Source organism: Callithrix jacchus, chromosome 9, assembly GCF_049354715.1.
Source record: "Callithrix jacchus isolate 240 chromosome 9, calJac240_pri, whole genome shotgun sequence".
Classification (NCBI taxonomy): Eukaryota; Metazoa; Chordata; class Mammalia; order Primates; family Cebidae; genus Callithrix; species Callithrix jacchus.
The window spans coordinates 28947327-29091505 of NC_133510.1; the positions used below are offsets into that span (position 1 = coordinate 28947327).

General features: G+C 39.7%; 2 protein-coding genes across 21 annotated transcripts; one reads left to right on the forward strand and one right to left on the reverse strand.

Moving 5' to 3' along the window:
- Positions 1 to 14358: 14358 nt before the first annotated feature.
- LOC103795192 (uncharacterized) lies at positions 14359 to 23050 on the reverse strand. Of its 18 annotated transcripts, none has more exons than XR_004728671.3 (6): positions 22947 to 23050; positions 19755 to 19937; positions 18952 to 19052; positions 18006 to 18195; positions 17065 to 17240; positions 14359 to 16362 (listed from the first exon to the last, which is right to left on the reverse strand). XR_004728671.3 is itself a non-coding variant. In XM_078338856.1 (3 exons), the coding sequence occupies exons 1-2, from the start codon at positions 22799 to 22801 to the stop codon at positions 19764 to 19766; spliced, it is 450 nt and encodes a 149-aa protein (XP_078194982.1). In that variant the 5' UTR covers positions 22802 to 23050; the 3' UTR covers positions 18951 to 19052; positions 19755 to 19763. The 18 variants fall into 18 exon arrangements, 2 of the variants coding, with proteins under 2 accessions (XP_078194982.1, XP_054094121.2); XR_013522688.1 differs by having other exon boundaries at positions 22559 to 23050; XR_013522683.1 differs by having other exon boundaries at positions 22526 to 23050.
- An 11-nt stretch (positions 23051 to 23061) lies between these two features.
- On the forward strand, positions 23062 to 110320 carry SLC38A1 (solute carrier family 38 member 1). 3 transcript variants are annotated; one of them, XM_017975953.4, is made up of 18 exons: positions 23062 to 23585; positions 37878 to 38019; positions 42171 to 42285; positions 46381 to 46596; positions 62672 to 62747; positions 63042 to 63157; positions 89474 to 89547; positions 91293 to 91385; positions 91678 to 91759; positions 92732 to 92814; positions 94271 to 94329; positions 94432 to 94548; positions 95769 to 95848; positions 97736 to 97836; positions 100101 to 100219; positions 100777 to 100918; positions 101020 to 101117; positions 103276 to 109600. In XM_017975953.4, exons 4-18 carry the CDS (start codon positions 46475 to 46477, stop codon positions 103375 to 103377), a joined length of 1464 nt encoding a protein of 487 aa, XP_017831442.4. In that variant the 5' UTR covers positions 23062 to 23585; positions 37878 to 38019; positions 42171 to 42285; positions 46381 to 46474; the 3' UTR covers positions 103378 to 109600. The 3 variants fall into 3 exon arrangements, with proteins under 3 accessions (XP_017831442.4, XP_054094120.2, XP_009001843.4); XM_054238145.2 differs by lacking the exons at positions 37878 to 38019; positions 103276 to 109600 and adding an exon at positions 109908 to 110320; XM_009003595.5 differs by lacking the exon at positions 37878 to 38019.
- The last annotated feature ends 33859 nt before the right edge of the window (positions 110321 to 144179 follow it).

Sequence of the window (144179 nt, forward strand, 5' to 3'; positions counted from 1 at the left end):
AGGTTTGCTTGCTCCAGGTCTGAGTTCAAGCCCTGGATATCCTTGTTGATTTTCTGTCTGGTTGATCTGTCTAGTATTGACAGTGGAGTGTTAAAGTCTCCCACTATTATTGTGTGGGAGTCTAAGTCCTTTTGTAAGTCATTAAGAACTTGCCTTATGTATCTGGGTGCTCCTGTGTTGGGTCCATATATGTTTAGGATCGTTAGCTCTTCTTGTTGTATCGATCCTTTTACCATTATGTAATGGCCTTCTTTGTCTCTTTTGATCTTTGTTGCTTTAAAGTCTATTTTATCAGAGATGAGAATTGCAACTCCTGCTTTTTTTTGCTTTCCATTAGCTTGGTAAATCTTCCTCCATCCCTTTATTTTGAGCCTTTGTGTATCCTTGCATGTGAGATGGGTTTCCTGGATACAGCACACTGATGGGTTTTGGATTTTTATCCAATTTGCCAGTCTGTGTCTTTTGATTGGTGCATTTAGTCCATTTACATTTAGGGTTAAGATTGTTATGTGTGAATTTGATACTGCCATTTTGATGCTAAGTGGCTGTTTTGCCTGTTAGTTGTTGTAGATTCTTCATTATGTTGAAGCTCTTTAGCATTCAGTGTGATTTTGGAATGGCTGGTACTGATTGATCCTTTTTATGTGTAGTGCCTCTTTTAGGAGCTCTTGTAAAGCAGGCCTGGTGGTGACAAAATCTCTGAGTACTTGCTTGTTCGCAAAGGATTTTATTTTTCCTTCACTTCTGAAGCTCAGTTTGGCTGGATATGAAATCCTGGGTTGAAAGTTCTTTTCTTTAAGAATGTTGAATATTGGCCCCCACTCTCTTCTGGCTTGTAGTGCTTCTGCTGAGAGATCTGCTGTGAGTCTGATGGGCTTCCCTTTGTGGGTGACCCGACCTTTCTCTCTGGCTGCCCTTAGTATTCTCTCCTTTATTTCAACCCTGTTGAATCTGACGATTATGTGCCTTGGGGTTGCTCTTCTTGCGGAATATCTTTGTGGTGTTCTCTGTATTTCCTGCAATTGAGTGTTGGCTTGTCTTGCTAGGTGGGGGAAATTTTCCTGGATGATGTCCTGAAGAGTATTCTCCAGCTTGGATTCATTCTCTTCGTCCCCTTCTGGTACACCTATCAAACGTAGGTTAGGTCTTTTCACATAGTCCCACATTTCTTGGAGACTTTGTTCATTCCTTTTTGCGCGTTTTTCTCTGATCTTGGTTTCTCGTTTTATTTCATTGAGTTGGTCTTCGACTTCAGATATTCTTTCTTCTGCTTGGTCAATTCGGCTATTGAAACTTGTGTTTGCTTCGCGAAGTTCTCGTATTGTGTTTTTCAGCTCCTTTAATTCATTCATATTCCTCTCTAAGGTATCCATTCTTGTTATCATTTCCTCGAATCTTTTTTCAAATCTTTTTTCAAGGTTCTTAGTTTCTTTGCATTGATTTAATACATGATCTTTTAGCTCACAAAAGTTTCTCATTATCCACCTCCTGAAGTCTGATTCCGTTATTTCATCACACTCATTCTCCGTCCAGCTTTGCTCCCTTTCTGGTGAGGAGTTTTGGTCCTTTCTAGGAGGCGAGGTGTTCTGGTTTCGGGTGTTTTTCTCCTTTTTGCGCTGGTTTCTTCCCATCTTTGTGGATTTGTCCGCTGGTCGTCTGCGTAGTTGCTGACTTTTCATTTGGGTCTCTGAGTGGACACCCAGAATGTTGATGATGAAGTGTTTCTGTTGCTTGGTTTTCCTTCTACCAGTCTAGCCCCTTCGCTGTAGGACTGCTGAGGTCCGCTCCAGACCCTGCTTGTCTGGGGTGCACCTCTAGTAGCTGTGGCACAGCAAGGGATGCTACCAGTTTCTTTTTCTGCTCTCTTTGTCCCAGGATGATGCCTGCCTAATGTCAGTCTTTTGGATATAGAGGGGTCAGGGAGCTGCTTGAGGAGACAGTTTGTACTTTATAGGGGTTTAATTGCTGAGCTGTGCACTCTGTTGTTCATTCAGGGCTGTTATGCTGCTATGTTTGATTCTGCTGCAACAGAGCTCATTAAAAAACCCTTTTTTTTTTTCTCAAATGCTCTGTGTTGAGGGGTTTGGGCTTTATTTTTGGATGTCCAATCAGGTGTCCTGCCCAGCTAGAAGGCAGACTAGCCACTGCTTGGCTGCCGAGGCTCCGCCCTGCTGTTGTGTGATTCGCGCTGTTCCTGCCGGCTCTGCTGTGGTCTCCGCCACGCCCTGTGGCGGAGTTACTTCGTTGTAGCGTGTTGCCTCAGCAACGGCAGGCTGCGTCAGCAGTGGGCGTGTATCTCAGTAGGGACGGGTTGCCTCGGCAATGGCTGGCTGTGTCAGCAGTGGGCGTGTATCTCAGTTGGGGCGGGTTGCCTCAGCAACAGCTGGCTGCGTCAGCAGTGGGCGTGTATCTCAGTTGGGGCGGGTTGCCTCGGTAGTGGACGCCCCTCCCCCACAGAGCGTCTCGGACCGTCTGCTCGGGATAGTTTGAAATCGCGGTTTTGTTTGTCCTACTGGGTATCCCAATCCCTGCAATCCCCTGGGCTAGCCTATTATCCAAGTCTCGTTCAGTCTCAAGTCCAGCCCTCTCAAGTCTCAGGTTGCCGGTTCAACAGGGCACCCGGACAAGCGCGCCCTGTGGGGATTGCTGGGTAGGGCCGGCCGCCACCGCCCTGGCTGCCGGCTTCGCCAGGCAGACCTACTGCCTGGCGTCTCGTGTCTTTTTTATACTTGGGAGTTTCCTTGTTCTGTGGGCAACAAAGATCAGTCTGGAAATCCGCTCTGACTCACCGTTTGCAGATTCAACGAGAAGAGCTCCAATCCTGGGTTGTTCTCACAGCGCCATCTTGAGTCCTCCCCCAATATTGATTCTTCTTAACCATGAGCATGGAATGTTTTTCCACCTGTGTTCTCTCTTATTTTCTTGAGCAGTGCTTTGTAGTTCTCCTTGAAGAGGTCCCTTACATCCGTTGTTAATTGTGTTTCTATGTATTTTATTATCTTTGTAGCAACTCTGAATGGGAGTTAGCACTTGATTTTGCTCTCTGGTAGTCTGTTATTGGTATATAGGAATGCTTGTGGTTTCTGCATATTGATTTTGTATGCTGAGACTTTGCTGAAGTTGCTTATCAGGTTCAGGAGATTTTGGGCTGAGACGTTGGAGTCTTCTAAATATACAATCATGTTGTCTGCAAATAGAGACAATTTGACTTTCTCTTTTCCTAATTGAATACCCTTTCTTTCTTTTCCTTGCCTGACTGCTCTGGCTAGAACTTCCAATACTTGAATAGGAGTAGTGAGAGAGGGCATCCTCGTCTAGCACCAGCTTTTTGATATGCTGTTGCAATCGGTTTGCCAGTATTTTATTGAAGATTTTGCATCTATGTTCATCATGGATATTGGCCTGAAGTTTTTTTCTTTCTTTCTTTTTTTTTTTTTTTTTTTTGGAGTCTCTGTCAGGTTTTGGTATCAGGATAATGTTGTTCTCATAAAATGATTTGGGAAGGATTCACTCTTCATGTATTGTTTGGAATACTCTAACAAGGAGTGTTACCAGCTCCTCTTTGCATGTCTGGTAGAATTCAGCTGCGAACCCATATGAACATGCTTTTTTTCTTTTTTGGTTAGTAGACTATTAATTATTTCCTCAACTTCAGCCCTTGTTATTGGTCTATTCATGGTTTTGACTTCTTCCTGGTTTAGGCTTGGGAGGGTGCAAGTGCCTAGGAATTTATCCATTTCTTCCAGGTTTACTGGTTTATATCCATAGAGTTGTCTGTAGTAATCTCTGATGGTAGTCTGTATTTCTGTGGAATCGGTGGTAATATTCGTTTATTGTTTTTTATTGCATCTATTTGATTCTTCTCTCTTTTCTTTTTTATTAATCTGGCTTGCAGTCTGTCTATTTTGTTGATCTTTTCAAAAAATCAGCTCCTGGATTTATTACTCTTTTGAAGGGTTTTTTGTGTCTCTGTCTCCTTCAGTTCTGCTCTGATCTTAGTTATTTATTGTCTTCTGCTAACTTTTGAGGTTTTTTTTTTTTTTACCTTGTTCCTCTAACTCTTTCAATTTTGACGATAGATTTTAGATCTTTCCTCGCTTTTCATGTGGGCATTTATTGCTGTAAATTTTCCTCTAGACACTGCTTTAAATGTGTCCCAGAGATTCTGGTATGTTGTGTCTTCGTTCTTGTTGGTTTTGAAGAACATCTTTATTTCTGCCTTAATTTCATTGTTTATCCAGTTGGCATTCAGAAGCCAGTTGTTCATTTTCCATGAAGTTGTGCGGTTCTGAGTTAGTTTCTTAATCCTGAGTTCTAATTTGATTGCACTGTGGTCTGAGAGACTGTTTGTTATGATTTCCATTGTGGTGCTGAGAAGAATGCATATTCTGTTGCTTTGAGGTGGAGAGTTCTGTAGACGTCTATTAGGTTTGTTTGATACAGGTTTGCATTCAAGTCCTGGATATCCTTGTTAATTTTCTGTCTTGTTGATCTATCTAATATTGAAAGTGGGTAGTTAAAGTCTCCCACTGTTATTGGGTGGGAGTCTAAGTCTCTTCATAGGTCATTAATAACTTGCTGTATGTATCCAGGTGCTCCTGTATTGGGTGCGTATATATTTAGAATTGTTAGCTCTTCTTGTTGCATTGATTCTTTTACCATTATGTAATGCCCTTTCTTGTCTCTTTTGATCTTCATTGGATTAAAGTTCATTTTATCAGAAACTAGGATTGCACCTCCTGCTTTTTTTTTCTCTCTCTCTCCATTTGCTTGGTAAATCTTCCTCCATCTCTTTATTTTGAGCCTATGTGTGTCCTTGTATGAGAGACAGGTTTTCTGAATATGGCACACCAATGGGCCTTGACTTTTTATCCAATTTGCCAGTCTGTATCTTTTGATGGGGCATTTAGCCCATTTACATTTAAGGTTAATATTGTTATATGGGAATTTGATCCTGCCATTTTGATGCTAGCTGGTTGTTTTGCTCATTTGTTGATGCAGTTTCTTCATTGTGTTGATGGTCTTTACTATTTGGAACATATTTGGAGTGGCTGGTGCTGGTTGTTTCTTTCCATGCTTAGTGCTTCTTTCAGGAGCTCTTGTAAGGCAGGCCTGGTGGTGATGAAGTGTTGCGAACTGACTTGCCCCATGTTGGGCACCAGCTGTTGCGAACTGACTCGCCCCACGTTGGGCGTCAGCTGTTGCGAACTGAACGCGAGCCCGGGAATCTCGTCCTGCGAGAGGGTCCCAAACCTGGAAGACAGCACGCGCCGGAGAAAAAGGAAATAGAAAAGGTGAGGTCTGGAGGGCTACATGCGCTATGCTCATGCAGCAGTTTTATTTTTGCATTGTGTTTCATTATATACTTTTCTGAAGTTAAAGTTGTTTACACCAGATTAACGTACTTAAGTTACAGTAAGCAAGTTACACCCAGTAAGTAAGTTAAGCCCAGTAAGTAGGCTACGCCCAGTAAGTAGGTTACTTCCAGTAAGTAGGTTATGCCCAATAGGTCAAGGTAAGTAGATTACAGTCATGCCCTGTAAGCTATGGTAAGTAAGTTACAGTTATGCCCTGTGAGTTACGGTAAGTAAGTAACACAGGTCCAAAATGAACACAATCAAGCAATAAACCATAACAAGCCGAAAGTAGACACAATGCCTCCCAAGTCCTCATATCCATAAAGTAATGTCTGTTAATTATTTAGAATAACATAGTCCCTGTCTCGGTTCCTGCTTTCCCTCAGCTCGACTCCCCAAACCGGGGATCTGTGTCCGGGCTCAAGCTCATCGTATGGCGAGGCCCATTTCCTAGGGGCCTCACACAGGAGCAATCCCCACAGGTCTCCCTTAGTTCTCCCTTTTGTTTTTAGATGCAACTCAAAAAGCTTGAGCCGCAATTGTTGAAGGGAGGAGAACACAAGGCGAAAGAGTACCAAGAGAAGGAAATTGTCATGAGTCCAAATTCCTAGTAAATGGGCCTTAACAAGAGGCCACTGCCATTTAGTGTCATTATAAGGAGTAGTAGTCACCAGGAATAGTAACAGTTTGTTCTAAAGCATTAAGTGCTCTTGCGCCACTCGTGTGACTGGTCGATGTGTGTGCAAGGTGCCTGCTCCCGGGACACAGACTGCTGAGCGTGTGCCACTGTGAGGGGCGTCCAAGTCCGAGTAGGCTACCCAGGCCGGCACGAGGTGTGGGCAGGCCCAGCGCTCACTTGCCCTGCGTCTCCTCCTGCGGCTGCTGCTCCTCAGCACCATCAGCCCCAGCGCCGCTCCCTGGGCTGGCCAGAGAGAAGTCAGTAGAGACAGCCGCCCCAGCTCGATAGGAAGCAAGTCAGCGAAGGCGACAGCGGCCCCGGCCCGGCCAGAGAGAAGTCAGCAGCGACGGCCCTCGAGAATTTGGTGGCGGTGGGACCCACAGAGCCGCTTTGTGTGCAACCTGACAAGGGACAGCGGCGCAACCACCTGACAGAGATCCAGGCGCTTGATGGACCTTCCACCCACATGAGGAGGAGAGGCTGGTAGAGGACTGTGAATGAAAAGTTGTCCCCCAGGATGGACTTCACCGCACAGCCCAAGCCTGCCACTGCCCTCTGTGGCATCATGAGTGCTGACGGGAAGGTTGCTTACCCTCCAGGTGTAAGAGAGATCACTGACAAGATCACTGTGGAGGAGAAGATCAAATGCCTGAAGGTTTTGGGGTTCCTTAACGTTTCTGGACCTTGGTATGGTGATGGGAACTCAAATGGATATTGGTAAGAAAATTGATGAAAAACTTAATGCTTTAGAACAAACTGTTACTATTCCTGGTGACTACTACTCCTTATAATGACACTAAATGGCAGTGGCCTCTTGTTAAGGCCCATTTACTAGGAATTTGGACTCATGACAGTTTCCTTCTCTTGGTACTCTTTCGCCTTGTGTTCTCCTCCCTTCAACAATTGCGGCTCAAGCTTTTTGAGTTGCATCTAAAAACAAAAGGGAGAACTAAGGGAGACCTGTGGGGATTGCTCCTGTGTGAGGCCCCTAGGAAATGGGCCTCGCCATACGATGAGCTTGAGCCCGGACACAGATCCCCGGTTGGGGGAGTCGAGCTGAGGGAAAGCAGGAACCGAGACAGGGACTATGTTATTCTAAATAATTAACAGACATTACTTTATGGATATGAGGACTTGGGAGGCATTGTGTCTACTTTCGGCTTGTTATGGTTTATTGCTTGATTGTGTTCATTTTGGACCTGTGTTACTTACTTACCGTAACTTACAGGGCGTAACTGTAACTTACTTACCATAGCTTACAGGGCGTGACTGTAATCTACTTACCTTGACCTATTGGGCATAACCTACTTACTGGAAGTAACCTACTTACTGGGTGTAACTTGCTTACTGTAACTTAAGTACGTTAATCTGGTGTAAACAACTTTAACTTCAGAAAAGTATATAATGAAACACATTGCAAAAATAAAACTGCTGCATGAGCATAGCGCATGTAGCCCTCCAGACCTCGCCTTTTCTATCTCCTTTTTTTCCGGCGCGTGCTGTCTTCCAGGTTTGGGACCCTCTCGCAGGACGAGATTCCCGGGCTCGCGTTCAGTTCACAACAGCTGACGCCCAACGTGGGGCAAGTCAGTTCGCAACAGCTGGCACCCAACGTGGGGCGAGCCAGTTCACAACAGCTGGCGCCCAATGTGGGGCGAGCCAGTTCCCAACAATGAAGTCTCTTAGCAATTGTTTGTTCATAAAGGATTTTATTTCTCCTTCTCTTATAAAGCCTAGTTTGGCTGGGTATGAAATTCTATGTTGAAAGTTCTTTTCTTTAAGGATGTTGAATATTGGCCACCACTCTCTTCTGGCTTGTAGAATTTCTGCCAGGATATCTTTTGTGAGCCAGATGGTCTTCCCTTTATGGGTAACCCAATCTTTCTCTCTGGCTGCCTTTAGCATTTTTTCTTTCCTTTCAACCCTGGCAAATCTGATAATTATGTGCCTTGGGGTTGCTCTTCTTGAGGAACATCTTTGCAGTGTTCTCTATATTTCCTGGAGTTGAATGTTGGCCTGCCTTGCTAGGTTGGGGAAGTTCTTCTGGATAATATCCTGAAGACTTTTCCAGGTTGGATTTATTCTCTCTGTCACATTCAGGTACACTTATCAAAAGTAGATTCGGTCTTTTCACATAATCCCATATTTCTTGGAGGCTTTGTTCATTTCTTTTCACTCCTTTTTCCCTCTAATCTTGCCTTATCATTTTATTTCATTGAATTGATCTTCAATCTCTGATATTCTTGCTTCTGTTTGGTCGATTTGGCTATTGAAATTTGTGTATGCTTCACAAAGTTATTGTGCTGTGTTTTTCAGTTCAATCAAGTTGTTGATGTTCTTCCCTAAGCTGTTTATTCTAGTTAGCATTTCGTCTAGCCTTTCTTCAAAGTTCTTCGTTTCTTTGCATAGTGTTAGAACATTTCTTTAGCTCAGAGAAGTTTGTTATTACCCACCTTCTGTGGTCTGCTTCTGTCAATTCATCAGACTCATTCTCCATCCAGCTTTGTTCCCTTGCTGGTAAGGAGTTGTTATCCTGTGGAGGAGGAGAGGCATTCTGGTTTTTGGTGTTTTCATCCTTTTTGCACTGGGTTCTTCCCATGTTTGTGGATTTATCTACCTGTGGTCTTTGTAGTTGGTGACTTTTGGATGGGGTCTCTGAGTGCGCATAGTTTTGTTGATGTTGAAGCCATTTTTTTTCTGGTGTTTAGTTTTCCTTGTAACAGTCAGAACCCTCTGCTGCAGTACTGCTGGAGGTCCACTCCAGACCCTGCTTGCCTGGGAATCACCTGCAAGGGCTGCAGAACAGTAAGGATTGCTTCCATTTTCTTCTTCTGTTATCTTCGTTCCAGAAGGGTACCCACCAGATGTCAGCTAGAGCTCTCTTTTATGAGGTGTCTCTTTGGATATACAGGGGTCAGGGAACAGCTTGAAGAGACAGTCTGTCTTATCCGAGCTCAGGTGCTGTGCTAGGAAGCTCCATTGTTCTGTTCAGACCTGCTGGGCATGTACATTTACGTCTGCCTCAGTGGAACCCATAAGCACCTCTTTTCCAGGTGCTCTGTCTTGGGAACATGGGGCTTTATTTATAAATTCCTGACATGCTGCTTTTTTTTTTTTTTTTTTTCAGAGCTGCCCTGCCCAGCAAGGAGGTAGTCTAGTCACAGTCTGCCAGCAGAGGCATTGCTGAGCTGCCGTGGGCTCTGCCCAGCTGCTGTGTAAATTTCCTTGAGATTTTGTTTATGGTGGTACCATTAGAACTCCCTTGGTAATGGCAGTCTGCCTCAGTAATGCTGGACTGCCTCGGTAATGGCGGACTGCCTCAGTAGTGTTGGACATCCTTGGCAATGACAGATGCCCTTCCCCTCACAGAGGTAAACTATCACAAGTCAAGCTGCACTTGCTGTGAAACTCTCAATCCCAAGCATTTGAGATTGCTGGTCTTTGTGGAGGCGGGACCCGCCAAGCCAGATCACCTGGCTCCCTGCTTTCAGCCCCCTCTTTTTCAGTTGAATGGGCCACTCCATCTCCAAGGTATTCCAAGCACCAGTTGAAACAGTTGTCCAGATTTGTGTGAGTTTTTGTGCAGAAACCCGGGGCATGGTGTAAACAAGCATGCTGGAAGCTTATGGCACATTTTGGCCTGGGAATCTCCTGGTCTATGGGTGGTAAAAACTACAGAAGAAGCACAGTTTCTGAACCAGAGTGCTGGAGTGGATGGAAAAGCCCCTGATGGCCTCTGCTGGGTAGGGAGGGTGGTCCTCTGGGGATTGCATTTCTGGAATGAGGCAGTGCCCTACCCTGCCTTGGCCCACTCTTCTTGGGCTATATCCACAGTGAAAACAGTCCCATTGAGATGCACCTGGTACCTCTTTGGAAAATGCAGTGATCACTCACCCTCTGTGTTGCTCTTACTGGGAACTGCACTCTAGAGCTGTTCCTATTCAGCCATCTTCACTCCACTTTTTATTTATTATTATTATTTTTTACTTAAAACCTGTTTTATCTGATGTGAATATACTAATGCTTGCTTTTGGTTTTTCTTTGTGTGAAGTATTTTAATCCATTCCCTTTACTTTCAGTCTTGACCTAACTATATGCTGCTTAACAAAAAACTTACTTCATATGTTTCTTTATACATGAAGTAAGTTTTCTGTAAGCAGAATATAGTCAGGTCAAGTTTTTTTTTTTTTAATCTATTCAGCCAATTTAACTCTTTTAAGCAGGGAATTTAATTCATTTTCATTCAAGATTACTATTTATAGGTGAGGACTTATTTCTGTCATTAATTGTTTTCTGGTTATTTTGTGTATCATTTTTTCCTTTATTGTGTTATTACTGAAGTTTGGTGATTTTCTGTAGTGATAATATTTGAAGTGTTTCTCTCATTTGTATCTCTGTGAGTTTTACACTGCTAATGAGTTTTATATTTTTGTGTGTTTACATGAATTTAGATATTGTCCTTTTGCTTCCAGATGCAGGACTCCCTTAGCCATTTCTGTTGGACTGTTCTAGTGATGATAAATTCCCTCAGTTTTTGCTTATCTGGGAAAGACTATTTCTCCTTCATTTTTGAAGGATAGCTTTGTTGTTTTCATTGACTTTTTTTTTTAACTTTCAGCACTTTTAATATATCATTCCATTCTCTCCTGGCCTGTAAATTTTCTGCTAAGAATTTGCTGTTAGTCTGATGGGTATTCCCTTTTCTGTGATTTGACACTTTTCCCTTGCTGCATTTAAGAGTTCTTTCTTAGTCTTCGACTTTCAACAGTTTGACTATAATGTGCATTTTTGAGTTCAGTCTGTCTGAGGTTCTTTGACTTCGTTGTGTCTAGATGTTTATATCTCTGCGAGACTTCAGAATATTTCACCTATGATTTTTAAAAATACGTTTTCTGTGCCTTTGTCCATCTCTTCTTCTTTTTTTTTTTCCATCTCTTCTTTTTATGGAGAATTACAATTTGAATATTTGGTCACTTTATGGTGTCCCACATGTCACATAGGGTTTCTGTTATTATTTACTCTTTTTTTTCTTTCTTCCTTTTCTATTTTTTTGTCTGAGTTATTTCAAAAGATTTGACTTCAAATTCAAAAAGTCTTTCTTCTGCTTAACCCAGTCTATTATTGAAGTTATCAATTGTATTTTTATTTTATTTATTGAATTCTTTCATTCCAGTATTTCTGGTTATGTTTTTCTTTTTTTCAAATGACATCTATTTCTTTGGTGAATTGCTTATGCATATAATGAATTGTTTTTTCACTTTCTTCATATGATTTATCTGTTTTCTCTGGTGTCTCACTGAGCTATTTTAAATTCTTTTTCATACATTTCAGTTTTTTGTTGTTGTTGTTGAAACCTGCTGCTGGAGAATTATTGTGTTTCTCTGAACATATCACATTTTGTTGCTTTTCATGTTTCTTTTGTACTTACATTTATATCTACTCATTTGTTATAACAGTCACCTCTTTTAATTTTTTGGACTGGCTTTCACAGGTAAAGATTTTTTTCCCACAGATGTATCTATAGTGTTGGTTGGGTAGGGCACTTTAGCTTTTATTCTGAATAGATGCAGCAGTGTAATCTCTGTATGATTTTTTTTGTGTGTGTGTAGACAATATCATGTGATTTCCTCAGTGGCTTAGGCTACAATTGTTAGTGGAGGCTGTCATGAGGCTTTGCTGGGGATGGGGATACCAAATGGACCTGTCCTAAGGCCCCAGTAGTGGTGGAAGTAGGCCAATATGCCTTTCCTTGGGTTCCCAAGTGCAGTTTTAGCTGGTTCTAGGGACACAATTATTGGACCTCCAGGTTCCTTGTTTGTGTACCAGCAATGACAGGGGTGAGTTGGGTGGATGGGCAGGTTCTTGGGCCCCTGGACAGTTTGCAACAGCATCAGCAATTGCAGTAGTGGTTGCAGGTCAACCCTTAGGCTTCCAGTCAGCACACATTACCTTCGGTGGTGGCAGCAATGGGCTGAGTGGGCCAGTACTCCGGCCATTGGGGGATAGTGCAGGTGGATGCTGATGGTGGTGGTGGTGGCAACATGCTGGGCAGGCCCATCCTCAGGCCCGTGGAAGGTGTGTGTGTATGCAGTGATGGTAGGCAGGATATGAAAATTCCTATCTGTCTGGACAACATGCTTGGGGACATGGGGGTTTGAGTAGTACATGTGTGGTGGTCTTGTCCTCCAGCCCCTGATGATGTGCTGAGGCACGGGCTGTGGTGGGCAGGGTGGAGTGATTTCTAGGCCCCTCAGATAGATGCCCGGGTGCTGGCAGCAGGCAGTCTGGGCCTGTTATGAGGCCCCTTGATGGTGAAGGCACACATCAGAAGTGGCAGGCAGGGCTGGTTGATCCCCAGATCCCCCAGATGGTACATTCAGGGAGTGGAGGGAGCTGTGTCAGGTAGAACCCGCTTGTCTTCAGGTCACTCAATGGTGCACACAGGAGCAACCTGTGGTGGCTGTGTTTGGGTATTCTTCAGGCTTCTGTATGACATTGCATGGTTGGATGCTGGCAGCAGGCAGACTGGGCCTGTGTTAGGCCCCCAGATGGTGCATGCATGTGTCAGATATGACAGGTAAGGCAGGTTGGTCGCCAGGGCTCTGAACACTCAGGCACTGTAGGGGATAGCACAGGGCAGGCTAAGCCTGTTGTCAGGTACCCCGATGATGCACATGGGCCAGGCTGTGGTGGGCAGATCAAGGCAATCTCTAGGCACCTAGTGGTGGTGGCGGTGAGCAGAGTACGCCTGTCCTCAGACCCCAGGATGGCATTTGGGCAGATCAGTCCCCAGGCTCACTGCAGGCATGTGCAGGTGCATGGCAGCCCCACTACTGGGGGTAAGGGAGAGAAGAGTTGCTGTCAGTGGCCATGGCCTCAGGTTCTGGGAGTGCCCAGTTCAGCTCTTTTTGTCCTGGAGGCAGCTTCTCTAGTGTGCTATGCTGCCCATTTTCTTGGGTGTAGGACACTGTGGGCTAGAGTGCTAGAAAGCTGGCCACACTGCTGGGTCTAGCCAGCATTGTGCTACTGAAGTTCTCCAGTCAGTCTTGGGAGGGTGTCAGTGGGGCTCCGTGAATGTGGAGATGCAGGGATTGTTGGGTCCCAGGGAAGGCTGCAGTCTGGTGGGGGCTGGGCTGTCAAAATGGCATGGTGCTGCAGCTGCTTGGGGTTTTTGTTTGTTGGTTTTTGTTTTTGAGACAAAGTCTCATTCTGTCATTACATCTGGAGTGTAGTGGTGCAATTATGGCTCCCTGCAGCCTCGACCTCCAAGACTCAAGCAATCCTCCCACCTGAGCTTTCCAAATAGCTGGGATTACAGGTGCAGACCACCACATCTTATTAATTTTTATATTTTTTGTAGAGATGGGGTTTTGCTATTTGCCCACGCTACTCTCAAACTCCTGGGCTCAAGCAATCTGCCCACCTCAGCCTCTCAACGTGCTGGAATTATAGGGATAAGCCACTGTGCCTGCACAGCTGCTTGGGTTTTGAGGGATATCTGGGACCAAATACAAACTATCTGTCTTGAACAATGCTGTGATATGGACCTTAGGAAGTTCCCTACTCTAGTCTCAGGGCCTGTGAGTGCTGAGGGGTTTTCCTGTGGCTAGCATTGTAGGAGAGAATGTGGACCACTAAGAGTCTCTCACTTACTCTTTTGCTACATTTCCTGGCTCCCAGCTGATGCCAGCTGGACCAGCTGCCTTACTTCTATTTCCTTCCATTCTTCAGATGTTCCCTGTCATTTTCCTAATGAATTCCAGTGTTCTCTCATAGACATGCTATTTGATGTGTGATTATCTACTTGCTGTTTAGGTCCTTCCTTTAGGAGGAGGTGAGTGCCTGGTACTTCTATCAGCCATCTTGAAACCACTTCTCCTGTATCAGGTATTTTTAAATGTTGCTGTTTTAACCCTATAATTCCACCTCCAGAAATTTATCTTATGGAAATAGTCAGAGACAGGACAAAGTATTATAAATGTTTACAAAAAATGAAATTCTGAAATTAATTATAATTGTAAAACTATATGGTAGAATATTTTATGGTTATTAAAATTTGTTTTTGAAAATTGTTAATGATATTATAAAATGATTATAATTTAATGTCATATACAAATGCAAAATTAGACATGATTCTGAATGTAAAAAAGACATGCAAGTAAAATGAACTAACAGTCAACAATGGTAACTGGTATATAAATTTGTAGATGGTTTTGGTTTTCTTCTTTACATTTTGCTGCATTTCCCAAGTTTTCTACAGTGAGAATAAATTAATTTTGCAAGTGTGTGTGTGTGTATTTAAGAGTGAATGGGAAATAAAGATTTAGAGACATATATTTTTAATTTTTCTTTGGAATATCTTGGCTCTTAAACAGAAGAAAAATGAGAGTTATAGTTAGTGAAAAATTTAAAATCAAAGGAAATTTCCTCTTTTCCTGTCTCCCCTTTCCTCTCTTCTCCCTGTCTCTTTCTTTTTTAATGATAGGAGATGTTTCTCTACTTTACAGTAAATAGAAAATAGGATGAAAATACAGAATCAAAAAATAAATTAAGGAGGAAGTTCCCAGAGGAGACAAGAATCAGATAAAGAATGCTGCAAAAAGAATTAGCTTGAAATACATTCACTGAATAAATAAATAAATAAACAGATGAAAAATGCCAAGCTGTAAGATGGTTATCTAGCCATCACTGAAAAGGAAAAGGAGAGACGAGTACATTTCTTTTCTAATTAGAGTAACAACATTGGATATAGAGAAATAATTGTTGACTTCATTATTAAACTGATATTGCAAAAATGGTTTATATCTGAACCACAGTATAATTCCTAAATACTAAATGTTATTAAAAATAGCAAGGAGACACAACAGAACAAATTAATTTGTAACTCTTCTTTTTAGCACAAAATTTAATTAGACTCCATTTACAAATGTTCATTTCATACCAAGAATGTGACTTGGAGAATGCTGGCACTTATCCAGATGATTCTGGAAGCCAAAACCACACTTACTCTTATGGAAGGTAATCTTTTGGTGGTTGGGGTTCTGAATTTTCCATATAATTTGCATAAATGAGAAAACTGTTAAATATGTTACTTTTTAAATAGAGACTAAAGTTTCTTTTTTCCTTTTAAAAAATGACATTCAATGGGCACTTATTCTCGATGTTTTAAAATTGTAATTTATTCACACAAGATTCCCAAAATGGTTACACTTCCAAAAATTGCTATTCATTTGATTTGTGCATATAGCTACTAACCTTTAAAAATGGAGGTAAACGTATATTTAATATTTCACATTTTTTCAATTCCTTCTCCTTTAAAGACTTGAAATTTAAATATAAAATAATTAAAACTACTTAACTGTAAAAATATTCTATTTCCTCATTTATTCATTCAACAAATATTTATTGAGCTTCTGTAATGTGCAAGTTTCACAAAGGTAGAGGTCATGTTCTTATTCACATATTTATTAAGAATTACCCTCATTTAAGTGTACCTTTGCAGTCTAACAATGAAAAATCAGTAAATCTTTGTAAATTAGTGAATGAGATTGAGAAATAAATGGCTTCATTTGGGAGGTATAGCCAATAAGGCACTGCCTCTGTTGGGTCTCTATGGGGTCCTTTTTCAGCTATGACAGCCATTAAATGAAAGAATCAAAATAAACCAAATTTGGAAGCAGACTTGTCAATTTCTGTGTCACAGAATATTAAACTAAGATTTCTAAAAATGATATGGTATAGTTAAGCAAAGTTTTCTAACATGATAATATCTTAATGACCATTAGGAATATATGTTTAGTAATAGAATAAAGTATTGTTATCAAATAAATCTAAAATGTAAAATCTTACCATTTGGATTTTTAATTTTTTGTGAATGCTCTTAATATATGTAATACATAAGATAGTAATCCATATATGGTCAAATACATACATGTACATATTATGTTGGGGAGGTATAATGATGTAGTATAGTTTTAATGAGATGTGTTATCAGTGCCCTTTGAGGGAAACTTTCCCCACAGTGAGCTGATGGATGCCCATGCCAGTGAAGGTCATGAGGATGGAGGATAGGGAACGGATGTCAGAAATATTTAGGAGGTGAAGGGATAGGACTCGTGATATTCCTCTAAAAATGTACACTGGATCATGTCAATTACTTGCTCCTTATTAAAATTCTTAGCATAAAGAGAACAGAGTCCAAACAAGGGTTATGTCCTCAGGGAAGTCTTCCTTGATTTGTAGGTCAGCATGTGGTCCTCTGTTCCTCTCACAGAGTCATGCTCCTTTCTGCAGAGCACTTATCTCCACCTCTAACTTGTACATTCACTGGCAAGATAATTTGAGTAGTATTAGTCTCTCACTCTAACTTCAAGCTTCAGGAAAGACTAGCAGAAGGCCTGGCACTTAGTAAATGTTACTCAAAAGACTGAATTAATTAGATGTGAAGAATGAAGGGGATGAGCCAATATACCCCCATCCTTTTAGCTTGAGCAACTGTACCCATGGTGGTGGCATTTCCCAATATGGGGTTTATGGGAAGAGAAGAGGGCTTGAGTTGGGGGAAAAAATGCAATGAGTTCGATTTTGGAAATGTTACATTTAAATCAAAACTTTGAACATTTTATTTTAGGAACGCATAAATATATAAATAACTATAAATATTTATCCGCATAAAGACAATCAATTCTAAATCTTATTAAATTACCTTTGTGATTATTAAATAGCTTCATATGCCTAAAATATAGCCTTTTAAAATCAAGCATACTGAATATTATGTGGCGTTTCTTATTTTAAGAACAATTATGTAGAATTAAAGTTTATTTTAGGAAAGCATGTTACTCCACTCCAGTAATGAATAGAATTCTTCCTCCTAAATACTGCTAGCAGAAAAAGAAATTTTTTTTAATGCTTCTTCCCAAAAGGTACCTTTTCAGAAGAAAAGACAAAAACCAAGCAAGATCTTAGCATGACACAGCACCCCAAGAGTATGCCTTGAACATCATGGGATGATTCTGCTCTGGTCCTTACCTGAGGGCTCATACTATGCATTTGTGACTTGTTTCAGATATTTCTGTGTTCTGATCTTCTTTTCTCATCTGCATCCTCACTTTGCTTGATGCCTTTCATCACTCCTGCTATCAACGGTGTTTCTCTTAGTCTTGGACGAAGATACTTTATCCAGCTATATTGCCTTTGGATGTCCACTTATAAATGAGAAAGTATTATCACACAGGATCAGAACTAAGCAAAAGTCAGCCCCGTATCCTGTTTCTCAAAGTATCTCTAAGGGCTTATGGAAGTGTTACAGCTCTCCTCAAGCCTAGTCATCTGCATATTTAATTTGGACTATCATTTATGAATTTATGTTATACTTGCTTTGGAGAAACATTTTAAACATGCTTTTTACCTTTACTTGACTTATTCCAAAGCCTGTGCTTGTAGATCCTGTGTTATTAGGAAACTTCTTTGTGCATTATTTTTAGGGTATAGAGTCCCAGAAGTGACACCCAATGGTATCTAAGTTCTTTCTACTTATTGCCAAACTGATTTCCAGTAATAATAATTATTAGTGACTGAATACTTAAGATATGTTAATTATTTTTAATGCTTTACATGTATTAACATATATATTTCACAAAGCCTTATAAGGTAGGTATTACTGTTTATTTCCATTTTAAATATGAAAAAACTGAGGCATAGAGAAGCAACTTGCCCAAGGTAACAAAGCTAATAGGCTGTAGAGCCAAGATTAGAACTCAGCAAATCTGGCACTGGAGCCTACATTCTTAACCCCTAAATTGGCTACTTCACAAAAAGTCATACCAATTTATATTGCCATCATTAGTAAATATAAATGCCATACTCCATTTTGGAACACTTCTACTTCTTAATTAACACATCCTTATAGATTTTTTTTTAACACTTTATTTTTTATTTTTTATTGTAGATTTAAAACTTATCTTTCTCACCTTAAAGTTAAGATTGAGAGTTGAAGTGCAGGCCTAACTATTCTTTAATACCTTCTTTCCTCATTTTCACAGTAGGAGAAATGGGAGTAGAGATGTGGGCTTAATAGCTGTTTCAGCATGAAGTGAACGTAATAGAATACTTCTTTGCCTATAAACTTGGACTTTGAAACGTCATTGCCCATTTTTATTCCTGCAAAGTGTGCAAAATAATAAGAGATACCATTTATTGGGCACTTATTATATATCAACCATTGTGCTTAGGTACTCTGTAGGCACTGAGTCATTTGATTACCAGATGGGTATCTGTATTAATCCATTCTTGCATTGCTATTAAAAAAAGCCTGAGACTGGGTAATTTATAAAGAAAAGAAGTTTAACTGGCTCACAGGTCTGCAGGCTGTACAGGAAACATGGCAGCATCTGCTTCTGGAAAAGCCTCAGGAAGCTTTAACTCATAGCAGAAGGCAAAGCAGGATCAGGCACTTCATATGGTGAAAGCAGGAGCCAGAGAGTGAGAACAACCAGATTGCTGGAGAACTCACTATCAAGAGGAAAGCACACAAGGGGATGGTGCTAAACCATAAATCAGAAAGCTGCCCCCATGATCCAGTCACTTCCCAACAGGCCCTACCTCCAGCATTAAGAATTACATTTCAATATTAGATTTGGGTGGGGATACACATAAACTCCATGCCCAGCTTACCTAACAGATAAAAAATAAATAAATGACCTTACAAATATGACTCAGGCCAAAATTAGAGACAGCAGACATTTTTAAAGAGTCTCGGGCTGGGGATGGTGGTTCAGGCCTATAATCCTAGCATTTTGGGAGGCCAAGGTGGGAGGATGGCTTGAGGCCAGGAGGTTGAGAACAGTCTAGGAAACAAAGTGAGAATCTGTTTCTAAAATAATAGAATAAAAAACAGCTAGTCATTGTGACACGTACCTGTAGTCCCAGCTACTCAGGAAGCTGAAGTGGGAGGATCCCCCGATTCCAGAAATTTGAGGCTGCAGTGAGCTATTATGATTGGCCCACTGCACTCTAACCTGGAGAACAGAATGAAATACTGTCTCTAAAAGTAATTAACCAATAAGATAATAAAAAATAATTTTGTTCTGGAATTTTAATTTAACTTCAGTTTAGAATCAGTGGGGGTATTTGACCTTTTGCCAGAACCAATTATGAATCTGGTGAGGCAGAATGTTCATTTCAATGATGGAAGAGGTGACAGTAGCCCCTGACACAGTGCTACCTACCAAGACGCATTAGGGTGCAGAGTGCCATGTATCTGCATAAGGCTGGCCAAGACAATTTGGGAGCTCTTTTCATTGCAAATGTACTTTTTGCTCTGGCTGCTTTGCTAACTTCTAGTGTCAAAATATTGTCATTTATGGATGAGATTCAGAGAACATCAAGAATGATAAAAAGAGTTAATCAGGCAAAGAAATGTGAAAGTCAAGGAAAACCAATCATCTTAAAGACCATTTGCTGCTTAGAGTAGACTCTATAAACAGGAATAAAAGACTACAGAATAAACAATTTATTTTCTAGTGAGACTGGATTTGTTCACCTAATGGCTGCACTGTTTCTGTTACAAGTAGGAGATATGTAGGACACTTGTTCCGAGTTAACCTCACCAGCTGACTTTCCTACTTTTTCATCATCGTTAAAAATCAGATTTTCCAATGACAGTCCTTTACAGATTTTTAAAAAACACTATATTCAGAAAATAGTTTTGATCTTATTACCCAAAATTGTTATACAAGAATATTGCTGGTTTCAAGCCAGATGTATTTGGAAAGCTTTGAAAACCCATGCAGGAAAGCACATAGTCTCTGTAACTGCACAGCTGGTGGTGGCCCCTTCTTCAGCTGTCCTACTGGGAAACCCAGGTGGAACGCAAGTGCAATCCAGGTGAGTACAGGGTGAAGCTGGAATGAGAGCAAATGTGGCTTTAAGTTCAGGCTGAATCCTCTTTGGGGTATCACTGATCTTTCTTCACAAAGCTGCCCCACCTTCTTGGAACCATACAAAAAAGAGCTATGGGGTTACCAGAAAACTCCCAGGTGACCTAAAGTTATCCAATTCTCCTTTCATAGTACGAATTCTTTCCCTAGCCCCATTTTCAGAGCATATACAGAATTTTCTCAGTTCCATACGGCATCCTGCAATCAAACCTGGTAATGTCCTAAATACCTTAAAAACATATTGAGAAATCTGTTCAAATGGGAAAGGTCCACAAACAACATTAGATACTATCAACAAGGCCTTTGCCCCTCACAAGGCTATTATTGAGAAAACTAACTCCCTGGACTCTACTGAAACAGGACAGTGGTTCCTATTCAGAGGCAGAGTGGCCCGAGACCCTTTCCACCTGCTAGACCTCCAAAGATGGTTATTCCAGAATCAGGGAACATTTTAGATCCAGCCACAGAAAACTAGCTTAGCAGTCAGCTCTGGATGCAAGATTTGGATGTGCCAATTAGAGCTGTGTGGACTCAGGATAAATTCTCTAACCTTTGAGTCAGGGATTAGGATAGTCTGCCCTATTAGGAATGTCATGAGAATTAAACGAGAGACCATCTGTGAAGTGCTTAACCTGCTGCTTGTCTCTCAGTAAGCACAAAGTGAATAGAGGAATCATCCAGACATCCCTGGCCTCAATTAAAGACCACAGTAGCTTCTATGTTGACATTTACTCTGGTTCTAGGTTGTCAGCTAAAATCCAGCGGAGGGGGGAAGTTCCTTCAAACTCTAGGCCCAAGAATGTCCAATTGCAAATGGTTGTAGCACCACTGTAAAGACTGAGAAGGGCAGGAGGCTGAGGCAGGAGAATTGCCTGAACCCAGGAGGCGGAGGTTGTGGTGAGCCGAGATCGCACCATTGCACTCAAGCCTGGGTAACAAGAGCGAAACTCTGTCTCAAAAAAAAAAAAAGACAGAGAAGGGATTTTGAATTCAGACCTGAAGGGGAATCACTTCTCCTTCACTAATTGCTGTTTTAGGTGAACATGGCCAATTCAGCCTTTTAACTTGTTTGCTTGTTTATACAAAGAGAATAATATCTAATTAAGAGGTTGAAAGGTTTACCATGTAAAGTCCTTAGCACAATAGCTACCATATCATAGGAGCTCAGTTCATAACTACTGAATCCAATTAAAAAATGCTAAATAACTGCAGTCTTTTTTGTATATAGAAACAAGCAAGTAAGTTAAAACTGGGGCCAAAAGATAAACTTGGATCAGATAATCTTCAAACACCGATGAATATACATATTCTGCCTTTAATAAGGTAAATGTTCCAACAAGCCTATTAAGCTATGGCTCACAGTTCATCTACTTCACCTATTCAGATTTCTTACCCTATTCATAAGAATTGTGCCAGGTAAGGTGCACACTACTTAAAATTATTTTTACACTAAATTGGCTTCCTCCAATAAGGTAGAAAAAAAACAACTTTTGATAACCTAGAGAATACTGCTATTTGTGTGTACTTTCTCCCACCATCCTTTTTTTTTTTTCCTCCAAATATAGAAAACAGGAATAGGACAAAAGCTAAGCAGGTAAGGGAAGCAGTAAGTGTCAGAGGAAGAAATTGAATGCAGGTGTGTCTGAGCTAGGCTACCTGTGTTTTGCCCTTTCTGTTTGCTGTGAACTTTCAGTTTCTCAGGATTACTCAAGAGCATGTCTTCTAAAGAGGATTCTCAGGAAGCCACTGTTGAACTAATAAAGGCCATTTACTGCCATTCGAAGGGAATAACAGGTTTAGTCCGTGATGAGTTTCAAATTAGGTTATCACTTTGCTTTTCCAGTGGTGATGAAAAAGCAAAATTCACTCCAATACAGTGACTACTCTCTGCTTGAAACGCTCCAGGTAGTTACTTTTTGAATTATGATTCACCTTCCTTTTCCTGTTTTGATGAACCATGAACATGAGACTGAACCATCCCGGTCAGCAAAAAGCTCGCGTTTCCACCCCGCAAATTCATTCACTCTATAATGACAGTCTAATTGGCTGAAGCGCAGGTGGGATTTCCTGTCGCCATTTTAAGAAGACACAACTCCTATGCAAGGAAATGCCCAGACAGTGAAAGGGGGCTGTGTCTGACACAAAGAGTAAGCGGGGAAAAAAAAGGGAACCAGGCCCAGTTTCCCCCGCTCCCCCCATCCCGCTCGCTCGTCCCCCGGACTTGAAGCGCCCCAGCTCCGTTAACCTGGCGAAGGGCGCGCCAGGTCCTTCGGGTGGAACCAAGTGGGGTCACCAGGCACTCCACGACCTAGCCCCCTCCTCTTCACGCCTAGACAGGTGCTCTCTCGGCGCTCAACAAATCCTCCTGGTCGCTTCACACTCAGTTCCCAAAGCAAAGCTCCACAGGGCAGACCTCAGGGAGGGCTCGCCAGATCTGCGGGTGCTGGATCCGGAAGAGGGGAGGTGCCTCCCGTTCAGGTTAGGGACAAAGGGTTTCCAAAGGTGCCCGAATTCCCACCTCCCCCTGCCATTTCGGTCCCCTTCTCGCCAACCCGGGCCATCTGCCGGCCGTCCCCAGCGCCAACCCTCTGCTCCAACGCTACGCGTAGTCCCGGGCGCTGCCCGCGGCTCTCGGGGCTGCGCTCGGACCCGCCACTCCGGCGGCCATCCTCATGCAGCTCCCCTTCCCACAATGCAACTCCCTCGCTCCTTCGGCCCCGGCGGGGCTCTGGAGTACCCAAAACGCAGGCCCCAGCCGAACGCACAGCCCTCCTGTCCTCCGCCGGTGTCCCTTTAGCGGCCGCACCCCCATCCCTAAGGGCTCGCATTTTCCAGCTGCCATCGCCGCTGGGTTCCGAGCACGCCGCCGGGCCCTAGGAGGGCGAGGGCAGGTGCCAGGCGGCGCGCAGCCTTCTCTCCCAGTGCCACCTTCCGTGCGCCGGACACCCGCGCGACCCGCAACCCCTCCCTCACCCTTTCCCCGCTGCTCAGTCTCCGTCAGCCGCTGTAGCTGCATCGTCAGGGAGCGACGAGAGGGAGGCAACAAGGCGCGGCCGCCAGCAGTGGCACCATGTGACGGGCACGGCTCAGTGACACGCAGCTTTGGTTAAAGAGCGGGCGCACAGGAGGGGAGGAGACGGGGCGCGGGACGGGGAGGAATGGCCTGACTGTCCCCGTTCAACCATCACAAGCCGTGGTTGCTGAAGGGCGACGTGCCCCACAGTAGGAGAATGACTCCGATTCGTGACCCTCAGCGCCCGTGCTTGTCGCTGTAAGTGCGGGGCCGGAGAGCAGAGTGTGAGTGGGGGTTGCTGGTGAGGGGAGATTCTGATGCAATCGGCCCGGAAAGGAGGAGTAGAGCCGGGCGAGCGCGGACTGGGGCAGCCACGCCACTCCGCCTGAAGGTCGCCAGGAGCCTCCGCCCTTCACCTTCCTCGGAAATCCGCCAGGCCACGCCAAGCTCCCTGCCCAGCCCTCACTGACGGGGGCCACCTTTTCCCGGCGCCACAGCCAGACCTTGACACAAAGGACATCAAACTGCCGAGGGTGAAAATCCCGGAAGGGCGGACACCTTCACATCGCCTTTCGCCACCTTTCCCCTTATTTCCGGAGGTAAGGTGGTTTTCAGTTCCCGGGGAGGGCTGGGCGAGCGGCGGGGGGATGTTTAGATGTGAGAGAAGGCGGTAACGTAGAAATCATCCCTGCCGGCGTGAAAGCAGAGAAAGCATGGGCTGTGCCCGAAGCGTTTGGATGTTGCTTTTAGGAGAAGGAAAGTCCGGGTCCCCTGTGTTTCCCGAATGCACGCGGTAGCGCGAGGAAGCGCCAGGGCCCCCGAGTTGACCTTTCCGTGGGCTGTGGCTTACTTTTTGGTTTGTTTTCCTGTGGCTTTGGTCTGTTTCCCCGTGGCTGTGGCAGCGTGTGGGACTAAATGTGGTTCAATTTTTACAAGGGCCAGGAACGACGCAGGTCTGTAGCGAGAGCGCAGCTTACTTGAGGGCGCGACCGTGTTCTAGGAGTGTTTGAATCCTTAACCTTTGAGGGAAATTTCCTGTGTCCGCAAGGCCCAGAGGAGAGTGTGTGATGTCCCAGGGGTGCTGCGTGCGGTCTGCTGGGTAGCCGCCGCGGAGCATCGGTAAACGGGAGCACGTTTGCCATCCCTCCTGGTGTTCTCTGTCCCTTTGTAACGCGGGGAAATAGGAGGGCGCGGGGAGAAATTACTAAGGGATGCTTGCAGTGACTTACTGTCCTTTCCTGCCCTGAAGAGGTTTTTTTTTTCTAAAATGCAGAGCGTGACAGGGGATAGAGGTAGTGTTTTTTCTCGAGAGCCGGAATCTGCTGGAGCCAGCGAACAAAAGGCCACCTCTTGCGCGGGCTTGGTCTCAGACTGTGCTCGCTTCTAGTCCCACCTCCTCCCCAACCCCCGGCACCTAGCTAGCTTCCCTAAACATTGCCACAGAGGCCTTCAAACGCGTGGGTAGGTGTTGGGAGGAGAGCGCACCTTCGCCCTTGTGCGAGCTCCTCGCCCCCTAAATTATCTACCTCCCGGTGCATGGGGCTCCTCAGCACCCACTGGGACCCTGCAGGTTACCGGGCTGCCTGGGCACCGATTCCCTGCCAAATCGCCCGCCGGGGGTTTGTGCTAAACTGTAGTCAGAGAAGGCACAAGTGCATATGGGAGCAAAAGGAATTTCGCGGTTTCCGCGTTACGCAGTTCCCAGTGCCTTTCACAGGCTGCCTTGGTCTGGGAAAGGTGGTGCTACAATTGAGAGTCCTTTGTCTTGCTCTGCGGCGCGAACCCGGGATTTTAACAACCCTCTTTCTCCGTTAGAAACCTAACTCCCGCCAGGATCATGTACTTTCTCAGAGGAATCCACGGTGATGTGTGTAGTAAAAGTGAAAAAAGACGCCTCTGCTTGAAAACGGTATTCATTTGCGTTTGGAAGGGGTTTTGACATCTCTGCAGTGGGATTTTACATTTTTCAATATAAAGGGGAGGAGGAAAATAAATTTATGGTTTGCAGAATGCACGGCCCAGCGAGGGTGTAATTTGTCACCTTGATAAAAGAAACTGTGCAGCAACTCGTGCTTTTTCTGACGTCAGAAGGACAAGGGAAATAAAACCCGAGCTCGGTGTATGGCTGGCCTCGTTGTCAAACATCTCATGCCCGTTTGGTACTCCCGAAATCTTGCAAAACAGTCAATTCCGTTGTACTGATATGGCATAGACCCCGTGGATTTTCGTTCGACCCCAGCCTCAAAATAGCCTTGCTCTTTAGAGTCACTTCAGTTCTCAGTATGTCGTAAGCAATTGGAAACCAGCCTAGATTGGTTTGAGGTATTAATCTTGAAGTTTATTTGCTTTTTAAAAAAATGTAGCCAAGAAACATTTTCTACAGAGGGCTTACTGTGTGACTGGCAGCAACTAACAAGATTTGTTTTGCCTTCTGTGAAGTTTCTGTTCTCGGGGAGAAACAGACTATATAAATGTAGGCATATAAATTTCAGGTATTCTTAGTGCAATGAAGAAATAAAACAGGATCATGTGATGGGGTAGGATGCCTGAAATAGAGTGACTCACCAGGAGGGCCAGTGTGAGGGGATAACATTTGTCCTGAGACCGGAATGGTGGAAAGGGATCAGCTATTTTCATAATTGAGGGAAGAAAGCCAGCAGAAGGAACAGGAAGAAGGAAAAACAAGTACTTACTGCACTCTTCTTTGACTGCAATATAATTGAGCTGATGTGATGAATAGATTTTAAAGATGTTTTGGATTCTTTAAAACTATATGTATGTTGTTTACATAAAGTTTTTACAATGCTCCATGAATTAAGGCCATTTAATGAAAGGAGCACCATGATTAGAAGGTCTGACATCTGGCTGTTGCTGCTATTTTCTTTACTCTGGGTGATGCCTGAGGACAAAAACCAATTTTACACATTGTTCCCTTAATCCAGTACATAGTAGCTGCTTAATAAATACTTGTTGGATTGAGAACTTGGTCAAGCCATCTTGTTTATCTCTTTGTGCTATTATTAACTATCCCTTCCTTTCTATATCTCATCTGTTCCCTTCTCTTAGTCTTTTTCTTCTCTGCTTCTCCTTCTCTTCTGCCTTTCCTACTGAGCAGTGACCAGGCCCTTGCAAATACCCCTCACACTTATCCTCTTGTCGCCATTTCTGCTGCCCAAGTTCAAGTCCCTGTCACCTGACTTACATTTGTAGACATAGGAAACAGATACAGAGGTGGCTTGAACAATCTAGGGGCAGTGGGGGTGGGCAATGGAGAAAGATGCAAGCACAACACATGGTTAACAGTGAAACAGCCAGTTACTGAGGTGGAGCTGCATCCCTGTTGGTCTCCTTCATACCAAGTTGTGCTCCCCGAATTCAATCTCCATTCTTTCGTGAGATTTATATTTCTAAAATTCAGTCACATTTTGTTAAGGGATCTTGCTGCTAAAAACCTCTGTGGGTTTCCATTGCACACAAGGTCATCTAAATTCCTTAGCCATACACTTGGGAACCTTTGCAATCTGCCTCCTCACCTCTTTCCAACTTTTTCTCTTGACATGTTTTTTCTCACAGTTCACCCTATTTCCTCCTTATCACTTTTTTGCTTCAACATCTGTATGGATTGGATTCCAGTCAAGAATTCCTACTGGAATCCTGTATACTTGTGATGGCCTAAACCTGATGCCACTTTTCCACCTCCTGGGAGAAGTATTCACTGATCACCTCATTGGCATTTTCATAAGGATTTGTTTATCCTTCACATCTTGCACTGTTGTTACTCCCGATGATGGAAGGTGGTGAATAAGGACTTAGACTCTGAGTCAAATGTAAATATCAGGCCTCAACTTACTCACCCAGGAACCTTGGGTAAGGTGTTTGGCATCTCTAAGCCTCAGTTTTTTTCATTTGTTAAATGAGACTGATGATGTTGGTGGTAGTGTTGGTGGTACCTATTTTATTGAATTATGGTAAGGATTCAGTTGAGATTATGGATGTGAAGTATTTGGTACAGTGTTATCATTCCATATATATTGAATTAAACAGGACTCATCTATCAGAGGAGGGAGAGAAAGTTGATCAGTAAAATTCCCTTTACCTCTGAAATTCAATGACTATGTAATCTTTTAAAAATACTTTTCTGAAAAAAATATCTTAATGGAAACTACCTGAATCTTTTTAGTCTCTAGGAAAATATACATCTATGAAAGGTGGTGAGGAGGTGGGGGAAGTAAGTATGCAGAAGTACTTTGAAAAACCTGTGATAGACTTCAGAAAAAGATATCTTGTATGCAGAGGCATACAGAGTAATATAATGGACTGTGGAGACTCAGAAAGGGGAGGTTGGAGGGAGGATGCAAGATAAAAACTACATATTGGGTACAATGTTTACTACTCGGGTGAGAAGTGCACTAAAATCTCAGATTTCATCACTTTCAATTCATCCATGCAATCCAAAATCACTGGTACCCCAAAAGCTATTGAAATAAAAAAAATTTAAGTAAAATTAAAAGATTAGCTTCAATAACCTAAAAAAAAGACACTGACCCTAAATTTAAAATGAAATTCTAAATTTAAAAATATGGTACTTATTTCTGAAAATCGATCACATTTGTTTTCTAGTGAAAACCTGTGTGTGAGGATTACTTACTAATAGTAGAGGAGTTCCCCTAACCATGTTACCTTCCCAGTCACTGAATTCCTCTACTATTAGTAAGTAACTGTTTCAAGTGAGGTTACAATGTGCCTTTGCCAATAACTTTCTGAGTACCCTTGAACAACTCATTTCACATTTTTATGCCTCATTTTCTCATCTGTCCAATGCTAATAATAGCATCAGAGCTGCCTACCTCTCTGAGTTGTGAAGATACAATGAGAGCAAAGCTGAGAAAGTCCTTGAACGAGTTTAAAAAAACTATTCAAGCTGATAGTCATCTGGCGTTAAGCATACTGCTAGTCTGCAGAGTCAGGTGATGGTTTCAGATTATAAGTGAGTCTCTGACAAGAGTTTACATTAGACTCATCTAGGGTCTTTTAAAAGCTATCAATGCCAAGACATCATCTCCCAAAATTCAAATTTAGTTGGCCTGGGATGGAGCCCAGATATGGGAGCTTGAAAAAAATCAGGGGTGATTTTGATATGTAGTGGTTTAGATTTAAAGCAAGGAAAACAAAACAAAATCAGAAATTAAATGAGGACCTCCATATGTTGCTTGACAAAGTCTTAGTAGTGTGAAATTATGAGGCTGACTGACATTTGCCCTGATTTTACTAAACTAATCATTTGTTGACATCATGGAACCACAGCCTCAGGTTACAGTTTATAACCTGGATTTTTCCCAGGCATAGAAAGAAGCCTGTTCAGTGATACAGCTAGATCTACATGAAGATTTAATGTGTGGATCTCAGTTTCCATCTCTTAGGAGTGACAAAGCTTGAAAAAGAAAGAGACAATTGAAAGGGAAAAGAAAGGGATAGGCTATGGACCAAGGTATAGAAGGAAGAAGCTCTGAGCAGGAGACAGGCAGGGCAGAGCACAGAGAAAACGCTGTTTGATTTATTAAACTGGTTTTCTTTAGGTTGCAAAATGGTGGCTAGAGGGCCAAATTAAGCCTGTGGGCATATTTTATATGACTTACACTTTCTTTTAATATTATTTGAAACTAGCTGCCAACTCTTAAATATCGGAATTTCACTTAAAATTTTGATTTCTGGCATTTATTGAAAACAAACAAACAAACAAACAAAATCAAAAGACCTGGCTCATTCCTCTCACTAATTGGAGGGAAATAGATGGGACTTGAGTTCTCTTGTTCCTTATGCCCAGTCTGCTTTGTCCATTTATCTTGCCTACCTGAGCACTTACTGCTTTTGTTTTAACTTGTATTCTAAATCCGGGGATCTTAACACTGGCTGCACATAAGAATGCTGTCCCCTGGAGAACATTTAAAATATCGATGCTTGGATCCTGTCCTATACCAATTAAGTCAGAGACTGTTGTGTGTTTAGTGTCCCCTTATCGGTTTTATTTTTTTTAAAGCTCCCCAGTTGGTTCCAATGTCCTGTCAGAACTGAAGATTATTGGCCTACTAAGACAACTATTCCAGAGATTTGTCTACAAGTCTGCCTTCTTATCTTTGGAAGTGATCCTTTAAGAAATAGTGTATAGAATCATTAATTCAGAGGACATTAGAATTGGGAGAGATCTTTGAGGGAGCAGCCATTAATCCAATCTTATTTTAAGGAGAGGAGACAGAGATGAGAAAGAAAAGAAGAAAAAGATTGTTCTGGGACTATAACCATCATATAGTATTGAATTATATAGTGTCTTTTATTACATTTTCTCTATTCAAATAAAAGTCTTTTTAAGGTTTCTTTTTATAAATGATCCTCTTTACATCCACCACTTTGTCATGCTTTAAAGTTCTCATTATTCCTGTTTTTCCTTGAGTATTTTGTTAGGAGTCATAATTTAGCTAGGGCTTAAAAACAAATACACAAAACTGTATCCACTGCTTTTTAGTTCAATAGCAATCCTTGATCAGAAATATCCTTAGAATGAAAAACATATATATGCAAAGAAAGGAATTTTTCTCAAGGGCTGAAATATTCCAGGCTGTTTCCAACTATATGAGTTTTTAGTAATTATTTAAATCCATTAATTTTCAACTGATGAAAAATATTTTTAATTTTGTTTGTATTCACACTACTCACATCCTCTCACTGTTGTAATTAATTAAAATTCAATTCTTTTGGTGTCTTTTTTAAAAATGTAATATACAGTCTGTCCTCTTATATCCAGTTACAAGTTGACTTCATTAACATTAGAGTTTATTGATATTTTGTGTCTTAAATTGGAGTAGTTTCAAAATTTCTGAAACATAGATCGGTTAGTGACCAACACCATAACTGGTCATGTTGGTAACAGATGTTTTAAAGATGGTATGGGAACCTGAAGACAAGAGGAATTGTGGAGCTCTTGTAAGAGCAGGTGTCGGGGTCCTGTTAAGATAGGATGCAGTGGGAAATTTGTCCAAGGAAGTTAGTGGCTCATCTTCATGCCCCATGAAGAGAGGGTTCATACTAATCCCCTGTGAGCTTCCTGTAACACAGGGCTTCTTGCCCTTCACACTATTGACATTTGGGGCCAGATAACTCTTAGTTGTGGATGGCTGTCCTGTGCCCTGTATGATGTTCACAGCCTTTCTCTGGTCTTTCCCTTCTAGACGTCTGCAGCACCCCCTCACTTATTGTAACCATAATGTCTCCAGGTATTGCTAAATACCTCCTAGGGTTAGGGAGAGGGACATAATTGTCTCCAGTTGAGAGCCACTTCTTTAATACAACTCTTTCTCTGGGCTTTTAGAAATCGTGCCAAGAATTCTTAAGCATTCCAGGCATAGTGGCTGGGACAGTAATGATAAATAGCTTCCATTTATATAGTACTTTAAAATATTGAATGTACTTTTACATAAAGCCCACATGCCCAGATCAAACGCAAAGGAAATTAGGTGGTAAACTTAATGAAAACAATGAGGTAGGTCTATCCACATTGCTTCATGTTTCCATTTTTGTTTTGTTTTCCATGGAAAGATGGTGTTTGTGATGCTCACTGAATATATTGTCTGCAGCCGGTGATCATAGCTTTCTTTTTAAATTTAGTCCTCATTTTCATTGTCAACACATGTTTACTGTCACCATGTACTAGACCTTTGAGGTGTATGGTCCTTGTCCCAAGGAACTGAAATTGTAAATAAAAAGATTACTAAAATATGGGAGACTTTGCTATAAGCCAGTGAGTAATCCACACAAAACTGCTGAAAGAATTCATCACAGGTAAACAGTCAAGCATGAGTTGGTCATTGGAAAAGGGCATCACAGAAGAGTTGACTTGAATTTTTTTTAAAAAGCAAGCAAGCTGGGCTTTGAAAGAAAGGTCATACTTTGGTTAGCATAGCCTTCATGGGAAGGTGGAGAGAGTGTGTCCAGGACCAGGGAAATGGCATAAACAAAGCAGAAAACTATGTAAGAGTAGACCCATGGCAGGAATGGAAAGTTCAGAAGGAATGTAGTGGGAGCATAAATTAAAGAGAAAGCTGTCTGAGGTTCTAGTGATTAGACCTCATCCTGTAGACATTAGGAACAGTTATAATTGGCAAGGCAGAAATAGAAATATCCAAGACACATATTTTTAGGAAGAATCCACTCCTATAGGTGGGAGAGGGCAAGAGGCAGGAGGTAGTGTGGAGGAGAGGGACTGTGGCGAAGCTCAGGCTGTGAAACTAAGGAACAAGGGGAATGGAAGGGACTTTGTGAAGGAATGTTGGCAGGACTTGGCAACTGATTAGATATGAGGTTGTATGAAAGTGATACCCAAGTTTCAAGTCTGAGTGACAAGGAGAATGAACCTTATCTTTAACAGAAATAGAATGCTAGCATGTGAGGTCAGGTGATGCATTCTGCTTTAGGCATGTGAAGTTTGATGTAATGACAACCATCCTCATGGAGCAGTCCAGAAAGCAGTGGGAGTCTGAAATGAATTTATGGAAATGTTTCCAAGAAGAAAAGAACCTAAGAGATGAACTCTCCCTCATGACCTCTCATTTTACAGATGAAGAGACATGTGACATGTCAAGTGGCATGATCATGATCAAGTTGTATTTATGATGGAGATCCTATTTCATAATGCAAAGGAATTCTCGTTTTATAAAATGAAAAAGACTGGGAAGAAAGATCTGAAAGATGCCTTTGTGTAATGAAACTTAACACTACAGGCTTGAAGCCCTAAAAAGAAAGAATTTGGCATGTGTGGAGCAGGAAGAGTAGAGGCCCAAAGATCTACTTCTACACAGAAAGTTGGGAGGAGGGATCTGGCAGAGGAGACCAAGAAGCGCTCTTTGGAGGATGCAGTGTGGAGTCATTTGAGAGGTCAGAAAACAGGAACAATGGTCACAGTAACTTACAAGACACAGACACTGTTCTAAGTTCTGCACATAAACCAAGTCATGGAATCCTTATGACTGTATCAGATGGGTATTGCTTTAAATCCATTTTACAGGTGAGCAAACTGAGGCAGAGTGGTTAATCTTTTTGCCTGGGGCTACACAGCTCTTAAGTGGTGGAGCCAGAATTTACTAATCAGGCATGATTTTAGGGGAATGGTGGCAGGAGTAAGTAGCTTAGAGACTGCTGGCAGTAACGAGAGGTGTGTGGTGATAGTTCAAGTTTCTAGACAGAGTTATGTTCCAGATAAAGAGCTCTGAGAATGAGCTGACATCAAGAAGTCAGGGAAGGCAGAAAGATAAAGTAGAGATACAAGGTCCTAGCAGAGGAGCTGGGACCTTAAGCACAGGTTAAATCATTAACCTTGGGCAAGAAAAGAGAAAAACCACTTACTTGTCTGAGATTGCTTACTAGCTTCCCAGGTTTTTCACTACCAAAGGCCATTTTTATTATTCCCCACCTTTCAAGAGCCGCAGGTTTTCAAAGACTTTGATGATCAGTTTTAAGCTTTTATTTTTTTTATTTATTTTATTATTTTTTTTTTTTTGGGACAGAGTTTCGCTCTTGTTACCCAGGCTGGAGTGCAATGGCGCGATCTCGGCTCACCGCAGTCTCCGCCTCCTGGGTTCAGGCAATTCTCCTGCCTCAGCCTCCCGAGCAGCTGGGATTACAGGCACGCGCCACCATGCCCAGCTAATTTTTTGTGATTTTAGTAGAGACGGGGTTTCACCATGTTGACCAAGATGGTCTCGATCTGTTGACCTCGTGATCCACCCGCCTCGGCCTCCCAAAGTGCTGGGATTACAGGCTTGAGCCACCGCGCCCGGCCTTAAGCTTTTATTTTAATTAGAGTATAAATTATATCCAATGCAATGTCCAGATATTAAGTATACTGTTTAATGAGTTTTGAGTATTGACTTTATTATATTAATTCATTTCCCATTTTTATTACTCAAAGGTATAGAAAATTGCCAATCAAAATTCAGGATTATCATCAAGTTAATACAGTCTTGCTAAAAGTGTGGATACTTGACCTTTTAGTTAACCTGTTTAGCCTGTTTGAGGCCTTTTGAAATATAGATCCATATTAGTTTATAGATCCATATCACTATCACCTGTGAACCCTAAGAATCCAAGAACCCCAAGTGGGTAAACAGACACAATCAGTTATAGGACTAGCTGGTCCAGAATTATAGGACCATTGTTGACCTTAGGCCTAACACTTTCTTTCTCTGCTTTAAAAATTGTTTTTAAGGTGTGCAACATGATGTTCTGGTATTCATATGCATGATAACATGGTTAGTAGAGTCAAGAAAATTAATATATCCACCATCTCACATAGTCGCTTCTTTTTCTGTGGCAAGAGCATCTAAAATCCACTTTTAGCAAAAAATCCCAAATATACAACACAATATTACAGGTTAAGCATCACTAATCCAAAAATTCAAGACCCTGGCTGGGCATGGTGGCTCACGCCTGTAATCCCAGCACTTTGGGAGTCTGAGGCAGGTGGATCATCTGAGGTTAGGAGTTCAAGACCAGCCTGGCCAACATGGTGAAAGCTGACTCTACTAAAAATACAAAAATTAGCTAGGCATGGTGGTGTGTGCCTGTAATTCCATCTACTCAGGAGGCCAAAGCAGGAGAATCTCTTGAACCTGGGAGGCGGAAGTTACAGTGAGTGGAGATCTCGTCACTGCACTCCAGACTGGGTGACAGAGCGAGACTCCATCTCAATAAATGAAAAAATAAATAAATACATTTTTTAAAAGCCTAAAACCCACAATGCTCCAAAACTTAAAACTTTTTGAGCACTGACATGATGCCACAAGTAGAACATTTTACACCTAACGTCCTGTGATAGGTCACAGTCAAAATGCAGTGAAAACTTTGTCTTATGGACAAAATTATGAAAAATATTATGTAAAATTACCTTGAGGGTATGTTTGTAAGGTGTATATGAAACAAATGAATTTAAGTTTGGACTTGGGTCTCACACCCAAGATATAATATGTATGCAAATATTCCAAAATCCAAAATATCCAAAATCTAAACTACTTCTGTCAGAGGCAAGTGAACCAGAGCAACTCCATCTTAAATAGGAGCTGGGTAAAATGAGGCTGAGATGTACTGGCTGGATTCCCAGATGGTTAAGGCATTTCAAATCACAGAATGAGATAGGAGGTCAGTACAAAATACAGGTCTTAAAGACCTTGCTGATAAAACAGGTTGCAGTAAAGAAGCTGGCTAAAACCCACCAAAACCAAGATGGTGATGAGAATGACCTCTGGTCGTCCTCACTGCTACACTCCCACCAGCGCCATGACAGCTTACAAATGCCATGGCAACATTAGGAAGTTACCCTATATGGTCTAAAAATGGGACACATGAATAACACACCCCTTGTTTAGCATATCATAGGAAAATAACCATAATGAGCAACCAGCAGCCCTAAGGCTGCTCTGACTATGAAGTAGCCATTCTTTTATTTTTTTTACTTTCTTAATAAACTTGCTTTCACTTTATAAGCTCACCCTGAATTCTTTCTTGTGCAAGATCTAAGAACCCTCTTCTGGGGTCTGGATTGGGACCCTTTTCCTGTACCATCTTTTTGGAAACCACAAAGGGGGTATACTGAAGAAACCCCCAATAAGTGTTGGGGTCCTGTAACAACATCTTTCTGGCAACCACTGAAGCAACTATAGTGAGGAAACTCCCAACCCAAAAGCTAACTTTGGGTAAGTGGTAGGGGCTGGTAACATTTTTCTGGCAAACCCCGAGGGTACAGTACTGAAGAAGCCCTACAACCCAAAGGTAATAGACTGCAGTACTGATCAGCTGACTTTGGGTAAGTGGGCATGGGGTGGGTACCCGGGTAATGAATGGGATTGGGTTAGAGGCCCAACTTAAGAGAATTAGAGTTTCTCCTAAGAGAGAGAGGGTTAAAGCCTCCTCTCAGTAAAAGACAAGGACACTTGACCAACTTTGGCTTAGAGGCCCAACTTAGGAGGCTTAGAAATCCTCCTAAGATTTAGGGGTTAGAAGTCCCTCTCAGTAAAGTCCTTCTTGGCTAACAATGGGCTTGGTATCACAGCATGTTAACTGTTATTCTCTTGGGAGTAATCTGCCTTCCAGTCCCTGCTGATGGCTGTGGGTGACAGGATTAGGCATGTTCAAAATTGTGGGAGAGCTTTTTCTTAACTAAAAGGGGAAACTTGAGAGCTGATGGGACTGCTGCAAAAGATCTCTTCTTGACTAACAAGCAGCTACCTGAACTTTTCAGTGACGCTGCAGTGGGTGGGTCTTTTTCTGGCCTCCCTGAGCATTTCACCTTCTCCACCCTGCCACAGGCAATGCTTTTCTCTCTCCTTTCCATTTCTTATCTTTTCCGTTACTGAGGGTGACCATCTTACCCAGAGACCACATGTTGAAACTCTTGGTTGGAGGTTGGGTTAACAATGATGGGGCAAGTTTGAGCCTTGCCAGTTCGATATTGGGTGTTAAGCAGAGTGGCTAATACTATGTTTTGTAACACATGTTTTGCTCTGGCCAGAATGGAAAAAGAGAAATTTCCTTTGTGTTGCAGCTTGGCCCTCAGGGCTGTGATGCAGCCAGCCAGGTCTCAGAGAGGGGGAACCCAGAAGCCTGGCAAACTGGCAATAGGGCAAGAATTTCTTTCCAGTCAGACTTCTGGTCTCTCTCTCTCTCTCTTCTCTCTCTCTCTCTCTCTCTCTCTCTCTCTCTCTCTCTCTCTCTCTCTCTCTCTCTCTCTCTCGGTGGGTGTGGGTGCACGCAAACTTGATAAGGTTTCCTTCTGGTCAGTCACCTTGGGAGCTTGACCTTGTAACCATGTGGCAATACTTTCCCTTGGTCTCTGCCATCACAATGGCAGCCCAGGTTCAAGGTTCAATTCCTGGCCTAGAGGGATGATTCTTTATCTTCTGTCTGTCTACGTATTTATATGTATTATGTGTGTGTAAAATAAAAGAACTTTAATTAATTGGTTTAATAATAATGAACTTAAATCAAATATCCTGTCAGAAAAGTAAGAAGTGTAATGCCTTTTAGTTCATGTGACTTAATTAATCTTTGGGAAATAAAAATAGTTTTAAAGATTATTGGTAAAATAAAGACATTTTGTCTCAATTATGCAGGTCAGATATTAAGTTTGCTAAATGCTTTAAGGGCATAAACTGCTTCTTTGACTTTTGTAAATTGTTCAATTTACCTACTTTGGAGCATTAGATTCTAGATAAGTCCAGGGACATGTGGAGTAGCTACACCCCTAGCTGTGCTGGAAAAAGCAAGCCCTTATCTGCACTTCCGTGTACTATCCTAGGCTCCACACCTACTACATAATTAAAATCCTGAACTTACCAAGGTTTTCATCAAAAGGAAAAGTCACTAAGAGTTAACACTGTAACATTTAATTAAGACAACTGACAAAACAGTTCTACATGCAAAGTGTGTAAAAAAAGTGAAATGTGTTTTTGGTGAAAGATTATAAGAAGGTATGGGAATGTGGATTTTTCTTGCCAAAATTAAAGGGTTAAATGATTGTTTAAGTAAGATAGAATAATGCTGAGGGTTAAGAAAGTTATGGAAAGTTTGTAAAAAATTAATCTTGTAAAAAAATATTGTATATGTGGACATGGGCGAAAATTAAAGGGGTATTATTAAGTTAAACATTGGAATAAAAGCACAACTGTTTTTCTTAGAGCAAAAACCTGCTTATGATCTGCTCTTTAACAAAAATTTGTAAAGTGTTATAAAAGGTTTATGAAGATCTTACTTTATGGTCAAACTGAATAAGATTAAATGCATTTATCTAGAAGGTTTCATTAAGAATTGGGTTTGACTGTCCAGGCAATGATGGCTTATGCCTGTAATCCCAGCACTTTGGGAGGCCAAGGCAGGCAGATCATGAGGTCAAGAGATTGAGACTATCCTGGCCAACATGATTGAAACCCATCTCTACTGAAAATACAGGAATTAGCTAGGTGTGGTGGTGTGTGCCTGTGGTCCCAGCTACTAGTGGGGCTGAGGCAGGAAAATCGCTTGAACCCTGGAGGTGGAGGTTGCAGTGAGCTGAGATCACACCACTGCACTCCAGCCTGGCCATAGAGGGAGACTCTGAGGAGGGATAACATTAGGAGAAATACCTAATGTAGATGACAAGGGAATGGATGCAGCAAACTACCGTGGCACGTGTATACCTATGTAATAAACCTGCATGATCGGCACATATACCCCAGAACTTAAAGTATAACTAAAGAAAAAGAAATTACTTCAGCATTGAAAAAAAAACAGAATTGGGTTTGACATCAATAATGCACTAATGCAACAGTGACATTTGGTTTATTTGCTATAAAAGTTATATAGGAAACATTATCAAATATAAAATGGTGTTTGGTTTTCTTTGGGCTATATTTGTATAAATACGTTATTGGTATGTGTTCTAAAATATGAGAAACTTCTATAATTCTGATATGACTTAGTATACGTTATTAATAATTATAATTGTTACATAAAATCATTGTGTGCCACAGAGGGAACCCAAATTTTCTAGTCAATTGTGGCTTTAATAGTGGCTGTTCTAAAAGATTTTGTTATCCACAGACAATTATTGTCTTGTTTTAACCCTCTTTAAAAGGTGGTTTTATAATCAGCTATAGGACTTTGACAGAGGTTCTTAAATGCAAGTTTCTGATACCATTGGAAATTGTGATATTAGAATAGAAGAAAATGCTTTCAGAACTCTCATAGAGGGCTGAAATGTTCACGAATATCAAGTAGAATAGGAGTTAACTAAATTAACTGAAACAATAGAATAATAAAGTAATATTTTGACTTTGCTTAAAATGTTGCTGACCCTTTGTTTTGTTTTTCAGAGTCAAGGAAACTTTTCTTTTGAGCTATTTACAGCTATTTTTGAGCTATTTGTATTTATATGCAAAAGTATACTTCTCTGAACAAAATTTGGAGCATGTTTCTTTCTCTCTATCTGAGTTTTCCAGAATCTGGAAACTACCTGTGAGTATTCTTAATTTCTAGCAATATAGTTATTTGCATAAGTGCAATAAGAATCTGTTTTCTTTTGTAACAGGACATACCTGGAGATACTCGTTATTTTACCAAGCTTTGACTGGAATCACATGCTTTCCTTAAGGAATCAAACTTGACTTGTAAAGCCAATAAAAGCCCTTTGAGGAATTGGCCTCATACTTGCCTACACAGTCCCTATATGGGGTTTCTAACCTGTGGTAAGAATGTCACTTTCTAACAGGTCCAGGAGTCCCAAGTTATCTTGGGACCTCAAAAGGGGAGAAATTTACCCAATTCACAGGCATTTGAGGGTTCAAACCCATTGCAAGGCTTGGTTCTAAAAAAGTCTTATCTCAGATTCCTTCTATGGAGCAGAGTTCCATCAAAGCCCAATTACAAAATGCTTATGTGAAAAATAATTATTCTTGCTGCACTTTATACAAAAAATCAGGCCAAGTATAATAAAGCAAATCAATGTTTCTATGATTTGTCTTTAGTTAAAAATGGGAAACTGGAGAGAGAAACTATGTTTCAAGAACTATGGTACACTTGTTATTAAATTCTAGTCTCATCAGTTGTTTTTAAGTTTGTTTCTGCAATTTAGGCTAACCTTGCTTATTCCTGTGAACCAAACATTGATCTCTCACTGCTGCTCAGAAGAAACAAGAGGGATGGATAATGTAAAAATCTAGATCAATATTCTAATTCTGGACATACTGGAATCATCTGGGAACCCCATATCAGCTTGGTTCCAACAGTTGCTCAGTTCAGGGGAAGCCTTGTAATTTAATTTACTTGATAATTTTACTTATTTCGCTTTACTCTCATGGAATACATTGCTATTGTACTCTGTATAGGAATAAGGATACGCTTACTCAATGCTTTCTTGAATTGAACACTTATTAATCTTCCAAACATCACTTTTTGCCAGAACTTGTGTCATGAATGTCCTTCTCCATACTGATGCTTTCTGAATGAGCTCTTCTCTACCCTGAATACAAGAGATTGTCATAGTTAGGCAGGAATATCATCACCCCTATTCAGTCTGAGGAGGTTACAGGAGATGGATCTTTGTCCTTCTGCAACCTTTAGGATTAAGGGTTCTCTTATATAAGGGAGGAGGGTATGTCAGAGCCATGTGAATGAGAGCAACTCCATCTTAAATAGAAGCAGGGTAAAAGGAGGCTGAGGCTCACTGAGCTGCATATCCAGACGGTTAAAGCATTCTAAGTCACAGAATGAAATTAGGAGGTTAGCACAAAGTGCAGGTCATCTTGAAGACCTTAATGAAAACAGGTTGCAGTAAAGAAGCTGGCTATAACCCACCAAAACCAAGATGGTAATGAGAGTGACCTCTGGTCATCCTCACTGCTACACTCCCACAAGTGCCATGACAGTTTACAAATGCCATGGCAATGTCAGGAAGTTATCCTATATGGTCTAAAAAGGGTAGGCATGAATAATCCACTCTTTGGCATGTCATCAAGAAATAACCATAAAAATGGTCAACCAGCAGCCCTCAGGGGTAGCCATTCTTTTATTCCTTTACTGTCTTAATAAACTTGCTTTTGCTTTGCACTGTGGGCTTGTCCTGAATTCTTTTTTGGATGAGATCCAAGAGCCTTCTTTTGGGGTCTGGATCAGTACCCCTTTTTTTAACACTTTTGGTCCCAAGCATTTTTGATAAGGGATACTCAAACTGTATTAACTGCAATCCTCATGTTGTACCCCTAGACTTGTTCATCCCACATACCTGCAACTTTATATCCTTTCACCTACATCTCCACATTTCCTCCGCAAACTCTTTGTAACAACTGTTTTATTTATGTCTGTGTATTAGACTTCTTTTATAAAAAGATACCATGTATACATGAGATCACACAGTGTTTTTCTTTCTATCTCTGGCTTATTTTACTTACCATAATGTCCTCCAGATTCATCCATGTTGTAGCAAATGAGAGGATACCTTTCTTTTTTAAGGTTGAATAATACTCTATTTTATATGTGCCTGTGTTTCTTTATCCATTCACATCAATAGGCACATAGGTTGCTTCCGTATCTTGGCTATTGTGAATAATGCTGCAATGAACATGGGAGTATACATGTCTTTATGAGATGGCGATTTCATTTTCTTTGGGTATATGGGTAAGTGGGATTACTGGGTCATATGAACAATTAAAGTTCTACTTTTGATTTTACTAGGAACCCTCATATTGTTTTCTACAATGGCTGCACCAATCTGCCTTCTCTTCAACAGTGTACAAAGATTCCCTTTTCTCCATATCTTTGCCAACACTTGATATCTCTTGACTTTTTATAATGGCTGTCCTAAGAGCTGTGAGGATAGCTCATTGTGGTATTGATTTGCATTTCCCTGATCGTTAATAATGTTGAGCACCTTTTTCACATACTTCTTGGCCATTTTTATGTCTTCTTTAGAGAAATGTCTATTAATACTTTCTCAAAATCACTGACCTAGCTTCCATAATTGATTCTCAGGAGTTGAGCTAGGAGAGGTCTGATTATATTAGTCCTTCATAATAAAAAACCAATGATGATTCATGACAAGTTTTAAAATTAAGTGTATGTGGCAGGATATGTAGTATTATTTAAAAATTTTTGTAATTTTTTTAGGTTTGATAGTGATGTCATGGTATTAAGAAGAAGATTCTTGCCTTTCAGAGATTCATGCTGAAATATTTACAGATGACATGATTTTGGGGACCTGCAAAATAATTCTAGGTGACGGTGGGCATAAAAAATCCAATAAGACAGGCCTGAATTGATAATTGAAGTTGGTATATGGGAATTCATTATACCATTGTCTACCCTTACATATGTTTAAAATTTCCAGTAATAGAAAAAATTTAAGGGCGAAATAAACAAAATTAAGGATATCAGTCAGGATTCAGTTTCATTTAACAGAAATCTGTTTATACTAAGGAAAACAGATTTAACATAGGGAATTCAGTGCCTACAAATTTGTTAAAATTATTGGCAGTGCAGGCTCTAGGCTGGGCTTCTAGAAATAATTAGCATAACAACATATTCAACTCACTTGCTAAGGTTAAATGCTATCTGTGCCTCCTTCAGGAAATCAGGAAGCCATTAGCTCAAGGTATGCTCCAGAAACACATCACTTGAGCCAAATCTGATGATCAGAAATTACAGCCACAACTGTTTGACTACAGGGCCACCTGCTGCTTCTGCACCTGCTGAAACCTTACCTGATCTCATTGGTCTCATTGATTTCTCTACATTTCTATTTTCTTTTCCTCTTTCCTTCCTTGCTTCCTTCTTTCCTTCATGCATGTATGCACTATGTAGATATGTGTATCTCTGAAATCCTTCTGTACTTATTATTCATTCTACCATGTAGTTTGGTCTATATCGTGCAAATATTTTGAGGTATAGTGTCATTTTAGATGGGTTGGTCTTGCTTGCTTAAATAGGCTCTAAGTGACTTAAGGCCAGATAAGTTTCTTTGTGTATCCTCTCCTCTGATATATAACACCATGCAGTATAAATAGCAAGATTCTGTATTTTACATTGGTTCTTTAAATAAAATGTACTAATAAGCATAACAAGAAATTGATGCCTTCCTTAAGTACCTCACAAGATTGTGGTAAGAATCAGAAACATTCTGTGCTAAATTGTCATTTGTAACCTATTATAAATGTTGACAGATAGTAATTATGGTTGTGTTAATGCGAAGACCTTCACATGCTGACCCTAGTCTGCCTTTTAATTAATCATATAAGCTGATGATTATTTCTCTCTTTCAGTGAAACTATAGTTCTTTGTTTCTTGAACTCAATCTGCACTTCCTGCCTCTGTGCCATTGACCATGTTCTCCCTCCACTGAAAAGTCTCAGCTCAGGCCACTTTCCATCTGTCAGTCTCCTCTCTATGAAGCAGTCTGAATGTACAGCAATCACTGGTTAGATGTCAATTTCTGGCAGAGTTAACCAAGCATCAACAGTCATGGTGTAGACCTGTGCTTATTGACATAACTCAAGATAGGAAATAATATCTTGTTAAGTGAAAAAAGTGTTTACAAACTCAATGTTAGGTATAATTTCCATTTTTTGTAAATATGTATATATTTTTAAATTTGTGCTCATTCTTTCATTTAACAGATATTTATTGAGTGTCTGCTGTGTGCCAGGCACTACATCTATGTGCACAGAAAAACCGTGGAAGGCCATACAGTGATACATATACAGTGATTGTCTCTGCTTGCTGAGATAACAGGTGAACTTTTTCTTTTTGCTCATTTTATTCTGTTTGAAAAATTGTATTTTCTAACTTTTCTGCCAAACTGTATTAGTTAATTAATTCATTCATTTATTCATTTTTTAAATAAATAAATTAGCATTTATTAATAAATAATCTTTTTTAAAAGAACCACTTCTGTTTTTCAAAATGCTTACAATATAATACTCAATGAAAAAAGTAGGTTAAAAACAATCTAAAATCACCAACGCTAAATTTAAAAAGGAGAAGGAAGAGGAGCTAGAGAAAAGAAAGGAGAAGGAAAATGGAAGAAAAAAAGGAAGGAAAAGCTTAACAGGAGCCCATTAGGGAGTGGCAGAATTTCTTTTACAATATCTTTTCTAAAGATTCTACAGTGAGTATGTGTTTCCTTTACTTATTTTTTGAGACAGCGTCTCACTCTGTTGCCCAGGCTGGAGCACAATGGCATGATCACATCTCAGTGTAGCCTTGACCTCCCCTGGCTTAGGTGATTCTCCCACCACAGCCTCCCAAGTAACTGGGACCACAGGCACGCGCTACACACCCAGCTAATTTTTTTTCTTTTTTCTTTTTTTATAGAGATGAGATCTGCCATGTTGTGTCATATTCTTGGGCTTAAGTGATCCACCTGGATGTCCCAGTTTTGGGATTACAAATGTGAGCCACCATGCCCTGCCATTGTATTATTTTTAGTATTAGGAAAAAAATTTTTTCAAGGTCCAATCCAAATGTGACTTTTCTCTGAAGCTGCCTGAGATCCCTGCATTTAACATTTTTCAACCTTTTTCTTTTCTTTTTTTTTTTTTAATAGCATTTTAGGTTTTGGGGTATATGTGAAGAACATGCAAGATTGTTGCATAGGTACACACATGGCAGTGTGATTTGCTGCCTTCCTCCCCATCACCTATATCTGACATTTCCCCCTTTGCTATCCCTCCCCAACTCCCCACCCCTCACTTCCCCTCCCCTATTTCCCCCAACAGACCCCAGTGTGTGATGCTCCTCTCCCGGTGTCTATGTGTTCTCATTGTTCAACACCTACCTATGAGTGAGAACATGCGGTGTTTGATTTTCTGCTCTTGTGTCAGTTTGCTGAGAATAATGGTTTCCAGGTTCATCCATGTCCGTACAAAGGACATGAACTCATCGTTTTTTTATGACTGCATAGTATTTCATGGTGTATAAGTGCCACATTTTCCCTGTCCAGTCTATCATCGATGGGCATTTGGGTTGGTTCCAAGTCTTGGCTATTGTAAACAGCGCTGCAATGAACATTCAGGTTAATGTGTCCTTATAGTAGAACAATTTATAATCCTTTGGATATATACCCAATAATGGGATTGCTGGGTCAAATGGAATTTCTATTTCTAGGTCCTTGAGGAATCGCCACACTGTCTTCCACAATGGTTGAACTAATTTACACTCCCACCAACAGTATAAAAGTGTTCCTATTTCTCCACAACCTCTCCAGCATCTGTTGTCTCCAGATTTTTTAATGATCACCATTTTAACTGGCATGAGATGGTATCTCAATGTAGTTTTGATTTGCATTTCTCTAATGAGCAGTGATGATGAGCATTTTTTCATATGTTTGTTGGCCTCATATATGTCTTCTTTTGTAAATTCAAACTTTTTCAATCCCTTCATCACTTAGTACTCAATAAATATATGATAAATTGAATTGATACTATTTTTTCAAGGGTAGCCTCAGCAATAGGTGCCATTTATTTTGTTAACTTTTCCTTTCAATTTCCATTTTGATTTTCAAGAACAAGTTAGGTTTCAGAGACGTTATTTAATAATAATAAAAAATGTATTCTTTGTGATTAATTTGTAATGGTATTTTCATAATACTGACCTAATTTTAGTGGCCAAGACTTCATCTATTGTTTTTATTCTTCTGACTTTTCTATTTTTTACTAGTTTTACGTGCATTTGTGTGATATGCATACACACACTCACACATATATACAGACATATGTATTTTTAATATGAAAATTTAAACAGTAGACTTGAGTTCTATTATTAGTCAATCCTTTCTCACCACAGAAAATTTTTGTCTGGTGCCCTATTTCCTTCCATTTTGCAGAGAAAAGTCTCCTTAACCCGGATTAGAAATGCCATCCACTGAATTAACTTTCTATCAGCCCTGTAATATCACTTCAGTAGCCTGTGATGCAGTCACACAAGAGGGAGTCAGTGTGGCAAGACTTTTAGAAATTACCCAGTTTAGCCCACGTGGACAGCTTTTATCAAAGAGGGCCAAGGGATAAGAGTGGGGCTTAACCATTTTAATTCATTTCAGCTTTTGCAAAATAAAGCAGATGATAAAACATCACCACTGCATGAAGGTACTAGAAACAATCAGAGATAGGCCAGTCTTTAGCACCACCACTGTGGTTAGAGGAATCAGCCTCAGACCAAGAGTCATGGGGCTCAAATCTCCCAGCCTGGCTCTCCTCCTTCTTGAGGAGGTCACCTACCCTGAAGCAAAGACGAGGTTTCTAGAACCTGAAATGTTAGAAACATGTGTATGCTGTGGCACATTAGAGGATCCTGAAACCAGGGCAGTTTTATTCTAGATAGGAGACTGTGTGGATGAAAAGAATAATGTGTGGCCTGGCTATGGAAAGAGAAAAAGAGAAGGATGCCTGGAAAAGTTATTATTCTAGGGTACTTTCTGTATGTCTTCAAAATAATAGAAATTAGTAAGATGTTTCTTGAGATACTACTTAGTTGGGCACATTGGAGTTTGACCCTTAACTAGGCTATAGCTTTCTTATGGAATTTAGGATCAGACGAAATACAAAACATTGTCCAAGGGGATTGGCTAATGACATTTAAAAAAAAAACCAGCTCATTGACATTCTACTTCAAGTCATGGTCCCCATCACTTTGCTGAGGGTATCACAGTGAGGCTCCCCATGCATTATAGGCCTTGCTTTTGAAGTTGCATTTGCCTCTATGGCCATTGCTTTTTAGATGAGACTGGGCATGTTCAGGGTGGTATGACTGTAGACAAGCCATATGCTTTTTAACTCGTGAGGCTGCTGTGACCCCAAAACTTTTTTCCTCCCTGCTTACTATGGGTGATCCCTCAGAAATTTAAACCACAGTCATCCATATGGGAGAAAAAGTGAACTCTGGAAGTTTTTCATTTCTGATGAGTAATATAGTAGCAGTTGGATTAAACCAAATCCTTTGAGTATGAGTTTTTAATTCCCTAATTCCCTGACATAAAGTGATTTCATTGAAGAGATTGGTTTAATCTCTTGCAGTTGATGGATAAACTACATGCAAAATTTCAAAACACAAATTTATTGTTTGCTGGTTGACTACCAGGTTGGGTACTTGATCCCCAGTGATGCCATTTATTGAGGATTTGCATTTCTTTAAAGCTGCGGTTGCTAAACTGAAGGTGCTTTTGTGTCTGTGCAGTCTGTACCCAGCTATATGTGTGCTCCGTGATCTGACATATTAAAATAACTGAATTGTTTTTATTTTAAAAACACTGCTTCAGGCTGGGCTCAGTGGCTCACACTTGTAATCCCAACACTTTGGGAGGCTGACCGAGGTCGGAGGATCACCTGAGATCAGGAGTTTGAGACCAGCCTGCCCGTGGAGAAACCTGAGTGTGGTGGCGCATGCCTGTAATCCCAGCTACTTGGGAGGTTGAGGCAGGAGAATCGCTTGAACCTGGGAGGTGGAGGTTGCAGTGAGCTGAGATCGCACCACTGTACTCCAGCCTGGGCAACAAGAGCAAAATGACGCCTCAAAAAAAAAAAAAAAAAAAAAATCACAGCTTCATAAAAGGGAATCTCTGCTACCTACAGCTAACATGATATTCCTATAAGTCTGATCACTAAGATTATGGGACATGGTTCACTGTATAGTTAAAAATGGAGGGAAATTTTTAAAAGGCATAAAATTTAGGTACAGCTACATAACTTTGTAGATAAAGATTGCTTTAATGCCTCTAGTAGCAACATGTAAAATTTGTATAGTCAGTAAATTCACTACTTGTTTACTTGTGGTAATTTATTTTTAATCAGTAGCATTTTCATATGTTTATTTTTTATTTTTTTATTTTAGGGGTGTCAAGCTTCCATTTTTGCTATCTACTTCTAAATACACTCAGAACAGGAGAAATTTGGACTAATTTTCGAACTACAGATACTTTCTAATCATGATGCATTTCAAAAGTGGACTCGAATTAACTGAGTTGCAAAACATGACAGTGCCTGAGGATGACAACATTAGCAATGATTCCAATGATTTCACTGAAGTAGAAAATGGTCAAATAAACAGGTAAGTATTTTTCCACTAACACTTCCTGTCCAGTGACAGAAATGGCTCGTGGCTCACTCCTATAATCCCAGCACTTTGGGAGGCCAAGGCAGGAAGATCATTCAATGTCAGGATGTCAGGAGTTCAAGACCAGCTTGGCCCACATGTTGAAATCCTCTCTCTACTAAAAATACAAAAAAAAAATTAGCCAGTGGTGGCTCATGCCTGTAGTCTCAGCTACTCAGGAGGCTGAGGCAGGAGAATGCTTAAACCCAGGAGGCAGAGGTTGCAGTGAGCCGAGATCGTGCCATCGCACTCCAGCCTGGGCAACAGAGCGAAAGTCTGTCTAAAAAAAAAAAAAAGAAAGCAAGAAAGAAAAAGAAATGGCTCTAAAAATTATTCTGGTTTTTAGTTATTCTGTTGAATTATTCATTACTAAAGTTATGTTCCATTTGAAGATACAATTTGAATTTCTTATGTGACATCTGTTGGGTATAGTCTGCAATAGCAGATGAAGCAAATAGGAAACTAATTTATTCATCTTTTAAAATCTTTCAATTGAGACTAATAAAAATGTGTGAATACATTGAACCCCAACCAAGCTCTGTGTTATGAATTAAACAGAGTATCGGAATTTCACTGCATGCCATATCCAAATGTGTACTACAGTCATCTGTTCATATTTTAATCTAGAAATGGTCAACGTTGCATTTTACAATGAGTCTGTGTTAAAACTACAGGTGTGTCATCCTTATAAGCATCATTTGTAGTATGGATTGTAAATAATAATAATGGTTGAGCCCAAATGACTCTATGAGGAACTATAATAGAGACATAGTACATAAAAGAAAAAGAGAAGGAAAGAGACCACTACTGAGAGGAGAAGCAATGGGGAAGAAGTAGAGGGTCAGGGTAGGAAAAGTGCTGGTCCAGAAGCTCTGGCCACTAGCTGTGACCTCAGGCAAGTCCTTCCAACCCTTAGGTCTTTCTTGCTAATGTTGCAAAAGTAGAACCAAATGTCTTTTTACAAAAATGATTTAGGACATTCTTAGACTCACTGATTGTCTAGCTGGCTCAGCAGGAAGCCCTCCAGCTTGGGAGTTAGTGGCACAGCCTCCTAAAAGATTAGGAGAGGAGAGTGGTATATGCAGGACCATTAGAACACCTACAATGTTACACTTTGGGAGGGTCAAAGGAAATTGCAATGGGGGAGGATAAGAACATTATGCCAACTAACCAGGCATCTTTGTAGAAATCATTTCTGATAGTCTACATTCTGATAACATGTGTGATTAAAAGCTCTGCATAGCATTTAGCTGCCATCATTTATTAATACATATGTTCAGAAGTTCCAGCCCTGTCTCTCCTTTCTTCCTCCTTTAAATGTTCTTAGAGGTTAAGTCCCCAACTCAGACACTTTTCCTCATTATTATCCAACTATGGTCAACTGTGATGTGTCTTACTATGGGACTCAAGTGTACTTACTTCTTTCACAATTTTTTGAGTAATTATGAATAACAATTACCATTTGTTGAGTGCCAGGTATTTTACATATGCTACCACATATCCTTATAACCAGCATTCAAAGCATATATTTTGCAAATGAGAAAAATGTAATTCCATTTACAAATAAGGAAACTAAGTTTCAGGGAAAGAAAATAGCTTACCCAAAGGTACACACAGGTCTGTCTAAAATTTGTGTATTCTACTTTACCCTCCTCCGTCTGATTATAATGCTTGTGCATTGGTAAAAAGCTAGTCTTTAGTAGTTCCATTAAATGCTACCAGGGCCATTTTATGTGCTGTACTCCTGGAAGGTTCAGTAGTCCCTGCTGACCTCCACTGAACAGTGGAAGGAATTCTCACCATTTCACAAGTAGGAGGACATTGTGGTTTTATAAAATTATCAAAGCAATCCATTATCAAAACATTCTAAACTTCAAGGGCCTTAAAGGTGGGAATCATTTATAATAGCCAGTTTAGAATCTGAACTTGATTTTTAAAAGTGTTACTTATAAAAATGTCTAGTTTTTAAGATGATTACCACTTGCAGTAGATGGAGAGAGATCCATTCTCACCCATGACTTAGGCACTTGCCTGGATGAACTCATTTCCCTGTAGGCTCTGACTAGGGCAAGCGTTGGTACAGACAGAGGTCTGCTGGGTTTTGCTTCCTCTATTGCAAATGTAGTATGATAAGTTTATTTTTTTCTTTATTTCCCCTCTTTCTCTGACTGAGTTCATGACTATTGTTTCATTTCTGGCTCTAAGACAATTACATTTTAAAAAAATGTTACAGCATGAAGCTATTAAAAAAAAAAAAAGACCCTTGCCGATTTTACTGAAGGTCCTTATTGGGTGGTCTGGCTTACTGTATTGGCATATTTTAGTAGTCCATGATTCCTGTAAAAACGACACCTAAATACCCCTATTCTCCCTGCAACTTTCTCAAACTTGTGAGAGGTCCAATTATATGAATCCAAGAAAACGACTTCTCCCCAAACAGTGAACTTTTAGGCAACAGTGCCTCTTTTTAGGAAGCTGGAGAAAATGTTGAAAACAATCATTGATGTTGTGTTACCTGGCATCTAGCTGATAACTCTGCCTGGAAACTCTGCAACTGGATACAATAAGAATTATTTTAAATGTCCATTAGACCAGTGCTGCCAGCATTTGAATGTGTGTATGAAACACTTGGAAACCTTGTTAAAATGCAGATTCTGATTCAGTTAGTCTGGGGTTGGGCCTGTGATTCTGATTTCTAGCAAATTCCCAGGTGATGCCCATAACTGCTGGTCCATGGACCAAACTTTGAGTAGAAAGCTCTAGACTTTTCCTATAAATGTGAACTTCTTGAGAGAAAGGACTGTCTTAATCATCTTTGTATTCCTTCTGCCTATGCTAGTGTCTAGGCAGGGTGAACTGCCTATCCTAGTGTCTAGGTAATCTCTACAGGGTGGACATTACAAATTATATGTTGACTCAGAGAGAGACAGAAAGAGAGAGTAGTTAAGTACATGGCTTTGGATTTAGACTTGTATTGAATCCTGGCTCTATCAGAGATGTTATGTGATCTTGTTTTCTGAGCCTCAATCTCATCCCTTTAAAATCGGGATAATAATAATAATAATACCTTATCTCATGGGATTGTTGGGTAATATTTAATGCAATATTATCTGTAGGTTAAGAACACAGGCTCTGCACTTAGCCTGCTTATGTTCAAACCCTGCCTCAACAGTTAGTCCATTTATGCCTAGCGTTCCATTATTGGAACACTAGCTTGTGGGAGTTATTTATATCCTACTGCTCAAGGTCATCACCAAAGTCTGATATTTCACACCAAAAAATTTGCAACCTCTGGCATAAATGGCTTAATAGTAATGTAACTTTGGACAAGTTACTTAATTTCTCCAAACTGGGCTAAAAATAATACCAACTACATGTAATTATCTGTGAAAATAAATGAGAAAACTCATGTAAAGTACTTGGCACAGTGTCTGGCAATAGTAAGCCTCTTAGTATGAAAAAAGTCTAACAGTAAAAATGCAGCCTCTCTCTTTGGCAAGCACTTCTTTCTTCTCCACCTCAAGAAGCAATAATATTGCTCTAAGTTTTGGATGATTGCTGATTATTGTCACATTAAATTAAGTGAAACATTAGTAGATTATACTAGGTGTACCCAGACAAATATGCATATATTTTAATATTTATCTGTTATTGTTATTTTTGTATAGTTATTGCTATTATGACCTAGGAACTATTTAACAAGATTTGAGATTATTTTATTAAGATTTGTTTTTAAAAGAATTTGAGGCAACTATTGTCACTACACCCTGAATCCACTTGTCTTTCTATATCTTTTGGAGTTTGTGGGCTAAATTTTTATCACTTGAGAGGACCCTTGAAAACTTATCCCTCTTTTTCTTCTATGTTTTCTATACCTTAGGGAAGAAGATTTTATAACTTCTTCCTATATTCAATTTTCATGTCAGAAAATTCTTCTTTTGCTTTCATTTCTCCGGTTACAACTAAAGTCTTTTTTTTCCTTATTTTCAGTGGAATTTGTCCACCAGTAAGGCTTTGCTTGCCTCTCAGTCTTCTCTTTAGATTTGTGTTTCTTCAATTTTGTCTTTTCATGTTCACTAGTCTCTTTGTTCTTCTCTTTCTTTTTTTCTTTCTCCTGTCTAATAGAATGTTAGCATTTCAGAGAAAGGAGTAGGAAAGGGCATTTAAGTTCAACCACTCATCTCTTTTATGTTATGAATCCTCAGATGAAACAGTATAATCTAGTAAGAACTGATTGGTAGAGATTAAAACAGGAAGATTATCTTTCTGTTGTACAACTCATCCTTAATTAGATTGTTACTGTTGATTTGTTTCTGGTTTTAAATAACAGCTTTCTGCTGCTTGCCTTTTTTTACACTGTACCAGCTTACATCATTTTTTAAGGCTTTGTTCAGGGTCACCCAATCACCCATTGTAGGGTTTGTTTGTTTTGTTTTGTTCACAGAGCAATTGGCTACCTAAGGGTTAATAAAATTCTGATCTATGGGTACAGACTCACTCAGTGAGAACTCTTTTTTAATAATACCTTTATCATCCTGAGACCACATGTCAAAGGCACCTTCTTTCATAGCACATTTTAAGTCAATAAAGAGAAATATTACATCTATTTTATTGCCAGAGATCGTGCTTTTTAACAAGCAAGTGCATCTTTTAAATGGTGAGATAACAGAAACTTGTGATAAGCTGCTTAACCTAGTTATTTTGAATGGAATTTTCTATTACAAAAGGTTGGTTTTATATATTTTTAAACATATAGAAATGCAAAGCAAAGATTTAAAGACTTAAAGAGAAGAAAAAGGTGAAACACCATAAAGAGATTAGGGAGGCTTTAAGTACTTCATTCTTATTGAGCTAAATTTCCCTGCAGCTTAAGCGAAATTTCTAAACAGAAGATGTTTCTAAACATCTCCCTAATTTCTAAACAGAAGATGCATATTCAGTTGGTGGAGAGCTCCTCTGAGTTGCTAATATGTGGGTAGGTACACATTAGAAGGAGCTGAGAGACAGCATTGGACAACCACAATGCAAGATGAGTTCAGTGTTGACAGTGTACAGTACAGATAAAGAAATAAGTAGATCAGAGTCCAAAAACTCCAAACCAGAGTGTGGAAGACTTGTGGATGTTGCGGGTTTTGAACTGATAGGAAAAGATTGACTGAGAGGAATAAAGAGGACCTCCGCAAGGGAAAGTGAATTCCTATTGCCATCTAGCTTTTTATTCTCTGCTCTCAGAACACACTGGTCTTATCTCAGCCCTCAGTTCCTCTCAGCAGGGGGAGCTAAGATTGGATTACTGAGGCAAAATCAAATTAAGCAGTACCTGGAATTGCAGGGTGAGGAATTTGTGCTTGAAGTTTATTCAGTGGGGGAGCCACTGGAGATTTTTGGGAAAAACCTATTAAGTCTTGTTGCAGAAAATGGACTGAAAGAGAATCAAGGAGGCACTCTACAAATAATGTGTTTTAATGTGCTCTTTAATGGTTATTCATTGAAACAGCTCTGTCAGTCATATCGTTATTCTCATTCTGCAGAAGTTCTGCAGGAAACAGCTGACAGTCATACAGGGATTTTATCTGCTTCAACCACACAATGTTTGACCTGACTGAATGTACCCTCATGTCACGGTGCCTGTATCTCTTTCTTCTCTGCTCACCTATACTTTGCCACCAACCCTGGGGAGTATTACCAGGCCTGGAATTTAGATCTGCCATAACAGGCAGTTTATTGGTGGTTTGTTTGAAAATGTTTACACTTTTCTATTAATTTAAATGTAATAGAAATTCTCTCTGGAAAACAAACAAGAAAGGCAAAGGGATACTGCTGGATAGACTTGGTAGAATTGAGTTGGTTATTAAAATTAGCCAGATTAGGTCAAGCACAGTGACTCACACCTGTAATCCCAGTACTTTGGGAGGTGAGGTAAGAAGAACCACTTGAGCCTAGGAGTTCGAGACCAGCCTGGGCAACACAGCAAGTCTCCATCCCTACACAATTAAAAAAAAAATTAGCTAGGTGTGGTGATGTGTGCCTGTTGTCCCAGCTACTTGGGAGGCTGAGGCAGGAAGATTGCTTGAGTCTAGGAGCTCCAGGTTACAGTGAGCTATGATTGTGTCACTGCAGTCCAGCTTGGGCAACAAAGCAAGAACTTGTCTCTAAAATAATAATAATAATAATAAAATTAGCCTAATTAAATATAGTTGACTGTCCATATCCTTGGGTTCTGCATCTGCAGATTCAACTGAGGATTAAAAATATTTGGAAAAACAAACACAAATTGACAATATGATTAAAAAATGCAAATTTTAAAACATGGTGTAACAACTATTTACATAGCATTTGTATTAGGTATTATAAGTAGTCTAGAAAAGACTCAAAATATAAAGGATGATATGCATAGGTTATATGCAAATTCTACAGCTATTTCATGTTAGGGAATGAGGATCCTTGGATTTTAGTATCTGCAGAAGAGTGAGGGGCAGCCTAGAACCAATCCCCTACAAATACCAAGGACACTTATACAGTCTTTTGACAACAACGCTTAAATATTTTCAGTCAATTTCATTTTGGAAAGTCCAATGCCCACTTTTCTTAGGGCTGCCTGTATGAAAGGGAAGGCTGCTTTTCCCTGCCATTCTGCAGCCAGGTCTGTAAACCTTAATTCTGTGGAAAGATTCAAAGATTAAAGACAGAAGAAAAGCCAAACTAGTCGTTAGTAGCAATGCTATATACAACCACCAGAGTTTGCCTGCAAAGATACTGCTTTTATTACATCAGTCTCTTGCTAAGAACATTCTATACTATTTCTCAGGCTTCTGTCTTTTAGTTTTCTCTGGCTAATCCCAGTTAATGCTGGTTTTTTCCTTCTCTGGACTCTTCACCTCATCTTAATCTGCACAGCCTGATGTTCCTATACTGGTGTTAGCTGGTATGGTCTCTCCTTAGCCACAATTTCAGCTCCTATGTTTCAGGAGACCAAGGTTTTTCTTCCACATCCTTTGATCCCTAGTAGGTCCTAACCAAAAGCAGTGTCCACAGATTGTAAAGCTTATACCAAGTGATACTCCCAGAGTAAGTTTGTAGTAAGTATATTGCCTAACTTTAGTATATCCTGATGAAATAACACAAATTTGGAAAAATAATGCCTGAAAGAACCAGATCCCTTGGATTAAAGTTGAAAAACATAGATGAGTTAAAATGAACATCAGTGATACATGTTTCATTTAAAAACATTTTCCTATGAAATATAGCATCATTGAAAAAAGTGTATGAGGCCAGGCACAGTGGCTCATGCCTGTAATCCCAACAATTTGGGAAGCCAGGAGTTCAAGACCAGCCTGGCTGACACAGCAAAACCACGTCTCTAATAAAAATATAAAAATTAGCTGGGCGCGGTGGTGCACAGCTGTAATCCCAGCTACTTGGGAGGCTGAGGCACTAGAATCACTGAGCCAGGGGAGTGGAGATTGTACCACTGCACTCCCACCTGGGTGACTAAGACTCTGTCTCAAAAAAAAGGTATATGAAAATATAATAAACAGCTTAAATATGCATGCTTCATTAAACTAGTCCAGTTCAAGTGGTTTTACATTTATTAATGAAAAATTCACTGTCATTAGTTGTAACCATGATTAGGTCATTGAATTTCCAGACCTAGAAGAGTCACAAAGCATCCCTAACATATCTTACTAATACATGCAGCAGTTTGCCTATGCATGGACTTTTAATTTAATTTTATGTTTATAGATTTAGGAGGTACAGGTGCAGTTGCGTTACACAAATATATTAAGTAGTGGTAAAGTTTGGGCTTTTAAAATAGTAAACATTGTACCCAGTGGGTAGTATTTCATCCCCTGCTCCCTCCCACCTTCCAACCTTTTGGAGTCTCCAGTGTCTACTTTTCACTATCTGTGTACACATGGACCCATTGTGTAGCTCCCACTTATAAGTAAGAACATTCAGGTTTGACTTTCTGTTTCTGAATCATTTCATATAAGCCTTCAGTTCTATCCATGTTGCTGCAAAAGACATGATTTTATTGTTTTTTTTTATGGTGAAAGAGTATTCTGTGGTATATATCTATACCATATTTTCTTTATCTAATCATCTGTTGATGGACACTTAGGTTGATACCATGACTTTGCTAAAGTGAACAGTACTGTGATAAATATATGAATGCAGGTATCTTTTTGATATAATAGTTTCCTTTCCTTTGGGTAGATACCCAATAGCAGGATTGCTAGATGGAATGGTAGATCTATTTTCAGTTCTTTAAGGAATCTCCATGCTGTTTTCCATAGAGATTGTATTTATTTAAGTCTCTACCAATGGTGTGTAAGCATTCCTTTTTTTCCATATCCTTGCCAACATCTGTTGTTGGATTTCCTTTGACAAAATCATTTGTTTTCTGATCACAAATTTTTTAAAATTAAATATTTAGGCTATAAAGTTTTGATATTCACCCTGAATGTATGTGGTGGTTCTTTTTTTTTTTTTTTGACCTTTATGATGATGTACTTCTACTTAATGAATAGTAAATATATTTTCTCTTCCATATGATTTTTTTCTTTTTTTAATTTCTTTTTTATTGCATTTTAGGCATTTCTCCCCATGCTATCTCTCCCCAACTCCGTACCCCCACTGTCCCTCCCTTATTCCCCCCGACAGACCCCAGTGTGTAGTTCTCCCCTCCCTGTGTCCATGTGTTCTCATTGTTCAACACCCACCTATGAGTGAGAACATGTGGTATTTCATTTTCTATTCTTGTGTCAGTTTGCTTAGAATGATGGTCTCCAGGTTCATCCATATTCCTACAAAGGACACGAACTCATAGTTTTTGATGGCTGCATAATATTCATAGTGTATATGTGCCATATTTTCCCTGTCCAGTCTATCATCGATGGGCATTTGGGTTGGTTCCAGGTCTTTGCTATTGTAAGCAGTGCTGCAATGAACATTCATGTCCACGTGTCCTTATAGTAGAATGATTTAAAATCCTCCGGATATATACCCAGTAATGGGATTGCTGGGTCAAATGGAATTTCTATTTCTAGGTCCTTGAGGAATCACCACACTGTCTTCCACAATGGTTGAACTAATTTACACTCCCACCAGCAGTGTAAAAGTGTTCCTATTTCTCCACATCCTCTCCAGCATCTGTTGTCTCCAGATTTTTTAATGATCACCATTCTAACTGGCTTGAGATGGTATCTCAATGTAGTTTTGATTTGCATTTCTCTAATGAGCAGTGATGATGAGCATTTTTTCATATGTTTGTTGGCCTCATGTATGTCTTCTTTTGTAAATTGTCTGTTCATATCCTTTGCCCACTTTTGAATGGGCTTGTTTGTTTTGTTCTTGTAAATCTGTTTTAGTTCTTTGTAAATTCTGGATATCTGCCCTTCGTCAGATGAGTAAACTGCAAAAACTTTTCCCCATTCTGTTGGTTGCTGATTCACTCTAATAACTGTTTCTTTTGCCGTGCAGAATCTGTGGAGTTTGATTAGGTTCCATTTGTCTATGTTGGTTTTTGTTGCCAATGCTTTTGGTGTTTTGGTCATGAAGTCCTTGCCTACTCCTATGTCCTGAATGATTTTGCCCAGATTTCCTTCTAGGGTTTTTATGGTGTTAGGTCTTATGTTTAAGCCTTTAATCCATCTGGAGTTAATTTTAGTGTAAGATATCAAGAAGGGGCCCAGTTTCTGCTTTCTGCACATAGCTAGCCAGTTTTCCCAACACCATTTATTAAACAGGGAATCCTTTCCCCATTGCTTGCTTTTGTCAGGTTTGTCAAAGATCAGATGGTTGTAGATATGTTGTGTTGCCTCTGAGGCCTCTGTTCTGTTCCATTGGTCTATATCTCTGTTTTGGTACCAGGACCATGCTGTTTTGATTACTGTAGCCTTGTAGTATAGTTTGAAGTCCAGTAATGTGATGGCTCCTGCTGTGTTCTTTTTGTTTAGAATTGACTTGGCTGTGTGGGCCCTCTTTTGGTTCCATATAAAGTTTAAGGTGGTTTTTTCCAGTTCTGTGAAGGTCATTGGTAACGTGATGGGGATAGCATTGAATGTATAAATTACTTTGGGCAGTATGGCCATTTTCACGATATTGATTCTTCCTAACCATGAACATGGAATGTTTCTCCATCTGTCTGTGTCCTTTCTTATTTCGTCGAGCACTGGTTTGTAGTTCTCCTTGAAGAGGTCCTTTAGGTTCCTTGTTAGTTGTATTCCTAGGTATTTTTACTCTTTATAGCAATTGTGAATGGTAGTTCATTCTTGATTTGACTCTTTTTAAGTCTGTTATTGGTGTATAGGAATGCCTGTGATTTTTTGCACATTGATTTTGTATCCTGACACTTTGGTGAAGTTGCTTATCAGTTTCAGGAGATTTTGGGCTGAGGCGATTGGATCTTCTAGATATCCAATCATGTTGTCTGCAAATAGAGACAATTTGGCTTCCTCCTTTCCTATTTAAATACCCTTTATTTCTTTTTCTTGCCTGATTGCTCTGGCTATAACTTCTAGTACTATATTGAATAGGAGTGGTGAGAGAGGGCATCCTTGTCTAGTGCCAGATTTCAAAGGGAATGCTTCCAGTTTTTGCCCATTCAGTATGATATTGGCTGTTGTTTTGTCATAAATAGCTTTTATTATTTTGAGATACGTTCCATCAATACCTAGTTTATTGAGGGTTTTTAGCATAAAGGGCTGTTGAATTTTGTCAAAGGCCTTCTCTGCATCAATTGAGATAATCATGTAGTTTTTGTCTTTGGTTCTGTTTATGTGGTGGATTATGTTTATAGACTTGCGTATGTTGAACCAGCCTTGCATCCCCGGGATGAATCCTACTTGATCATGGTGGAGACGCTTTTTGATGTGCTGTTACAATCGGCTTGCCAGTATTTTATTGAAGATTTTTGCATCTATGTTTATCATGGATATTGGCCTGAAGTTTTTTTTCTTATTGAGTCTCTGCCGGGTTTTGGTATCAGGATGATGTTGGTCTCATAAAATGATTCGGGAAGGATTCCCTCTTTTTGGATTATTTGGAATAGTTTCAGAAGGAATGGTACCAGCTCCTCTTTGTGTGTCTGGTAGAATTTGGTTGTAAACCCATCTGGACCTGGGCTTTTTTGTGTGTGGTAGGCTCTTAATTGCTTGTTATTGGTCTTTTCAGGGTTTTGGCTTCTTCCTGGTTTAGGCTTGGGAGGAGGTAAGTGTCCAGGAATTTATCCATTTCTTCCAGGTTTACTAGTTTATGTGCATAGAGTTGTTTGTAATAATCTCTGATGATGGCTTGAATTTCTGTGGAATCTGTGGTGATATCACCTTTATCGTTTTTTATTGCATCTATTTCATTATTCTCTCTCTTTTTTTTTTTATTAATCTGGCTAGAGGTCTGTCTATTTTGTTGATTTTTTCAAAAAACCAGCTCCTGGATTTGTTGATTCTTTTGAAGGGTTTTTTGTGTCTCTATCTTCCTCAGTTCTGCTCTGATCATAGTTATTTCTTGCCTTCTGCTAGCTTTTGAGTTTTTTTGATCTTGCTCCTCTAGCTCTTTTAATTTTGATGATAGGGTGTCAATTTTGGATCTCCTCTTGCTTCTCATGTGGGCACTTATTGCTATATATTTTCCTCTAGAGACTGCTTTTAATGTGTCCCAGGGATTCTGGTGTGTTGTGTCTTCATTCTCGTTGGTTTCAAAGAAATTCTTTATTTCTGCCTTCATTTCATTGTTTATCCAGTCAACATTCAAGAGCCAATTGTTCAGTTTCCATGAAGCTGTGCAGTTCTGAGTTAGTTTCTGTATTCTGAATTCTAACTTGATTGCACTACGGTCTGAGAGACTGTTTGTTATGATTTCCATTCTTTTGCATTTGCTGAGGAGTGATTTACTTCCAATTATATGGTCAGTTTTAGAGTAGGTGTGATATGATGCTGAGAAGAATGCATATTCTGTGTATTTGGGATGGAGAGTTCTGTAAATGTCTATTAGGTTTGCTTGTTCCAGGTCTGAGTTCAAGTCCTGGATATCCTTGTTAATTTTCTGTCTGGTTGATCCATCTAATATTGACAATGAAGTGTTAAAGTCTCCCACTATTATTGTATGGGAGTCTAAGACTCTTTAAGCCATTAAGAACTTGCATTATGTATCTGAGTGCTCCTGTATTGGGTACGTATATATTTACGATCACCAGCTCTTCTTGTTGCATCAATCCTTTTACCATTATGTAATGTCCCTCATTGTCTCTTTTGATCTTTGTTGCTTTAAAGTGTATTTTATTCAGAGACGAGAATTACAACTCCTGCTTTTTTTTGCTCTCCATTTGCTTGGTAAGTCTTCATCCCTTTATTTTGAGCCTTTGTGTATCCTTGCATGTGAGATGGGTTTCCTGGATACAGCACACCAATGCGTTTTGGTTTTTTATCCAATTTGCCAGTGTGTGTCTTTTGATTGGTGCATTTAGTCCATTTACATTTAGGGTTAATATTGTTATGTGTGAATTTGGTACTGCCATTTTGATGGTAACTGGCTGTTTTGCCCATTAGTTGATGCAGATTCTTCATTTTGTTTATGCTCTTTACCATTTGGTTTGTTTTTAAAGTGGCTGGTACTGGTTGTTCCTTTCTGTGTGTAGTGCCTCTTTCAGGAGCTCTTGTAAAGCAGGCCTGGTGGTGACAAAATCTCTGAGTACTTGTTTGTTCACAAAGGATTTTATTTTTCCTTCACTTATGAAGCTTAGTTTGGCTGGATATTAAATTCTGGGTTGAATCTTCTTTTCTTTAGGGATGTTGAATATTGGCCCTCACTCTCTTCTGGCTTGTAGGGTTTCTGCCGAGAGATCTGCTGTGAGTCTGATGGGCTTCCCTTTGTGAGTAACCGGACCTTTCTCTCTGGCTGCCCTTAGCATTTTTTCCTTCATTTCAACCCTGGTGAATCTGATGATTAAGTGCCTTGGGGGTTGCTCTTCTTGTGGAATATCTTTGTGGTGTTCTCTGTATTTCCTGGACTTGAATATTGGCCTGCCTTGTTAGGTTGGGACATTTTTCTGGATAATATCCTGAAGAGTATTTTCCAGCTTGGATTCATTCTCTTCGTCACATTCAGGTACACCTATCAAACGTAGATTAGGTCTCTTCACATAGTCCCACATTTCTTGGAGTCTTTTTCATTCCTTTTTGTGCTTTTTTTCTCTAATCTTGCCTTCTTGTTTTATTTCATTGAGTTTATCCTTGACCTCTGATATCCTTTCTTCTGCTTGGTCAATTCGGCTGTTGAAACTTGTGCATGCTTCGTGAAGTTCTCGTGTTGTGTTTTTCAGCTCCATTAATTCACTCATATTCCTAAGTTGTCCATTCTTGTTAGTATTTTGTCAAATCTTTTTTCATGATTGTTAGTTTCTTTGCATTGGGTTAGAACATGTTCTTTTAACTCACAGAGGTTTTTCATTATCCAGCTTCTGCAATCCGATTCTGTCATTTCATCACACTCATTCTCCATCCAGCTTTGTTCCCTTGCTGGTGAGGAGGTGTGATCCCTTTTAGGAGGAGAGGTGTTCTGGTTTTGGGTGTTTTCCTCCTTTTTGCACTGGTTTCTTGCCATCTTTTTGGATTTATCCACCTGTCATCTTTGTATTTGCTGATTTTCAGATTGGGTCTCAGAGTGGACATCAAGTTGATGATGAAGTTGTTTCTGTTTCTTATTTTTCCTTCTAACCATCTGGCCCCTCTGCTATAGGACTGCTGAGGTTCCCTTCAGGCTCTGCTGGCCTGGGATCACCTCCAGCTGCTGCAGAACAGCAAGGGTTGCTACCAGTTTCTTCTTCTGCTATTTTTGTCCCAGACTGATGCCCACCAAATGTCAGTCTGATCAGTCCTTTGTGAGGTGACTCTTTGTATATACGGGGTCAGGGAGCTGTTTAAGGAGACAGTCTATCCTTTATAGGAGCTCAAGTGCTGAGCTGTGGGCTCTGTTGTTCAGAGCTGCCAGGCAGGTACATTTAAGTCTGCTGCAGCAGAACTCATAACTCCCTTTCTATTTCCCCCAGGTGCTCTGTCCCAGGGAGTTAGGGCTTTATTTATGAGTTTTCGTTGTGCTGCTGCCTATTTTTTAGGGCTGCCCTGCCCAGCATGGAGGTCGCCTTGTCACTGTCTGCCTGCAGAGGCTTTGCTGAGCTGCTGTGGGCTCTGCCCTACTGCTGTGTGAACTTTCCTGCAGTTCTGTTTACATGGGTGTGGTTAGAATTGCCTCGGCAATGGTGGCCCACCTCTATAATCTCTCTGTAGTGGCAGTTTGACTCAGCAACAGCTGGCTGCCTCAGCAATGGCAGCCTACCTCCGTAGAGGTGGAGTGTCTCAGTAATGGCGGATGCCCCTCCCCGACAGAGCTGGACTGTACCAGGTTCAGCTGTGCTTGCCGTGAAACTCTCAATCCAGAGAGTTTCCAATTGCTATTTTTTTTTTGGGGGGGGTGGGACCTGCCAAGCCTGATCACCTGGTTCCCTGCCTCAGAGCCTTTTTTTTTTAAGTTAAATGGTTTACCCTCTCAGGTGTTCCAGCTGCCTGTTGGGAAGGTGCCGGGATCTGTGTGATTTCTTGTTTTGCAACCCACTGCGCTGACTGAAACAACAATGCTGCCTGGGAATCACCTGGCCTGGCTCCCTGTTTCTTTCCCCTGTTTAATCAGATGAATGGGCGATGACTCTGTGCTCCCAGAGTTCCAATTGCCAGCTTAAAAGGGCAACCAGACCAGTGTATTTTGTATGGAGAACCGCTGTGCTGCGGCACTGGCAAAATAGCCGTGCTGGCCAAAATAGCCAAGCTGGTGACCCATGGAGCTCCTCTGCCTGGGAATCTCCTGGTCTCTGGGCAATAAAGATCTGTCTGGAAATGCAGCATCCACTCACCCTCTGCGCTTTCACTGGGAGCTGCAATCCTGAGTTGTTCCTAAACTGCCATCTTGGATCCAGATCCTGTGGTGGCTCTTAAAGCATTTTAAATTCTTACTTCTGTATGTTTGTACATCATTTACTCCATGTAGCCTGTCTGAATTGCTCCCATCTCAAGTCCCATTTCTCCAATGGAGAGGAATATCTAACATCTATTGCTGTTACTCTGTGCCGGGTGCTGATGTTTAACATGTGCTCTCTCATTTAATTCTCCCAATAACTTGGTAAGATAATGTAATAGTGTTAACTTCTGTTTCCCAGATGAGGAAACTAAGGTAGTATGCTCAGGCCCTCCAAGATAGTGAGGATTTGAACTCAAGTTCTGAGTTCCTTGCTTTCTTAAAGCCCTGGCTTTGATCCTAACCATGGACCATATTCCCCTCTCCCCACCATAATTTCCTAATCTGAACTCCCATAACCTCCTACTTGCATCATTTATTACATACCCCTAGGTTTCCCCAATGCCTGTTCCAGTGACTTGCAAATAGCAAATGCTGAAGGAATATTTGATGGTGAAACAGCTGTTTTCTTTTCTGCAGGGAAAGGGAATTCCTGTTTAATAATTTTGTAGTCCAAGAACCTAAGCTCAAAAGAAAACCTGCCTCTAGTATCCTTTTAAATACCAGGTTTATAGTAGTCTTGATGTTATCTAATTTTCTACTTAGAGAAAAAACTATACAAAAATTAATTTGTGTTATACATAGTATTTAAATTTATTAAAATGATTCAAAATGCATAGCTGTTCTTGACTTATGGTTGTCTTTTATTTCATCTCAAGATGAGCACTGATTATTGGCATTGTTTTGTACTAGGTAGAGTGAAGGATATAAAAATGAATGAGGAAAGGTGCCTGCCTTTGGGGCACTTAAAGTTTATTTGGTAAAACGAGAATGTGGACAAGTTACACTGGCAAAAAAAAAAAAAAAGGCTGGGGGCAGTTGGTGGTTGAATAGGGCTGTAAACTCTTAGAGAGCTGACTGGTAACTGTTCATGTATGTTTTGGTGAGTAATAAATCATTTAGTTAAGATGTCAAGCTTCAAATCATTATCATAAGGTTAAATATGTTATGCATATCTTTACAGCAAGTTTATTTCTGATCGTGAAAGTAGAAGAAGTCTCACAAACAGCCATTTGGAAAAAAAGAAATGTGATGAATATGTAAGTATCATTATAATGAAGTATGTTTTCTTAATCATATAAATTGGGACAGATCTTTTAAATTCAAGTAGCATAATAACAAAAGAAGCATAATTACCTGTATTCACCAAGATATTCCTCATACCTAATGTATTTTCCCTTGAAACCCATTAAAGGAAATAACTAGATCACTAAGAAAGGATTTTCTTGAATTTTATTTCCATACTTATTCCTGAGAGTGCATTAAAGGCTTTGGCTTGATGAACTTTCTTGGGGATTATTTTCCTTAGTGTCAATGTTTGTTTCTTTATTCAGATTCCAGGTACAACCTCCTTAGGCATGTCTGTTTTTAACCTAAGCAACGCCATTATGGGCAGTGGAATTTTGGGACTCGCCTTTGCCCTGGCAAACACTGGAATCCTACTTTTTCTGTGAGTATTGACGTGCCAGTACTTTCCATTTTAAAACCGAACTTTTTGTATGTTTCTGTTATTACATAGAAGAAATGTGAAATATTTATAAATAGTTTTATTTCTTTTTTTTATTAACTTGTCTAAGTTACCAGTACATACATTGATATTTATTGCTTGAGTGATTTTCCAAAATGTACCTAATGGTTACAACAAAGAAGGAGAAAATCTTTTTATTAATCAAAAGTACCGGAATAAGCATTTGTAAAAAGGATGAAAACATTTGGAAATAACTTTTTTGATATTTTTGGAGTCTACCTGTTACTTTAAATCTCAGTTAAAATATTAAGAGGTGTTTAACTCCCACCAGTCACCACTTTGGCATTTGGATTGCTGTGAAGTGTGTACTTCATTGAAGGGCAATTACAAATTTGTTTGTAATAAATACTCAAGAAGGTTAGAAATTTTCGGTGTTTTGAAGATGAGAAAATAGCATGTACTTTCCTGCTGAGATTCAATGAAAAGAAAATGGGGGAAGTTCTTTTTAAATAACTTTATCTCATACTGTTGAGATATGGGACTTTCTGAAATGTATGGAGAGCTTACTTTTAGTTGTAACAAGATTAAGACAGATGATAGAATTTGTGCTAAGAAAATTCTCACCCAACCTGATTCCCTCTCAAGCGTCACATGAGTGTCAGTGGTGAGGTGAGGGAGAAAGCACTTCTCCCAGGATCTTGCCTTTTTTTCCCTGACTCGAAACTCATGCTCGTCATTGGCCTGGCTAGATAGTCCTTATTGCCGTGTCCTTTTGACAGGAGCATCATTTTCTTAGAAGCAGTGACCGAAATGGTTACTAATCCTACAAACTGTGGATATCCTTTCAAAACGCATCAAAAGTATTACAAAAAATGCATCAAAAATGCAGAAGAATATTACTGCCCATCCCATTATTCTGGGAACAGAAATGCCCATCCACGCTGCCCTGTGTTAGGCATTCTTTTGTGTGTAAACTAACATGTCCTTTCCAAAATTAAAAGACTGTGTAAGATGGTGAATTTAATACATTGTATTCCATATTGTCAGCCTAATTCAGAGAACCTAACTCTAGCCTCCTCTGTCATCCTGAATGCATCTCTCTAAGTTGCCTTTGCTGTTTGAGCTGAGTGCCAGGTTTTAGAATAATATGGCGGAATTGCATAACATATTTCTATGGTGATTTTTTTTGGGGGGTATATGTGAAATTCTGACTCTCTGAGGACATTAGACAGCTTGAGGAGCTGCACTTTGGGTTTTCAGTGTATTTACATGACACGCCTGAGTGCTAGTCCCAACTCCTAAATGGCTATGTAGTTGTTTTTTTTTTATTGCATTTTAGGTTTTGGGGTACATGTGAAGAACATGCAATATTGTTGCATAGATACACACATGGCAGTGTGATTTGCTGCCTTCCTCATCACCTGTATCTGGCATTTCTCCCCATGCTAGTAGTTTTAAGCAAGTTTCTTAGCCACTCTGAGCTTCAGTTTCTTCCTCTTCAAAACAAGGAAATTGTGCAAGAAAAATTTTAGAACCAGGCCAACCTCTAAAACACTATGATTCTGTGACTATTTTCTGTCATTCCAAAGCTGGGAATATGTTCAATTCAGAATGTGTATTACACTGATTTTTAAAAGTTATTATAATATATCAACTTATAAGTTAACCTTGGGTAAAAAGTCAGTTCTTTGATGATTGTAACAACAGTAACAATCATCAGTAACTCTCATAGCTCTCACTTTGTTTGTGCTAGGCATTACTCCAAGTGTTTTATGCAGAATCCTTAACAATAATTCTATGAAGTAGCTGCTATTGTTAATTTCCTGTTCCACAAAAGGAAACTGAGGCAGAGAGGGTAACTTTAATTTGGGAATCTCTCTTGATCACCCTTCTGGGGATTTCCTTTACCTCTCTTTTTTTGCTAGATCCATTGTTTCCTCTTTCTGGATTTACTTATTGCTGTTACTGCTCAGAAAAGGTGACTGAAAATAAAATTTTTGAGACCTTTATATCTGAAAAATATTTTTATTCTACTTTTACTTTGATTTGTAGTTTGGCTGGATATAGAACTTTATACTAGAAATACTTTTCCTTCAGAATTTTGAAGGTATTGCTCTATTTCCTTCTAGATTTTTTCTATTGTGAAGTCCTATATGCTCCTGATTCCTGATCTTTTATGTATAGCCAGGTTTTGTTAGGTTTTTTTTTCCTGGAAACTTGTCAAATCTCTTAGTTTCCAATATCCTGCAGTTTCACAATAATGTGCCTTTATGTGGGCCTGTTTTCATCACTTGTGTCAGGCACTGGCTGCATTCTTTTCTTTTAGAAATCCATAGTCTTGGCCTTGGCCAGGCACAGTGACTCACACTTGTAATCCCAACACTTTGAGGGGCAGGTGAATCCCCTGAGTTCAGGAGTTTGAGAACAGCCTGGCCAGCCTGACCAATGTGGTGAAATGCTGTCTCTACTACAAATACAAAAAATTAGCCAGGCATGGTGGCAGGTGCCTGTAATCCCAGCTACTCTGGAGGCTGAGGCAGGAGAATCACTTGAACCTGGGAAGTGGAGGTTGCAGAGAGCCAAGATTGCACCACTGCACTTCAGCCTAAGCAACAAGAGGGAAACCAAAGAAAAAAAAAATAGAAAGAAATCTGGGGCCTTCAGTTTGGGAATTCTTTTTATATTATTGTGTTGATGGATTCCTCCCTTCTGTTGTTCTTTGCTCTCTCTGGAACTACCCCCAGATTTTGGACCTTCTGTACTGGTCCTCTAGTTTTTTAATCTTTCATTTTCATTTCTATAATGTTTCACTGTAATTGTTGGTATATGTCCTCAGTTTTTCCCCTCTTTATTGAATGTTTTTTGTCAGTTACTATTTTTTATTTATAGGAGCCTTTAATGTTCTTTTTTAATATTATTTTGGTTCTGTTCTATAGTTTCATTGTCTTCTCTGAGGATTCTGATAATAGTTTTTTCTCCATTATGAAAAATTTCAAACATAAAGTAGAGAGAATAGTAGAAAAGTATTTCTATGTTTCCTTCCTTCTATGGATGGTTGCTTTAGTAAATTCCCGCTAAGATTGTCTTGAAGCAAATCTCAACTATTTTATTATTTCATTCCTAAATATTTTAGTATATACCTATAAAATATAAGGACTCTTTCAACTCAATATTTCATACCTAGAAACAAGTCAACAACAGTTCCCTAATATCATAAAATATATAATCAGTATTTAAATTGCTCTGATCATGTTATGTTTTTAAACATGTTCAAATCAGTATTCAAATAAGGTTCATACAATGCAATTGGTTGATACGTGTTTTAAGTCTTTTTAAATTTACATTTTCCCATTTCTGTCATTTTATTTGGTGCCATTTATTTAAGAAACTGTGCCATTTGTGTAAAGTTTTCCACAATCTGGATTTTGCTGTTTGTATCCATGAGATACAAGCTGATTTTTGTTTGTTTTGGGCTCTTTCACTTTAGACTCTTTTCTCAGATGTCAGATGGGTCTTCTTTGTCTGCTACCTTCAAGAATGGGGGAAAAGGAGGCTGATTTGAACCTGGCATATATGAATGGGGCTCATTCACAATAGCTTTACTTAGGATGCTCTCGGGCCCTTTACTTGGGAACCACCAGGGTCAGTTTGTCTAGGACCCTTCTCTTTGGCTGTTCAGATCACCCAGAGAAGAGCTTTCAATCCCTTGTTCTGGGGGGCTGGACCTCACTACCATCCTTCTGGGAACCAATGGGGGGAAAGGGCTGGAATGATTATCCCAACTGACATGTGTTCACCCAGTTCCCAGTTTTCATTAGAGTATAAAAACTTCCTCACAAATTGTGCCTAATCTCTCACCTAGAAACATATATTTTATACTTTTCAGAGAACATATCTTCAGATTGTTGCCAGGATGGGAGTGGACCAACCACTCAGCTTCATAGAGTAGAACCTGGTCTAGGGAATCTAGCTATTTCTTGAAAGAAGTTCAACAGAGCCTCACTATTTTAGCTTATCCCTTTCATTGTCCCCTGCTTTCAGTCATGCCAGCCATGCCTTTTAGAGAGTCTGTGAGGTAAACTGAGTGGGTCTTGGCTTTTTCCACTGTCAATTTATGGTTCAGTTCTGTCTGCTTTCCGGCTTTCAAAATTTCATTATTTTCTACTCTTATGTTCTGTCCTAGAAGCTTTATGACTTAAAGAAGAATTAAATCTTTTTATTGGGAGATCAAGGGAGCAGGAGTAAGTTCTTGTATTCAATTTGCTACTCCTGGAATTCAATTGATTTTTAACTATACTGGCTGAGGAATAACTGATCTCCTCTCATGACACTTTAGTGTCTAATTAAAGCTGGGAATTGGAAAAATTTGATTTTATAGTTGAAGGAAGATTTCTCCTGGATGAAACTATTATAGTTTATTTGCAAGATGCGTGGATAACAAGTGCAACACACCAAGACTTCAGGCTGAAGCTTATGAAGTTTGTTGTACAAAGACTCAAATTTCAAGTTTCTTACTAAACTTAGGACTCTCCTACCTCAGGACAAGGACTCACTCTGTTACTGTTGTAAAACCAGCTGTTCCTACAGCTGCTCAAAGCCAAGAAGCAGTTGGCAGGATTAAGATATTTTATCTGGTACAGGGCTCCATTCCAAACTCACATTGGCCAGCACAGGAAAGGAGTCCAAGACTGTCCAGGCTTCTTTGGACCGGCAGCTGGGAAGGCTCCTCGGTGTCTCCCTGAGGCTGGGTGTGGAGCCTTCTCTGGGGTCCTCTGGAAACTTGTTGGTGTGATTTCTTTTTCTTGGATGAGGTTGCGCCTCATTTATTTGACCTACTTATAATGGCTGTCCTCCCTGTTTAACACACTCTAATTCAGTTAGATTCAGTGAGTCCTGCCCTTTTGTAAGAATGGTACTGGATTTTGCATTTTCCTGAATTCTGAGGATGCTGGTGGGGACTTTTGATTTATCATTGTTCTGCAGGTATATATGCTATACAGGGAACAAAGTGGGGCTGGACCCTGAGGCTGCAATTCAGGGATGTACTGAGGCACAAGTATCTCAGGGTAAAGAGTTCTTGTTGAGCTGTTTTCCTAGAAGTGAGGACCCTAATAAAAGGCAATAGATGCTGAAGAAATTTCCTGCCACCATAACTTCCTCTTTGAGTTTTCCCCATAGCTCCTTCACAGCAGAAGTAGGGATTAAAAATCAATATTGACATGGAAGAATATATTTTCTAAAGATTTCTAGTAAAGGCAGACATTTTAAAGGAAATTAATGTCTAGAACACATCTCTTCACATTACTAGGTAAATGTGATGTTTATTACACTACACAGAAACTGATAAAACAATGAATGCTTTTTATTTTTCCATAACTTCTTAACATGTATTGTTATTTTAATAATGTAGTCATTAAGTTGAAAACCATGAAAAATGAAGGTAGAATTCATGCCACTTTTGAGATATCAGTTTATTATTAACACTGAGTTTGTGAACAATCTCTTTGAAATGTTAATTGTGAAACAACAGTACAATGTGTGTAAAACAACAGTTAAATTTTATTTGGTTGACCTTTTGGATAATTTCAGACCTTTTGGATTCTTGTTTTCCATTTTCTATCTGATTTGTGTTGTGGTTGTGGGAATGAAAAGGATAATTTATCTAAAAACAGACTCTGAAAAGTGGCATGCAAGAAGACTTTTATTAGTACTAATGCATAGAGCTGCTATGAGGAATAAATGAGTGGTGTGTGTGTGTGTGTGTGTGTGTGTGTGTGTGTGTGAATATGAGAGAGAAAGAGAGATGGAGAGAGTAATACTGTATAGTAGGTATTTGTTAAAATACTACAGTTAGCATTAGGTAGTCACTAAATAATGGTTAATATTTATTGTACAGTATCTATATATGCTACACTATCTTAATCCCCACCAACAACATTATGAGGTAGGTATTAGCCCAATTTTACTGATAAAGTAACTGTAAAATAAGGCTTAATAACTTACCTGTGATCAGACATTAGAAAGTAGGGGAGATGGGACCCTGGCTTGCTTGATTCTAGAGCCATGTGATTTAAAACACTATACTGCCTTTTATGATGCCTTCTTCAGACACCAAACTTGCATTATTACTATGCAACTTGAGAAAAACTTTATTCAATGGATGCTTGCATGTTGGTACTTACCTTTTACTTTCCAAAATAATGGACCTTTAAAATCACCTTATAGTATTAGTCAGTGTTCCTGAATTATCTTGCTAGTGTTATACCAATAACCTTCCCCTCTATTGTCATGAAACTAGCTTGGCAATATCAAGTGTACCAAACTGTAGACCAGGGATGTCAGGTTCCTGTTCACAACAAGTAAAATGTATGCCTAAAGTATATTGCAAAATGATAAACCTCTCAGCTGCTTTGTATTTGTCATGTGGCTTCCTGCATGTGCAATTTAAGATTACCCACTGCTTTCAGGAGCCCTTGAACTCAATTCCTTTCAAATAAGTAACTAAACATTTTGTTATTAAGAATTAAATGCAAAGTAATATCAAAATCAAATAATTCCAAGTCTAACTCTAGGAAACTTGTCAAATAATCATGGTACTTTCATAAAATAGAATATTAGACTACTATTTAAAAGAGTAGAATAGATTTATATGGACAGGTGAGGAAAAAATTCCTAGATTTTAGCTAGGAACACATATGTTACACAGGGTGTAACACTATGTTTCTGTGTAACATTGTATTCTGTGTAATACTGTGTAGCACAGTACTATTACATAAACACAAACTGAATATTGGGTGGAAGTGAGCATGGAAGGAGGGTGGGTCTATATGTATACATTATATAGGCCAGAATATTTGGGGAGGGTACATAAGAAAACTGTTGACATTGGTTACTTCTGGAGAGTGAGAAAGGGTCTAGAGGTGGAGTAGAGAGGGAAAGCTTAGACTCTTTAAATTTATTTTTATCATATGCATTTAGAGGAAAAAGGCTATTTAGAGAAAAATTGGTTTTTGAAGAACTTAGCACCAGTGCAATAAGACTTTTTTCTTTCCTTTTACCTACTAAAAACCTGGGAAAGAAAATATATTTTTGGTATAAATAGTTAGACCATGAAAGCTAGAATGAAGACTCTGTCAATGCTGTGCCACTGGTTCCAGACTGTGTTTTCAACCTCTTCTCCCTTCAGATGACCTCAGCTTCTGCCACACTAATCTTCCCTTTTCTGTAATGGCTGCCTGACTCAAAACCGTTATCTTGGTCTTTCCACCAGCCCACCCCTACCCAGTCTCATCTCTGTCTTCTGAATCCTCATGGTCCTGGAAGGCTTAGATCAGATATTATCTTCTCCAAAACTGCTTGTCTAATCCTCCCAGGTGGAAGGAAGATCTCTCTTCCTTTCCTTTCAGTGTAATTTTTATCTTTTTAAGAGTAAGTATCACTTCCAGTATTTAGGCCTACATTTTACCTTCCCAATTGAACGCTGAGCCCTACAAGGGCAGGATTAATGCCAGATCCTTTCTTGTTGAAATCATCCTCCTCCCCGTAACAAGATCTAGAAGAGTGTTTGCACTGCTTCACAGTAAAGTCTTACTGAAATGAGTGAATGGATATGTAAGAATTAGATTTCACAAAATCAAAAACAAGGCTTTAGGGCAAAACAGTGGCTCTCATAATTGTTGCAAATTTATCAGGGAGGAAAAAAATCAACTGAAAGGTTTAGTTCACCCTCAAACTTTTAGTAGGCTGTGGAGATGTGATAACAATCACAAAGTCAGGATGGGACTGGCTGCTTATTATTTACTTTCCTAGGAATACCTCCTTCATTTGAAAATTTAAAATAGTTCTGAGAGTGCTAAGAAATGCTAGATGAGGTTGGTGTGCAAAACAGCATTTGTTGTTGAATTGCTTGAAAGCTCTTTTAGGTTGACTGACTGCACCATAGACTATGCCATGGTAACCTCTGTGACCTGCACATACACTCCAGATGAGTTCCTGGAACTAGAAAGTCTGAAGTAACTGGAAAACCACAAAAAGGATAACGATCAACCCCTGAGGCATCTAATTAACTTTGAGATATTCTTCTATTTTTCCTTTTTCCTGCCTCAACTGATAAGGCAACTAGACTTTGTACCTGAACTTCCTCACCTGACAGGTCAACCTTGTGACTCCAGACCCTATGACCCCCTCCCAGCTTGCAAAAACTGCCCTGAACTGTAACTTCTGTAGCTTTCCACTGCCTACCCCAAACCTATAAAACTAACTCCTATCCCACCACCCTCCACTGACTCTTTTTTCAGACTCAGCCCACCCACACCTGGGTGAATACACAGCTATGTTGCTCACACAATGCCTGCTTGGGGGTGTCTCTTCATTCAAAGCACACATTTAACATTTGGTGCTGAAACCTGGGACAAGGGTACTCCTTTGGGAGACCCATCCCCTGTCCCCGCTCCCACTCTGGGAAGAGATCCACCTGAGACCTCAACACATGAGACCAGACTAGCAGCTCACACTTAGCATGTCAAACAGCTCTCTCGCCATCTTCAGATCAGGTAAGCAATCTCTCTCTCTCCCCCTCTTTCCTTCTCTTTTCCTTTAGAGAAAGGAGACAAGTCTCTCCCTGTTTCTCTCTTTTCCGTTAAATCTTCTCCTTCTAAGTAGAGAAAAGGAGACAAGTCTCCCTCTCTTAGTAGAGGCAAAGGAGACACTCTTTATCTGTGCCCTCAAAAACTCCGACGTCAGTCATGGACTCAAGAAGTCAGTCTTCCCTTGGTGTCTGGTCAATCGTGGGGACACCTGCCTTGATCACTCACCCACATTAGAACTGAGGAATCAGTCAGGGATGCCTACTGAAAACCCTGGTAGCTGCTCGCTCCTTCTTCTCATCTCTACTCCTTTCTTTGAAACTTATCTCCTTCACTGTGGGCAATATTCTGCCCTCTATTCTTCTGTCTTCGCCTCTAGGCTGTGTCCTAAAAAACCCAAAACCTCTTCAACTATCGTCCAATCTGAAATCTAAACTTCTCTCTTTTTTTTTTTTTTTAAATGTAACACAGCCTGGGCTCAATACAATTAGACAATGGTTCCAAATGGCCAGAAATTGGCACTTTCCATTTTTTATTCTGCGAGACCTAAACAATTTTTGTCAACAAATGGGCAAATGGTCTAAGATGCCCAACATCCAGGCAGTTTTTTACACTCCAATCCCTCCCTAATCTCTGCTTTCAATGCAACCTGCCCCAAATTTTCCTTCTCTCCCTTCTGCCTGCCCCTCCTGCCTCTGCTGGTGACCCAGAATCCTCCTTGTCCATCAACCCTTCTGACCTTTCTCCTCCCTGCCTGTCTGAACCAGACCCCAATCCAGGCCCTAAACCCCCAGAGCCACCCTCCTCTTCCTCTGCCCACAACCCACCTCCTTATGCTCCTATTGCCACCTCCCCACCTCAAACCTGGTCCAGCTTACAGTTTAGTCCCACCACTAACTCCTCTGCTCCTGCCCAACAATTCCTCTTTCAAGAGGTGGCTGGGGCTGAAGGTATAGTAGCATGCACATTCTTTCTCTTTATCCAAGCTTTCCCAAATCGGCTCCTTTTCATCAGATCCTTTGGTACTTAATCCAGTCCTATAATCTCACCTGGAGTGACTTAAATGTCATCCTTACTTCTACTCTCACCCCTGAAGCCCTGACATTAAAAAGTTACAGAAATTAGAATCTGGTCCTGAAACCCCACAACAGGAATTAATCAACCTTGCCTTCAAGGTGTTCAATAATAGCAAAGGGGCTGCCCAGTGGCAGTGCATCTCAGAACTACAGATGCTTACCTCTGCTGTAAGACAAACCCCAGCCATACCACTGTCTCAAAAAGACTTCAAAGCACCCAGACGGCAGCATCCAGAGCCCCTCCTGGACCTTGCTTCAAGTGTCGGAAACCTGGCCACCGGGTCAAGAAATGCTCGCAGCCCAGGATTCCTCCTAAGCTGTGTCCCGTCTGTGCAGGGCCCCATGGGAAGTTGGACTGCCCAACTCAAACCGCTGTCACTAAGGCTTCAGGAGCCCAACCCCAAGGCCCTAAGGCTGACTCCTTTCCTGATACTGGCTTAGCGGCTGAAGTTCTTATACCATGCCTGAACATTTCGGAGGCCCCCTAGACCATCACGGACGCCAAGCTTCAGGTAACTCTTATGGTGGAGGGTAAGTCCATCCCCTTCTTAGTTCAGGGACCATCAATTCCACGCTGCCTTCTTTTCAAGGACCTGTCTCCTTGGCCTCCATAACTGTTGTGGGAATTGATGGCAAGGCTTCCAGGCCTTTCAAAACTCCCTAAGTCTGGTGTCAATTAGGCCAGCACTCCTTTCCACATTCTTTCCTAATCATCCCCACTTGTCCGGTTCCCCTGTTAGGCTGACATCCTAACAAAATTGTCTGCCTCCTTAACTGTTCCTGGGCTACAGCAACATGTCGTCGCCACCCTCTTCCCCGAACCTATACCTCCCTCAATAGCTCCCTTTATGTCCCCCTGCCTTAACCCTAGGGTGCAGGACACCACCTCCCCATCTCTTGCTACAGGTCGCTCAAAAAACCTAACCAACCTTATCCTGCCCAGCGCCAGTACCCCATCTCAGCACAAGCTTTAAAAGGCCTGAAGCCTGTTATTACTCATTTACTACAACATGGTCTTTTAGTTCCCACTAATACTCCTTACAATTCCTGTATTCTATCTGTCCAAAAACCAGACAAATCCAACAGACTAGTCCAAGACCTCTGCCTCATTAATCAGATTGTATTTCCCATCCATCCTGTTGTACCAAACCCTTATACCCTCCTGTCTTCCATACCCCTTCCACTATTCCATTGGCCTGAAAGACTCGCCTTTCACCATCCCCTTACACCGCTCTTCTAAGCCTCTTTTCACCTTTACTTGGACTGACCCCAACACCCACCAGTCCCAGCAGTTAACCTGTACCATTCTTCCCCAAGGTTTCCAAGATAGCTCTCATTACTTTCATCAAGCCCTTTCGCAGGTTACTTTTGCTTCTATGTAACAGGTTTTGCCCTCCTAACCAAACCATTTTATAAACTTACAAAAGGAAACTTAGCTGACCCCATAGACCCCAAATCCTTCCCCCATTCTACCTTTTGTTCTCTAAAGAAAGCCTTAGAAACAGCCCCTACACTAGCATTCCCCAACTCCTCCCAACCCTTCTCCCTTAGCACAGTAGAAATAAAAGGCTGTGCAGTTGAGGTTCTTACACATGAGCCAGGCCCACAACAAGTTACCTTCTTGTCTAAACAGCTTGACCTCACAGTCCTAGGCTGGCCATCATGTTTACGTGCCACAGCTGTAATACTCCCAGAATCCCTTTAAAGGTATAGGCTACACCCCACTTAACCCTCTACAGCTCTCACAACCTCCAAAGTTTAATTTCCTCTTCACACTTTACACACATATTATCTGCCCCTCGCCTCCTCCAACTCTATTCACTATTCATTGAAACCCACAGTAACTATTGCTCTTGGTCCAGACTTTAACCCAGCCTCTCACTTAATACCCAGCACAAACCCTGAACCCCATGACTGTATCTCCCTAATCCATATATCATCCTCCGCATTCCCCCATATTTCTCTTTCCTATTCCAGACCCAGACCACACATGGTTTGTTGGTGACAGTTCTTCAAAGCCCAGTCGATTGACACTGGCCAAAGCTCCTTATGCTGTTGTATCCCACTCATCTATTATCGAGGCTACCATACTCCCCACTCCACCACTTCTCAGCAAGCTGAGCTAATTGCCTTAACCCATGCTCTAACTTGCCAAAGGACTACATTTCAATATCTATACTAACTCTAAATACGCCTTCCACATCCTACACCACTATGCTGCCATATGGGCAGAAAAAAGTTTTCTCACCGCACAGGGATCCTCTATTATCAATGCCCCCTTAATAAAGGCCCTTTTTAAGGCCACTCTCCTCCCAGCCAAGGCTGGGGTTATCCGCTGCAAAGAACTCCAAAAACCATCAGATCCCATTGCCCAAGGAAATGCCTTAGGCAACAGAACAGCCAAAGAAGCAGTGAACACCCCAGTATCTCCCCTAGAAGGCCAATATTTTTCCTTCTCATCTATCTCCCTTACCTATTCTTCCTCCAAAAACTCACTGTACCAGTTGCTTCCTACACAAGCAAATGGTTCTTACACCATGGGAAGTTCCTCCTTCCTGCCTCACAAGCTCAATCTATTTTCTCATCCTTTCATAACCATTTCCAAGTCAAGTACAAGCCCCTGACTCATCATTAAAACCCCTTATTTCTTTTCCATCATGGAATTCCATTCTCAAAACAATCACATCTCAATGTTCTATCTGTCACTCTACTGCTCTTCAGGGCTTTCTCAGACCCCCTCCTTTTTCTACACATCAGGGCCATGGATATTCCCCTACAAAAGACTGGCAAATAAACTTCAGGTTTTGCCTTCGAAGGCGTTTACCCTGTCTCTCACTCCATCCTTGGCTGCCCTCCCTTTGTTCATCATACTGTCCTCCAAACCCCTCTTCCTGCCTGCTTATACCTAGCCTTGTTAATAAAGATGAATGATTGCCTCTCCTATCAAACCCCACTACAACCTTTAACAGCTGCAGCCCTTGCTGGCTCCCTTGGCATTTGGATCCAAGGCCCCAGCCCCCTCAGAACACTTTCTCTTTTCAGTTTACACTTTCAGTTCTGTCTAAGCCAAGGACTTTTTTTCCTCTGTGGGTTTTCTTACATCTGCCTTCCTACCAACTGGATAGGCACTTGTATCCTAGTTTTCCTTAATCCCAAAATTCAGTATGCCAACAGAGATGAAAGCCACCCTCTTCCCCTTGTGATCCCAACATGACACAAGCAGATTATTCCATTGATCCCCTTACTTGTAGGGTTACTTGGTATAGGCATAGCAGGCCTTACCACTTCAATTGTCACCTTCCGTAGCCTCTCTAATGATTTCTCTGCTAGCATTGTAGAATTAACTCAATCACTATCCCTTCTTCAAGCTCAGCTGAATTCCCTAGCTGCAGTTTTTCTCCAGAACCACAGGTCTTGATTTACTGACTGCTGAAAAAGGAAGTATTTGCCTATTCCTAAATGAAGAATATTGTTTTTATGTAGATCTGTCCAGCCTCGTATATGATGCCATCAATAAAAGACAGAGCCCAAAAGCTTGCTAATCAGGCAAATGGTTATTCTGGACCTGGCTGAACTCACTGGACACTCTCTAACTGGGTGTCATGGCTTATTCCAGTCCTTAGTCCTCTGATATCTAACTTTCTCCTTCTCTTATTTGGACCCTGTGTTTTCAGATTAATCTCTCAATTCCTACAAAATTGTATACAAGTGATAACCATCAGTCAATATGACAAATGCTCCTTCTAACAACCCCACATTATCACCCCTTGCCCTGAGATCTCCCAGCAGTCTAAATTCTTTCCCATTTTTAGGTTTCTGTGCCACCCCAGTGCCACTCAGAGAAGCCCATCACCTCATCACCCCTCTGTGCTGGCCTTCCTAATATTCCACTGCCCTCCACTTTTCATTTCTTTTCCTTTATATTACTAACATTAAAAAAAAAAAAACAGGAAAAACATGGATTATGCCATGGTAACCTCTGTGACCTGCATGTACACTCCAGATAAGTTCCTAGAACTAGAAAGTCTGAAGTAACTGGAAAATCACAAAAAGAATAATAATCAACCCCAGTGGCACCTAATTAACTTTGAGACATTCTTCTACTGTTCCTTATTCCTGCCTCAACTGATAAGGCAACTGGACTCTGTAACTGACCTTCCTCAACTGATAGGTCAACCTCATGACTGCAGACCCTATGACCCCCTCCCAGCTTGCAAAAACTGCCCTGAACTGTAACTTCTGTAACTTTCCACTGCCTACCCCAAACCTACAAAACCAACTCCTATTCCACCACCCTCTGCTGACTCTCTATTTGGACTCAGCCCACCCACACCCAGGTGAATAAACAATGTTGCTCACACAAAGCCTGTTGGGGGGTCTCCTCATTCAGAACATACGTTTAACATTGCTATTTAGGAAAAGGACAGTGGTGATTGTCATTGTCAGTGATAACAATTACCTCCTCTTTGGTGGATTGTTTACATAATTGTAGGTGAATCCTCTGGCTTTCTCTCCCTCCCTGTCTCTCTGTCTGTCTCTCAATATTTGCCATTGTGGACCATTTGTAATTATTCTACCTGAAAACAATGCACCATTGTATTGTCTATGATCCATGTTTACAAACAAACCAGTAAATACCCCTAAACAAACCAGTAAATACCCTTCCAGTAAGGATAAGTCTAAAAATATGAGTGTCTCTGCAAACTGAGATTACACTACCAGGTCCCTTATCTCTTTAAATTTCATATTTTACCACTGAGCCTACATAGAGGTAAATAGAAATAGAGCTATAGATCCATCAAAACATATTGCCCTAACTCCTTGTTCACACACTATGGGAATTTGATCATTATTATCCCATCACAAAAATAGTCTTCTCATTCTATCAGGAAAATTATATTCTTAACCAACTGCACCAGCGTCACTTTCTGATTCTCTAAATATTTTTCAGAACATTCCACTAAGTAACAATGAGATTGTAGTGTACCTTTATAATACTCTGCTTGTTCTTGAACTGTCATTGCTTTACTACTTTATATATATTCCAAAAAGTTAGAATGACACCTACCAAGATAATAATTTTGCTCTCAGTAGCAACAAAGATGGTCTGTGTGCTATTTATCAAGTTTATTCCTTATAAATGGTAAGTCATCTCCTCTGTGCATTCCTAAGTGAGCAGTTCTTTGCCTCCTTAGGAAAGACCAAACTAGACCTTGTGATCTAGAGACAGAGCAATTAAGAGGAAGTCAATAAGGAAACTCTGCTTTTCCGGATGATCCTAGGAGGTCCATGGGGCTAGTCACATTCATCCTTCCTCTTGCCAATCAGTTTCTTGTTTTTAAAATTCTTTGAGTTATAGTTACAGTTCCTTAGAAATGATGTGAAGAGAAAACTGTCCTTTGGCTGGGAGCTAAAATCATTGGCATCAGAGTCTCTTGTTTGGGAATAATAACCCGGGAGAGGGAAAATGGCACATTCAGGCTTGCCAACGTTTGAAATACATGGAAAAAGGACAGTGGCAGTGCCATTGAACTCTATTGAAATCCACTGGGTTAAGAAGCTTTTCAGAAATAGGGAAATGGGAAAGTGGTTAGTGTTGTGCTAACAATGAGTGCCTATTTTGTAAACACAAAGAGTTGGCATGCATAGGAGATGAGTACCACCCATTGTTTTTAAAAGTTGAGCAGCTGTTGCTAGTTTATGAGTCACCTGTGATGCGTCTGATAAGGGAGTTCCAAGAATTCAATTTTCTTGGCCCCAGAGAGAGGTAGGGGTGTGTGTGTGTGTGAGTGTGTGTGTGCATGCATGCATGTGCGTGCATGGCCAGTGCACAAGAATATATACACTTAATTCACTCAATCATATTTATGCTGAGTTTCATCAGGTGCCTTGGTGCTATCCAAGGACAACAGTGTGACCTGTATTTTGGTACAGTGTATTTTTCTTAGCCTGCAACAGACAACTATACTGGCTATGGTTTAAAGAGCATTATTCACTTCCATGATTTGTAGAATGCCTTTTCTGTTCACTCATCTGGTTTACAGTAGGCCAGGTGCATGTCAGCACAGTAGAGCAGGTTAAGTATGGTGCGGAGAGTTGGATTTTCAAGGTTAGCTTGACAATTATTACTCACAGAGTGGTAGTTGGTTTAACTGGAATACTGCTCCTTTTTGGGTCAGTTTTGCTTTGTTCTCTGGCCACAGACTTCACATTATGTCAGGCACATAATATCAAAGATGTGCATCTATATCAGGGGTCAGCAAAGGACAGCCTACAGACCAAAGCCACCCGCAGCCTCCTTTTGTGTGGCCGGCTAGGTAAGAGTGACTTTTAATTTTATAAAGGAGTTTAAAAAAGAAAAGATACTTATAAAGTATACATTGTTCCATGGGATCTTTATAACAACCCTGTTTATCACCCCCATTTTATAGATAAAGAAACTGAAATGGCCTTTGCAAAATTATGACCGAGGAAATTATGACAGTAAAAGAAGTTAAGACCTAACAAACTCCATCTTTCTTCTAACCCTTAAGCTGTCCTTGTTCATTCCTGGGCGTAGGCTGAACTAACTTTGGGAAGGAATTCAGTTCATGGTTTGACTCTGAAACAAACTGATAACAGCCCTTTCCCAAAAAGACCCCCTTCTTGCCTGAGGTCCAGTCTGCCTTTGCAGGACTAACACATTAGCTGCAAGATTAGAAATTACAGTATAGGGGTCATGCAGCCTCTGGCTCCAAGAGTCTGAACCTTCCCAAATTTCTCCTGGGGATAACATCATTATTTAAAACCGAACATCAATGCTTGAGATATTTTGGAGAGCTATGCTTAATGGATCAGCTGACACCACCCAGACTGGTAATCTGGGCCATCCAGTTCTACCATCGCACCCGCGAACAGAAGACAGCATCGACTCCCTATGATTTCATATCCAGCCTAACCAGTCATCACTCCCCACTTCCCAAGCCTCTACCTGCCAAATTATCTTTAAAGAACGCTGATCCCCAAATGCTCTGGGAGACTGATTTGAGTAATAATGAAACTCTGGTCTACTGCACAGCTGGCTCTGTGTGAATTACTCTTTCTCCATTGCAATTCCCCTGTCTTGATAAATTGGTTCTGTCAAGGCAGCAGGCAAAGTGAACCTACTGGGCAATTACAAAACTGAAATTAACAGAGGCTAACTAACTTGTCCAAGATGACTGACATCTATGGGGGAGGAGAGCAACAAGTCCATTGGCTGCTCCTCTTAAACCTCCTATTTCTCCTTAAATGTGCTTTGTTACCACAAACAAACAGAATGGAAAAATATGAATGAACCTCCAAATCCACCTTTCTACTGGAACCCAAGTCCCAAATACCCACTGAGAACAGCATTATTTTTTATTTCAACGGTCGTACGGGATTTTTCTGTCACTCAAGAGTTAACATCTTTTGAGTATGATGGATCTAGGTTTAAGGAGAAGAGAAATGAGTTGTCTTTGTGGAATGGGGGAAGAGGAACGAAGATACATCAAGAGTGTCAAGAGTTATAAGTGGAGTCCCCACAAAACCCACAGCCCTCTACCCACTATAGGTTAAAAACAGGAAGTGGTAGTGGAACATGGCTCTCTTTCTTACTGGTACAACTTCCTCATTTAAGCTCAGACCTCTTTAACTTTTCTTTTTCCTTTACAAAGAACCAACTAAACTAAAATTTTATTTCTACCAGCATACTTCTTTTAAATTCCTCTTTCTTTTTAGGATTATATTAGATACTATTTGAATTGGCCATTAGCAATGCATATTTCTTTTTCTAGACAAAACAAAATGCCTAACTGACAGTGAGGTTAATTTAAGAGCAGGTTTGCACCAAAGAACTTAGATGTATCTACAAGGAAAGAAATGGAAGGAACTGTACAAATAATTGCTCTCCACCTGTTTCCTGCATGGCCTTTTAAAACTACCTGTTTAATTCCCTAATCTAATTTGTAAGCATTATACTTGTATATACATTATACATGCTACAAGGTCACCGTGTGCTGGTTTTCTGACCCTCAGAATTTTGAAATTTGGTCAGAATTTAGTCACTAAGAAGTCCACTTTGGGACTGAATAATTATATGTTTCTACTCCTTTCTGTAAGTATTTTGTGAGCTTCTTAATGAAACAAAGACTCTATTAATGAGCTTGGGAGTTAAACAAATGCAACTCTCCCCTAAAATGGGTTAAAATAATAATTCTGTCACTTGAAACGTTCTTTATATTTTTATTATAAAACTAAGATAATCATTAAACCATTTTGAAAATGCATAAAATAAAATAAAGTATAAAGAAATCACTCAAAGTCTCTCTGTTCAGTGTTCAGGCTCACCTTAGATAAACTCTGATTTTTAAAATCTTAGAATGAAGAACATTGAAATGTTAGGTCTCATTTTACAATGTGATTCCTCTCCGGGTGTTTGACTTTGACAGACAATGCAGCATGACGGGTAGGGACTGTGGAGTCACACTACCAGGATTTGAGCGCTCTGACAATAGCTTTGTGTGACCTTAGCCAAAATACTTAACCTTCCTGGGCTTCCATTACCTTATCTGTAAAATAAGGACAGTAATAGTACTACTCATAGTGAAGTATTTTTAAAAGTGCTTAGCATGGGCCTGACATAGAGTGAATGCCCCAACATTTGATATGATTAATTATCAATAAAGTGTTTTGTTAATTATATTGAATCCCCTTAAGGTAAATTAAAGAACTATAAAACTCATTTTCATATAAAAGATTATTTTTAATTTTTCAAAATATTTAACATTTTTATATGAATTTAGGGACTCAGAACACCTTGTCCCTCTCTCTGCACTTTTGGGCCTGCCTCTCCATTTGAGCTCTCATTAAATAAAGGAGTCTTCCTCTGTGTCTCTTTCCTCATCACTTTAGTCTCCACTAGCATGGCTTCCACAGGCCAGAAACTACTATTCCTGTCCTCAAGGCAGGACTGAGAGCCTCTGGTCCTTCACTTAAATGATCTACTTATGCCCTATTTCCTGTTTCTACTTGCTGTCTGTCACACTGGCCTGGAAAACCCCTGAAGGTGAGCTTTCCAACCACATAAACAAGGTGACCCTAAATTCTTGGTCTGCATTCTCAGCAGGGTCCTCCCCACCACCCAGCCCCTCCATCATTTTCAGCTAGTGTTCTAGTTTCTTCAACAGTGTTTTCAAATCTTTACACAGGTATTCCTCTTAGAATAATCGGGGGTAGGATGGAGAAGCAGGGAGAGTTGGCAGAGGTGAAAAATGAATAGGAAAGTTCAAGGTGAAGATGAAGGAGGGTTGAGAACTTTCAGAAAGGTTGACAGGAAGTTAAAGGCAGAAAAGGGTGAGGGAGAGGCCAACAACAGCAGAAAAGAGTGGAGAATGATGGTTAGGCTAGCCCAGAACCGATGCATTTCCTATCGTTTGTCTAACTCCCTTGTCCTGGATTTAAAATTTTTTTTGTAAATACTCTGCCTCAACCAGCAGTATGTCTGTTAGTTTTGGAGTGAGGGCTGTGGGTTAGTAGGAGACAGTGATAGATCAAAGGAGGACTTGTAATAAAGACCACTTTTACCCCAGCTTAAGGAGTTTTTATATGTACTATCCTGCTTGTTTAATTGAGGATGGTAAAGGTTTTATACTTCTAACTTGATTTAGAAGAGGAAGAATTAGAAGTTTAGTAAGCCTCAGATTTTGGACGGAGTGAAACATGGGGGAGGGGAGGCTGAAACTAATGTTTAAATATGTATCCTGACAAGCAGATAATGTTTGAGGTGGGCAGGTCACCTGAGGTCAGGAGTTCAAGATTAGCCTGGCCAATATGGTAAAACCTATCTCTACTAAAAACTATAAAAATTAGCCTGGCATGGTGGCACTCACCTGTAATCTCAGCTATTTGGAAGGCTAAGGCAGGAGCATCTCTTGAACCTGGGAGGTGGAGGTTGCAGTGAGCCAAGATCATGCCACTGCCCTCCAACCTGGGTGACAGAGCGAGACTGTATCAAGAAAAAACAAAAGAAGTAATGTTTGAAGAAGTCAACTGAAAGAAGTAGACGAGACCTCACTTTTCACACTGGAAGCTAGTCAGCATCCCACAGCAATGAGAATGATTCAGCTGTAGGTGCTTTTCTTCACTGCCACCTTACCTGGGTAGCCATGGGGTCTGTGTTTACAGGTAACTGAGCACAGGTAACCTGTAACTGTGTTTACAGGTAACTGAGGTGTGTTGGCACAGCACCTCAAGGCAGACAATGTGGCGGTTGATACAACAGCACAGTGCAGTGAGAAACACAAAGAACTGGGATGAATATGCCACAGGGCCAGAGCTCAGGGCTTTTAGTCTTGCTGCTCTAAGTGAGGTCAGTGGACCAGCAGCAGAAGCAGCATCTGGCAGCTTGTTAGAAATGCTGAATCTCAGGTCCCAACCCCATGACCTTATCGGTTTTAACAAGATCCTTATTCACACACACATTAAAGTTTGAGAATAGCTGCTTTCAAGTTTGCAAGGGAGAATCATGCTAGGGAGTGCTGGTAATGATTCTCTCTCCTTTTGGGAGGAATGGGTCCTGGAGGAGTTGAAAGCAGTCAGCTGCATGGCAGCCCCAAACACCCCCATCTGAGCTATTTCTGGATCTGAAGCAGTGATGGCTGCTTTACCTCCACCCCTACCAAAGGCTCTGATGCTGTGTTGGAAGGATGTCCTATGATTTGTTGCTGTGTAGCTAGGCTTTTAAAATATAATCTTATCTCCCTTAAAGTTTCCTGAGGTTGGTTTTTGTTTGTTGGCTGGGTTTTTTTGGGGGGCGGGGTTTGGGTTTTGGGTTTTGGGGTATACTTTATACACAATAAAATTCTCCAATTTAAAGGGTGAGATTTGTTAAGTTTACCCAAATACAGTTGTGAAATTACCATCACAACCATGGTATAGAACATTTCAATCACATTTAATGTTTTGGTTTTATTTGTTGTCACAGCTTTCTACTTTATTAGCATATAGTACTTTTAAATATGAAATTAATAACATTATTCATATAGTCTTTGGGTAAATGTTGGAAGACCAAATAATTACAATCGTGTTAATATGATTCAAAACAATGACAAATAACGTTTTTTAAATAGATGTTTAGATGTTTGTTATTTAAAAAATGGGTCAAAATTATCTTGCAGCAAAAAGAATAAATATATCTAGGGTCACTGTCAGAAATCTTTTCCTTTCTTTTTTTCTTTATGCCACTTTGTCTAAGATACTATCAGTAATCTTTTTAAAAATCATTGATATCACAAATATCCTCAGAAAATTAGAAATAGGCTAATTTAATTCCAACTTTCACAAATAGCAAAAAGTAGATGCCAGGCAATAGTGTAAAGAAAATTATTAATCAGCTTGTGAATGTGCAATGACTACAGAAAAGATTGCTCTGCAGAGGCCAACAAAGTTTTTCTAGATAGTCAATAAACTAATATCTCTTTTGAGTTAAGAGTGAGCTAAGTAGATCACGGGACTATCTTAATAGAGAGAATTTTGATTTTAGTTAAGATTTGGCATAGTCTCACATCACTTGCCAGTGAGGTTCTAATGTTTGTAAATTCACTTATTCTCAGCAAAGACTGTTATGTGTGTGTTTGATGCTGACTGTAAATAGATGAATAGGTCAATTAAACTGTCATGACCTGTCCTACAGTCTAGTGATGAAGACACATAATAAAGCATTAAAATAAAAAGATTCCTTTGGCTACTGGGTGGAAGATGGATGTGAGGAAGCAAGATGAGATAAGTAAAGATGATCACAGTTATCCAGAAATTAAAGAAAGTGGCTCACACTAGAGTGGGGTCAGTGGAGATGGGGAAAAATGACTATGGATTCGGGATAAATTTTGGGGGTAGAAATTATAGGGCACTTGCCAATGAACTAGATATAAAGGGTGAAGGAATAGGTGAGAGATAAGGATGACTTCCAGGCTTCAAGCAGTTGGCTAAACAATGGGCCACTTCCAGATCTTATTCTATTCAAAATTGATGCCAGTGACTTGGATGAAGGTACACTCAAGATATGAAGTTGGATGCAGTGGTTGAAATATAAGTAAAAAGGATCAACAATATAAGAAGAGATCATGAGACTTGAAAGATAAAATGTAATGGAAATAAATATAGGTCTTGCGCTTAGCTTCAAAAACAAACAAAATAAGTACAGAAGATAGAATCACGAAGACCGCCTAGTAGCACTCATATCAGAAGCTCAAATAATGAAAAGTGTGTGGGGGTTGCTGTAAAAATGAATTCCAAAATTGATTGCCTTGAAAGAAGAAAGATGTCCGACTCAGAGAAATGAAAAATCCTGTCATGCTTTGCACTATCTGGATCAAATGTGATGTTATAGCACTGGGCTCATCTCAGTACACAGCCTTTAAAAAAGGATGGTTGAGGAACTGGACCATGACTGAGATGTAAATAGCCCAAACACTTCATCACAAGATGAACAATTCAAAGAACTAAAAGTGTTTGAGTTAAAAAGCACAATCTTAAAATGAGCACCCTCAGGACTATTAAGTAGGAGAGGTGTTAGATTTCAAGTAGATTCTAATAGGTTCAGAAGGTAAAATGATGACCCAAGGATAGAAGTAGCAATAGTGATTTCAGCTCAGCCACAGTTACAAAGCACAGAACTTTACAGAAATGAATGGGTTGCATAATGTGTCCCCTTTTAAAAGACACTTTGCAGACCTTGATGCCAGTGTGTTGGCATGAAGCATAGAGGTTTCCTGTCCTGCTTGAAAACCCTCTGCTGAACTAGATCCTCCCTGAAAGTCTCTCCCTGCTTCAGGAGTCTAGAATTCTAAGTTTCTTCTCAGGAGACTCAAAAATCTACAGGATGTCCTGCACCACATCTTTCAAAATGTTGCTGACACAAAGACTCTTGAAGGTTCCCGACCACATTCTTCACCATTCTAACTCTCCTGCCGCACCTTCCCCATGACCCATGTACAGTTACATGCTCTAGATCTTCTCAAAGTTGAACATAAGTCTGAACTATCAACATCTCAACAGCCCTATTACTAATTGCTGAGCTATGGTCCTTACGTAAGTATGCCTTTTTCAGCAACCGATGTTTGCCCCACCCATATTAATACTTGTGGTTGATGGTTAATAACCTTGAAGCTTAAATTATATCCAGATGAAATTTTAAAAAGGAATCACTTGTGTTCCTTGGTGTTAGCACAGGAATCCCAGCATGTGTTTCTCTTCCAGGAAACCTGGACTTTAAGGGGCATAATCATGCTCTAAACAGAAGTGTCCAAGACATTCTCTCCAGTTACTCCTCTTTCTTCTTTCTCTTAGATGTCATGGTCTCTCTGTCTCAAGACATCTATGATTTGATTTTTCTAACCCATTATAGTCATTTAGACAACATATTGCTTCTTTGTAAGAATCTGAACAAAGAGGTGTACTTTTCTAAATTTTAATCCTATTAATGCCAGATTCTGGTATAGTCTAAAGTATTCTTAGAATTTTGCTTTTATAGTTTTCCTCTTAGTGATCTGATAGAAAAGGAGGTTTTACTTTATATTAGTTTTCAGTCTTGGAAGAGAAGGTCTATTTCAGAAGGGACTAAGAAAAGAGTCTTTGCCAATCATACAGTTAAAGACAAAAGCCATCAGACTCTTAGTACTCTGGGGTGCAATGTTATGTCTCTTAAACATGGGAGAAGAGGTTGTTTTCATCACTGTGGGAGTACCTCATTCTGTTGTGTTTAAGTAGGGGAAAGAAGATAAGTGAACACTACTAAAATCTTCCCTAATCAATACTTTTCTCCTACTTGAAAAAAGAGGGAGGCCGGGCGCGGTGGCTCACGCCTGTAATCCCAGCACTTTGGGAGGCTGAGGAGGGTGGATCATAAGGTCAAGAGATCGAGACCATCCTGGTCAACATGGTGAAACCCCATCTCTACTAAAAAATATACAAAAAATTGGCTGGGCATGGTGGCGCATGCCTGTAATCCCAGCTACTCAGGAGGCTGAGGCAGGAGAATTGCCTGAACCCAGGAGGCAGAGGTTGCCGTGAGCCGAGATCGCACCATTGCACTGCAGCCTGGGTAACAAGCGCGAAGCTCCGTCTCAAAAAAGAAAAAAGAGAGATAGCAGTTTCTAATGCTCAAAGGGCCAGATGCCAGCTGAACATGATCTGCAAAGAGATTTAACACGTAAAATGTGTAGAGACACAACCATTTGCAAGAACCACATGGTTCAAGGGGCTACTGAGGAAGCACAGCAAATGTTTCCTTAGGATGTTTCTTTTGCTAATTAATACCGAATTCTCCAGGGTTAAGGTCTTTTGTAAATCATTATGTAGATATTCAGAATTATGCCCTCCTCCTAGGCACATAGTTTGTACAAGTTCATACTCTTTATACATTATCCTTGGGACCATGGGAAAATCCTTTTGGTCATTTTTGGTCCCAGGAGAGTAGACCCAACAGGGCACATGGTCACTCCAGATTAGTACCTGACTCATCCTAAGATGCCACCCATTTTATCCCCACTAGGAAGCCTGTGCTCTTCTGTGCCACATGAAAATCCTCTAGGACCTGTCACATGTATGTATAGAAATGGCTACTTAGTGTGTGTCCCTCAAAACATGAGTGAACTTTGCCAGAAACTCAAAGCTTACTTCTTCTATGTAAAATAATGCTTATCTTATATGATGGAAGCAAAATCATGCCACAATTAGGTTCTGTGTTTTATTCTGTGGCAGAGCATATCAAATCATGTTCTGTTACATATCTCAGAACTACTGGGTTGGTTAATAAATGCTTGCTCTTCATTTCTTACATCCTTCAACCTGAAGAGATAATAATTAGTCCATTTTCACACTGATGATAAAGTCATACCTGGGACTGGGTAATTTATTAAGAAAAAGAGGCTTAAAGAACTCATAGTTCCATGTGGCTGCGGAGGCCTCACAATCATGGCAGAAGGAAAAAGGCACGTCTTACTTGCCTGCGGACGAGAGAGAATTGAGAGATAAGCGAAAGGGGTTTCCCCTTATTAAAAAAAAAACATCAGATCTTGTTAGACTTATTCACTACCACAGGAACAGTATGGTGGAAACCACCCCCATGATTCAGTTATCTCCCACTGAATCCCTCTCATAACACATGGGAATTATGGGAGCTACAATTCAAGATGAGATTTGGGTGGGTATACAGCCAAACCATATCAGTCAGCCTCCTCACTCAAGGATTTTGGAGAAATAAGTATAGATCTGAATGCACTTCCTTAACCAATCATATCTTAACCTAAATTCCCCTTTACTGGCAGATGAGTTGAACCTTTAACCAAAGTGTTAGGTCTTCTCTTCTTTCTCCTAGTGTTTGTTTTGCCTTTGCTGAGCTCTGCGCCTATTTTGTTTTCTGGCCAGTTTCTGGCAGTCCATCTGTTCTGCTATTGACTGTTCTGTACTCCTGGTTTATCTCCTCATGGCTGCCCCATATGTGAGAGAAGCAAAATGCTGTAGGATCATAGACAGCTGAGAAGCAGTCATTCTGCTTGGGGCCAGGGAAGGCAACTAAGGAGGTGGCATTTGAGCTGGGGCCTTGAGCAGCCTTCAACAGGTGTGCTGGGAGGGGGAAGGGCCAGGAGGAGGCAGTTCATGCAGAGCGAACTGCATGATGTGCCAAGTGCCTCTCAACAGCACTTGGTGGAAAAATAATTGCCTTTAATGACTCAAACATAGAGTCAATTGCAGTAATGTATTGTTCCGGGGATATATTTTCCCATATCAGGAAGTGAACAGTTTCAATTGGGGACTGGATTTTTTTTCTTCTTTTTAATAAATAGGCTTTATTTTCAGTTATCATGTCTGTTTTAACCAAATGTTTCAGAAATCATCTATATAATCTCCCACATTATTTTAACTGCACTTTTCCTTGAGAAGCGTTTGATAATGAGCCAGATGTACTAAAACAAAAACATGAGTTCATTCAAAAAAGTCTTTTCATTATACTTGATTGTCAAATTTTCCCACTATTTAGCAAAGGGTGCTTATTCATCTAAGAGTAACCAGGTACAAAAAAAAGTCAATTACATTAGTGGCCTAATATATAGATTTTAAGATAGCCATGAAGTAATAGCTGAAAAGAGCCCAGACATCATTTGGCTTGTATCTTTATAATATGGGCAATGAATCCAGAGATGGGAAATGTTAAGCAAGTTGCCCAAAGTCAGGTGGTCATTCTCCTAAGGTCACTGCCAGCCTTCCCTTTTGCCCCTCCCATACCATTCTCACACTCTTTCATCCAGATGTAACAGAGATTACATCATTTACTACAAAAGCTTTCTTTCATAATGTTGTTTTAAAGTCATCTCAACCAAAACGTTTCCAGAGAGCTATTTGGGCTTTGAATTACGTAAGAGATTTGAACTGTTACTCAGATTCTAATGAGCACTTCTTTATTTGGTAGGACATTTTTATTGTGGATTTTAAAACAGGGATGACTAATAGGTTCCAAAATTTGGATACTGTTAACAAATAGTTTTAACTATACAAATAAACCTTTGCCCTTCTAAAATGTAAAGTCAGAATATATTCTTTTCTAGTTATTACAACAAGATTTATTTTCTTTGCTTTAGGGTACTTTTGACTTCAGTGACATTGCTGTCTATATATTCAATAAACCTCCTACTGATCTGTTCAAAAGAAACAGGTAAGCTGAGAATATGTTTGATTTTGTTAAAACCAGGCTGAATTATTTTTATGGTGACCTTATGAGCAAATGATGCTCTCTTTGTACAACAATTTGACTATTAAAAAGAAAGAGTGGGGCTGGGTGCAGTGGCTCACTCCTATAATCCCAGAACTTTGGGAGGCTGAGGCAGATGGATCATGAGGTCGGGAGATCAAGACCATCCTGGTAAACATGGTGAAACCCCTTCTCTACTAAAAATACAAAAAAATTAGCTGGGTGTGGTGGTGCTTGCCTGTAGTCCTAGCTACTCAGGAGGCTGAGGCAGGAGAATCACTTGAACATGGGAGGTGGAGGCTGCAGTGAACTATCATGCCACTGTACTCCAGCCTGGGCAACAGAGCAACACTGTCTTAAAAAAGAAAAGAAAAGAAAGAAAGAAAGACTACTTTGATCTAGAGTAATTGGAAGACCTTTGGAAGTATTTGTCTAGAGAAACAGTTGCAGCAATATATAAATTAAATTGGCATGGACAATGAGCAAATAATGTTGTCACTTAAAATGAACCCTCCATTATACCTTTTTTCTAGTTTAAAATGACTTCATTTTAAAAGCTTCAGTTTTTCCTTAGGTTTTTATATATCCAGAGCAAAGATCCCATGTTTTTATATTAAAACTTCCAAGGTTTTGAAAGTAAACAGACTTTTCATTCTCTTGTGCCTATTCCAAGGAGAAAATGTTACTCCTGAGGCACTGTGGGAGTGAGCAAGCTGTGAAGAGCCTTCAAGTACTCTGGGCAGTGTAATACCTGAAGTGTTTATTTTCTATTTCTGGGACACTGGATTATGTTTGCAATTCTTTGACTTTTACATTAGCTAAAACCACATTGGCCAACTATTATTGTATATACATGACTCAATTTAACTGGAACATTTTGTAATAAATTGAGTAGCTGACCATTGTCTAGTTTAAACACCAGTCTTTTGAGAGGTTAAACAAAGGTTTAATTATAGCCTGTCACATATTGCTCTCTATGAACCTTTTGAAAACATGGACTGAACAGTTATAAAGAAATATAAACACTTTTTAAAAAAGAAATGGTTTAGAATTTTAGTAATTATTGAGATGAGCTAGTTGAACACTTTCAAATTTTGCTACAGATGAAATATGCTTTCGACAGATTAGTTTTCTGCTCTCTTTTGGGAGTTTCGTGTATTTGAACTACATTTTATGAATGATTACATTTCATATGTCATGGCTATTAAAATGTTTCCAAGCTTGTTATTACATTTAGAACATGGAGGCATTGATGGGATGTTATTAAGATAATTCCTTGTTAGCCTAATCAGTTAAGGTAGTTGATTCAAAAGGAATCTTTTTGCCTCAACTTTTAGGATTGTTTTAAATCAAATATGTATCTTAATGGTATCTACCAGATCTGAGAAAAAGATCACAGAAGGAATTTCCCCTTTGTGAGATACAGGTAGTTAAAAATAAGCCTTATGATCTAATAGGTTAATTGTAACGCTTTGTTAGCCAACTTGAAAAAGGAGAAATGATGGTTGCACCTGACATTTTAAAATATCAAGAGTTTGTTTTATAATGAGGATGCCTTAACCCCTGCAAAGCCAAGAAGACTATTTGTGTGAGTTTGAGAAAGGCACACAGTAACTTGGGGAACAGTCAATAGAATGACAAAATCTTGACTATTTTTAACTTTCTGAACCCTGTCATTTTTTGTGTTCTCAAATTTGATTTTTAAATAGGCTGCATGGTATATGAAAAGCTGGGGGAACAAGTTTTTGGCACCACAGGGAAGTTCATAATCTTTGGAGCCACCTCTCTTCAGAACACTGGAGGTAAAAAGAACATGCTTTTCTTTACATAACTTGAAACTAATTCTGGTGGTTGGGTGGCCGCATGAATTTTAACATAATTCAAACAGTTATCATCCTCATTGCTAAAATGGCACAGGGAAAGTAAAGCAGAGACAGCAGTCACTTATTTAAAGCCACAAATCTTGATGCAGTAGCTAAAGTTCCCTTTGTGTCTTATTGACGGTTGGCCTAAGAACAGGCTGATAACTTTTAATATAGCTTGTAACATAAGTCTTCATATCTTCTTTCTAAAAATGTTCTCATTTTCTTCCAGCAATGCTGAGCTACCTCTTCATAGTAAAAAATGAACTACCCTCTGCCATAAAGTTTCTAATGGGAAAGGAAGAGGCATTTTCGTAAGTTATAGACCATTTTTTAATGGTATAAATAAAATGTTTTTAATTTAAATGTGGGCTAATCAAAATTCTTGCTTTATGAATATTGCAGAAAGTTTTTTCTAGGATGCTTTTTGTTTGTTTGTTGTTTCAACAGTAAATTTCTTTGGGGCTATATAAATGAAAGAAGCAGGGAGAGCCATTTGAATATGAACATTTGAAAAGTAGATTTATCTGTTAGGCTGTGAGAGGTTGACACTGCATTTTCCCAAGAGCCTGAAATCTATATCTAGTTTCTGTGAAATAGAACAGATATGGAGTATTTTTAATATAAAAGTGGAACATGCAAAAAAAAATTAAGACCCTAGCCTCTTGCTTAAAGAAGGGACATAGCATTTTGGGAGCAAAATTTACATGAGCCAACCTCCTTAAAGATGTAGCTAACCCTGGAAAATGTTGCAGCTACATTTGGCACAATTGTGTTTTGACTCTGTCTTGTTTAACAGTTCTCGTCTGTCTTAGTTTCTCTGTTTTCTTTCAAGGGAGAATCGTAGAAGCCAGAGTTTCTAGTGTTCTCAGGATTCAAGGTCAAATCCAAGGGATCAGGGAGAGAGATATGTCTACCTGTGGTGACCTGTTTCTTGCTGATACTTGCCCAGCAAAACAAAAAGGAGCTTTCTCTTTAAATAATTGATAAGACGAGTTGTAATCTGACAGAATGCAATGTATGCATTTGGCTTTGAAATCATGTAAATAATTCAAAGGAATGCCACATTTAGCCAATGGGAAAGGAAAAAAATATATTCCTTCTTCCATTATGTGGGAGTGAAGCTGTAGTAAATAAGTAGTGGTTGGGTTGAAGTGTTTGGATAAAACCTGAATAATGGTCTTAAAAATTAATGGATATAGTAAAAATTAATAAAAATTTTACATTGGAGGGGACAAAAGTCACTTTCTAAAAAAATATAACCTAACCACTTAAATGCCTTTCAGAGCCTGGTACGTGGATGGCCGACTTCTAGTGGTAATAGTTACCTTTGGCATAATTCTCCCTCTGTGTCTCTTGAAGAACTTAGGTAAGGACAGACTTTGTTTTTATAGTATTCTGCAGTGCCCAAGTGAATCAGAAACTGAATAAAAATGGTCAGTGTTGCCCTCTACTTCTCCTCTGCATGCACTTAAAGATTAGTGATTCATTTAATGATAAATTGTAAGTATTAATCAGGCCTAACTTTAATATGGGATAAAAACAATAGTCAGTATGTGGCCTCCTAAACAATTCCTCTACTGAGCTGTGGAGGGGAGAAGGAAGGTTCTGGGGCCAGGACAAACAGGGCTATTTTCAATAGTGTAACTTATATGCTACTCTAAGAAAGTTCCAGAAAATGGAATTCTCCTTGTATGAAGTCTTAAATACCCTCATTATTTAGGTAAATACATTTTCAACTTTAATATGGAGACAACTACCTAGATTTAAAGCCCTAAGTATTATGAATCTTGCATAAATTTAGTCTAACCAGTCTCAATTATTTCTCTCTGAAGCGGGAGAGAGAAATCAAAAGTCAGAAGTGGTGGATAATCTCCAAATCATATCCATTTGGCTTTGATCTACTACTTGTTTTTATACTTGTATTTGGAAACAAGAATGCCTGATGTTAGGGGAATTTTATACATTGAATAATGTGGCCAGACTGCCATCCAGTCAAAAACCTGTAAAATGTATTTACTTTAATTCTGGGCTAATTCAAACAGAAGTTTGGATAAAAGCTCTTCAAACAATAATTATGAGCCACAGTTTTTTGTTTCGTTTTGGATATAATGTATCAGAGACCTCTTTATAAACCTCACAGAACAGCTCCAGAGGTTTGATACATTATATCCAAACTTATTTTCTGGTTTATGCATCTGTGTTTTCTGTACCTATAAAGGTAGCTCTTTTCAGTTAAGTAGAGAAAGGCTCTTCCCCAGGGATGAGAATAATGCTGTCCCGAAAGGCTACTTAACTCTAACTTTTTGGAGGTCATGGTGGCAGTTGGAGATCTCCCAGGCATTCTAGAAATTTGGGTCATCTATTCTCTCATCTGGGGAGAAAAGTATTATAATTGACATTCAGTATGCACACAGTAAGTGCATAACTGAGGGGATCAAGGAGTAAATGGGTTTGCCCATAGGACTCCATCAGAGTTCACCAGCACAGACTTATGGCAAAAATTGGAAGGCTCTTCTCCGCTGGATTCTGGGAATCTATATTCTCTAGTGTGCCAGGGAGAGTTGGAATCAAAGAACATAATGTAATGTTTTTATTCAGAGCCCCATTTTTTTGCCAAATAAAGTAGTACTGTCAAATAATAAATCTTGTATTCACTTGGGCATGCGTGTTTATTGTAGGAGCTCTAAAATATGCTTGAAATAATGCATTGAAATAAATGAGGTGATGAATTTTGAAGTAATAACAGTTTATGATGGGTAGCTCCAATTTTATTAAAAACAGGAAAAAAAGAAATAATTTATTTTTTACTTTTTTTTTTCAAGGGTATCTTGGCTATACTAGTGGATTTTCCTTGAGCTGCATGGTTTTTTTTCTAATAGTGGTAAGTGCTGATTGAAATGGCTGGTTTGGTTTTGTGATAGTACTAGTCATTATTTGGCTTTCCTAAAGTCTATATTGTTTCTACTATACTTCTTAATACCAGGTTATTTACAAGAAATTTCAAATTCCCTGCATTGTTCCAGAGCTAAATTCAACAATAAACGCTAATTCAACAAATGCTGACATGTGTACGCCAAAATATGTTACCTTCAATTCAAAGGTAAGTTGCCTGATCCTTTGCAGATAAAAAGATTGGGATTTTTAAAGGAGCACTTTTATTAAGAGCATTCTATTTCTTATACTTGTAATTGCACTACATGGTACCATTGCTTCCAGATTACACAATCTATGAAGAGATCCTTGAGAAATAAACAAATATTATATTTTACACTCTCTCTTACCCTTAAGCATTCTCTGTCAAAATCCCATTCTGGATAATGGTCTCAGCTCTACCTGTGTAGAGGACTGGTTGCTGCTTAAAAACAAATTAATAACATCCTTAGCTCCCTGTTTCTTATATGGTGATGACAGAAGGGAATAATGCAGACTTCCTCAGCTTGCACAGCTGAAATATAGATGCCACCATAAACTGGGACTTAGAAAACTCTCATACTATTAAAATATTATTGATACTATAGGAAACAGAGGATTGTGGAGTCAGTAGGGGTTGGATTTGAATCCTCAGGCAAGTCACCCAGTCCCTTGAGTAAAAATAAGGGCTCTGTTCTGTATTTTACAAGGTTTTGTTAGAATGTGCCTGGCATAGTGCATCAGCAGAGTTAGGGCACAAGATAGGTTAGCTTTCCCTCCTTCCCCCCACCTCTTTTTGCATAGGAAAGTAGATTGAGTTTGAGAGTTTCAGACAGCCTTATCAAAGAAAACTAAATAGATCGCAATCTCTCTCTTTCTCTCTGATTGTAAGAATACAGCCAAAATAGTGCAATGTGAAACAGATTTTCTTTTCAGAGGGTATCTTTTAAGTCTCATTCAATGCACCTGACATAGAGCAAAGAGCAGTTAACTAGAGGAGGAAGTGCTGGGCCAGTCGCCTGACCTGTTGGAGGGAGCCAGGAGAACAGCCACGCTCTGCCTACTGCTCGGGATTGCTGTGGAGATCCAACGAGCTAACCTAGGAAGAGTGCCATGTAACTGGCTCATGCTGTATAAACAGGGGATGTTGTATACCTGGAGTACATAAAATACGCTGTAGGTGAGCCAAATCCAAAGTCCCTCTGTGATGAGTGGATAATGGCTCGAGCTAGATAAGCTCTCTTAGAAAAGCTGCTTCTATTTTAGAGATCAAAACCCTCCTAATAACTGAATAATCCAGGGATTTTCAAGAGCTGTCAGATAAAAAGACAGCTTACAAATACTGGAGCTGTGTCATTTTTATGGTAAAAGTGTTTTTTTCCCTAATGTCTGTTCTTTTCTCTCAAATAGACCGTGTATGCTTTACCAACCATTGCATTTGCATTTGTCTGCCACCCATCAGTCCTGCCAATTTACAGTGAGCTTAAAGAGTAAGAAATTTGTTTAATTTATCTTAATTGTTTTATATCCCCTCATTAATAGGCAAATATAAAATTAAAATAAACAGACTTGTCTAATGAACCTCGGTGGATTCATCACCCAGCTTCAACATTTACTCACATTCTGCCATTCTTTAACAAGTATTGTATTTCAAGAAACAAGAAAGCATGAAAAATCAGAAACTTCAATATTTTGTGGGGCCATAAATACAGAAAGGAGTCAACCATGTGGGCTATTTCATTAATTTGGTTTTTCAAATACTGTATCACTGAGGAGAGTTTAAGTATTTGTGTTGCTTTCCATCACGTATGCGTATTTTGCAAGTCGGTGATGATCATCAGATTTATCTATAAACTGCTAAATACATTGTCTCTGATTTGCCTGTTGGTTTGGGTGAAAAGGCTGGTAAATCAGACAATAAGAAATCAATGTTAAGACCACAAACTAGGAAAAAAGAATATTGCTGTTCAATTTTAACTATTAAGAAAATTCTATGGATTCATTGATTTATTTTTGATTGCTTGTTTTGAGAAAATTAAGCCCTCCTTATAAACTTCCTGTGTTCTCATTTTAGCCTACAGTTATCAAACATATACAAAAATAGTTGCCATGGTGTGATCTTAAAAACTTAAAACAAGACAATGTTGGTATTTATTTCCATTTTGAAACAAAGTTGGTGTTATTTAGCATTGAATTCACTCATGTTTTTCATATTTAATTGATACATGACTAAAATTTAAACCATCTACATCACTCCTAGTTTGTGATCCTCTAAAATTTAAATATATCTTTGACATCTTTTAATAGTTCAGCTTTTAGTTTTAGTTTTTAATTTTTTCAAGTGTATACTTCTCAATTTTTCTTTACTTGTTTTTTTTTTGAGACAGAGTCTTGCTTTGTCACCCAAGCTGGTGTGCAATAGGGTGATTTCAGCTCACTTCAGTCTTAACTTCCAAGGTCAAGCAATCCTCCCACCTCAGCCTCCAAGGTAGCTGGAATTATAGGCACATACCTCCAAGCCCAGCTAATTTTTGTATTTTCTGTGGACACAGAGTTTCACCATGTTGCCCAGGCTGGTCATAAACCCATGAGCTCAGGTGACCGGCCTGCCTCAGCCTCCCAAAGTGCTGGGATTACAGGAATAAGCTGCCGTGCCTAGCCTACATCTCAATTTTTCTTGTTTTCTGTATTCCCATGGCATCCCAGATTCCTTGCTATGACACAGCCAAATATTATGACTATCTGTGGTCTGTTATTGAATACAAGTCTTGCAGATTAATTATTTGGGCAGTTAAAGAAATTTAGAGGGTCATCCCAACCCCAGAGTGAACTTGACCGGAGAGATAGAGCCCTTTATCATTCCAGCTATGATCTCTTGGACACTTGGTGCTCTGGAGACCTACAGACTTCCAGATGTATCCCTGAGGCCACACAACAGGAAAATCAGAATCTAAAACAGCACCTTTAAGAGACAGAACACCTTAGGTCACGTTCCAGCTCTGCCACTAATCTCTGGAGCTAGGAGAACAGCACCGATTTTTTTTTTCTGCCTTTTTACCTTTGCCCAGTTAGTGTGGAGATAATATCAAGCACAAATATTTTAAAAAATGCTGTCTGCCCTTCAGATGAGAACTTGATATTCTTTTAAAAGAATGGGGAAGAAACTTAAGGGAGTGTAGTTCCATGGATCTCACTCTCAATACCAATTCAGTATAAGAGTGTTTACTTTAAACTGGCATAACTGCCAGGGGTAACTTCACCTGTTCAGATCTGCCCTAATCTGCTAGCAGAAAAGTTAAATTAGTATTCTTCAGTGTTAACACTGCCACTTAAATTCAGTGATATGATTTTTAATTGTTAAAATTTCTTTTTTTTAGCCGATCACAGAAAAAAATGCAGATGGTTTCAAACATCTCTTTTTTTGCCATGTTTGTTATGTACTTCTTGACTGCCATTTTTGGCTACCTGACATTCTATGGTAAGTAATTTCTGCTGGTACATAAATATAAATATTTGTAAACAAATTAGTAAAAATAAGTATTGAAATAACTTTTAACGTGAAAGGTAAAGAAAGCAACAAAGCTACTCATTGGTTTCTCTAGTTTTTCTTCTGCTTAAAGCAATTGTGATCTTTCCTTTATTATTCATGCAGACTGCAGAATAAAATAGTTACTAAAATAATATATTTTTTTATCCTAACAGTGTCTTAAAGGAAATTGCATTTTAGAAGCATGCTACCTTTACTGAGGAAAGTTTAAAACTACATCACAGAAGGCTTTCCTAATTGACACTGCAAATTAGGTCAGATTCCATTAATAGAATAGAGAGACAGAGGCAGATGCTGAAAGTGAGAAAGAGCAGAATGCTACACTCATGACACTCTGAGTTAATTAAAAATGAAACTCCTAATTGTTCACTGGAAGTCGGATCCGAGCCTTGCAAAGATCCAAAGGAATGACATAGAAATTTTTAAAAGTGAAATCTGAAAAAGTGATCAAGATTTCATATGTAACTTTTACTGACCCTGAATGAACACTTTACTGGCTTTTACTGCCTCTTCATCCTCTCCTATTCAAATTATCCTGAAGCTTCATTTAATATCTTTCAGTATCTTTGTAATTGTGTACCAAATTTAAATATATATGCATGTATTTCACCATCTTTTCTACTAAATAATAATTCTTTGGGACTTTTTTCCATAAACACAAATGTCTCAAAATTAAACACATTTAAAATTTATTAATTCAGCCTGGAGAAAAAGGCTACTCTGATTATACGGATGTTATTATTATTGTTTTCACAAGCAATAGAGAATACCATTGTCTAATGAATTCATAAATACTTTATTTAATTTTTGCATAAAATTGGTGTTGCTAAGGTGGATGCAGAGTTGTAGGGCTGGGGTGGATACGAGGTGGGGGAGAGTTTCATGTTAGTTAAAGTCTCACTGTTTTCTTGTTTAAGCTATGATTTTTTTTTGTAAATGAATTGTTTTTCACATAGAATAGAATACCAAACACTTTTATTACTCTTGAGTTAAAGAAAAAGGCTCAGCTATTTTTAAGTGGTTGGTTAGATTGAATTAAGAAAATTAGAACTAGTGAGATTTGTATTATAACTTATGATTCTTTTTTTGAAACTGAGACCAAGCTCAATGGTGCAGTTTAGCATTTGAATTCCATGCCAAGAACCTTGAGGTTGGTACAGTGAGAAGCCCTTGCAGGAGATAGGAGGGGAAATTATTTTTTGTTTAAAGAGCGAGCAGTTTCATACTCTATGTTACTGCCATTCTAGCTTTGTTAGTCTTTGAAATAACACTTTCTGAAGTTCTGAGTTGAGAAAAAGTTCAAAGTAGTACATAAGGCCAGGTGTGGTGGCTTGCACCTAAAATCCCAACACTTTGGGAGGCTAAGTTAAGTGGATAGCTTGAGCCCAGAAGTTCGAGACTAGCTTGGGCAACATAATGAGACCCCTGTCTTTACAAAAACGAAATACAAAAATTAGCTGGGCATGGTGGCACACACCTATAGTCCTAGCTACTTGCGGGGCTGAGGCAGAAGGAACACTTGACCCTGTGAAGCAGAGGTTGTAGTGAGCCAAGATGGCACTAGTGAAACCACACTCCAGCCTGGGTAATAGAGCAAGACCCTGTCTCAAACACACACACACACACAGAGTAGTATATAAACACTATTTTTTTTTTTTTTACAAGAACAACATGCATGGAAAAGAGGAATTATTTCCTGGTGTTAAAATTTCAGCTAATGCCTCTGCTGCTTGGCCACTTGAAGTTGACTTAACAAGAGAAGAGTTTAAAACAAGCTTCAATGTGGCTTGCAGGCACGTCCCGCCCCCTGTCCCCCAGCAAGTCTGTGGCACTTTGGTGTGGTTTCAAGAGTAGAGGGAAAGTCTAGATTAAGAGCAGCTTTGCACTTCAACTGTGTGTTTCATTTTCAAGGCCAGTGTGCCTCTAGGTTTAATTTAGTCTAAATTAAGCATTCCCACTCCATGTAGCTTCTTCTAGAGATTACTTTAAATTCCTTTGCTAAGTCGCATATACACAGTAGAGCATGTCTCACGTACAGATTTTTCTTTCCAACTTAATTAATTGTTTTAATAGACATTTCAAAGCATTGCTTTTCTTTCTCTTTAGTTTACAAATTCTTTGTTGTTCAGAAAAACTGTCATTTAGCTATGTATTCTGTCTTCTTTTAAGATCCACTTACTTTTCCATCATTTCAGACAATGTTCAGTCAGACCTCCTTCACAAGTACCAGAGTAAAGATGACATTCTCATCCTGACAGTGCGGCTGGCTGTCATTGTCGCTGTGATCCTCACAGTGCCGGTGTTATTTTTCACAGTGAGTAAGGCCTTGGTGAAATATGAGAAAAACTGAGGTCTCGGCTTTCCTCCTGCCTGACCTGTTCCAGGGAAAGCCTGCCCCAGGTAACTTTCCTGGGTTATTGAAACTGCATCTGGAAATGATCCCAAGACTCTGTTCAGGCTCTTTGAAAAGCAAGTGGCATTCAGTGCATCAGGGAGCCTCTGATGCAATGAATCTTCATTCTAATTAATCTGTCCCTGTTCTTTACAAAGAAATGACAATATAATGTTCAAATATCAGTCAGACATGAAGAGAGAATGTAAAAAGAATGGAAATGAACACTCAAGTCTTAGATAAACGAAAGCAGAAATTCCACCCCCCACAAGAAAACTCTACTATTCATAAATAAAAATATTTTCCCTCTTCAGTTAAGACCCTGTACTTCCAAAACTGTTAAGCTATCTATAAATTCACTAGGCATCACAAAACATTTCACAAATTTGTATACACCAATAAATCAGTTACTCTGCTGAGAAATGTCAGTGTTGGCATGCTGTAGGCACTTACAGAATCTTTGTTTTCTTTTCTGGCAGGTTCGTTCATCTTTATTTGAACTGGCTAAGAAAACAAAGTTTAATTTATGTCGTCATATTGTGGTTACCTGCATACTCTTGGTTATTATCAACTTGTTGGTGATCTTCATACCCTCCATGAAAGATATTTTTGGAGTCGTAGGTATGGCTTCATGACTTTGTGCTTATCATTGTACAATAGCTGTTTGGAGGGAAAATTTCACAATAGCAATGCTAAACTTTCTCTTTTTGCTTATTTTACAGGAGTTACATCTGCTAATATGCTTATTTTTATTCTTCCTTCATCTCTTTATTTAAAAATCACAGACCAGGATGGAGATAAAGGAACTCAAAGAATTTGGGTATGTTTCTTGCCGGCCACTCTAACTTTTCTGATTAGTTTTCCATTTAAATTTACCAAATAAATAGTTCACCTCTCTATCAAGACTACTTTCAGTTGCCCTGAAGGGAGGAAGAAGCCCTGTAGCTTTCCTACTTAGGAGAGAATTAAAATATATCAGAATCTTCTCCTGTCCCTGCAGCTATCTTTTCTGGTTTTACTCTCATTGTGCCTCAGCTTTTGTTCTGATCTAGCGCATGGCCAGTCAGAAGAATGGACATTCATCCTCCTGTGTCTCTATAGGATGGTGTCTAGTCTTTAGCAAGAGAGGAAGTCACAAAGGACTTGCAGCTATTATGCAGTCTACTGTTTCCATATGATTTCTAGTCACGTAACCCCTCCCTATAGCCCAAGGAACATGCAATGCCTTAATTAAAATGTCTGAGTTAAAGAGTCTTTTATTATTTGACAGATATGCTTTGGAACAACAACCTGGATTCAAAACCTACTTTTCTATATTAGGATTCTTTTTTCCAGGTCTGGTAAAATTCAAGGGCATCTTGAAGGTGGTGTACTTGGAAACAGTGAGGGAAGCAGGGGTGAAGTGGCTGCTATCTGAGTCCCTTTTGGAGTTCCATTTTACTTGGTCTTGGAGAAGGCTTCTCAGCTGCCCCCCTAGCTAGTGTAAGCACTGAAATTGTACCTATTACCTGAGTCAAAAGATCCAGATGAGAGATATAGGCACAAGGGTCGTCCCTGTGCATTTAGGAGAAGCAGCACTGATGCTCATGGATCATCCAGTTCCCCAACATGATCACCCCTGTAACCTTAATTCCCAAATCCTTCCAGCCTTGCCTATAGGGGCTTCATGAGGACAGAGAGAAAGGAGCAGTCACTCTGGCACAACAGGACAAATATATTCAGTTTAAATCTGAAAATGGTGGAGGCCTGTTGCACATGAATTCTGAGCCTCTCTAAACCTTGTCCCATAATGAAACTAGTAGTAGGGTCTGCCAAATGGCATTAGACAAGAGCTCCATCTGTGTAGGGACCACTGGGAGTTAGACTGGACCCAGGATGGCATGCCACATGCAGCCATCTCAATCCCCAATTCGCTCCTCTCCTTCTCTAGCTTTTTCTCCTCCTCCAGTTTTCAGTCTAGGCCCATTGGCTCTCAGAATGCATCATCCTTCTCCCTGTAGAGTTCTTACTGAACATACTCCAGGCCAAGGAAAATGTTCCAGCCCAAGGAATCTTGTGTTCTTTGGATTTTGGATTTAGTAATCTGTATTAGTCTGTTCTCACACTGCTAATAAAGAAATACCCCAGACTGGGTAATTTATAAAGGAAAGAGGTTTAATTGACTCACAGTTCCACATGGCTGAGGAGGCCTCACAATCATAGCAGAGGGTGAAGGAGGAACAAAGTTACATCTTACATGGCAGCAGGCAGAGAGCCTGTACAGGGGAATTCCCCTTCATCAAACCATCAAATCTCATGAGATGTATTCACTATCACTAGCACAGCATGGGAAAGATGCACCCCCAGGGTTAAATTACCTCCCACTGGGTCCCTCCCATGACACATGGGAATTATGGGAGCTATAATTCAAGATGGATTTGGTTAGGGACACAGCCAAACCATATAATCAACTGTTTACCTATGGCCTTCATCAGCCTTTCAGGTAACTTAGTTTTTGACACCTGTTTCCTATTTTACTTGATCAAATCTATTTTACTTTCGCATGTTTTTTCCCACTTTTTCAAACAGAAATGTTTGCTTGCCAGTGATAAGCTAGGTTGGTAGATAATGAATAACAAAATGATCTGGATATTTTCTAAGGCCTTTTCCCCCACTTTGGTTGTAATCTTAATTTGAGAGAAGCCATAAGGATACCCAGTCATTTGTAGAATAGATACATACAATTGAGGTGAATATGGAGTCAAAGAACGGGGCATAGAAGACTACTCTGCTTAGCTTGTTTTCTTCTATGTTCCCATCCTTGTAGAATCAGATTGATAAAGTTTTAGAAAGAGTCTCACAGTTCAGCCATGGTTGTAACAAACTTTAAATACCAGAGGACACAAAGAGAGAGGGAAACAGTTCTATTTTTTTCCCCCAGGTACATGTGGAAAATTTTTGCTGCACTGAAAATAACCCTTGCTTTTCTGTTGCTATAGGCTGCTCTTTTCTTGGGCCTGGGGGTGTTGTTCTCCTTGGTCAGCATTCCCTTGGTCATCTATGACTGGGCCTGCTCATCGAGTACTGATGAAGGCCACTGAGACCAGCCGAGAAAAAGAAATATTCCTGTTGTCTGCTCAGTCAAGTCCCCACACATCAGCAATCTCTCATCACTTCTTTTGCAAGTTTACAGAAGCAAACAGAAATGTACAGGATACTTAAAATGGAATAACACTTTGGTTCCAAAACAGAGACATGTTTCTATAATGCTTCATGTCCCTCCAAGATCTGGGATCAATTTAGGGGTTGTGAATTTTTTTTTCAAATTTCATATAATCATATTTCCCAATACCTTTCACAGTGAGTTTTTACCCATCTAATTCTATGATTTGTGGCTTCGTGGTCCTTTAGAACTTTGAAAACATGATAAGCAATCATGTTTATTTATTATACATCCAGATTCTGAAATAATTTTCCTACTGATGTTCAGCTCACACTATCTGTACCTTTTTAGAAGAGAAAAGAATCTTGAATTGTATATATTTATTTTGCTTTACAGAAAAAAATGGTTTCGTAAATAATTTGCCTATTTTGGTTAACATAGCACACAGAGATAATCATCTGAAAGTTATAGGGCACTGCCACTGCTGAATCAGAGCACGCCCAATATTTGAGGTGGCTCTGATCACCTGGCAGCTGAGCTCAGGCAGTCCAGTGGCCTAGCTGGTACCACATCCCATTCACATCCAGAGACATTCTCTGGAAAGTGTTCTCAGCTGAAAGAACTTTATTTAATTACTTACCTTGGTAATTAAATGAAGCTACACATCTGGGTAATCTAGCAAATGAAGTATTGTTTCCCTCTTGGCAACTTGTGTCAGAGTTACTCTGGTCTGAGTCAACTTTCGATGGGGAAGACCAATGGAACCTACTGCAAAAAGATTGTCCAAAATGCCTAAGAAAATACTCCTCTGATGCATTTAGCCTTCATTCCTATACCTGTCTTGTTGAAGGGAGAAAAATGTTTTAGTACATCATAGGCCAATCAGCTTTTATTCATGTCCACCAGCTAGTTGCACAGAGAATCATGTGTACCTAACTAAGGATGATCTAGGATAAGTAACTCCTGTTTTATATTGAGTATTTTAGGGAAGTCTTTAAAAGACTTGTTTTATATCTATAAATCTAGGTTATTACAAATACAAGATTTTTGTACCTTAAATAAGCCTCATTTCTATTTCTTCTTTGTTAATTCTCCATCTAGAGTCTTGCGGGAAAAAAGAATCCTGAGAGATAGTCTTTGTGAAGAGTTTTGGCAGAATCACTGGGTACTTGAAAACATGATAAGCAATCATGTTTGTTTATTTATTAAACATTCAGATTCTGAAATAATTTTCCTTCTCCCAGATGAGAAAGACAAGGGGGTCTCAGTATCTGTGCTGTCTCCTCTTCTCTTCCCCAACCAAGGAGTGTGCCATTATTGCCCATCCCAACTGATCCATGCAGGAGGACAGAGGTGCCTGGTACTTTTACCCTAGTCCCTCTCCTAAAGGGAGCACAAGGAAACTGTGAAAAGACTGAAAATGAAGACAGTTTGTAGCTGAAAAAGGAATGGGGATAGCAAGGAAACCCAGAACTGCATTCCCCTAAGTGGGACCATCCCCTGTGATTGGATTGTTCATAGTTAACATACGGTGAGAAATACGCATGCTCTGTGATCTGGTCTCTTGAAACAGGACTTATATTTCCTCTATATTCTGGTTGAATTTTCCAAACACATAAGTTCACTGAGCACAGATTTCTTGTCCAGAGATAAGTAGAATCTAACTGCAGACTGTTGGCAGAGTTTCTAGGCACTTAGCCATGTTCCCTTCCTGACTCAAATCCCCAAAGGCCTTCACTCTCACTGAGAATCACACGGAACTGTCTTTGCCCATTACAGACAAATGACCCATAGATAAGGCAGTCATTGAAGCACCTGTCATGATCCTCTTGCAGGGAGAATGAAAGGTTATTTCCTGCCTTGCATCATCATAGCTTTTAATATAATGCTACAGAATTATATCCACATTAGGTCAGAGTTCAGATATTTAGATATGAATACCTGACCTAGCCATATCCACAGCCATCTCTGTCCTTTTCAGCAATGTTTTCCATATCATATTAGCAATGACAGAAACAGAACAAACCAAGATTCAGTCGGTTCTTGGGAGCTTGTCTAGAGTGCCAAGTAATGAAATAGCCAGGTAGTGGGATGACCTTACCTTTGAAAATACGTTAATTTAGTTTGCAAACTATATTATGCTACTTTCTATTTTCCTCATTACTTTATAGCAATTCATTTTACACTCACAAAGTCAATTTAGAACATTATCATTAACTAGGATGTGTAGTCATATTTTTGGGCCTCTGGACTTCATATGTAAATATAAGGAATATTTACTTAAAATACATTTATTTAGAGGAGGCACACTGTTGTTGATGTGTGTAATAAACACACATATTTTTAAAAACCTTTGTATGTTTATCTAAATTTGTTGTTGACTGAATATAATAGACTCTACTGTAATTTGTCAAATATCAATGATTAGTTACATCCTTTGTGTGGGATTAGCTGTAAAGTGTACGCTCTTAATCTTGTTCAGAATAGTGAACTGGTAGCCAAGAATACATGTATCACAGATGTTAGGTCGAATTTAAAGAGCACTTTGAGAGGCCGAGGCGGGTAGATCACGAGGTCAAGAGATCGAGACCATCCTGGTCAACATGGTGAAACCCCATCTCTACTAAAAATACAAAAAATTCGCTGGGCATGGTGGCGCGTGCCTGTAATCCCAGCTACTCAGGAGGCTGAGGCAGGAGAATTGCCTGAACCCAGGAGGCAGAGGTTGCGGTGAGCCGAGATCATGCCATTGCCCTCCAGCCTGGGTAACAAGAGTGAAACTCCATCTCAAAAAAAAAAAAAAAAAAAAAACACAGTCAAGTGCTATGGATGATTTTCTGCTAAATTAGTAGATTAAAGAATACTACACCTTAGCGATGGGGAGCAGCACGTTTTCCCTTGGTAGGTAGGATCTCTATACTAGTGAACAGTGCCAGTTTCACATTTTGAATTTAGAACTGTTCTCTAGTTATTGTAACACAGAATACTGTCAATCCCTAATTTACTTAATGTTGATTATTGGAAGTGGGACTGGTGAAACACAAACAGGAGGGAAATCTACTCTGTTTAGGCACGGGCAGTCCCAGTGTATAGAGAGATCATATTCCAAAAAGTTGTCAGTTGGTTGTTTGCAACCTGGAATGTATTTTCCTTTACAGACCAGGTTATCTATGGTGGTTAGTCCCCTAGACCAGCTGAAAAAGATGATCAAACCCATAGTTTAGCTGAAAGTGAATAATGTAATAGGTTTGCCAAAAAATCTAACCATCAAATATAACATTGTTTCCAGGAGGGTGTTTGTTCAGAGTTGCCTGTTAGTAGAATCTGGACTGCCCATCCTAGCCACATACCACCTACCGGACAGGGAGGGTAGAGATGCCACTGGACTACAGGTGACTGGAGTGGCCTGAAACAGGGTGTCCAGCAAAAATTGGGAAGAATGAGTCCATGACTGTTAGAGAGCCTGGTGATAAGAGGAGGGTGAAGGAGGGTGATGGGGTGTCTTGTGGGTCAGAAACCTCCAGGGACATCGCTCACTTGGTACCTCTGCTATTGTCCGGAGAGTTCAGGTTTGTTCTGCCTGTTTCTGTTTGTCTGACTTTTGGTACCTATGGTTCATCTCCTGCCCTACCTACCACAGAAGAGGATGCTGGTGCACAGCTTCTCTCATGTACCAGTCGTTGAGGTCAGTGCACAGCACTTTTAATGTTTTTAGTGCTAGTAACTATGTTTTAACTTTTGAGGAATAAGCTGGAATGTTAGAAAAAAGAAAAAGGAGAAACAAAAGCTCTCCACCATTTCCTTTTCTACATTTACAAACCCTGTTGAGAAAAAGGCCCAGAAGGGTGATGGGGATAGGGCTTGTGGCAGACACAGTGTTGTGGTAAGTTTCCTCAGTGTTTCGGAGAGCACCCAAGACTCACCCTGGAACTGACTGCTTTCTGGAGATTGATTCATGCCTCTAAGCCAGTGGTTCTCAAAATGTGGCCCCCAGACCAGTAGCATCAGCATCATCAGGGACCTTGTTAGAATGCAGATTCTCAGCCCCACACCCCCAATCCAGACATGGTCAAGTCAGAAGCTTTCAGGGTGGGGCTCAGCAGGTGATTCTGAAGTGCATCAAGTTTGAGAACCACACTAAGTCAATGAGTCACCCTTTTTCTTCCCATTAGTCCTACCTCACAAGATGATTCCTATGACTCATGGGGCAGGACACAAGAGCCAGGATTATAGGAAGAGGAGGAAAGGACCCTGGTTGCAGGGATCTCTGCAATGGCAAGAAAGCAAGTGAATCCAGCGCTGCCACCTGGTCATCTGCCTCTGGTTGAAAATACCAGTGCAGGTGCACATTCCTAAACACAGACTGCCTGCACTAAGTGTTACCTCAGGCTGAGGCATGATAATATATTTTTTTTAAAGCTGTGAGAAAATGAAAGTGAGGCTTTGGTGGGGGTGGGGTGGTGGTGAGAGAAATTAAAAGAAAAGACCCTTTGTAAATGCAGACTTAGAAGAAATACTGAATTTCTGTCAGAAGTAAGTTCTCCGGTGTTTGTGTTGATTGTGTGATGATAATCCTGTCCTCCTTTTAAAAAGAATTTTCTACTGAAAATCTGCTCTGTTTAAGGAGCTACAAACTACTCTCAAAAGAATGAAATGCTGAGTTCCAATTCAGTGGGGCACAGTGTTGGACTATGGCACATTTAGTTGGAGTAGGGAGGAGATCAGAAATATTGGATTTTATGCCTTAGAGCAAAACCTGTTAGTATCTCTCAGTTTATCAATTTAAAGGGCTTTAGGCTTAGAGGGGATGTAAACTTTGAGATTATAATTCTCCCATTCAAGTTCACAGCAAACACCTAACCACTTTCAAAACAAAGAAGACACAGGCCATCATTTAGCAATACTAATACATGATTTTCCTTCGGGATGGCAGGTCTGAGAATCCTTTAGCAACAGGACATACTTCCCCTAAATTACAGTGAATTATTTATAATGATATAAGGTTTTCAGATACAAACTGAAAATGGGGTGGCTAACAACTAAAAACTATTACTAAATCCAAAAGAGAAAGTTCTTGCAAAATATGTAAAGTTCACAAGATGCAGACATCTCCTTCTTTAGGTTTTTCTCTAAGGAAGGACTATGAAATTCGGCCCATCTGTATACAGGCTCAAATTTACCTTTTAAAGGAAGAATCTATGCAGCTGAGGCTTATTGCAGGAAAATACTTCATTTGTATGTAAATATATTGTAAATAAATAGGAGGCTGTATATTTTTGCAGTTGTTGATCCACACTGAAATAGAAGTCTCTAGGATCTGCATATAAACAATAAATGTTTTCTAGATATTAGTGGTTTTGTTTGGGAATTAGAAAAATTTACATTCCCTTCCAGGTAACATAGTTCTCTCAATGTAAAGTTGGAACCTAAAATCCTACTTAACTATTTAGAAAAAGAAATGTCTGAGAAATAGTTCCATTGATTTCTTATGCTGGCATTAAGATCAAATAAGAAATATTTAAACACAAATCCTTGTCATATAGAAACAGATATATCCAAAATGACAAATTGTTTCTTCATAATGATCTTCCATTGTTAACATGGGTACCACTATATAGTATTTATGAAAACAAGTTGGGGAGAAGAATGTTTTCTTTTCACAATTGAATTGCTGCATTTTTCAAACTTTGGGATTCTATGAAAGGGGGGAGGGAGAACCTGAATATTAATTATGAGCACTAATTTGAAGGAAAGGAAACAAAGAACCATTATTTTATCACACTTTGAAAGTCTTGCATGTTTGCCTTTTATTTTAGTGTTGATGCCGACATAGACTGTCTTAGGTAATTTTTTCCCCAAACACTTGAATCTTGATCGTTGATATGTAATCCACTCTCTAGAGTCCAGTGTACTTTAGACTTCATCTGAGTCCAGTACATGTAGCACACCACTGTTTTATTAATGTAAAAACCTTGTAAATGAATTTCAGATGGGTGATTTAAGTGAGTCACAAGACACAAAAGGTTGCTATTCATAGTTAATCAAATAGAACTGGGTTTTTCTTTTTCCAGGTGTGGTGTAAATAAAGAAATGTAAGAAGTTCTGTTCTATAACTGCTCTGTTAACATCGTTTTTAAACATTAAAAAATGTGAACTAAAAGTATTTACAAATTTTGTGTTGTGCTTTTGCGATGCGATACTAAAATGGGCAGTGGAGTACTATATATGCTATTCAGGATTGCTGGAGAAGGGTTTGTACACCCTTGTCAGTGTTCTAGATGATAGAAGTTTATATATTTAAGCACGCTAACATAACTATTTTTAAAAATACTTCTTATAGAAGTCTATCTGGTCTGAAACATATACCACATTTCTTCATTCTTCATAATCAGAGTAGATTGGCCATAATATTTTCTTTTTTAAGTCAAGTTTACCTTTATAAGCATTAATTTCTGTCCTATGTTGTAGGAAGAAGTTGAGTCTTCCTCTACCCACACTGCTGCCACCTGTAAAATAGGACATTCTATCAACACTTTCATTTCTCAGGAACTGTTGAGGCAAAGCTAGTGCAGCCTTGCCTTTTCTTTATCCATCAGCAGCATCTTTGAAAGGCTTTACCAGACCAGCAGGATGGCCAGAGTCTGACATGCAAGTTCTTCTTGTGGACAGGGCTAGCATAGGAATAGCCTGGGTCTTTTACGGTGTGGCTACGGATGAAGACCCCCTTGATGAACTCCTCTGGTCTGCCCAGGTGACAGCAGCCCATTGTACGGGACCTCGGTGGCACACATGTAAAACTCAAAGTAGAAACCTAGGGCATGGGAGTCCAAGTCATGTTCTCCAATCTAACTTCATTAGGAATAAAGCTGATATTTTTATTCTTACGTTCCTCCTCTGCCTACTTCTTAATTGATCAAAACCCCAGGGCAAAAAAGTGTGAGTAATTATCACTTTTAAACTCAAGCAGTGGTAAAAGTTAAAGACTATTGAGAATATGAGCAAATTGTGTTCCAAATCAAAAGGACCAGTCCTGCAGCACCTTTGATAGTTCTGACTTCTTCCTTCTACTCTCCCTCCATTAGTGTTTGCTAATACTGTTCTGTTCTATCCTTTTTGACACAGAATTATCAGGGGGGAGTTATTCTCCCCCTTTCCCATGAAATAAACTATGGGCTTGTATTAGGGCTCTCCAGAGGGACAGAACTAATAGGATATATGTATATGAGAAAGGAAATTTATTATGGAGAGTTGGCTCACACAAACACAAGGTGAAATCCCACAATAGGCCATCTGCAAGCTGGGGAAGAAAGAAGCCAGTGGTTACTCAGTCCAAGTTTAAAACCCTCAAAAGCAGATAAGCCGACGGTGCAGTCTTCAATCTGTGGTCAAAGGCCAGAAAACCCCGGCAAACCATTGGTATAAGTCCCAGAGTCTAAAAGCCAAAGAACCTGGAGTCATGTCCAAGGGCAGGAGGAATGGAAGGAAGCATCCATCACGGGAGAAAGATGAAACCCAGAAGACTCAGCAAGCCAGCTTAGCCCACCTTCATCTGTCTGCTTGGTTCTAGCCATGCTGGCAGCTGATTGGATGGAGCCCACCCACATTGAGAGGCTCTTCCTCTCCCAGTCCACTGACTCAAATGTCAGTCTCCTCTGGCAACACCCTTGCAGACCCGTCCAGAAACAACACTTTACCAGCTATCCAGGTGTCCTTCAGTCCAATCAAGTTGACACCTAATATTAACCATCATGTGGTTTAATGATAATTTTGCAACTCAGATATCCTATTTTCTTTCTAGATTTATAATTGTGTTCTGCCTACTTTGGAAGGATTATTTAGCTTATTAATTAAGGAACAAGTAATATTTTAAAAATTGGTCCAAAGGAGAATTCAAAGAACAAATACATATAACAGCAATTGGAAATGCTAAAATGAATTTGCTAATAGATGCAAAACTGGCCTGTCCACAGGGGGAAATTTATTGCATCTTAACCAGACAGAATTATTTTGTATCTCTGTACAATAATCATTTCCATCTCTTCAGTTTTCTACAATTTAGATGGCATAAAGTAGCTCAAAAACCAAACAGCGGGGGTGCGGGGCAAAATTTTTATAGAATCATATAACCCAGAAGCAGCATCTAATACTTCATTGAAAGTACGCCTACCCAGTAATTTTTTTAACTCTTTTAAAGTCTTTCCAATTTTCTTAACAACTTCCCTCTTTGTGACTATAAAAATCTCAAAGATTGTTCTTGGTCATAAAAAGAATGGTCTCATTAGGCTTGGCCTGATTATTTGCATGGGTGTGGCAAGAATGTTAACCAACCATATAGGTTTCCTTGAGTTTGCTTTGCAAATCTAGAGCTATGCAGTATTGAACAGCTACTGGAACCACAGAAGTGCACTTTTAAAAGTCTCTATGGGGTGAGAGGGCAGTGGGTTGAGGGGGAAAAAGTCTCCATCACTTGCTAGCTCAAGATTAAGAAAGTAAGCCCAAGAGACTCCACCATACTCACCTATACTATCTATAGATTTGAATGAATTCATCTCTACTTGAGTTCTCCCAAATTTACTAAGGCTCCTGGCCTGCCAGGAAGTGGTCTTTGTCACCACCCATCATAACGGGATCCTGTAGACCAGCTTTAGTACTAGGCTATAGGTTACAACCCTAGAAGGTTGGTACTAAGCCAGGATTTTGTAAGCATTTACTATGGAAGTAAAATTAACCTTTGTTCCTTGGAGTTGTTTGACATATCTGTTAAATGACCAACATCCTTACATATGATGTTCCAAGTAAGGCCACGATGACACATTCAATTTTGTCCAGTTATGTACCGGGAAAGAAAAAGACTCTTGTTGAACCTATGCAAATAATCACATTGCTGTAAGAAAGGTAACTCAGTTGCAGTGTTTAAACTCTAGGTGGGGGAGAGTTCAGTGAGAAGGAGGAAAAACATGTTTAGTTAACATTTGCCATGCACATTGCTGCAACAACAGCAGAGTATACTGAATTGTTGTAGACTGAAGATAGCTTAAGAAGAAAGAGAAACAGCTTCCTTATATATCCAGCAAATACAGGCTTAAAACGTCAACACAACCACAGTAAAAATTTTTCTCATCTGCTCATTCTGCCCTTTGTAATTTTATTTTGCTGAATTTTGGATTAGCATTTCTGTATTCAGAGAGCTATGTGTATATGCCTTAAAAAGAACCTCATTACGCAGGTACAGACTGAAAGCTGTCTAAATACCATCAGCTCAGGGTTTGTACCCGAGTCTATAGACTTCGATAGTTTAAAGTACTTGGAGCAGTCCTTTTCCATGAGACTCTGAGGCTGTCTTTCTTTGCTAAAGAACCAGATTTTGCCTTGTAGTTAATAGCAGACACTAAGGCAAGTTTCAGGAAACAGAGACCTATTTGATAATAAGACCAAAAGGTTGTAGTTAATTTACCTCAGTAACTAATAGTTATCCATTATATCTTAGGTATTCTTCTCAATAACCTTGAAATTATGTGGTATTCCACTGAAAGTTCACCTAATAATCTGTTTTGCCCATTTAAAAGTCCTTCACAATTTTTCTGTTGCAATATGTATATCTATATCTTATATAAATAATATCTTGGAGTGCAGAAGACATTTCTTGTTACAAAACATAGGAGCCACAGAGGAAGTAATTGATCAATAAATATTTCAAAATGCTATATGACATACAATAGTGCTAACATGCAAACAATCTGAAAATCCAAATGCGATAAAAAACTAACATTTTGTCACACACATATTGCAATTAATGGGACCTGCCTCTTTAGTTTGAGGTTCAAATTATTCAAAGTATTCCCCTGACCAAATTTCCAGGATGCCTAACACGTTTTCTTTTCCACTTCCAAATTGTGCAAAAACCCAGAGGTGTTTGCTTCCAAACTCCAGGCAAAGAGAGAACTGGTGAATGTAATCAGTTCACAGCAGGTTTCCTTCCCAGCTCAGTCACTTCCGTCACTGCCACATGATGTTCCTGTTGAACACTGGCCCTGTGCAATCTGTTACACCTGTGTCTGCTGCAGCAATCATGTTCTCACAGGTCCACAACTTGAGGAGGGCTGAAGCATGGGAGGAAGGTTGACCCCAATTCACAGAGTGCTATGGTAGCTGCCATTTTCAGAGCCCAAGCAAGGAATAGCTCCTCAGTTTGCCCGCAGCTGGCTCCCAATCCATGCCCTCCAGGCTGTCTGGCTCAGGAGAGACTTTTGTTTACAGCTGCACACTGTGTTAAAACCAACCCTCTCCCTTTCCCCCAACCCATGGGAGTTGAAACTTGATACTGATTCCAGGTTCTATACCTGATATCCTCATGGTGAGTTCCCCTGCAGAGCTCTTAGGACTGTTTCCTGCTCCTTCGACAATCCTCTTAATCCACAAGTTAAGTATGAAAAGTAGCAAAGCCCAAAAGGGAAAAAATTGGGTAGGAGAGAATATTATCCTCCCGGGAGCCATCCTAGTGCCTCTGCAAATTTGCCTGACTCAATAATCTTTGGTGCAGAAACATCTGACTTGGGGCACTCATGTTAAACCACAGAAACATTGTCACATCCTTCCTTTGAAGTGATGGTTGCCTGTTTGGCTCCTTCCTTAAAAATCCCCTTTTCAAGAAAAACTGGCTCCTATCCAGAATTCAAGGGCCATTAGACTTTTCTCTTGTTTAAAAGTGACTAATTGTCTTCACAAAGAAGCACTTAGAAGCTTCTTAAAGTTTCCCTAAGTTTGTTTTGTTTCCTTTGGCTACATAATGTAAAGCTAATCTCCTTAATAAATGAAGAGCTTCTAAAAATCACTAAGAAGGAAAAAAAACAAGCTGTAGAGATGTAAAAAGGGGGCTGCCAGTAAAAGAAATTTAAAAAAAAACACTTGAGATGTGTTCAATCTAACACTCTCTTAAATCAATACATGCAAATTAGAATATCTATATGATACCTTTTTATTTCTTTTTCATATTGACGAAGACTAAAAAATGGTTGCTTTCATAGTTCTGGTAAGGATGTAAGAAACAGGCATTTGTATATGCAGTTGGTGGAAATGTAAACTGTTGCAGTCTTTTTGGGGAGAGCAATTTGGCAATATCGATAAATATTGTAAATGCTCTTTACTTTTGTCCCATCAATTCTGTGTCTGTGAATTTTTCTAACTCACAAGAAGGTGTAAGAACATATGAACAATAGGCTGTCAGATTCTCATCTTGTCTCTTTATCTCAATTCATATTCCAGCCTCTCTTACCTTTTATGTTTCTGTAGTCTTCCTAGCTGTTTCTTCACCACTTCTCTTTTCTCAATAAGCTCTTCAACAGTATTCCCCAAATAAACCCAGCCCCAGCCCTGTTTTCCATATTCAAGCTCTTAGTTAGCCCAGCTCCCTACCACAGATAGAAACTAGAAATGATATTTGACCATATGCATCAGAACATATTAATTCGTAAATCCCTATTCAACCCCAGTTTGTTTCCTCATAGCCAGTTTCAAACTGATAGTAGTAGTTTTCACAAATTTGATGATTTAGGACAGCTTTAAAAAATAATTATGCTAGGGCCCTACCTCAGACCAATTAAATCATAACCTCTAGTGGTACAATCAGAGATATTTTCAAAACCTTCCAAGGTGGAAGCTGGGAGGACATAGAGGATCAGGAAAAACAACTAATGGCTTAATACCTGGGTGACAATGTAATCTGTACAACAAATCCACATGATACAAGTTTATCTGTATAACAAACCTGCACATGTACCCATGAATTAAAAAGTTAAATTAAAATATATATATATTTAAAAAATTATTCCAACCTTAAGATGAAGACAGGATATAATAATAAACTGGGAAATTATTTACCAATCCTAGCCAAGGATTATTTAATTATCTAGAGGAGTGTACATTTGTTTGTTTTTTATCAGATTTTTATCTGATAGAGATGCAAATGATATTTGCTCAGTAGAAAAATAACTTCAAAGGTTTGTATCTAATTTAACAATCTTATTCTATTACTCTATTATTTCTATATGACTGAAAACATCCAGTTCTTCCAAATGCTCTTTTTTTTTTTCTTTGAGACAGGGTAAAACTCTGTCACCCAGGCTGGAGTGCAGTGGCTAGAACATGGCTAACTTCAGTTCTGACTTTCCAGGCTCAAGTGATCCTTCCACCTCAGCCCCTTGAGTAGCTTGGACCACAGGCACACACCAACACACCCGGCTAAATTTTTTGTGTAAGGATGGGGTTTTACTATGTTACCCAGGCTGGTCTTGAACCCTTGGCTTCAAGCAATCCTCCCGCCTCTGCCTCCCATAATGCTGTAATTATAGGCACAAACCACTACACCTGACCTCAAAATGTTCTTTAACCAGTTTTACCATCTTACTTCAGATTGCCTGTATGTGGTCTTTGTCTTATTATTTTTATTAAGAATATGATCAGCCAGGTGCAGTGGCTTATGCTTGTAATCCCAACATTTTGGGAGGCTGAGGTGGGAGGATCACTTGAGCCCAGGAGTTTGAGACCAGCCTGGGCAACAAAGTGAGACTCTGTCCCTACAAAATTACATACTTTTTAATTAGCCTGGCATGGTGGCATACACCTGTAGTCCTAGCTACACAGGTGGCCAAGGCAGGAAGATGGCTTGAGCCTAGAAGGTAAACTTGCAGTGAGTTGTGTTCACATTACTGCACTCCAGACTGGGTGACAGAGGGAGACTCTGTATCAAATAAAACAAAACAAACAAACAGAAAAAAAAAAAGGAAAAAAAAGAATACTACTAATAGGATATGAAATTCCTATCTATGTTGTGATATTTTATGTTGTCATACTTGCTGTCCCCCTGGTATTATCTTTGATCATCAGCCTTTTATTTTGTTCACGATATAGGTACCCTGGACATACAGTAATTTTTTTATACATTCTTGATGGCAAAAAATGTCTTATATGAAGATAAACATTGCAATTCCAACTTTCAGAAACATTAGGCAGGCTAAACAAAACGTGTCTGAGAGCAGGACAGGCCCCTGACCACCAGTTGGTGACTTTTTCTTCAGTCAGTCACATTGGAAGCAGACTAGATCTGTATGAACAGCTCAGGACTTGGAAATCGGGCATCAGAAAAAGTGTTATATATCATCCCTACCTTTTGAAAGGATAGCTCTTCTAAATTTAGAAGCAGTCCTTTCTGCCTGGGGAAGCGGCTTGCTTCAACCTTTCGAACATCAAAGTTTTTATTTGATGTAAAAGTTTACTTTCCTGTGGAATTCTGATGGTTTGGAACAGCATGAAGGAAAGAGTTAGATTTACTCTCCATTAACAGTTTTCAAAGACTCCTTTGACAGTCAAACGTCCTTATTCCTGTATCTGTTCCTTGAGAGATTTTCGGTCTAGCCCACTCTGTGATGTATATGCCAGGAATTTAGCATTTCTTCCCTTACTTAACTTGTGACTGGCAGGTGTAAATGGCACAGCAGCCCTGTCACTGATGGGGACAGTGTGGAGATGTGTTTGCGTGTCTGCACCACTCCCCAATGGGATGGGCCAGGTTCCCTTTGGGTTTTGCTGGATACTGCATCCTTCCTTGCATGGCTCCCTCCTTTCCCAGCCTCACTCCCTGATCCTGAACATTTTCTAATAATCACTTTCACATACATTCTGTCTTGGAATTTGCTTCTGGGAAACCCAACCTAATATGTTAAATGTGCCCACAGTACCTATAGGTTATATATGAAATGATCGTTTCCCCCCTATTGTTCTGAGCTTTCCTTAAAAAATAAAATAAAATCCTGGTTTATGTGTTTGTTTTTGTTTTTTGTCTTTTTTTAGTGTGGGGTTGGGGAAGACCTTAGCTAAGTTCCATGGACCTTCTTCTCCTTGTTCACTATCAAACAAATAGATAATATCTCTTTTGTAATAAAATGGCCCTATCAATCTCCCAAGGTTATTTCTCTGAATGACATAACCATATAAACAGTGTATTCTGTCTGCAGTGTCTATTCACTTGAGACCTAGCATGGGATTTCCAAATTGTTCTCGGTAACACCCCATAGTTCCCTCTCAGACTTCTCTGAAAACTGTTGTAGACCACATCCTCTTTTCAAATAATGCTCTCGGGGGACACTCACTGCATTGTTTGCGTGTGCTGTGTGGAGTGAATAGGAAATACTTTATTACCTTCACATTTGAAATGACCAACTCAATCACTGATTCTTCAAGCAGCAGGTCAGCAAGTCATATCTTGTGATTGTTCACAATTCTTCCAGGGCTCCATGACTTCCCATATCACTCAGAAAAAAAGCTGAAGTCCTTCCCCAGATGGTCTTCTCATGATCTCTTCCTCTCACATCCTGAAACCCCCTACCCTGGCCACCACCAGGGTGGTTGTGGCCTTGTTCCTGCAACATACTGAAGAGACTTTGACCTCAGGGCCTCTGTGCTTGCTTTTCCCTCTGCTGTCATCTTCTTCCCACACTTATCCACATAGAAATTATTCCCCCTGCCCTCAGGTCTCTTCTCAGATGTCACCTTCTCACTACACCCTCTCAGAGCATTTCATAGAAAATAACAACTCACCTACCCATCCTGCTCATACTTCACTCCCTATATCCTTTTCTTGCTTTTTTATTACTATTTTTTTAGTTAACTCTTGTCTTTATCTGAAAAGCTTTAGTTTGCTTAGTGATTCGTTTATGGTCTATGCCTCCCTAGAAATAAACTCTATGAGGGTAGGGTTTATTTTGTTCACTGCTGTCTCTCAACACCTGGAACAGGGTAAGTGTTCAAATGAATACTTGAGTGAATAAATAAATGAAAGCGTTCACGCTAAGTCATACTTCATCTTTAAAGTGGAATAATTAAACACAGGATTCAACATTATGTTTTGAGATTTTTCTTTCCCTTTAAAATTGTTTAATTTAATTAAAAATATATTTCTTCAATGGGTAGCATCCCTCGCTGCGCCACAGCTGCTAGAGGTGCACCCCAGACAAGCAGGGCCTGGAGTGGACCTCAGCAGTCGTACAGCGAAGAAGCTAGGCTGGTAGAAGGAAAACCAAGTAACAGAAATACTTCATCATCAACAATCTGGGTGTCCACTCAGAGACCCAATCGAAAAGTCAGCAACTACGCAGACGACAAGCAGATAAACCCACAAAGATGGGAAGAAACCAGCGAAAAAAGGAGGAAAACACCCGAAACCAAAACACTTCGCCTCCTAGAAAGGACCAAAACTCCTCACCAGCAAGAAAACAAAGCTGGACGGAGAATGACTGAGACAAAATGACGGAATTAGACTTCAGAAGGTGGATAATGAGAAACTTTTGTGAGCTAAAAGATCATGTATTAAATCAATGCAAAGAAACTAAGGAACTTAAAAAAAGATATGAGGAAATGATAACAAGAATGGATAACTTAGAGAGGAATATGAATGAATTAAAGGAACTGAAAAACACAATACAAGAACTTCGCGAGCATGCACAAGTTTCAATAGCCGAATTGACCAAGCAGAAGAAAGAATATCTGAAGTCGAAGACCAACTCAATGAAATTAAACGAGAAACCAAGATTAGAAAAAAAAAGCGCAAAAAGGAATGAACAAAGTCTCCAAGAAATGTGGGACTATGTGAAAAGACCTAACCTACGTTTGATAGGTGTACCAGAAGGGGACGAAGAGAATGAATCCAAGCTGGAAAATACTCTTCAGGACATCATCCAGGAAAACTTCCCCCACCTAGCAAGACAGGCCAACACTCAAATGCAGGAAATTCAGAGAACACCACAAAAATACTCTGCAAGAAGAGCAACCCCAAGGAACATAATCATCAGATTCAACGAGGTTGGAATAAAGGAGAAAATACTAAGGGCAGCCAGAGAGAAAGGTCGAGTTACCCACAAACGGAAGCCCATCAGACTCACAGCAGATCTCTCGGCAGAAACACTACAAGCCAGAAGAGAGTGGGGGCCAATATTCAACATTCTTAAAGAAAAGAACTTTCAGCCCAGAATTTCATATCCAGCCAAACTGAGCTTCAGAAGTGAAGGAAAAATAAAATCCTTTCCGAACAAGCAAGTACTCAGAGATTTTGTCACCACCAGGCCTGCTTTACAAGAGCTCCTAAAAGAGGCACTACACATAGAAAGGAACAACCAGTACCAGCCATTCCAAAATCACACTAAATGCTAAAGAGCATCAACATAATGAAGAATCTACAACAACTAACAGGCAAAACAGCCAGTTAGCATCAAAATGGCAGTATCCAAATTCACACATAACAATATTAACCCTAAATGTAAATGGACTAAATGCACCAATCAAAAGACACAGACTGGCAAATTGGATAAAAATCCAAAACCCATCAGTGTGCTGTATCCAGGAAACCCATCTCACATGAAAGGATACACAAAGGCTCAAAATAAAGGGATGGAGGAAGACTTACCAAGCAAATGGAGAGCAAAAAAAAGCAGGAGTTGCAATTCTCATCTCTGATATAATAGACTTTAAAGCAACAAAGATCAAAAGAGACAAAGAAGGCCATTACATAATGGTAAAAGGATCAATAAAACAAGAAGAGCTAACGATCCTAAACATATATGGACCCAATGCAGGAGCACCCAGATACATAAGGCAAGTTCTTAATGACTTACAAAGAGACTTAGACTCCCACACAATAATAGTGGGAGACTTTAACACTCCACTGTCAATATTAGACAGATCAACCAGACAGAAAATCAACAAGGATATCCAGGGCTTGAACTCAGACCTGGAGCAAGCAAACCTGATAGATATTTACAGAACTCTCCACCCCAAATCCACAGAATATACATTCTTCTCAGCACCACATCACACCTACTCTAAAATTGACCACATAATTGGAAGTAAAGCACTGCTCAACAAATGCAAAACAACTGAAATCATAACAAACAGCCTCTCAAACCATAGTGCAATCAAGTTAGAACTCAGAACACAGAAACCAACCCAGAACTGCACAGCTTCATGGAAACTGAACAACTGGATCTTGAATGTTGACTGGGTAAACAACGAAATGAAGTCAGAAATAAAGAAGTTCTTCGAAACCAATGAGAACAAAGACACAACGTGCCAGAACCTCTGGGACACATTTAAAGCAGTCTCTAGAGGAAAGTATATAGCAATAAGTGCCCATATGAGGAGAATGGAGAGATCCAAAATTGACACTCTATCATCAAAATTGAAAGAGCTAGAGGAGCAAGATAAAAAAAACTCAAAACCCAGCAGAAGACAAGAAATAACTAAGATCAGAGCTGAACTGAAGGAGATTGAGACACGAAAAACCCTTCAAAAAATCAATAAATCCAAGAGCTGGTTTTTTGAAAATATCAACAAAATAGACAGACCACTAGCCAGATAGATTAAAAATAAAAGAGAGAACAACCAAATAGCTGCAATAAAAAATGATACAGGGGAAATCACCACAGATTCCACAGAAATTCAAACCATCATCAGAGAATATTACAAACAACTCTATGCACATAAACTAGTAAACATGGAAGAAATGGATAAATTCCTGGACTCCTGCATCCTCCCAAGCCTAAACCAGGAGGAAGCTGAAACTATGAATAGACCAATAACAAGGTCAGAAGTCGAGGCAGCAATTAAGAGCCTACCACACAAAAAAAGCCCAGGTCCAGACGGGTTCACAGCCGAATTCTACCAGACACACAAAGAGGAGCTGGTACCATTCCTTCTAAAACTATTTCAAACAATCCAAAAAGAGGGAATACTTCCCAAATCATTTTATGAGACCAACATCATTCTGATACCAAAATCCGGCAGAGACCCAACAAGAAAAGAAAACTTCAGGCCAATATCCATGATGAACATAGATGCAAAAATCTTCAATAAAATATTGGCAAGCCGAATGCAACAGCAAATCAAAAAACTTATTCACCATGATCAAGTAGGATTCAACCCCAGGATGCAAGGCTGGTTCAACCTACGCAAGTCTATCAACGTAATTCACCACATAAACAGAACCATAAACAAAAACCACATGATTACCTCAATTGATGCAGAGAAGGCATTTGAAAAAATTCAACAGCCCTTTATGCTAAAAACCCTCAATAAACTCGGTATCGATGGAACGTATCTCAAAGTAATAAAAGCTATTTATGACAAACCAACAGCCAATATCATACTGAATGGGCAAAAACTGGAAGCATTTTCTTTGAAATCCGGCACTAGACAAGGATGCCCTCTTTCACCACTCCTATTCAATATAGTTCTGGAAGTTCTAGCAAGAGCAATCAGGCAAGAAAAAGAAATAAAGGGTATTCAAATAGGAAAGGTGGAAGCCAAATTGTCTCTATTTGCAGATGACATGATAGTATACCTAGAAGACCCCATCACCTCAGCCCAAAAACTCCTGAAACTCATAAGCAACTTCAGCAAAGTCTCAGGATATAAAATCAATGTGCAAAAATCACAAGCATTCGTCTACACCAATAACAGACTTAAAGAACGCCAAATCAAGAGTGAACTGCCATTCACAATTTCTACAAAAAGAATAAAATACCTTGGAATACAACTCACAAGGAACGTAAGGGACCTCTTCAAGGAGAACTACAAACCGCTGCTCAACAAAATCAGAGAGGACACAGACAGATGGAGAAACATTGCATGTTCATGGTTAGGAAGAATTAACATCGTGAAAATGGCTATACTGCCCAAAGTAATTTACAGAATCAACGCTATCCCCATCAAGCTACCATTGACTTTCTTCACAGAACTGGAAAAAACCACCATGAACTCCATATGGAACCAAAAGAGAGCCCACATAGCCAAGTCAATTCTAAGCAAAAAGAACACAGCGGGGGGCATCACACTACCGGATTTCAAACTATACTACAAGGCTACAGTAATCAAAACAGCATGATACTGGTACCAAAACAGAGATATAGACCAATGGAACAAAACAGAGGCGCCGGAGGCAACACAACATATCTACAACTATACAATCTTTGATAAACCTGACAAAAACAAGCAAGGGGGAAAGGATTCCCTGTTTAACAAATGGTGTTGGGAAAACTGGCTAGCCATGTGCAGAAAGCAGAAACTGGACCCCTTCCTGACACCTTACACTAAAATTAACTCCAGATGGATTAAAGACTTAAACATAAGACTTGGCACGATAAAAACCCTAGAAGGAAATCTAGGCAAAACTATCCAGGACATAGGAGTAGGCAAGGACTTCATGAACAAAACACCAAAAGCATTGGCAACAAAAGCCAAAATAGACAAATGGGACCTAATCAAACTCCACAGCTTCTGCACGGCAAAAGAAACAGTCACTAGAGTGTATCGTCAACCAACAGAATGGGAAAAAATTTTTGCAGTTTACCCATCTGACAAAGGGCTGATATCCAGAATTTACAAAGAACTCAAACAGATTTACAGGAAAAAGCAAACAAGCCCATTCAAAAGTGGGCAAAGGATATGAACAGACACTTTACGAAAGAAGACATATATGAGGCCAACAATCATATGAAAAAATGCTCATCGTCACTGGTCATCAGAGAGATGCAAATCAAAACCACGTTGAGATACCATCTCACGCCAGTTAGAATGGCGATCATTAAAAAATCTGGAGACAACAGATGCTGGAGAGGATGTGGAGAAAAAGGAACACTTTTACACTGTTGGTGGGAGTGTAAATTAGTTCAACCATTGTGGAAGACAGTGTGGCGATTCCTCAAGGCCTTAGAAATAGAAATTCCATTTGACCCAGCAATCCCATTACTGGGTATATATCCAAAAGACTATAAATCGTTCTACTATAAGGACACATGTACACGAATGTTCATTGCAGCACTGTTTACAATAGCAAAGACCTGGAATTCACCCAATTGCCCATTGATAATTGACTGGATTGGAATAATGTGGCACATATACACCATGGAATATTATGCAGCAATCAGAAATGATGAGTTTGTGTTGTTTGTAGGGACATGGATGAATCTGGAGAACGTCATCCTCAGCAAACTGACACAAGAACAGAAAATGAAACACCGCATATTCTCACTCATAGGTGGGTGATGAAAAATGAGAACACATGGACACAGAAAGGGGAGTACTAAACACTGGGGTCTATTGTGGGGAAAAGGGGAGGGCCAGTGGGAGGGGGAGGTGGGGAGGGATAGCCTGGGGAGAAATGCCAAATGTGGGTGAAGGGGAGAAGGAAAGAAAAGCACACTGCCATGTGTGTTCCTACGCAACTGTCTTGCATGCTCTGCTCATGGACCCCAAAACCTAAAATCCAATAAAAAATTAAAAAATATATATATATATATTTCTTCATGGGGCTTTAAAAATTATAGGCTCCTCCTTGCAACAAGTCAAACATTACAGAGCTATATTAAGAAATGACTCATAATCTTCTGTCTTATTATCCCACCCACTGAAATAATCCAAATTAATACCCTTTTCCCCAGTGCTCTCATAGTAATACATATCTACCTAGAGACACATAGATATAGGGTTGGCTTTGTTTGTCTTTAGAATATTAGACTGATACTAGATACCAGGAATACGGCTTTTAGCCTGGTGGTTACACAAATGGATTCTAAAGTCAGATTGGTTGGATTCAAATTTATTGGATCAGCAATCTCAGACATGTTATTTGATGCTTGGTTTTGCCTTTGTAATATGAAATTAATAGGAGAAGCTTTCCACAAAGTTGCTATGAGAAGTAAATGACATTTATTAAAACAACAGCAACAACTTAAAATAGTATACATCACCTTTAAGCATAAGTAAATTATCTGATTCTTTTCCCACTTAATAGATTTTGGATATGCCTCTGAAACAGTACCTACAGATTTGATTCATTCTAGGAATACTTGCATAGCATTCCCTGGTATGGACAATCCAGAGATATGATTTTTTTCAATCTCTTCTCTATTGAGAGAATACAGATTTTTATAATTTTAACAAGTACACACAGTGCTGCAACAAATGTCCTCACCATAGGTGCTTGTAAATTGCCTCATTTTTTCTCTAAATATCCCAAAAGATTGCATAAAATCCTAAAAGTAAGATTACTTTTGGGATTCAAAAGGTCTATGCTTATTTAACTTTAATAGAAATTACCAAATCACTTTTAAAAATTATTAGTAATAATTTACAAACCCAGAAATAATAAATATTTACCCCTCTTCTTGCACCCTCACCAATACTAAATGCTGAGACACTTCTAAAGTTTTGCTTAGTGATGACAAAAACATGGAATCTTCTTTTCAATTTATTTGAAAATTTTAAACCATGACTGATCATTGCTTCATGTGTTTACTGGCAATTCTCATTTCCTTTCTAATGAAATGTCTCTTCATGTTCTTTATCCATGGTTCAGTAGGATTGTCTCTCTCTCTTTTTTTTTTAACTCAATTTGTATAAGTGGAAGAAAGGAATACTTACTTCTGTTTGTTAGTTTGAATTTTTGTTTTTTGAGGCAGGGTCTCACCCTGTCATCCATGCTGATGTGCACTGGAGCAATGATAACTCACTGCAACCTCAAGCTCCTGGGCTCAAGCGATCCTCTTGCCTCAGCCTCCCAAATAGCTGGGACCACAGGCACATACCAACATTCCTGACAAGAACGCTTGTTTATTATATGTGTTACAAAATATTTTTTCCCCAGACTACTGTGTTTGGTTTTAGAATCTGCAATATCTCTTGGATTCTTTTATTTTATGTTTTCATGTAGTCAAATTTATCTATTCTTACTTTAGGGTTTGGGGTTTTCTGTATTTCTTGTTTTTGTAAAGAAATTCTTAGTATTAAGTAATAAGAAAAGCTTCCTAAAATTTCATCTAATGAGTTTATTTCTTGTTTATAATACTGAAGAGTTTCAATCCATCTGAAAAATATTTTTGCAGGAGATGAGGTGAGGGCATCACTTTTCTTATAGACAGATGGATAATTGAGTCAGCACCATTTATTACATAAGCCACTCTTTGCCTGTTTATTGATCAAGTTCTCAAGTAAATTTTGATCTGTTAATTGGCTTCCTAGTCTGGCCTTCTTACTAATTTTTCTAGTTCTGTGCTCATACTTTCTGGATTACAGTCACTTTACATTATGTTTCAATAATTGATACAGCAAGTATCTCTCAACCCTTCTTTTAAAAAAATTACTGGTCACTTTTAAATATATAATCTTATTTCTTGGTGCTAAAATAATATTTTGCAAGTTTTTAAAGTTTATTGGGATGCAGCTAGACATGGAAATACGTTAATCTTGTTTATTTGGGAAAAAGAGACTTTTTCTTATGTTGAGTCTTCACCCCTTCTAAAACATGACATGTCTTTCAGTGTATGTAGATGCTATTTTATATCTTTCAGAAATATTTTAGTCTGCTTCATATAGTTTCTATACCTTTCTTTTAAGATTTATTCATAAGAATTGTGTAGTTTTTGTCACAGTTACAAACTGAGTATGTTTTTCCTTCTCCATTTCTAACTGCTTATCAGTAGACTCCAGAGTTTTCATGTTGTTATGCCAGGTAGAAGAAGTATCTTACTTATTTACAGCCTTGTCGGCTTTTATACCACCAGCATTCTTTTTTCATTTAAAAGTTGCCATCTTAAACCCCAACATTTCATCCCATCTTCACTCTCAACAGATGATTTTACTTCCTACTTTCCTAAGAAAATTGAAGCAATCAGAAGACAACCTCGCCCAACTCATACCATCTCATGTACCTAACAAGCAGCCTTATCTCCCACATACTCAGGCTTTCTCTCTGGTACCACAGATGATCTATTCATATTCTATATAAAGTATTACAACACCTCCCTTATTCTCTACTGCTTCAGCTGTTTTCCTTGTATTTCATTTGAACCCATTACATGTTGTTAATTATAATGCTCAAATCTTGGGCCTTGACCTATTAGCAGTTTTGATGCTCTCCCGCTTCCATAATACTCTCCAAAAATACCACATTCTTGGTTCTTCTCCCACTTCAGCCTCACAAATATCTGGGGCTAAAGGTATGCACCACCATACCCACTGTTTTTTTTTTTAAGTTTTTGTAGAGACAGGGTCTTTCTATGTTACCCAGGTTGCTCTCTAACTCCTGGGCTTAAGTGATCCCCCCACATCAACCTTCCAAAGTGCTGAGATTAAAGGTGTGAGTCACCTTGCCCAGCCTAGAATGCTTTTTCCACAAATATTATCTGGCTACCTTCCTCTCATCCTTTCAATCCTTGCACAGTTCTCACTCTTTCAATAAGACTTACCCTGACCATTCTATGTAATAATGCAACTTATGCATACACAGATACAGACACAGACACACACACACACACGCACAAATCCTTATCTCTATTTTGTCATTTTCTCAGAGAGCTTACCACTTTAATTATAAATATCGTTTGTTATCTATCTTGTTTTCTGAAATATAAGCTCTACAAGAAGAGGAGGGATCCTTCTGTTTTGTTCACTGATATATTTCAAGTGCCTGGCACAGTTCCTGGCACATAGTAGGCACTCAAATACTGAGTGGCACTAAAATATTGAATAAATAGAAGGTAAATTAAATATTAAATCCTGCAGGTATGGAGGAGGAATCTAAGTCTCTTCATATCCTGCTTATCTCAGACAAAATGGGATCAAGGACCAGGTCAGAACTTACAGAGAGTCTGCCTGGATAGGTTGGGATAGCTGAGTCTAGCCAAGGTGAAGGAAGGTTTACAGAAAGGGAAAAAAGGCCATCAGATTCTTCCAATCTTGGAGCAGTGTAAGGCTCAGCTGAGAAAACCCTTGTTCATGCTGGTTGGAATTTATACATATATACATTTGGGGTGAAGAGTTCTGTAGATGTCTATTAGGTTTGCTTGGTCTAGGTCTGAGTTCAAGTCCTGGATATCCTTGTCAATTTTCTCCCTCCTTGATCTGTCTAATATTGACAGTGGAGTGATAAAGTCTCCCACTATTATTGTGTGGGAGTCTAAGTCACTTTGTATGTCATTAAGAACTTTCTTTATGTATCTGGGTGCTCCTGTATTGGGTGCATATATATTTAGGATTGTTAGCTCTTCTTGTTGCATTGATTCTTTTACCATTACGTAATGCCCTTCATTGTCTCTTTTGATCTTTGTTGGTTTAAAGTCTATATTATCAGAGACTAGGATTGCAACTCCTGCTTGTTTTTGCTCTCCACTTACTTGGTAGATCTTCCTCCATCCCTTTATTTTGAACCTATGTGTATCCTTGCATGTGAGATGGGTTTCCTGGATACAGCACACCAATGGGTTTTGACTTTATCCAATTTGCCAGTCTCTGCCTTTTGATTGGGGCATTTAGCCCATTTATATTTAAGGTTAATATTGTTATGTGTGAATTTGATCCTGCCATTTTGATGCTAGCTGGTTGTTTTTCCCAGTAGTTGACACAGTTTCTTCATTGTGTTGATGCTCTTTATCATTTGGCATGTTTTTGGAGTGGCTGGTACTGGTTGTTCCTTTCTATGTTTAGTGCTTCTTTCAGGAGCTCTTGTAAAGCAGGCCTGGTGGTAAAGAAATCTCTCAGCAATTGCTTGTTTATAAAGGATTTTATTTCTCCTTCCCTTACGAAGCTTAGTTTGGCTGGATATGAAATTCTAGGTTGAAAGTTCTTTTCTTTAAGGATGTTAAATATTGGCCCCCACTCTCTTCTGGCTTGTAGGGTTTCTGCTGAGAGATCCACTGTGAGTCTGATGGACTTCCCTTTGTGGGTAACCCAACCTTTCTCTCTGGCTGCCCTTGGCATTTTTTCCTTCATTTCAACCCTGGTGAAGCTGATGATTATGTGCCTTGGGGTTGCTCTTCTTGAGGAATATCTTTGTGGTGTTCTCTGTATTTCCTGGACTTGAATGTTGGCCTGCCTTGCTAGGTTGGGGAAGTTTTCCTGGATAATATCCTGAAAAAAATGTTTTCCAGCGTGGATTCATTCTCTCAGTCACATCCAGGTACACCTATCAAATGTAGGTTAGGTCTTTTCACATAATCCCATATTTCTTGGAGGCTTTGTTCATTTCTTTTCACTCTTTTTTTCTCTAATCTTGCCTTCTCATTTTATTTTATTGAGTTGATCTGCAATCTCTGATATCCTTTCTTCTGCTTTGTTGATTCGGCTGTTGAAAATCGTGTATGCTTTGCAAAGTTTTTGTGTTGTGTTTTTCAGCTCCATCAATTCATTTATATTCCTCTCTAAGCTGTTTATTCTTGTTAGCATTTCGTCCAACGTTTTTTATGGTTCTTAGTTTCTTTTCATTGGGTTAGAACATGATCTTTCACTCAGAGAAATTTGTTATTACCCACCTTCTGAAGCTTGTTTCTTTCAATTCGTCAGACTCGTTCTCCATCCAGCCTTGTTCCCTTGCTGGTGAGGAGTTGGAGGAAGACAGGTGCTCTGGTTTTGGGTCTTTTTATCTTTTTTGTGCTGGTTTCTTCCCATCTTTGAGGATTTATCTACCTGTCGTCTTTGTGGTTGGTGATTTTCAGATGGGGTCTCTGAGTGGATGTCCTTTTTGTTGCTGATAAAGTTATTTCTTTCTGTTTCTTAGTTTTCCTTCTAATAGTCAGGCCTCTGTGCTGTAGGACTGCTGGAGGTCCACTCCAGAACTTGCTTTCCTGGGGATCACCTGCAGTGGCTTCAGAACCATAAGGGTTGCTGCCAGTTTCTTCTTCTGTTATCTTTGTCCCAGAAGGATACCCACCAGATGTCAGCCTGAGCTCTCCTTCATGAGGTGTCTCTTTGGTTATATGGGGGTCAGAGATACCCTGCCCAGCTAGGAGGTAGCCTAGTCACAGTCTGCCAGCAGAGGCATTGCTGAGCTGCCATGGGCTCTGCCCAGCCATTGTGTGAACTTCCTTGCAGTTTTGTTTATAGAGGTATAGTTAGAACTGCCTCAGCAATGGCGACTGCCTCAGTAATGGTGGACTGCCCAGTATTGGTGGACTGCCTCAGTAGTGGTGGACTGTCTCAGTAATGGCAGATGCCCTTCCCCCCACAGAGCTGGACCATCTTGGGTCCAGCCGTGCTTGCTGTGAAACTCTCCATCCAGAGCGTTTCAGATTGCTGTTCTTTGTGGGGGTGAGACCAGCTAAACCAAATCACCTGGCTCCCTGTTTCATCCCCCTTTTTTACAGTTGAATGGACAACTCTGTCTCCCAGGTATTCTAGTCACCAGTTGAAATGGCACCCAGATTTGTGTGAATTTTTGTGGTGAGACCTGCTTCATCGGCTGTAACAGCCACTGGAGACTTGTGGTCCTCTTCTGCCCAGGAATCTCCTGGTCTCTGGACAGTAAAAATTCATCTGGAAATGCAGTTATCACTCACCCTCTGCATTTCCACTGGGAACTACAATCCAGAGCTGTTCCTATTCGGCCATCTTGGATCCACCCCGTCGCTGGTTGGAATTTTAAGAGTTCTTCAAGATCCAACTGTTGAGAAAGTAATAGGTAATGAGGTACTATTCACTGATGTGACTAGAGCAAGCTTTTTCTAATGGAAAGATAAGCATCTCAACACGTATTTGCATAAGGTATTCAGGAATACAGAAATCATAGGGGTGTGTGTGTGTGCAGATGTGTGTGTGCATAGTGTTTTTGCTCCCACCTTTTCCTTAATGTAGCTTATATATTCCAGAAGGAATGGGACAATATGCAAGCCCCAGACCAAAGATGAGTTCCAGGGAGTTTCTGTTCAGGCTTGTCTGCCCAACCCTCTATGAAGTTTCACTCCTTGAGGAAATCCAGCCTGTTAACCAGCATCTACAGATATCAATCTGTACTAGTATAGCTCAATATCTTTTAAAATATGGCCTGTGGCTCACCTGGATCGGAATAGTTGGGCATCTCTGACAAAAATGTAAATTCCTGAATCTTCCTCAGACCTATTAAATCACAGGAAAGAACCAGGAAATGCATACTCAAGAAGCTCCCTAGATAATTCTGGCACATACAAAAGGTTGAGAACCACTGCTAGAGATGGAGGGATATGCTTTGCCTTACTTTCATTGGTCTGTACTATTTCATCTTTTATTCTATGTCTCATCCTTTTTTCATTTTACATTTTGAAAGCATAAAAGATGACTTTATTTATTCTAAAAATAATCCATCTTTGGGATTAATTGGGAAATTACAGATAAAGTTTACTTGATTCAGTGATTCCTGTGACTCATTTCCTCTCCTTCATGTATTTTTAGGTGAGTGATAGGAAGCACCAACCCATATCCTAACAAGGCACACAAATTCCCCTTTTCTCCCAGTGAGGTTTTTGCTGAACTTTTAATCTGCCTTGTCCCCAGCTCTAGACCAACAATTCATTCTAAGTTAAGGACTGCTTTCCAAAGAAAGTGGAAAGTTTCACAACAAAGACAGGAACTGAGCAGAATTTGAGGCTAAAATATTCCCTCTGAATATCAATTAACCCAAGAACAAACTGCAGTAGGTAGACTATCATCTGTAGCATCATTCATAATTTAGAACAATGCACTCATGAGCTGCAATCTGTGGCTGTGCTTTCCTTGCAGAACAACCCACTGTCTGGTACCAAACAGGTATAAAGTCATATCTAAGAGATTCCCCAAACAGTTATCATAATTTGATTTTAGCAAATAATCAGATGATCTTAAGATCTTCTAGATTATTTATTTATTTATTCAGAGTCAGAGTCTTGCTCTGCCACCCAGGTTGGAGTGCAATGGCACCATCTCAGCTTACCACAACCTCCACCTCCTGGGTTCAAGTGATTCTCCTGCCTCATCCTCCCAAGTAGCTGGAATTACAGGCATGTGTTACCACTGCTGGCTAATTTTGTATTTTTAGTAGAGACGGGATTTCACTATGTTGGCCAGGCTAGTCTTGAACTCCTGACCTCATGATCCACCCGCCTTGGTCTCCCAAAGTTCTGGGATTACAGGAGTGAGACACTGCACATGATCCTTCTAGATTATTTCTTAAAGGGAAATTCAATGGAGGAAATTTAGCTAACAGAATACCTATCCTTCTAACTTCTCTCTAAAACAAAATGATTTGGCTTTTATCAAAGGAGACATCAAAGCAAGCTCTTTTTGCCCAATTCACTTCTGTTATCATGGAAGCCAAAGAGAACTCAGCAGACACTAGGATCATTGCAAAAGACTTTTTTTTTTTTTTTTTTGCTGTTGAATTATCTTGCTTTTCAAATGATACCTCAAATCCCCAACAATCGAGTGGAATTCCAGAACCATTTAAAAGAACAGAAAACTTTCAAAACCCCCTGTCTCTTCAGAACCCAGTTGCTTTTAGAAAGAAAATTCTCTTTATCATGTTTACCATTTTGAAATTTCTATTAATTTTGTATTTCTTTTTACGTTTCAGTTCTCAAAATAATACTGTGAAAATGGCTATTTTTTTTTCAATTTTCCCATCTTTGTGGGGGAAAGGGGAGGCATACTATTTAAATTCATTAAATCTAGGCTAGAACCTCATAACAGTATTTCCTAGAGAAGAATTTGTTAAGGAGGGTCCAACTTTCTTGGCAAATGAGTGAAAGGAAGCATTAATTGATGAAAGAGGCTGTCCTCATTGGGCATGTTTCCCTTTAATCAGTGCTGGAACACTGCCTCCCAGCAGAACCTCATATCAGACCTCCACACAAAATGGAAATAAGATGGGAAACAGGTCTTACATCCTTGCCAAAGAGGCATCTAGTAGGCCCTGCCTTGAAGGGAACTGGCTTGGATTCTTGTACTCTTTTGGAGAGTAGTCCTTAGGAAGGTAGGGTAGGAAGCAGAGCTCCATTCTTGGGGTGGAGGACCAGCCTGAACAAAACTGATATGTCAGGACCTTCCACCACTAGACGAGGCTTCAGGAAGTGGGCTGTCTTTTAGAGAGATTTAGTGTCTTAGGCAGGTAGAGACTTCCCCAGTCAGTTCTATGAGCACTAGTCCCATGTCTGATGGGAAGCAAAGCTCAACTCTGGAGTGTGTGTGTGTGTGTGTGTGTGTGTGTGTGTGTCTGTGTGTCTGTGTGTCTTTCTGTGTGTGTATAATGGCGATTCTTATTCCAGGATTCCCCACAAGGCCCAAGGACAAATTCATTGTCTAGGAGAATTTGGAAGGAGGTAGAAACACAGATCTGGACTCAGACTGACCTTGATTGTAATCCCGCCTCTGCTACTTAAAAGCTAAGTGACAGCGGGCAGATTTTCTTAAGAGATTAAGGAAACTGAGATCAGTCTCGGTTTCTGCTGCAAACCATAAAGTGGGAATAAGTCATCCCATAGAATGGTTGTAAGGAATAATTATACTGGATAGCATATTGTAGATTTTCTAGCATAGTATCTGTCACATAGCTAAGCCCACAATAAGGTCCCCTATTAACATTAAGATTATCTTATCTGTGACATATTCCATGCTTCCTTTGAATTCATGAAAGAAAGTAGCGAGAAAACTCTCCTCAGCAAGTACAAAATCATTGTTCAGATCAGATCTGAGGCCAGCATAAAAGCTAAAAGAATGTTGTAGTTAGAGAGTCCAAATGTAACCCTAGCTCTTCTGAATTCCCTAAGGGGCTACTCAAGGTAAAGCTGTTACAGAGAGTTTGTTATTAAACCATTGGTTAAAAGCCAGACATATTGCATGCTTGAAAACGGAGTTATTTTCACAAGGGTAATTGCCAGAGACCAATGCAGTCAAGAGTCAAAGCAGGGCAGATTCTCATCAGAAACGTGTGCCCACAGCAAAGACTCTTGGCAGAAGACACAGAGAATTAGTCTGTGACATCAGACTTTTGGGCCACTGAGCTACATAAGCAGGCCCAGCAGAGTGAAAATTTACCAGTAAGAATTCACACTAGTGGAAGTTTAAGAATGCCAGGCCCCAAGAAGCATAAAAAATCACATTGCTATGGAACAGCTGGTTCCTTCAGTGCCTGAGATCATTGCCTGATTTCACATTTTTCCATAATAATATATTACTGCTATTAATTTACAGATTCCAGGACAAGGATTATATGAAAAGTACTAGATGCTGTGCAAATGGCCCCTTATCCATAACTAGAAATTATGTATGTTGTAATTAGTTTGCAATAACTAACACTGCAAGTCCCAACATGAAGAATCTTGGTCTTCACAGCATAAGATGCTTGAGCAGTTTTATGTTACTTTATTTTTTAAACTGTATTTGGCAGCTGTCCAATAATACTTGGAGAGAAGTAGTCCCTTGTCCCAAAGCCACCTGCTTGCTACTCCATTTAGCCTGTTAAAAAAGGTTGTTGAGAAATTAAGGCAGGAACATTGAAACCTTACTCACCTTCAGTCAACCTTTCCTTAATTGGGCAATTAATTTACATACTTCCAGACCTGACAAAAGAGAAATGCAGTTTTGGCTTTTCAGGAGTGAGATGTTAAGATTGTGAGCCATTTATCTGAGTACTGGCTTCTTAGTTACACACATGTAACACAACAGAAAGATCTATGTGCTTGCTCATCTTTCTTGATTTTTTTTTTTTTTTTAGCAAGTGGAAGTTTAAAATCATTGGCCCAAAACACAAAAACCCTCTTGATATTTCCATACTATCTTTTTACCATTCTCAGGGTCACTTAGATTTGTGACGCAACGAAAACATAGCCCTTAAAATGGCTATTTGAATGATTATAATTGCACAAATACATCTTTTATTTGAAAGAAGAGTGAACTGAAGTAAGGCATCATTGGTGACTTGTTCAAACAATTGGTTATACAAGTGTATTTAAAGAGAAAAGCTTTTGTTCATCTTCATATTGTCACATAAAAGTTACTTCTTAAATATCTAAAGTGAATTTGTGGATTGAAAAGTTAAGCCTACTTCATAGATTGGGAACAGTTGTTCTCAAACATCTGTGTGTGTCCAGTGCTGACCCAGGATCTAGTTTTCACTGGCCAGGAAAAAATGAGAAAATTGAGGACATTAAAGTGAGGTTTTTGTTTGTTTGTTTGTTTCTGTTTGTTTGTTTGTCTTCATCTATTTGAAAGTATTCAATTTAAAGGGCTGACCTTTTCCTAAGATTTTTTGGTATCTCTATCTCCATACTGCTTTTAATTTTAATTGTACTTGTCCATGAAATCTAAATGTTGGGAACCACTGCTGGTGTGTCTAGAAATATGAGAGCCCATCCTCTGAGAACTGGCTGAGCTCACTTAGTTTATGTTGTGCAGGCCACAAAAAAGCTGTCAGATTTAGGCCAATAACAATTTGGCTCAACTAGGTGAAAACAGCTTCAAATGGTGTCCAGTCTTCTACACTTTCCCTGGTGTAATTAAATCCACTCCCTCCCCAAATTCTGATCATCACAAACCGCCTCCATTTTAAAATATAGGAAATATTGGACTAATCTCATTTATTTGAACCCCAGAAGAGTGAGTAGTAATTGCTGGGTAACCTATGCTAAATCCTATGTGATAGAATAATCTCTGAAGAATGAAAACGGAAGGTAATGAATATTGTCACCTCTCTAAAAAACAATAATGTTCACTCACATAAGAAATCTGTAGGCAGGCAGTAGCTCCATTTTGATTCAGCTAGATGGCTTCACCCTAGTGAAGAAAACATTTTGACAAAGAATTATTTTATCCAAAAGTAAAACACAGAATTCCAAGTAGCTGGTATAATCTAAGTGAAAGCTCATCTGAAGGAAATCTCTCTATAGCCATGGCATTGTAGCATTACCACTCCTCATTTGACCTCTTAACGTGAAGCCACAAAGTAAGTACATGTAACTATAACACTTCTTGGGCTGAGGTGGCTGGAAAATTTTATTCCCCAAAGAAAGGAAGAGCATGAAAATCCTCTGAGGAAAGGGATCTTGGCAAGGACTCTGGCTAGAACTCTAGCCCATGTGGATTTTGCATCCTTTGAAATGTTTATGGTTCTACCCAGGTTTTCATCACTGAGAGAGAGAAAAACTACAAATTCCTCTCTTTTATAGAAGATATTTTCAGATTCAGATTTTAGCTAGCTCCAAGTTCTTGTATACAGAGGGCAAGATACATATAAAACTGTCACTTTGATAAAGTTCTAGGAGAAGTTAATGTAATTTTAGAATCTTTTCTACTAAGTATCAATAGCCATCCTTCATCCTCCATAACCAATTATCTACTATGGTTGATGGGAAACTTCACAGTGATTCTTTTGGCTAGCTTTTATGCCATAAGAAAAGCAGAGTTCCTGGATCTGACATTCAGAAAATCTTGGTTTTAGAAATTCTAAGGAATGGAGCACAATGTTTATAAAACAAGAGTAAGGATAAGAGCCTGTGGCAATCTCCTCTTTCCTCATCTTGGGTACTTCAGTCTTTTCTTATATTTTCCTACTACCTACTTTATCCTCACCAAAGGTCTGACTGAGGCATTATTTAGTGCCATGAGTAATAAATTGTTAGTGGCTCTTTGATGCTTTCAAAGTACTTGAAGCTAATCATACAGATACACCAGACAAACCCAAATTGAGAAATATTCTACAAAAATAAGTAGCTTGTCATATTCAAAAGTGTAAATGTAATAAAAGTTAAGAAAAGATTTAGAAATATGTTCCAGATTTCAGGAGACAACTAAATCTTAGCCTGGATTCTAGATCTATAAAAGATATTGTTGGAACAATAGGTAAACTTGAGTAGATTCTAAGGATTAGGAAACAGTAATGTATCAATGATAAGTTTCCTGATTTTGATGGTCATATTGTGGTTATGCAGGAGAAAATTCATGTGTGCAGGAGTTATACTCTAAAGTATTTGTAGATAATGAGGCATCATGTTGGCAATTTAAGCCCAAATGATTGGGGTTAGTGGTATTTGTATTTTCCTTGCCAAAAAAAATTAACATGTTGTCTTTTTATTTTGTGCTGCTGCAACAGAATACCTGAGCCAGAGTAATATATTTTTTTAAAAAAAGAATTTTATTGGCTCACATTTCCGGAGGCAGGGATGTCCAATATCAAGGGGCTGGCATTTGGTGAGGGCCTTAATACTGTATCATCCCATGAGGAAAGGCAGAAAGGCAAGAGGGGGAGAGGGAGAGGAAAGGTGACTAAACTCACCCTTTTATAACAAACCCATTCCAAGATAATGGCCTTAATCCACTCATGAGGCAGAGCCTTCATGGCCTAACATTGGTGCATTGGGCATCAAGTCCCCAACACACGCGTTTTGGCGAATACATTCAAACCACAGCATTCTGCCCCAGTCCCCCAAACCCATGGCCTTTTCACATACAAAATACATTCATTCCATTCCAATAGACTGCAATGTCTTAATTTGTTCCTCCATGAACTCAAAAACTCCAAAGCCTAAAGTTTTATCTTAATCATATATGGGTGAGATTCAAAGCAAAATTCATCCTGAGGCAAATCCACCTTCAGTTGTGAGCCATGAAATCAAGCAAGTTATTTACTTTCAAAATACAGTGGCATGGTATAGAAAACCCTATTCCAAAAGAAATAAATGGGCAAGACAGAAGTAGCTGGTCCCAGATAAGTCCAAAATCCAACAATGTAAACAACATCACATCGTAAGTCTCCAGAATAATCTTCTTTGACTCCATGTCCTGCTTTCTGGGCACACTGGGGCAGGGGTTAGGCCCCCAAGGCCTTGGGCAGCCCCAAACCATGGCTCTGCTGGGCTCAGCCCACATAGCAGCTTTCACGGGTTGAAGTCTTGTTCCTGTAGTTTTTTCAGCCTAGCATTGCACACTTGTTGCCCTATAGTTCTGGGGTCTCTACAGCAGCAATGACACCATAGTACTGCTGGACATTGCCCTATTGGGAGCTCTCTATGGTGGCTCTGCCTCTGTTATAAGACTCTGCCTGAGCCCCTAGGCTGTTCCATATATCCTCTGAAATCTAGGTGAAGGAAACCATGCCTCCATAGCTCTTGCATTCTGTGAGCTTACAGCAACAGCACCATATGGATGCCAACAAGGTTTACCACTTAGGCCCTCTGGAGCAGTGGCCTAAGTGTTAAACCTTGATGGCATCCATGTGGTTCTGGGGCCAACTGACCAATAACTGAGGAGACCAAGGAGCAGTTCACCAAAATGCAGAGTTCAGAGTTCCCAGGTGACTCCAGGTAGTGAGACCTTGAAGGGTGCCCCAAAGCTCATCCCTTGGAACCATTTTGCCCTCCTAGAGATTTGGATCTGTGCTGGAGGGGCAGCTTCAAAGATCTCTGAAATGCCTTCTGGGTCATTATCCATTATCTTGATAAACAGCACCTGGCATCCTTCTATACCTACTAATCTCTTTATCAAAGGGTCACTTGGTTGCATCCTTGCATGCTTTTTCATTTTTTACATGGCCAGACTGCAAATTTGTCAAATCTTTATATTCTGTTGTCCTTTTTTATTATAAATTCTGTCTCTGAATTATTTCTCTCTTCTCTCATTTTACTGTATATACTTAAAAGAAGTCACACAGACCTTGGGATATTTTGCTTAGAAATTTCTACCATCACATATTCTAGTTCACAGTCTTCAATTCTGCCTTCCCTAAAGCCCTAGGATATGAACACAATTCAGCCAAGTTCTTTGTCACCACATAACAAGGATGGCATTTACTCCACTTTCCAATAAGATATTATTATTTGCTGACTGGGACCTCTTGATAATATCAGAATGGCCGTTACCAGTCATATTTCTACCAACAGTCTGATCATGACCACATACATAATCTCTAAGAAGATTCAGACTTTCCCTATAGTTCTTTTCTTCTGAGCCATCACCAGAATTGTCCTTAATGCTCTCTGCTTACAGTAATACATCCTTTTTCTATCCTGCTCCTCCAATTTCTTCCAGCCTCTGCCAATTACCTAGTCCCAAAACCACTTTCATATTTTCAGATTATTCGCCATAGCAACATTCCACTACTCTGATACTAATTTTTTGTTTCAATTCTTTTTGTGCTAGGTTATAACAGAATACTGGGACTGGAAATTTTATTTTATTTTATTTTTTATTGCATTTTAGGTTTTGGGGTACATGTAAAGAACATGCAAGATAGTTGCATAGGTACACATGTGGCAGTGTGATTTGCTGCCTTCCTCCCCTTCACCTATATCTGGCATTTCTCCCCATGCTATCTCTCACCAACTCCCCATCCCCCACTGTCCCTCCCCTATACCCCCCCAACAGACCCCAGTGTGTAGTGCTCCCCTCCCTGTGTCCATGTGTTCTCATTGTTCAACACCCGCCTATGAGTGAGAACGTGTGGTATTTCATTTTCTGTACTTGTGTCAGTTTTCTGAGAATGATGTTCTCCAGGTTCATCCATGTCCCTATGGAGGACACAAACTCATCGTTTTTGATTGCTGCATAATATTCCATGGTGTATATGTACCACATTTTTCCAGTCCAGTCTATCATCGATGGGCATTTGGGTTGATTCCAGGTCTTTGCTATTGTAAACAGTGCTGCAATGAACATTCGTGAGCATGTGTCCTTATAGTAGAATGATTTATAATCCTTTGGATATATACCCAGTAATACAATTGCTGGGTTAAATGGAATTTCTATTACTAGGTCCTGGAGGAATCACCACACTGTCTTCCACAATGGTTGAACTAATTTACACTCCCACCAGCAGTGTAAAAGTGTTCCTATTTCTCCACATCCTCGCCAGCATCTGTTGTCTCTAGACTTTTTAATGATCGCCATTCTAACTGGCGTGAGATGGTATCTCAATATAGTTTTGATTTGTATTCCTCTAATGAGCAGTGATGATGAGCATTTTTTCATATGTTTGTTGGCCTCATGTATGTCTTCTTTTGTAAAGTGTCTGTTCATATCCTTTGCCCACTTTTGAATGGGCTTGTTTGTTTTTTTCCTGTAAATCTGTTTGAGTTCTTTGTAAATCCTGGATATCAGCCCTTTGTCAGATGGGTAAACTGCAAATATTTTTTTCCCATTCTGTTGCTTGCCAATACACTTTAATAACTGTTTCTTTTGCTGTGCAGAAGCTGTGGAGTGTGATTAGGTCCCATTTGTCTATTTTGGCTTTTGTTGCCAATGCTTTTGGTGTTTTGGTCATGAAGTCCTTGCCTACTCCTATGTCCTAAATGGTTTTGCCTAGATTTTCTTCTAGGGTTTTAATGGTGTTAGGTCTTACATTTAAGCTTTTAATCCATCTGGAGTTAATTTTAGTGTAAGGTGTTAGGAGGGGTCCAGTTTCTGCTTTCTGCACATGGCTAGCTAGTTTTCCCAACACCATTTGTTAAACAGAAAATCCTTTCCCCATTGCTTCTTTTTGTGAGGTTTAGCAAAGATTGTATGGTTGTAGATATGTTGTGTTGTCTGCGATGTCTCTGTTCTGTTACATTGGTACCAGGACCATGCTGTTTTGATTACTGTAGCCTTGTAGTATAGTTTGAAGTCCAGTAGTGTGATGCCTCCCACTGTGTTATTTTTACTTAGAATTGACTTAGCTATGCAGGCTCTCTTTTGGTTCCATATGAAGTTTAAGGTGGTTTTCTCCAGTTCTGTGAAGAAGGTCATTGGTAGCTTGATGGGGATAGCATTGAATCTGTAAATTACTTTGGGCAGTATGGCCATTTTCACAATATTGATTCTTCCTAACCATGAACATGGACTGTTTCTCCATCTGTTTGTGTCCTCTCTGATTTCATTGAGCAGTAGTTTGTAGTTCTCCTTGAAGAGGTCCTTTACGTTCCATGTTCATTGTATTCCTAGGTATTTTATTCTCTTTGTAGCAATTGTGAATGACAGTTCATTCTTGATTTGGCTCTCTTTACGTCTGTTATTGGTGTATAGAAATGCTTGTGATTTTTGCACATTGATTTTATATCCTGAGACTTTTCTGAAGTTGCTTATCAGTTTCAGGAAATTTTGGGCTGAGACAATAGAGTCTTCTAGATAAACTATCATGTCATCTGCAAATAGAGACAATTTGGCTTCCACCTTTCCTATTTGAATACCCTTTATTTCTTTTTCTTGCCTGATTGCTCTGGCTAAAACTTCCAGTACTATATTGAATAGGTGTGGTGAGAGAGGGCATCCTTATCTAGTGCCAGATTTCAAAGGGAATGCTTCCAGTTTTTTCCCATTCAGTATGATATTGGCTGTTGGTTTGTTGTAAATAGCTTTTATTATTTTGAGATATGTTCCATCAATACCGAATTTATTGAGGGCTTTGAGCATAAACGGTTGTTGAATTTTGTCAAAGGCCTTCTCTGCATCAATTGAGATAATCAGGTGGTTTTTGTCTTTTGTTCTCTTTATGTGGTGAAATACATTTATTGACTTGTGTATGCTGAACCATGCTTGCATCCCCAGGATGAATCCTAGTTGATCATTGTGGATAAGCTTTTTGATGTGCTGTTGCAATCGTCTTGCCAGTATTTTATTGAAGATTTTTGCATCTATGTTCATCATGGATATTGGCCTAAAGTTTTCTTTTCTTGTTGAGTCTCTGCTGGGTTTTGGCATCAGGATGATGTTGGTCTCATAAAATGATTTGAGTAGGATTCCCTCTTTTTGGATTATTTGGAATAATTTCAGAAAAAATGGTAACAGTTCCTCTTTGTGTGTCTGGTAGAATTCGGCTGTGAACCCATCTGCACCTGGGCTTTTTTTGTGTGGTAGACTCTTAATTCCTGCCTCAACTTTCAATCTTGTTTTTGGTCTATTCATGGTTTCAACTTATTCCAATTTAGGCTTGGGAAGACACAAGTGTCCGGGAATTTATCCATTTCTTCCAGGTTTACTAGTTTATGTGCATAGAGTTGTTTGTAATATTTTCTGATGATGGTGTGAATTTCTGTGGGATCTGTGGTGATTTTCACTTTTTCATTTTTTATTGCATCTATTTGGTTATTCTCTTTTTTTTATTAATCTGGCTTATGGTTTGTCTATTTTGTTGATCTTTTCAAAAAACCAGCTCCTGGATTTATTGATTTTTTGAAGGATTTTTCGTGTCTCTATCTCCTTCAGTTCTGCTCTGATCTTGGTTATTTCTTGTCTTCTGCTAGGTTTTGAGTTTTTTTGATCTTGCTCCTCTAGCTCTTTCAATTTTGACAATAGGTTGTCAGTTTTAGATCTCTCCAATCTTCTCATGTAGTCACTTATTGCTATATATTTTCCTCTAGAGATTGCTTTAAATGTGTCTCAGAGATTCTGCTATGTTGTATCTTCATTCTCATTGGTTTCAAAGAACTTCTTTATTTCTGCCTTCATTTCATTGTTTATCCAGTCAACATTCAAAAGCCAGTTGTTTAGTTTCCATGAAACTGTGCGGTTCTGAGTTAGTTTCTGAATTCTGAGTTCAAACTTGATTGCACTGTGGTCTGAGAGAGTGTTTGTCATGATTTCCATTCTTTTGCTATTGCTGAGGAGTGATTTACTTCCAATTATGTGGTCAATTTTAGAGTAGGTCTGATGTGGAGCTGAGAAGAATGTATATTCTGTGAATTTGGGATGGAGAGTTCTGTAAATGTCTATCAGGTTTGCTTGTTCCAGGTCTGAGTTCACGTCCTGGATATCCTTGTTAATTTTCTGTCTGGTTGATCTGCCTAATATTGACAGTGGAGTGTTAAAGTCTCTCACTGCTATTGTGTGGGAGTCTAAGTCTCTTTGTAAGTCATTAAGAACTTGCGTTATGTATCTGGGTGCTCCTGTATTGGGTCCATATATATTTAGGATCGTTAGCTCTTCTTGTTGTATCGATCCTTTTACCATTATGAAATGTCCTTCTTTGTATCTTTTGATCTCTGCTGCTTTAAAGTCTATTTTATCAGAGATGAGAATTGCAACTGCTGCTTTTTTTTTTTTTTTTTTTTTTTTTTTGCTCTCCATTTGCTTGGGAAATCTTCCTCCATCCCTTTATTTTGAGCCTTTGTGTATCCTTGCATGTGAGATGGGGTTCCTGGATACAGGACACTGATGGGGTTTGGCTTTTTATCCAATTTGCCAGTCTGTGTCTTTTGATTGGTGCATTTAGCCCATTTACATTTAGGGTTAATATCATTATGTGTGAATTTGACATTGCCATTTTTATTCTAGCTATCTGTTTTGCTCATTAGTTGATGTGGATTCTTCATTTTCTTGATGCTCTTTAGCATTTGGTGTGTTTTTGGAGTGGCTGGTACTGATTGTTCCTTTCTATGTGTAGTGCCTCTTTCAGTAGCTCTTGTAAAGCAGGCCTGGTGGTGAAAAAATCTCTGAGTACTTGATTGTTCACAAGTTATTTTATTTTTCCTTCACTTATGAAGTTTAGTTTGGCTGGATATGAAATTCTGGGTTGAAAGTTCTTTTCTTTATGGATGTTGAATATTAGACCCAACTCTCTTCTGGCTTGTAGGGTTTCTGCCAAGAGATCTGCTGTGAGTCTGTTGGGCTTCCCTTTGTGGGTAACCTGACCTTTCTTTCTGGCTGCCCTTAGGATTTTCTCCTTCATTTCAACCCTGTGAATCTGATGATTATGTGCTCTTCTTGGGGTTGCTCTTCTTGAGGAATATCTTGGTGGTGTTCTCTATATTTCCTGGACTTGAATATTGGCCTGCCTTGCTTGGTTGGGGAAGTTTTCCTGGATAATATCCTGAAGAGTATTTTCCAGCTTGGATTCATTCTCTTTGTCACATTCTGGTACACCTATCAAACATAGATTAGGTCTCTTCACATAGTCCCACATTTCCTGGAGACTTTGTTCATTTTTTGTTGCACTTGTTTCTCTAATCTTGCCTTCTCGTTTTATTTCTTTGAGTTGAACATCGACCTCTGATATTTTTTCTTCTGCTTGGTCAATTCAGCTGTTGAAACTTGTGCATGCTTCACGAAGTTCTCATGTTGTGTTTTTCAGCTCCAACAATTTACTCATATTCCTCTCTAAGTTGTCCATTCTTGTTATTCTTTTGTCAATTTTTTTTTCAGGGTTCTTAGTTTCTTTGCATTGAGTTAGAACATGTCCTTTTAGCTCACGGAATTTTGTCATTCCCCACCTTCTGAAGTCTGATTTCATCATTTCATCACACTCATTCTTTGTCCAGCTTTGTTCCCTTGCTGGTGAGAAGCTGTGATCCCTTTTAGGAGGAGAGGTGTTCTGGTTTCAGGTGTTTTTCTCCTTTTTGTGCTGGTTTCTTCCCATCTTTGTGGATTTATCCACCTATCATCTTTGTATTTGCTGATTTTCAGATTGGGTCTCTGAGTGAATGTCCAGATTGTTGGTGATGAAGTTATTTCTGTTTTTTAGTTTTCCTTCTAACAGTCTGGCCCCTCTGCTGTAGGACTGCTGAGGTCCACTCCAGGCCCTGCTTGCCTGGGGTCACCTGCAGCAGCTGCAGAACAGTGAGGATTGCTACCAGATTCTTCTTCTGCTATCTTTGTCACAGAATGATTCCCGCCAAATGTCAGTCTGATCAGTCCTTTGTGAGGTGACTCTTTGGATATATGGGGGTCAGGGAGCTGCTTGAGGAGACAGTCTGTTTTTTTATAGGAGCTCAAGTGCTGAGCTGTGAGCTTCGTTGGTCATTCAGAGCTGCTATGCAGGTATGTTTAAGTCTGCTGCAGTAGAACTCATAAACCCCTTTTATTCCCCCAGATGCTCTGTCCCAGGGAGTTAGGGCTTTATTTATGAGTATCTGTCATGCTGCTGCCTTTATTCTTTCTTTTTCAGGGCTGCCCTGCCCAGCAAGGAGGCAGGCTGGTCACTGTCTGACTGCAGAGGCTTTGCTGAGCTGCTTTGGG

Excerpts from the sequence above, each read along its gene's own strand:
- LOC103795192 (XM_078338856.1), bottom strand. The coding sequence starts at position 22,801 with ATGCGAGCCCTTAGGGATGGGGGTGCGGCCGCTAAAGGGACACCGGCG. Across the intron at positions 19,938-22,525 it reads ACGGCCGGCAGATGGCCCGG|CTTCACCCTGTACTCACCTG; the intron begins GTTGGCGAGAAG and ends CTCTCATTCCAG.
- SLC38A1 (XM_017975953.4), top strand. The coding sequence starts at position 46,475 with ATGATGCATTTCAAAAGTGGACTCGAATTAACTGAGTTGCAAAACATG. Across the intron at positions 97,837-100,100 it reads TGGCTACCTGACATTCTATG|ACAATGTTCAGTCAGACCTC; the intron begins GTAAGTAATTTC and ends CCATCATTTCAG. Across the intron at positions 100,919-101,019 it reads AGATATTTTTGGAGTCGTAG|GAGTTACATCTGCTAATATG; the intron begins GTATGGCTTCAT and ends CTTATTTTACAG.